This window comes from Rana temporaria, chromosome 9 (genome assembly GCF_905171775.1).
Source record: "Rana temporaria chromosome 9, aRanTem1.1, whole genome shotgun sequence".
In the NCBI taxonomy this organism is placed as follows: domain Eukaryota; kingdom Metazoa; phylum Chordata; class Amphibia; order Anura; family Ranidae; genus Rana; species Rana temporaria.
This window is the reverse complement of record NC_053497.1, coordinates 3,653,720-3,797,898: the sequence shown is the minus strand read 5'-3', so window position 1 is coordinate 3,797,898 and position 144,179 is coordinate 3,653,720. Positions and strand designations below refer to the sequence as shown.

Sequence of the window (144,179 nt, the reverse complement as noted above, 5' to 3'; positions counted from 1 at the left end):
AAGCGGGCTGTATAAGGAAACAGGAAGTGGGCTGTATAAGTAAACAGGAAGCGAGCTGTATAAGGAAACAGGAAGCGGGCTGTATAAGGAAACAGGAAGCGAAACAGGAAGCGGGCTGTATAAGGAAACAGGAAGCAAGCTGTATTAGGAAACAGGAAGTGGGCTGTATAAGTAAACAGGAAGCGAGCTGTATAAGGAAACAGGAAGCGGGCTGTATAAGGAAACAGGAAGCGGGCTGTATAAGGAAACAGGAAGCGGGCTGTGTAAGGGATTTACTGGAAGAAAAAAAATTAATAGATGGAAAGAAAAAAAAAACGAGCGAAAGTCTGCTTTGATGATTGGGGGGTTCTGAGTAATTTTCTAGCAAACAAATGATGATTTTTATTTGTAAGAGGGGAATCGGCCCAGTATGAAAGGGGTTAGATTTGCCCTGTGCTGTCCCTATCGCTAAATTTAGAATGGGGACAGCAGAACTCAGAGAAGGGGAGGGAGAAGCAGCAAAAGGAGCCAATCAGGGGTGCTACAGTGCAAGGCGCATGTTGATAGGAGGAGAGAGCAGAGTGACAGAGATGAAGTTATCAGTGTGCACCCCAAGTTTCCAGTAATAATACACACGGCTCTTGCATGTGGGCTATATTGGATGATCCCGGAGTTCAGCTTTATAGAATAACAGATTTCCTCATTCTGTTGTGGTTCTCAGAGGCTGAAGGAGGAGGAGAAGCGGGAAGACGTGGAGTGGGACAGGCAGAGGATGCTGGCGGCTCGCGCTGCAATGACATTGGAGCAGCAGGAAGAAGAGCTGAACCGGGAGATCAGGAAGAGGACGGATCAGTACAACCAGCAGCTGAGCAGAGAGCAGAGGGCACAGTAAGTGGTCAGCATACAGGGGGCGCCGCACTAAGCAGGACGAACGTAAATGAGGATTTTAGGCTCAAATGTCCACATGATTGCAGCAGGGTAGAGGCGCTCCATCAATGAGGAATCAACGATCCAAATGAAACATGTCAGGGGGGCGTGGCTGAGGCCACATTCATCTACATACTAATGCACTGGGTTGGTGAGCGGCGCCTTTCCTTCTTTTTTCCCATTCTGGCCGGCGGACATTGCAGCCACCAGTCACAGAGAGACACGTATGGGAGGTGGGGTGTCACGGACAGACACGTATGGGAGGTGGGGTGTCACAGAGAGAGACGTATGGGGGGTGGGGTGTCGCAGAGAGACACGTATGGGGGGTGGGGTGTCACAGAGAGACACGTATGGGAGGTGGGGTGTCACAGAGAGACACGTATGGGAGGTGGGGTGTCACAGAGAGACACGTATGGGAGGTGGGGTGTCGCAGAGAGACACGTATGGGAGGTGGGGTGTCGCAGAGAGACACGTATGGGAGGTGGGGTGTCACGGAGAGACACGTATGGGAGGTGGGGTGTCACAGAGAGACACGTATGGGGGGTGGGGTGTCATAGAGACACGTATGGGAGGTGGGGTGTCACGGACAGACACGTATGTGAGGTGTCACAGAGAGACACGTATGGGAGGTGGGGTGTCACAGAGAGACACGTATGGGAGGTGGGGTGTCAGAGAGACACGTATGGGAGGTGGGGTGTCGCAGAGAGACACGTATGGGAGGTGGGGTGTCACAGAGAGACATGTATGGGAGGTGGGGTGTCGCAGAGAGACACGTATGGGAGGTGGGGTGTCAAAGAGAGACACGTATGGGAGGTGGGGTGTCGCAGAGAGACACGTATGGGAGGTGGGGTGTCACGGAGAGACACGTATGGGGGGTGGGGTGTCACGGAGAGACACGTATGGGAGGTGGGGTGTCGCAGAGAGACACGTATGGGAGGTGGGGTGTCACGGAGAGACACGTGTGGGGTGTCACGGAGAGACACGTATGGGAGGTGGGGTGTCACAGAGAAACACGTATGGGGGGTGGGGTGTCATAGAGACACGTATGGGAGGTCGGGTGTCACGGACAGACACTTATGGGGGGTCGGGTGTCACGGACAGACACGTATGGGGGGTGGGGTGTCGCAGAGAGACACGTATGGGAGGTGGGGTGTCACGGAGAGACACGTATGGGAGGTGGGGTGTCGCAGAGAGACACGTATGGGAGGTGGGGTGTCGCGGAGAGACACGTATGGGGGGTGGGGTGTCACAGAGAGACACGTATGGGGGGTGGGGTGTCACAGAGAGACACGTATGGGAGGTGGGGTGTCACAGAGAGACATGTATGGGAGGTGGGGTGTCACGGAGAGACACGTATGGGAGGTGGGGTGTCACAGAGAAACACGTATGGGGGGTGGGGTGTCATAGAGACACGTATGGGAGGTCGGGTGTCACGGACAGACACTTATGGGGGGTCGGGTGTCACGGACAGACACGTATGGGGGGTGGGGTGTCACAGAGAGAGAATAGATCGGGATCTCCTCTAAACGTCATTATTTGTATCTTTTCCAGCCTGGAGTACCTGGAGAAAGTGGTTTACACCAACAACCCCACCGCACATTATCACAGCCAGTTCAACACCACCAGCCGCTGAATAGGACCTCCCCTGACTCCTCCCCCAGCTCCTCCTCCTCCGATGGGACCGCCCACTCTTGTGAAGGAAGGGGCGGAGTCCTCTCAGAGTCTGCGGAGAGAAATAAAAGACCTCCCCTGACTCCTCCCCCAGCTCCTCCTCCTCCGATGGGACCGCCCGCTCTTGTGAAGGAAGGGGCGGAGTCCTCTCAGTGTCTGCGGAGAGAAATAAAAGATATTATTTGATCAGAAACATGGATTCTTGTCTATTCTGTGATTTAATGACTGCAGGGAATCTAAGAACACGTTACAATCGGATTGCCAACAGCACAGGACAAATACAAGGTCCTGATTGGCTAAGAGTGTGAATGGATCCGGGAGGCGGCCGGTGCCGTTCCGTAATCGGTGACGTCATCCCGCCTCCCGGATCCATTCACACTCTTAGCCAATCAGGACTTTATATTTGTCCTGTGCTGTTGGCAGATGTTACTACACACAGTACATATAGGTAAGTCTTATTATAGGCCCCCCCAGCTTGGGGCCCTGTATGATGGAGGGGGGGGGTCACTGATCCCTGTATGATGGAGGGGGAGCACTGATCCCTGTATGATGGAGGGAGGGGGTCACTGATCTCTGTATGATGGAGGGGGTCACTGATCCCTGTATGATGGAGGGGGGTCACTGATCCCTGTATGATGGAGGGGGAGCACTGATCCCTGTATGATGGAGGGGGGGGTCACTGATCTCTGTATGATGGAGGGGGGGGGTCACTGATCCCTGTATGATGGAGGGGGGGTCACTGATCCCTGTATGATGGAGGGGGGGGTCACTGATCCCTGTATGATGGAGGGGGGTCACTGATCCCTATATGATGGAGGGGGGGCACTGATCCCTGTATGATGGAGGGGGGAGGTCACTGATCCCTGTATGATGGAGGGGGGGGGTGACTGACCCCTGTATGATGGAGGGGGGGTGACTGATCCCTGTATGATGGAGGGGGGGGTGATTGATCCCTGTGTGATGGAGGGGGGGTCACTGGTCCCTGTATGATGGAGGAGGGGGGTCACTGATCCCTTTATGATGGAGGGGGGGTACTGATCCCTGTATGATGGAGGAGGGGGTCACCGATACCTGTATGATGGAGGAGGGGGTCACTGACCCCTGTATGATGGAGGAGGGGGTCACCGATACCTGTATGATGGAGGGGGGGGTCAATGATCCCTGTATGATGGAGGGGGGGGGGGTGACTGATCCCTGTATGATGGAGGGGGGGTCACTGATCCCTGTATGATGGAGGGGGGGGTGACTGATCCCTGTATGATGGAGGGGGGGTCACTGATCCCTGTATGATGGAGGGGGGGGTCACTGATCCCTGTATGATGGAGGGGGGTCACTGACCCCTGTATGATGGAGGAGGGGGTCACCGATACCTGTATGATGGAGGAGGGGGTCACTGACCCCTGTATGATGGAGGAGGGGGTCACCGATACCTGTATGATGGAGGGGGGGTCACTGATCCCTGTATGATGGAGGGGGGGGTGACTGATCCCTGTATGATGGAGGGGGGGTCACTGATCCCTGTATGATGGAGGGGGGGGGTCACTGATCCCTGTATGATGGAGGGGGGGTCACTGATCCCTGTATGATGGAGGGGGGGGTCACTGATCCCTGTATGATGGAGGGGGGGTCACTGATCCCTGTATGATGGAGGGGGGTCACTGACCCCTGTATGATGGAGGGGGGGGGTCACTGATCCCTGTATGATGGAGGGGGGGGGGTCACTGATCCCTGTATGATGGAGGAGGGGGGGCACTGATCCCTGTATGATGGAGGGGGGTCACTGATCCCTGTATGATGGAGGGGGGGTCACTGATCCCTGTATGATGGAGGGGGTGACTGATCCCTGTATGATGGAGGGGGGTCACTGATCCCTGTATGATGGAGGGGGGGGGTCACTGATCTCTGTATGATGGAGGGGGGGTCACTGATCCCTGTATGATGGAGGGGGGGGTCACTGATCCCTGTATGATGGAGGGGGGGGGCACTGATCCATGTATGATGGAGGGGGGGCACTGATCCCTGTATGATGGGGGGGGGGGAGGTCACTGACCCCTGTATGATGGAGGGGGGGTGACTGACCCCTGTATGATGGACGGGGGGTGACTGATCCCTGTATGATGGAGGGGGGGTGACTGATCCCTGTATGATGGGGGGGCACTGATCCCTGTATGATGATGGAGGGGGGTCACTGATCCCTGTATGATGGAGGGGGGGGGGGTGATTGATCCCTGTGTGAGGGAGGGGGGGTCACTGGTCCCTGTATGATGGAGGAGGGGGGTCACTGATCCCTGTATGATGGAGGAGGGGGGTCACTGATCCCTGTATGATGGAGGGGGGTCACTGATCCCTGTATGATGGAGGGGGGGTGACTGATCCCTGTATGATGGAGGGGGGCACTGATCCCTGTTTGATGGAAGAGGGGGGGCACTGATCCCTGTATGATGGAGGGGGGGTCACTGATCCCTTTATGATGGAGGGGGGGGCACTGATCCCTTTATGATGGAGGGGGGGGCACTGATACCTGTATGATGGAGGAGGGGGTCACTGATACCTGTATGATGGAGGAGGGGGTCACTGACCCCTGTATGATGGAGGAGGGGGTCACCGATACCTGTATGATGGAGGGGGGGTCACTGATCCCTGTATGATGGAGGGGGGGTCACTGATCCCTGTATGATGGAGGGGGGTCACTGATCCCTGTATGATGGAGGGGGGGTCACTGATCCCTGTATGATGGAGGGGGGTCACTGACCCCTGTATGATGGAGGAGGGGGTCACCGATACCTGTATGATGGAGGGGGGGTCACTGACCCCCTTATGATGGAGGAGGGGGGCACTGATCCCTGTATGATGGAGGGGGATCACTGATCCCTGTATGATGGAGGGGGGGTCACTGATCCCTGTATGATGGAGGGGGGTGACTGATCCCTGTATGATGGAGGGGGGGTCACTGATCCCTGTATGATGGAGGAGGGGGGGCACTGATCCCTGTATGATGGAGGGGGGTGACTGATCCCTGTATGATGGAGAGGGGGGTCACTGATCCCTGTATGAAGGAGGGGGTCACTGATCCCTGTATGATGGAGGGAGGTCACTGATCCCTGTATGATGGAGGGGGAGCACTGACCCCTGTATGATGGAGGGGAGGGGGGTCACTGATTCCTGTAGGAGGGGGGGGTCACTGACCCCTGTATGATGGAGAGGGGGTCACTGATCCCTGTATGATGGAGGGGGGGGTCACTGATCTCTGTATGATGGAGGGGGGGGTCACTGATCCCTGTATGATGGAGGGGGGGTCACTGATCCCTGTATGATGGAGGGGGGGGGTCACTGATCCCTGTATGATGGAGGGGGGTCACTGATCCCTGTATGATGGAGGGGGGGCACTGATCCCTGTATGATGGAGGGGGGAGGTCACTGATCCCTGTATGATGGAGGGGGGGGTGACTGACCCCTGTATGATGGAGGGGGGGGTGACTGATCCCTGTATGATGGAGGGGGGGGTGATTGATCCCTGTGTGATGGAGGGGGGGTCACTGGTCCCTGTATGATGGAGGAGGGGGGTCACTGATCCCTTTATGATGGAGGGGGGTACTGATCCCTGTATGATGGAGGAGGGGGTCACCGATACCTGTATGATGGAGGAGGGGGTCACTGACCCCTGTATGATGGAGGAGGGGGTCACCGATACCTGTATGATGGAGGGGGGGTCAATGATCCCTGTATGATGGAGGGGGGGGGGTGACTGATCCCTGTATGATGGAGGGGGGGTCACTGATCCCTGTATGATGGAGGGGGGGTGACTGATCCCTGTATGATGGAGGGGGGGTCACTGATCCCTGTATGATGGAGGGGGGGGTCACTGATCCCTGTATGATGGAGGGGGGTCACTGACCCCTGTATGATGGAGGAGGGGGTCACCGATACCTGTATGATGGAGGAGGGGGTCACTGACCCCTGTATGATGGAGGAGGGGGTCACCGATACCTGTATGATGGAGGGGGGGGTCACTGATCCCTGTATGATGGAGGGGGGGGTGACTGATCCCTGTATGATGGAGGGGGGGTCACTGATCCCTGTATGATGGAGGGGGGGGTCACTGATCCCTGTATGATGGAGGGGGGGGTCACTGATCCCTGTATGATGGAGGGGGGGTCACTGATCCCTGTATGATGGAGGGGGGGTCACTGATCCCTGTATGATGGAGGGGGGTCACTGACCCCTGTATGATGGAGGGGGGGGGTCACTGATCCCTGTATGATGGAGGGGGGGTCACTGATCCCTGTATGATGGAGGAGGGGGGGGCACTGATCCCTGTATGATGGAGGGGGGTCACTGATCCCTGTATGATGGAGGGGGGGTCACTGATCCCTGTATGATGGAGGGGGGTGACTGATCCCTGTATGATGGAGGGGGGTCACTGATCCCTGTATGATGGAGGGGGGGTCACTGATCTCTGTATGATGGAGGGGGGGTCACTGATCCCTGTATGATGGAGGGGGGGGTCACTGATCCCTGTATGATGGAGGGGGGGGGCACTGATCCATGTATGATGGAGGGGGGGGCACTGATCCCTGTATGATGGAGGGGGGGGAGGTCACTGACCCCTGTATGATGGAGGGGGGGTGACTGACCCCTGTATGATGGAGGGGGGGGTGACTGATCCCTGTATGATGGAGGGGGGGTGACTGATCCCTGTATGATGGGGGGGCACTGATCCCTGTATGATGATGGAGGGGGGTCACTGATCCCTGTATGATGGAGGGGGGGGGGGGTGATTGATCCCTGTGTGATGGAGGGGGGGTCACTGGTCCCTGTATGATGGAGGAGGGGGGTCACTGATCCCTGTATGATGGAGGAGGGGGGTCACTGATCCCTGTATGATGGAGGGGGGTCACTGATCCCTGTATGATGGAGGGGGGGTGACTGATCCCTGTATGATGGAGGGGGGCACTGATCCCTGTTTGATGGAAGAGGGGGGGCACTAATCCCTGTATGATGGAGGGGGGGTCACTGATCCCTTTATGATGGAGGGGGGGGCACTGATCCCTTTATGATGGAGGGGGGGGGCACTGATACCTGTATGATGGAGGAGGGGGTCACTGATCCCTGTATGATGGAGGAGGGGGTCACTGACCCCTGTATGATGGAGGAGGGGGTCACCGATACCTGTATGATGGAGGGGGGGTCACTGATCCCTGTATGATGGAGGGGGGGGGTCACTGATCCCTGTATGATGGAGGGGGGTCACTGATCCCTGTATGATGGAGGGGGGGTCACTGATCCCTGTATGATGGAGGGGGGGTCACTGATCCCTGTATGATGGAGGAGGGGGGGCACTGATCCCTGTATGATGGAGGGGGGTGACTGATCCCTGTATGATGGAGAGGGGGGTCACTGATCCCTGTATGAAGGAGGGGGTCACTGATCCCTGTATGATGGAGGGGGAGCACTGATCCCTGTATGAAGGAGGGGGTCACTGATCCCTGTATGATGGAGCGGAGGGGGGTCACTGATCCCTGTATGATGGAGGGGGGGCACTGACCCCTGTATGATGGAGGGGGGGGGGGGTCACTGATCCCTGTATGATGGAGGGAGGTCACTGATCCCTGTATGATGGAGGGAGAGCACTGACCCCTGTATGATGGAGGGGGGGTCACTGATCCCTATATGATGGAGGGGGGTCGCTGACCCCTGTATGATGGAGGGGAGGGGGTCACTGATCCCTGTATGATGGAGGGGGGGGTCACTGATCCCTGTATGATGGAGGGAGGTCACTGATCCCTGTATGATGGAGGGGGAGCACTGACCTCTGTATGATGGAGGGGAGGGGGGTCACTGATTCCTGTAGGAGGGGGGGTCACTGACCCCTGTATGATGGAGAGGGGGTCACTGACCCCTGTATGATGGAGGGGGGGTCACTGATCCCTGTATGAGGGGGGGGGGGGTCACTGACCCCTGTATGATGGAGGGGGGGTGACTGATCCCTGTGTGATGGAGGGGGGTCACTGATCCCTGTATGATGGAGGGGGGTCACTGATCCCTGTATGATGGAGGGGGGGTGACTGATCCCTGTATGATGGAGGAGGGGTGACTGATCCCTGTATGATGGAGGGGGGTCACTGATCCCTGTATGATGGAGGGGGGGGGGTCACTGATCCCTGTATGATGGAGGGAGGTCACTGACCCCTGTATGATGGGGGGGTCACTGATCTCTGTATGATAAGGGGGGGGTCACTGATCCCTGTATGATGGAGGGGGGTCACTGATCCCTGTATGATGGAGGGGGGGGTCACTGATCTCTGTATGATGGAGGGGGGGGTCACTGATCCCTGTATGATGGAGGGGGGGGGTCACTGATCCCTGTATGATGGAGGGGGGGGGGCACTGATCCATGTATGATGGAGGGGGGGCACTGATCCCTGTATGATGGAGGGGGGGGAGGTCACTGACCCCTGTATGATGGAGGGGGGGTGACTGACCCCTGTATGATGGACGGGGGGTGACTGATCCCTGTATGATGGAGGGGGGGTGACTGATCCCTGTATGATGGGGGGGCACTGATCCCTGTATGATGATGGAGGGGGGTCACTGATCCCTGTATGATGGAGGGGGGGGGGTGATTGATCCCTGTGTGATGGAGGGGGGGTCACTGGTCCCTGTATGATGGAGGAGGGGGGTCACTGATCCCTGTATGATGGAGGAGGGGGGTCACTGATCCCTGTATGATGGAGGGGGGTCACTGATCCCTGTATGATGGAGGGGGGGTGACTGATCCCTGTATGATGGAGGGGGGCACTGATCCCTGTTTGATGGAAGAGGGGGGGCACTGATCCCTGTATGATGGAGGGGGGGTCACTGATCCCTTTATGATGGAGGGGGGGGGGCACTGATCCCTTTATGATGGAGGGGGGGGGCACTGATACCTGTATGATGGAGGAGGGGGTCACTGATACCTGTATGATGGAGGAGGGGGTCACTGACCCCTGTATGATGGAGGAGGGGGTCACCGATACCTGTATGATGGAGGGGGGGGTCACTGATCCCTGTATGATGGAGGGGGGGTCACTGATCCCTGTATGATGGAGGGGGGTCACTGATCCCTGTATGATGGAGGGGGGGTCACTGATCCCTGTATGATGGAGGGGGGTCACTGACCCCTGTATGATGGAGGAGGGGGTCACCGATACCTGTATGATGGAGGGGGGGTCACTGACCCCTGTATGATGGAGGAGGGGGGCACTGATCCCTGTATGATGGAGGGGGATCACTGATCCCTGTATGATGGAGGGGGGGGCACTGATCCCTGTATGATGGAGGGGGGTGACTGATCCCTGTATGATGGAGGGGGGGGTCACTGATCCCTGTATGATGGAGGAGGGGGGGCACTGATCCCTGTATGATGGAGGGGGGTGACTGATCCCTGTATGATGGAGAGGGGGGTCACTGATCCCTGTATGAAGGAGGGGGTCACTGATCCCTGTATGATGGAGGGGGAGCACTGATCCCTGTATGAAGGAGGGGGTCACTGATCCCTGTATGATGGAGCGGAGGGGGGTCACTGATCCCTGTATGATGGAGGGGGGGCACTGACCCCTGTATGATGGAGGGGGGGGGTCACTGATCCCTGTATGATGGAGGGAGGTCACTGATCCCTGTATGATGGAGGGAGAGCACTGACCCCTGTATGATGGAGGGGGGGTCACTGATCCCTATATGATGGAGGGGGGTCGCTGACCCCTGTATGATGGAGGGGAGGGGGTCACTGATCCCTGTATGATGGAGGGGGGGGTCACTGATCCCTGTATGATGGAGGGAGGTCACTGATCCCTGTATGATGGAGGGGGAGCACTGACCCCTGTATGATGGAGGGGAGGGGGGTCACTGATTCCTGTAGGAGGGGGGGTCACTGACCCCTGTATGATGGAGAGGGGGTCACTGATCCCTGTATGATGGAGGGGGGGTCACTGATCTCTGTATGATGGGGGGGGGGGTCACTGATCCCTGTATGATGGAGGGGGGGTCACTGATCCCTGTATGATGGAGGGGGGGGGTCACTGATCCCTGTATGATGGAGGGGGGTCACTGATCCCTGTATGATGGAGGGGGGGCACTGATCCCTGTATGATGGAGGGGGGAGGTCACTGATCCCTGTATGATGGAGGGGGGGTGACTGACCCCTGTATGATGGAGGGGGGGTGACTGATCCCTGTATGATGGAGGGGGGGGTGATTGATCCCTGTGTGATGGAGGGGGGGTCACTGGTCCCTGTATGATGGAGGAGGGGGGTCACTGATCCCTTTATGATGGAGGGGGGTACTGATCCCTGTATGATGGAGGAGGGGGTCACCGATACCTGTATGATGGAGGAGGGGGTCACTGACCCCTGTATGATGGAGGAGGGGGTCACCGATACCTGTATGATGGAGGGGGGGTCAATGATCCCTGTATGATGGAGGGGGGGGGGGGTGACTGATCCCTGTATGATGGAGGGGGGGTCACTGATCCCTGTATGATGGAGGGGGGGTGACTGATCCCTGTATGATGGAGGGGGGGTCACTGATCCCTGTATGATGGAGGGGGGGTCACTGATCCCTGTATGATGGAGGGGGGTCACTGACCCCTGTATGATGGAGGAGGGGGTCACCGATACCTGTATGATGGAGGAGGGGGTCACTGACCCCTGTATGATGGAGGAGGGGGTCACCGATACCTGTATGATGGAGGGGGGGTCACTGATCCCTGTATGATGGAGGGGGGGGTGACTGATCCCTGTATGATGGAGGGGGGGTCACTGATCCCTGTATGATGGAGGGGGGGGGTCACTGATCCCTGTATGATGGAGGGGGGGGTCACTGATCCCTGTATGATGGAGGGGGGGTCACTGATCCCTGTATGATGGAGGGGGGGTCACTGATCCCTGTATGATGGAGGGGGGTCACTGACCCCTGTATGATGGAGGGGGGGGGGGTCACTGATCCCTGTATGATGGAGGGGGGGTCACTGATCCCTGTATGATGGAGGAGGGGGGGCACTGATCCCTGTATGATGGAGGGGGGTCACTGATCCCTGTATGATGGAGGGGGGGTCACTGATCCCTGTATGATGGAGGGGGGTGACTGATCCCTGTATGATGGAGGGGGGTCACTGATCCCTGTATGATGGAGGGGGGGGTCACTGATCTCTGTATGATGGAGGGGGGGTCACTGATCCCTGTATGATGGAGGGGGGGGGGTCACTGATCCCTGTATGATGGAGGGGGGGGGGCACTGATCCATGTATGATGGAGGGGGGGGCACTGATCCCTGTATGATGGAGGGGGGGGAGGTCACTGACCCCTGTATGATGGAGGGGGGGTGACTGACCCCTGTATGATGGAGGGGGGGTGACTGATCCCTGTATGATGGAGGGGGGGTGACTGATCCCTGTATGATGGGGGGGCACTGATCCCTGTATGATGATGGAGGGGGGTCACTGATCCCTGTATGATGGAGGGGGGGGGGTGATTGATCCCTGTGTGATGGAGGGGGGGTCACTGGTCCCTGTATGATGGAGGAGGGGGGTCACTGATCCCTGTATGATGGAGGAGGGGGGTCACTGATCCCTGTATGATGGAGGGGGGTCACTGATCCCTGTATGATGGAGGGGGGGTGACTGATCCCTGTATGATGGAGGGGGGCACTGATCCCTGTTTGATGGAAGAGGGGGGGCACTAATCCCTGTATGATGGAGGGGGGGGTCACTGATCCCTTTATGATGGAGGGGGGGGCACTGATCCCTTTATGATGGAGGGGGGGGGCACTGATACCTGTATGATGGAGGAGGGGGTCACTGATACCTGTATGATGGAGGAGGGGGTCACTGACCCCTGTATGATGGAGGAGGGGGTCACCGATACCTGTATGATGGAGGGGGGGTCACTGATCCCTGTATGATGGAGGGGGGGGGTCACTGATCCCTGTATGATGGAGGGGGGTCACTGATCCCTGTATGATGGAGGGGGGGTCACTGATCCCTGTATGATGGAGGGGGGGTCACTGATCCCTGTATGATGGAGGAGGGGGGGCACTGATCCCTGTATGATGGAGGGGGGTGACTGATCCCTGTATGATGGAGAGGGGGGTCACTGATCCCTGTATGAAGGAGGGGGTCACTGATCCCTGTATGATGGAGGGGGAGCACTGATCCCTGTATGAAGGAGGGGGTCACTGATCCCTGTATGATGGAGCGGAGGGGGGTCACTGATCCCTGTATGATGGAGGGGGGGCACTGACCCCTGTATGATGGAGGGGGGGGGGGTCACTGATCCCTGTATGATGGAGGGAGGTCACTGATCCCTGTATGATGGAGGGAGAGCACTGACCCCTGTATGATGGAGGGGGGTCACTGATCCCTATATGATGGAGGGGGGTCGCTGACCCCTGTATGATGGAGGGGAGGGGGTCACTGATCCCTGTATGATGGAGGGGGGGGTCACTGATCCCTGTATGATGGAGGGAGGTCACTGATCCCTGTATGATGGAGGGGGAGCACTGACCCCTGTATGATGGAGGGGAGGGGGGTCACTGATTCCTGTAGGAGGGGGGGTCACTGACCCCTGTATGATGGAGAGGGGGTCACTGACCCCTGTATGATGGAGGGGGGGTCACTGATCCCTGTATGATGGAGGGGGGGGTCACTGACCCCTGTATGATGGAGGGGGGGTGACTGATCCCTGTGTGATGGAGGGGGGGTCACTGATCCCTGTATGATGGAGGGGGGTCACTGATCCCTGTATGATGGAGGGGGGGTGACTGATCCCTGTATGATGGAGGAGGGGTGACTGATCCCTGTATGATGGAGGGGGGTCACTGATCCCTGTATGATGGAGGGGGGGGGTCACTGATCCCTGTATGATGGAGGGAGGTCACTGACCCCTGTATGATGGGGGGGGTCACTGATCTCTGTATGATAAGGGGGGGGTCACTGATCCCTGTATGATGGAGGGGGGTCACTGATCCCTGTATGATGGAGGGGGGGGTCACTGATCTCTGTATGATGGAGGGGGGGTCACTGATCCCTGTATGATGGAGGGGGGGGGTCACTGATCCCTGTATGATGGAGGGGGGGGGCACTGATCCATGTATGATGGAGGGGGGGCACTGATCCCTGTATGATGGAGGGGGGGGAGGTCACTGACCCCTGTATGATGGAGGGGGGGTGACTGACCCCTGTATGATGGACGGGGGGTGACTGATCCCTGTATGATGGAGGGGGGGTGACTGATCCCTGTATGATGGGGGGGCACTGATCCCTGTATGATGATGGAGGGGGGTCACTGATCCCTGTATGATGGAGGGGGGGGGGGTGATTGATCCCTGTGTGATGGGGGGGGGGTCACTGGTCCCTGTATGATGGAGGGGGGGGGTCACTGATCCCTGTATGATGGAGGAGGGGGGTCACTGACCCCTGTATGATGGAGGGGGGTCACTGATCCCTGTATGATGGAGGGGGGGTGACTGATCCCTGTATGATGGAGGGGGGCACTGATCCCTGTTTGATGGAAGAGGGGGGGCACTGATCCCTGTATGATGGAGGGGGGGTCACTGATCCCTTTATGATGGAGGGGGGGGCACTGATCCCTTTATGATGGAGGGGGGGGGCACTGATACCTGTATGATGGAGGAGGGGGTCACTGATACCTGTATGATGGAGGAGGGGGTCACTGACCCCTGTATGATGGAGGAGGGGGTCACCGATACCTGTATGATGGAGGGGGGGTCACTGATCCCTGTATGATGGAGGGGGGGTCACTGATCCCTGTATGATGGAGGGGGGTCACTGATCCCTGTATGATGGAGGGGGGGTCACTGATCCCTGTATGATGGAGGGGGGTCACTGACCCCTGTATGATGGAGGAGGGGGTCACCGATACCTGTATGATGGAGGGGGGGTCACTGACCCCTGTATGATGGAGGAGGGGGGCACTGATCCCTGTATGATGGAGGGGGATCACTGATCCCTGTATGATGGAGGGGGGGTCACTGATCCCTGTATGATGGAGGGGGGTGACTGATCCCTGTATGATGGAGGGGGGGTCACTGATCCCTGTATGATGGAGGAGGGGGGGCACTGATCCCTGTATGATGGAGGGGGGTGACTGATCCCTGTATGATGGAGAGGGGGGTCACTGATCCCTGTATGAAGGAGGGGGTCACTGATCCCTGTATGATGGAGGGGGAGCACTGATCCCTGTATGAAGGAGGGGGTCACTGATCCCTGTATGATGGAGCGGAGGGGGGTCACTGATCCCTGTATGATGGAGGGGGGGCACTGACCCCTGTATGATGGAGGGGGGGGGGTCACTGATCCCTGTATGATGGAGGGGGGTCACTGATCCCTGTATGATGGAGGGAGAGCACTGACCCCTGTATGATGGAGGGGGGGTCACTGATCCCTATATGATGGAGGGGGGTCGCTGACCCCTGTATGATGGAGGGGAGGGGGTCACTGATCCCTGTATGATGGAGGGGGGGGTCACTGATCCCTGTATGATGGAGGGAGGTCACTGATCCCTGTATGATGGAGGGGGAGCACTGACCCCTGTATGATGGAGGGGAGGGGGGTCACTGATTCCTGTAGGAGGGGGGGTCACTGACCCCTGTATGATGGAGAGGGGGTCACTGATCCCTGTATGATGGAGGGGGGGTCACTGATCTCTGTATGATGGAGGGGGGGGTCACTGATCCCTGTATGATGGAGGGGGGGTCACTGATCCCTGTATGATGGAGGGGGGGGTCACTGATCCCTGTATGATGGAGGGGGGTCACTGATCCCTGTATGATGGAGGGGGGGCACTGATCCCTGTATGATGGAGGGGGGAGGTCACTGATCCCTGTATGATGGAGGGGGGGGTGACTGACCCCTGTATGATGGAGGGGGGGTGACTGATCCCTGTATGATGGAGGGGGGGGGTGATTGATCCCTGTGTGATGGAGGGGGGGTCACTGGTCCCTGTATGATGGAGGAGGGGGGTCACTGATCCCTTTATGATGGAGGGGGGTACTGATCCCTGTATGATGGAGGAGGGGGTCACCGATACCTGTATGATGGAGGAGGGGGTCACTGACCCCTGTATGATGGAGGAGGGGGTCACCGATACCTGTATGATGGAGGGGGGGTCAATGATCCCTGTATGATGGAGGGGGGGGGTGACTGATCCCTGTATGATGGAGGGGGGGTCACTGATCCCTGTATGATGGAGGGGGGGTGACTGATCCCTGTATGATGGAGGGGGGGTCACTGATCCCTGTATGATGGAGGGGGGGTCACTGATCCCTGTATGATGGAGGGGGGTCACTGACCCCTGTATGATGGAGGAGGGGGTCATCGATACCTGTATGATGGAGGAGGGGGTCACTGACCCCTGTATGATGGAGGAGGGGGTCACCGATACCTGTATGATGGAGGGGGGGTCACTGATCCCTGTATGATGGAGGGGGGGGTGACTGATCCCTGTATGATGGAGGGGGGGTCACTGATCCCTGTATGATGGAGGGGGGGGTCACTGATCCCTGTATGATGGAGGGGGGGGTCACTGATCCCTGTATGATGGAGGGGGGGTCACTGATCCCTGTATGATGGAGGGGGGGTCACTGATCCCTGTATGATGGAGGGGGGTCACTGACCCCTGTATGATGGAGGGGGGGGGTCACTGATCCCTGTATGATGGAGGGGGGGGTCACTGATCCCTGTATGATGGAGGAGGGGGGGCACTGATCCCTGTATGATGGAGGGGGGTCACTGATCCCTGTATGATGGAGGGGGGGTCACTGATCCCTGTATGATGGAGGGGGGTGACTGATCCCTGTATGATGGAGGGGGGTCACTGATCCCTGTATGATGGAGGGGGGGTCACTGATCTCTGTATGATGGAGGGGGGGTCACTGATCCCTGTATGATGGAGGGGGGGGGTCACTGATCCCTGTATGATGGAGGGGGGGGGCACTGATCCATGTATGATGGAGGGGGGGGCACTGATCCCTGTATGATGGAGGGGGGGGAGGTCACTGACCCCTGTATGATGGAGGGGGGGTGACTGACCCCTGTATGATGGAGGGGGGGTGACTGATCCCTGTATGATGGAGGGGGGGTGACTGATCCCTGTATGATGGGGGGGCACTGATCCCTGTATGATGATGGAGGGGGGTCACTGATCCCTGTATGATGGAGGGGGGGGGGTGATTGATCCCTGTGTGATGGAGGGGGGGTCACTGGTCCCTGTATGATGGAGGAGGGGGGTCACTGATCCCTGTATGATGGAGGAGGGGGGTCACTGATCCCTGTATGATGGAGGGGGGTCACTGATCCCTGTATGATGGAGGGGGGGTGACTGATCCCTGTATGATGGAGGGGGGCACTGATCCCTGTTTGATGGAAGAGGGGGGGCACTAATCCCTGTATGATGGAGGGGGGGTCACTGATCCCTTTATGATGGAGGGGGGGGCACTGATCCCTTTATGATGGAGGGGGGGGGCACTGATACCTGTATGATGGAGGAGGGGGTCACTGATACCTGTATGATGGAGGAGGGGGTCACTGACCCCTGTATGATGGAGGAGGGGGTCACCAATACCTGTATGATGGAGGGGGGGTCACTGATCCCTGTATGATGGAGGGGGGGGTCACTGATCCCTGTATGATGGAGGGGGGTCACTGATCCCTGTATGATGGAGGGGGGTCACTGATCCCTGTATGATGGAGGGGGGGTCACTGATCCCTGTATGATGGAGGAGGGGGGGCACTGATCCCTGTATGATGGAGGGGGGTGACTGATCCCTGTATGATGGAGAGGGGGGTCACTGATCCCTGTATGAAGGAGGGGGTCACTGATCCCTGTATGATGGAGGGGGAGCACTGATCCCTGTATGAAGGAGGGGGTCACTGATCCCTGTATGATGGAGCGGAGGGGGGTCACTGATCCCTGTATGATGGAGGGGGGGCACTGACCCCTGTATGATGGAGGGGGGGGGGTCACTGATCCCTGTATGATGGAGGGAGGTCACTGATCCCTGTATGATGGAGGGAGAGCACTGACCCCTGTATGATGGAGGGGGGGTCACTGATCCCTATATGATGGAGGGGGGTCGCTGACCCCTGTATGATGGAGGGGAGGGGGTCACTGATCCCTGTATGATGGAGGGGGGGGGCACTGATCCCTGTATGATGGAGGGAGGTCACTGATCCCTGTATGATGGAGGGGGAGCACTGACCCCTGTATGATGGAGGGGAGGGGGGTCACTGATTCCTGTAGGAGGGGGGGTCACTGACCCCTGTATGATGGAGAGGGGGTCACTGACCCCTGTATGATGGAGGGGGGGTCACTGATCCCTGTATGATGGAGGGGGGGGTCACTGACCCCTGTATGATGGAGGGGGGGTGACTGATCCCTGTGTGATGGAGGGGGGGTCACTGATCCCTGTATGATGGAGGGGGGTCACTGATCCCTGTATGATGGAGGGGGGGTGACTGATCCCTGTATGATGGAGGGGGGGTGACTGATCCCTGTATGATGGAGGGGGGTCACTGATCCCTGTATGATGGAGGGGGGGGGTCACTGATCCCTGTATGATGGAGGGAGGTCACTGACCCCTGTATGATGGGGGGGTCACTGATCTCTGTATGATAAGGGGGGGGTCACTGATCCCTGTATGATGGAAGGGGGGTGACTGATCCCTGTGTGATGGAGGGGGGGTCACTGATCCCTGTATGATGGAGGGGTTAATCCGAGTCAGCTGTAGATTGTAGCGTCGGCCGTCGGGGGGGCGGGGCGGGGGGTGGTGATTATCAGGCTACAACTGGGTTAGTGGGCGTCACACCCCGCCCCCTTTAGTGACGTCCATACACACGCGCAGCCTTCCTTCCCCTTCTCTCTGTCTCCCTCCCGGGTACTGCACTCTAGAGGGAGACAGAGAGCACACAGTCAGAGCGATGAGGATCCAGCGTGGGCGGGGCTCCGGTCACCATGGCAACTTCTGCCACTGTTCTCAGCACAACATGCATGCTATGACGTCATTCCGCTCGCTCGTAAATAGCGCCGCGCCGGGGGTTTCGCCTCACTTGGCAGTTGCTCTCCGGAGAGACAAGTCGCTCGGCAGAGAAGCTCCCTTTAGATTTCTGTGCGTTTCATTGTATTGGAACTCCAGTGATTTAGTGTCAGTTGATTCTTATCGATTGGCGATCGGCAGCAGCTGATTTATTGATAGATTTGTTGTAGTAACTGATTTATTTTGAAGTGTCAGTTACAAGAATGAGGCGTCCGATCCTCACCTTGATTCTTATGTCTGTACTCCCATGGGGAGGAAGACGAAACGTCACCAACGACCCCCCAGATCTCCACAACATGCCGGATACGGGGGCGATTATCGGAAAAACGACGGAACGGCCAGTGAAAGACCTGGTCAGGATAATAATGGAAAACGAATGTCCCGAGATTCACATCGCAGAGAAGAAGAACGCGTCCATCGGGACCGTAGAGGAGGAACCTGTGGAAGAACCAATCAGGACGAAGCCTCCAGAGATCCTCATGGCAGTGATGAACACGACCATGGGGTCCATGGAGAAGAAAACGGTCAGAGAAATGGCAAACGAGCCACCGCAGCCCGCTAGCTGGTGCCAATCGCTGACCAGCACTGCATTCTGGGTAAAGATGACGCTCTGGATAAGTGTTATCGTTCTGAGATACGTCCTGCGCAGAGATGTTCTGGCCAAGATATTAGGAAAACTTCTGACGCTCCTGGAGCTGATGGAATTATTTTATGAAGAGCTGGTCCCATCTGGTTCCTGGTGGTCCAGCGAGGGGCTGGTCTTAGACATTTCAGGCCTGCCCCCGCTTACAAATATTATGGCGGACATCTGGTCAGAATACTCTCTGGGGCTTGTCATGATACAGCCGGTGCTGCCTGCGATGCTGCTGGTGCAGCTCGTAATACTGCAGGCGCTGCTGGTAATGTACCTTAAGTCCAAACGATTCTCCACAACATCATGTGATAACGTCACTGTCCCACCATTAAGTGGTGACAACTCACCATCATGTGGTGACACCAACCCACCATCATGTGGTGACATCAACCCACCATCATGTGGTGACACCAACCCACCATCATGTGGGGACACCAACTCACCATCATGTGGTGACATCAACCCACCATCATGTGGGGACACCAAGCCACCATCATGTGGTGACAGCAACTCACCATCATGTGGTGACACCAACCCACCATCATGTGGTGACACCAACCCACCATCATGTGGGGACACCAACCCACCATCATGTGGTGACACCAACCCACCATCATGTGGTGACACCAACCCACCATCATGTGGTGACACCAACCCACCATCATGTGGTGACATCAACCCACCATCATGTGGTGACACCAACCCACCATCATGTGGTGACACCAACCCACCATCATGTGGTGACACCAACCCACCATCATGTGGTGACACCAACCCACCATCATGTGGGGACGCCAACCCACCATCATGTGGTGACATCAACCCACCATCATGTGGTGACACCAACCCACCATCATGTGGGGACACCAACCCACCATCATGTGGTGACACCAACCCACCATCATGTGGGGACACCAACCCACCATCATGTGGGGACACCAACCCACCATCATGTGGTGACACCAACCCACCATCATGTGGTGACACCAACCCACCATCATGTGGTGACACCAACCCACCATCATGTGGTGACATCAACCCACCATCATGTGGTGACACCAACCCACCATCATGTGGTGACACCAACCCACCATCATGTGGTGACACCAACCCACCATCATGTGGTGACACCAACCCACCATCATGTGGGGACACCGACTCACCATCATGTGGGGACACCGACTCACCATCATGTGGTGACATCAACTCACCATCATGTGGTGACACCAACCCACCATCATGTGGGGACACCAACCCACCATCATGTGGTGACAGCAACTCACCATCATGTGGGGACACCAACCCACCATCATGTGGTGACAGCAACTCACCATCATGTGGTGACACCAAGCCACCATCATGTGGTGACAGCAACTCACCATCATGTGGTGACACCAACCCACCATCATGTGGTGACACCAACCCACCATCATGTGGTGACACCAACCCACCATCATGTGGTGACATCAACCCACCATCATGTGGTGACACCAACCCACCATCATGTGGGGACACCGACTCACCATCATGTGGTGACATCAACCCACCATCATGTGGTGACATCAACTCACCATCATGTGGTGACACCAACCCACCATCATGTGGGGACACCAACCCACCATCATGTGGTGACAGCAACTCACCATCATGTGGGGACACCAACCCACCATCATGTGGTGACAGCAACTCACCATCATGTGGTGACACCAAGCCACCATCATGTGGTGACAGCAACTCACCATCATGTGGTGACACCAAGCCACCATCATGTGGTGACACCAACCCACCAGCATGTGGTGACACCAACCCACCATCATGTGGTGACACCAACCCACCATCATGTGGTGACACCAACCCACCATCATGTGGTGACATCAACCCACCATCATGTGGGGACACCAACCCACCATCATGTGGTGACATCAACCCACCATCATGTGGTGACACCAACCCACCATCATGTGGGGACACCGACTCACCATCATGTGGTGACATCAACCCACCATCATGTGGTGACACCAACCCACCATCATGTGGTGACACCAACCCACCATCATGTGGTGACACCAACCCACCATCATGTGGGGACACCGACTCACCATCATGTGGTGACATCAACTCACCATCATGTGGTGACACCAACCCACCATCATGTGGTGACACCAACCCACCATCATGTGGGGACACCAACCCACCATCATGTGGTGACACCAACCCACCATCATGTGGTGACACCAACCCACCATCATGTGGTGACACCAACCCACCATCATGTGGTGACACCAACCCACCATCATGTGGTGACATCAACCCACCATCATGTGGTGACACCAACCCACCATCATGTGGGGACACCGACTCACCATCATGTGGTGACATCAACCCACCATCATGTGGTGACATCAACTCACCATCATGTGGTGACACCAACCCACCATCATGTGGGGACACCAACCCACCATCATGTGGTGACAGCAACTCACCATCATGTGGGGACACCAACCCACCATCATGTGGTGACAGCAACTCACCATCATGTGGTGACACCAAGCCACCATCATGTGGTGACAGCAACTCACCATCATGTGGTGACACCAAGCCACCATCATGTGGTGACACCAACCCACCAGCATGTGGTGACACCAACCCACCATCATGTGGTGACACCAACCCACCATCATGTGGTGACATCAACCCACCATCATGTGGGGACACCAACCCACCATCATGTGGTGACATCAGCTCACCATCATGTGGTGACACCAACCCACCATCATGTGGTGACACCAACCCACCATCATGTGGTGACACCAACCCACCATCATGTGGTGACATCAACCCACCATCATGTGGTGACATCAACCCACCATCATGTGGTAACACCAACCCACCATCATGTGGTGACACCAACCCATCATCATGTGGGGACACCAACCCACCATCATGTGGTGACACCAACCCACCATCATGTGGTGACAGCAACTCACCATCATGTGGGGACACCAACCCACCATCATGTGGGGACACCAACCCACCATCATGTGGTGACATCAAGCCACCATCATGTGGTGACACCAAGCCACCATCATGTGGGGACACCAACCCACCATCATGTGGTGACACCAAGCCACCATCATGTGGTGACACCAAGCCACCATCATGTGGTGACACCAACCCACCATCATGTGGGGACACCAAGCCACCATCATGTGGTGACACCAAGCCACCATCATGTGGGGACACCAACCCACCATCATGTGGTGACACCAAGCCACCATCATGTGGTGACACCAACCCACCATCATGTGGGGACACCAAGCCACCATCATGTGGTGACACCAAGCCACCATCATGTGGGGACACCAAGCCACCATCATGTGGTGACACCAACCCACCATCATGTGGTGACACCAACCCACCATCATGTGGTGACACCAACCCACCATCATGTGGGGACACCAACCCACCATCATGTGGGGACACCAACCCACCATCATGTGGTGACACCAACCCACCATCATGTGGGGACACCAACCCACCATCATGTGGTGACACCAACCCACCATCATGTGGTGACACCAACCCACCATCATGTGGTGACACCAACCCACCATCATGTGGGGACACCAACCCACCATCATGTGGGGACATCAACTCACCATCATGTGGTGACACCAACCCACCATCATGTGGGGACACCAACCCACCATCATGTGGTGACACCAACCCACCATCATGTGGGGACACCAACCCACCATCATGTGGGGACATCAACTCACCATCATGTGGTGACACCAAGCCACCATCAATTGCTTTACCCCAAATGAATGAACTCAAGGAAAGCAGCAGACTTAGGCGACCCAGTGCTATTCCCTGTCCTATCACCCCACGAAGGACGGATGGCATCACCCCACCATGTGGTAACAGCACCCCACCAAGTGCTTTGCCCTGGCTGATTGAGCTGAAGAAAAACAGCAGGCGACCCAGTTATATTTCCCGTCTTATCACCCCACGGAAGACTGAAGACATCACCACACAGATTGGTAGCCTGGTCCCCCCATCCAGTGCTTCACCCCAGATAATTGAGCTCAGGAAAAGCAGCGGGCTCACGCGACCCAGTGCTATTCCCCATCCTATCACCCCACGAAGGACGGATGACATCACCCCAAGAAGGACGGATGGCATCACCCCACCATGTGGTAACAGCACCCCACCAAGTGCTTTGCCCTGGCTGATTGAGCTGAAGAAAAACAGCAGGCAACCCATTTATATTTCCCGTCTTATCACCCCACGAAAGACTGAAGATATCACCACACAGATTGGTAGCGTCGTCCCACCATCCAGTGCTTCACCCCAGATAATTGAGCTCAGGAAAAGCAGCAGGCTCACGCGACCCAGTTCTATTCCCGTCTCAACACCCCACGAAAGACTGAAGACATCACCACACCAATGCTGTATCCTGTCCTAGGCCAACAAGGCCCAGGCCTAGGGCAAATTAGTTTAGCGCCCCCATAAATCGGCCGCACTACATCCAGTATGTGGGCGGTTGGCATTCTGCAACTGTGGGGGGGAGGCATCGCTTTAATTTTTTTACCATCCCTGTCCCATTGCAGAGATTTCCCTTAACTTCCTGTCCCATAGCCAAACAGGAAGTGAGAGGAAATCTATGCAAATTAAGGGAATCCATTGCGCCCCTACCACCAGAACTAGTGCCCCCACTTGAAAATTTCAGGGTGGGTCTTAAACCGCAAGGGGTGTGGCCTTGACAGAAAGGGGTGGGTCGTATTTAAATTAGGGGGTGCACGAGTTAGTCAGGCCTAGGGCGGCACAAAACCTAAATACACCCCTGCGACCACACGGAAGACTGAAGACATCACCACACAGATTGGTAGCGTCGTCCCACCATCCAGTGCTTCACCCCGGATAATTGAGCTCAGGAAAAGCAGCGCGCTCACGTGACCCAGTGCTATTCCCCATCCTATCACCCCACAAAGGACGGATGACATCACCCCAAGAAGGACAGATGGGATCACCCCACCATGTGGTAACAGCACCCCACCAAGTGCTTTGCCCTGGCTGATTGAGCTGAGGAAAAACAGCAAGCGACCCAGTGCTATTCCCGTCTTATCACCCCACGGAAGACTGAAGACATCACCACACAGATTGGTAGCGTCGTCCCACCATCCAGTGCTTCACCCCGGATAAGACCCCTTTAACAAGGGGGACCCCCAGATCCCAGCCCCCCCTATGTGAATTGGTAATGGGGTACATTGTAACTCTACCATTTCACAAAGAAAGTGTAACAATTGTAAAAAAAAACACACAGACACCGTTGAAAGAAGTCCTTTATTAAAAAAAAAAAAAGAATAAAAAAAAAAAGATTCCAGTGGTGGTAATCCACTCTTGGTCTCCGCTCCAACGCTGTCGGTATCCTGCGTTGGGTGATCTCGTCTCCGGGGTCCAGCGATGAGAAGATCTTCTCTTCATCCAGGTCCAGGATCCAGCGATGAGATGTCCAGCCCAGCGCATCCTGTCTCCACCGGAGACACCCCCGGGAATGATGCGGCGGGAGCCAGTGACAGCTCTTATGTAGCTGAGGGCGGGGCCACCCGTCACGTGACCCCTCTGATGCAACGGGAAACCTGTGTTACGTCAGAGGGGGGCGGTTTCCCCTTGCGTCAGAGGGGGAAGGGGTCACATGACGGGTGGCCCCGCCCTCAGCTACATAAGAGCTGTCACTGGCTCCCGCTGCATCATTCCCGGGGTGTCTCCGATGGAGACAGGATGCGCTGCGCTGGACATCTGATCGCTGGATCCTGGACCTGGATGAAGAGGAGATTATCTCATCGCTGGAGACAAGATCACCCATCGCAGGAGACCGAGAGTGGATTACCACCGCTGGAATCTTTTTTTTTATTTTTATAAAGGACTTCTTTCAACGGTGTCTGTGTTTTTTTTTTTTTTTACAATTTGTTACACTTTCTTTGTGAAATGGTAGGGGTACAATGTACCCCATTACCAATTCACATAAGGGGAGGGGCGGATATGGGGGTCCCCTTTGTTAAAGGGGTCTTCCAGATTCAGATAAGCCCTGTATGTGAATTGGTAATGGGGTACATTGTACCCCTACCATTTCACAAAGAAAGTGTAACAAATTGTAAAAAAAAAAAAACACAGACACCGTTTAAAGAAGTCATCAACCCACCATCATGTAGGGACACCAACCCACCATCATGTGGTGACACCAACCCACCATCATACACCAACCCACCATCATACACCAACCCACCATCATGCGGGGACACCAACCCACCATCATGTGGGGACACCAACCCACCATCATGTGGGGACACCAACCCACCATCATGTGGTGACATCAACCCACCATCATGGGGGGACACCAACCCACCATCATGTGGTGACATCAACTCACCATCATGTGGTGACATCAACCCACCATCATGTGGGGACACCAACCCACCATCATGTGGGGACACCAACCCACCATCATGTGGTGACACCAACCCACCATCATGTGGTGACATCAACCCACCATCATGTGGGGACGCCAACCCACCATCATGTGGGGACACCAACCCACCATCATGTGGGGACACCAACCCACCATCATGTGGGGACGCCAACCCACCATCATGTGGTGACATCAACTCACCATCATGTGGTGACATCAACCCACCATCATGTGGTGACATCAACCCACCATCATGTGGGGACACCAACCCACCATCATGTGGGGACACCAACCCACCATCATGTGGTGACACCAACCCACCATCATGTGGTGACATCAACCCACCATCATGTGGGGACGCCAACCCACCATCATGTGGTGACATCAACCCACCATCATGTGGGGACACCAACCCACCATCATGTGGGGACATCAACCCACCATCATGTGGTGACATCAACCCACCATCATGTGGGGACACCAACCCACCATCATGTGGTGACACCAACCAACCATCATGTGGTGACACCAACCCACCATCATGTGGGGACACCAACCCACCATCATGTGGGGACACCAACCCACCATCATGTGGGGACACCAACCCACCATCATGTGGTGACACCAACCCACCATCATGTGGGGACACCAACCCACCATCATGTGGGGACACCAACCCACCATCATGTGGTGACATCAACCCAACCACCATGTGGTGACATCAACCCACCATCATGTGGGGACATCAACCCACCATCATGTGGGGACACCAACCCACCATCAACTGCTTTACCCCAAATGAATGAACTCAAGGAAAGCAGCAGACTTAGCCGACCCAGTGCTATTCCCCGTCCTATCTCCCCATGAAGGACGGATGGCATCACCCCACCATGTGGTAACAGCACCCCACCAAGTGCTTTGCCCTGGCTGATTGAGCTGAAGAAAAACAGCAGGCGACCCAGTTCTATTCCCCGTCTTATCACCCCACGGAAGACTGAAGACATCACCACACAGATTGGTAGCGTCGTCCCACCATCCAGTGCTTCACCCCGGATAATTGAGCTCAGGAAAAGCAGCGGGCTCACGCGACCCAGTTCTTTTCACGTCTTATCCAACAAGGCCCAGGCCTAGGGCAGCACTTTGCAGGGGGGCAGCATGAAAAGAGTCACCTATACCTGGCAGTTAGGTAGTAGGACTCTCCTGCAATCCTTTGCTTGTGCCAGTTGTACATATTAATGTTATTTCTGTTGATTACTGATGAATGTTTATTTACTGACACACACACTGGACTGGCATGCACTGACCTACATTAACAGAGGACGTCCAGATGTACATAAACTGACCACTCCATGCTTTAGAGAGATGCACACACACACACACATCCCAAATTAGGAGAGAGTAGATCGCACACACAGATTATAGGATGAGGCCGTACTACATACATACACCCAACATTAGAAAAAGGATGACTAGCATCCAGTAGGGTAGCTTAGTGTAGGTCCTGCCCTAGAAGAGTCTACCTTGCCGTGGTGGGCAGGCTTGGAATCTCTTGGTCAAAAGTGTTGTCAGCGAATGGGGCGAGAGGATCGCTAGATCTTCACTTCTGGCCAATTGATTTTACCAAAGGACTCTTGGTTTATTCAGAGTATTTATAGATGGAAAATGAAACAAATGTGTACAGGTCCATAATTCTACTTTCATAAAACACACAATACAAATTTGGTATATTTACATTTGAATTTCTTCCTCTTTTATTTAATCCTTTCATGACCGGGGCTCATTACCACTCGGAGGCACTGGTCACATTTGCAAGGCTGGAAGGGGCTCTATGGCTACGTCTTCCTCCTCTGGTGTGTGTAGGGATGTGTAATAGATAGGGGTGCAACGGATCAAAAAACTCACCGTTCGCATCGTTCCTCAGATCAGAGTCATGGATCGGATCATTTTTTGGATCACCACCATATATAGTCCCCACTGTAATGTCCACTTCTCCCCCACTGTAATGTCCACATCTCCCCCACTGTAATGTCCACTTCTCCCCCACTGTAATGTCCACTTCTCCCCCACTGTAATGTCCACATCTCCGCCACTGTAATGTCCACATCTCCCCCACTGTAATGTCCACATCTCCCCCACTGTAATCTCCACATCTCCTCCACTGTAATGTCCACTTCTCCCCCACTGTAATGTCCACATCTCCTCCACTGTAATGTCCACTTCTCCCCCACTGTAATGTCCACATCTCCGCCACTGTAATGTCCACATCTCCGCCACTGTAATGTCCACATATCCCCCCATACTGTAATGTCCACATCTCCCCCACTGTAATGTCCACATCTCCCCCACTGTAATGTCCACATCTCCTCCACTGTAATGTCCACATCTCCCCCACTGTAATGTCCACATCTCCGCCACTGTAATGTCCACATCTCCCCCACTGTAATGTCCACATATCCCCCCATACTGTAATGTCCACATCTCCCCCCACTGTAATGTCCACATCTCCCCACTGTAATGTCCACTTCTCCCCCACTGTAATATCCACATCTCCCCCACTGTAATGTCCACATCTCCCCCACTGTAATGTCCACTTCTCCCCCACTGTAATGTCCACATCTCCGCCACTGTAATGTCCACATCTCCCCCCACTGTAATGTCCACATCTCCCCCACTGTAATGTCCACATCTCCCCCACTGTAATCTCCACATCTCCCCCACTGTAATGTCCACATCTCCTCCCACTGTAATGTCCACATCTCCCCCACTGTAATGTCCACATCTCCCCCACTGTAATGTCCACATCTCCCCCACTGTAATGTCCACATCTCCCCCACTGTAATGTCCACATCTCCCCCACTGTAATGTCCACATCTCCCCCACTGTAATATCCACATCTCCCCCACTGTAATCTCCACATCTCCCCCACTGTAATGTCCACATCTCCCCCCTTAGGGTTGCCACCTGTACGGGTTTCCCCCGGACAGTACGGGTCTGGAATCATGTGCCCGGGTTTTGTACTGCCTGTAACCCGGGCACATGATTCAGCCCAGAACAGGGGCAGACCATCCAGACAGGGGGGGACCATCAGCACACCCTTCAGTATGAAACAGCAGCAGTGGTGGCATTGTAAAGAATACACTGTGTGCCTGCGGTGTGTGTTTGGGATTCAATGATCCTTTCTGTCTCCCCCTCCCCTCCCTCCCTCCAGTCATGTGCTGTGCGGGGTCCTTGTCATCTCTGACTCCCCCCTCCAATCAGGAGCGCGGTGTGCTGTGAGACCTGGGAGGCGGAGCTCACTGTAGCTCCTCCTGTCGGCTGGCCAGAGGAAGGGAGGAGGTGAGTGAGCTGAACTTTTCTGGGAGAAGTTTCCTAGGGTGGATAGTAGTAGTTACAAACTTTCAAGGAAATTCTTTCTTAGGAGAAGAATCGGAGGAGATAGTAGGGTAGATTCAGGAAGCAATTACGCCTGCGTATCCATAGATACGCAGCGTAAATTGCTAAGTAGCGCCGGCGTATCAACTTTCTGTATTCAGAAAGCTCGATGCGCCGACTGTAGCCTAAGATACGACTGGCATAAGTCTCTTATGCCGTCGTATCTTAGGGTGCAATCTGACGCTGGCCGCTAGGTGGCGTTCCCGTAGTGGTCAGCGTAGAGTATGCAAATTGCATACTCACGCCGATTCACAAACGTACGCGCGCCCGGCGTTCGAGTTTTACGTCGTTTTTCGTACGTCGCTTCCGTCGTAAGGCTGCTCCTGCTATTAGGAGGCGCAGCCAATGGTAAGTATAGACGTCGTTCCCGCGTCACGATTTTCGTAATTTTTCGTCGTTTGCGTAAGCGGATCGTGAATGGCGCTGGACGCCATTTACGTTCACGTCGAAGCAAATGACGTCCTTGCGACATCATTTACCGCAATGCACGTCGGGAATGCGCAATACGTTCGGCGCGGGAACGCGCCTAATTTAAATGGGGGGCATACCCCCCATCATACCCTCTGCACTCCTCTCCTGTACATACTGCCCCATCATACCCTCTGCACTCCTCCTCTCCTGTACATACTGCCCCATCATACCCTCTGCACTCCTCCTCTCCTGTACATACTGCCCCCATCATACCCTCTGCACTCCTCCTCTCCTGTACATACTGCCCCCATCATACCCTCTGCACTCCTCCTCTCCTGTACTAACTGCCCCCATCATACCCTCTGCACTCCTCCTCTCCAGTACATACTGCCCCCATCATACCCTCTGCGCTCCTCCTCTCCTGTACATACTGCCCCCATCATACCCTCTGCACTCCTCCTCTCCTGTACATACTGCCCCCATCATACCCTATGCACTCCTCCTCTCCTGTACATACTGCCCCCATCATACCCTCTGCACTCATCCTCTCCTGTACATACTGCCCCCATCATACCCTCTGCACTCCTCCTCTCCTGTACATACTGCCCCCATCATACCCTCTGCACTCCTCCTCTCCTGTATATACTGCCCCCATCATACCCTCTGCACTCCTCCTCTCCTGTACATACTGCCCCCATCATACCCTCTGCACTCCTCCTCTCCTGTACATACTGCCCCCATCATACCCTCTGCACTCCTCCTCTCCTGTACATACTGCCCCCTCATACCCTCTGCACTCCTCCTCTCCTGTACATACTGCCCCCATCATACCCTTCTGCACTCCTCCTCTCCTGTACATACTGCCCCCATCATACCCTCTGCACTCCTCCTCTCCTGTACATACTGCCCCCATCATACCCTTCTGCACTCCTCCTCTCCTGTACATACTGCCCCCATCATACCCTCTGCACTCCTCCTCTCCTGTACATACTGCCCCCTCATACCCTCTGCACTCCTCCTCTCCTGTACATACTGCCCCCATCATACCCTTCTGCACTCCTCCTCTCCTGTACATACTGCCCCCTCATACCCTCTGCACTCCTCCTCTCCTGTACATACTGCCCCCATCATACCCTTCTGCACTCCTCCTCTCCTGTACATACTGCCCCCATCATACCCTCTGCACTCCTCCTCTCCTGTACATACTGCCCCCATCATACCCTCTGCACTCCTCCTCTCCTGTACAAACTGCCCCCATCATACCCTCTGCACTCCTCCTCTCCTGTACATACTGCCCCCATCATACCCTCTGCACTCCTCCTCTCCCGTACTAACTGCGCCCATCATACCCTCTGCACTCCTCCTCTCCTGTACATACTGCCCCCATCATACCCTCTGCACTCCTCCTCTCCTGTACATACTGCCCCCATCATACCCTCTGCACTTCTCCTCTCCTGTACATACTGCCCCCATCATACCCTCTGCACTCCTCCTCTCCTGTACATACTGCCCCCATCATACCCTCTGCACTCCTCCTCTCCTGTACATGCTGCCCCCATCATACCCTCTGCACTCCTCCTCTCCTGTACATACTGCCCCCATCATACCCTCTGCACTCCTCCTCTCCTGTACATACTGCCCCCATCATACCCTCTGCACTCCTCCTCTCCTGTACATACTGCCCCCATCATACCCTCTGCACTTCTCTTCTGCAGAACCCTGTGCATTCAAATGTAATTGGGAACTCTGTGGATTCAGAACTAAAGGAGAACACGGTTGACTCTGATATAAAGTGGGACTTTTATGATTAACTCCTTATGATTAGAAATTTTATTTAATCACAAAAATGTATATACAGTATATACTACATAAAAAAAAAATAGCCGTGCATTGCTTTGTGCAGAGGTAATGAATTTAATGTACTACAAAAATAATTATATATATATTGGCGTGCGCTGCTAATGTGTTTGGGTTTGGCTTGACGAAAAGGTGGCAACCCTACCCACGCCTCTTCTCCTCTGTCCTCCTCTCCCCCAAAGCTCTACCATCCCCCACACGGTCCCCTTTCTGTAGCTGTCTCTGTCACAGCTCGGTTCTCTCTCTCGGTGCACTAAGTCAGTGCACACTCATCTCATCTCCACCTCCCAAACACCCTGAGCAGGGAGTAGATAAGGAGAACGGTCCAGCTCCCCCCTCTCCTCCCCTTGAACACGCTGCACTGGGCCAGACCAGTACTTGTCCCGGGTGTGAGTGCAGAGCTGGGAGGATGCAGTGGGAGAGATGTCACTTTTATGTACAGAAGCCGCGCTGTGAGTGCAGGAAAACCCCGGGCACAGTATGTGAAGGGACAATCGTATCACACCTGGGCATCTTCTCCCCGCCATCAATGTATAAATGCCCGCTCTTTCCCTATACGCTGGTTGACTGACAAAGGGGCAGATCTAGGTAGCAGTCCCACCCATCCCCGACATCACAGGTTGAATTTGACAGCTGCACGCTCTTTCTACAGCTACACAGGCCACACCCAGCGGGTTTGCTCGCCAATCACAAGCTGTACTGGATACGCTGAAAGTAACTATATTATCATCAACAGATGCAGTAATGCGGGACAAAACTCTTCTACCACGGGACAGAGGTAGAAATGCGGGAAAGTCCCACCAAATCCGGGACTGTTGGAAGGAATGGGATAAGTGTGTATATTGTGGGGTGGGGGGGTGTATTATTCATATATAGGAGTGGTATATATAGATTGTAGATTAGGATAAGTTTGGATTTATTCTTGAGTTGTGTTGAATAGACATAACTGATGTACCCCGCTCAGCGGGGGCGGGCCTTATAAAACACAGGCCGCATATGGGCAGCACAGAGGCTTACTGGTGAGCCTTGCAGCACTGGGGTCCTTGGTTCAAATCCTGACCAGGACACTATCTGCTTGGAGTTTACATGTTCTCCCTGTGCTTGCGTGGGTTTCCTCCGGGTACTCCGGTTTCCTCTCACAAAGACCTTGCGTTGGTGGTGCAATGGTAGTCATAGCTGCCTTCCAAGCAGCTGTTCCGGGTTCGATTCCCGGCCAACGCCATCTCCAATACTTGGAGTTCTTAGATAAATGAGCGCTATACAAGTTCAATGCTGAGTATATATTAGCGGTGGAATAAAACCATTGAAGTGAATGTGTGGAATGTTTGAGGAAGAATTAAAAATGTTCCCCCGGAATCTATAGAAGGCGAACGTAACAACTGATAGAAGACGCTTAGTCCTCGCCGTGTCCATCGTATGAGAAGAACTTCCTGCACAGACGTCCCCCCAGCAGGAATATGACACCGGACACCCCACCATCCTGACACCGACGGACATCTCTACTCATCTATTGGACATCAATGAGTTACACTGCTCCGCGGGGGCGGGTCTGAGAGAACAGAGGCCACCCATGCTGAATTTCTATTAGGCATACCTACCATACCGTCATCTATGTAGTGGAAGGCCCGGCCAGCATACATATGGAAAGAGTTTAGGTGTGACCTCATATCAGGGCCGCCATCAGAGGGGTACAGGCAGTACACCTGTAAGGGGCCCGGGTGGCAACCCCCCTTTTTTTGTTATATATATATATATTTTTATATTTTTATTTAATTTTTTTATTAAAGGACCCAGAGGTCCCCAGGGCACTGGATGCAACCCCCCCCCCCTTTGTTTTTTGTTTTTTTTTTAACTTTTTTTAATTTACCTTTTTTATTTATTTTTTGTTTTTTATTAAAGGGTCCAGAGGTCCCCAGGGGCCTGGAGGTCCCCAGGTCCCCGGATGGCACCCTCCCCTTTTTTTTTAAATAAAAACTTAAAAAAAAAATAATATATTTTTTTTCTTTTTACTAAAGGGTCCAGAGGTACCCAGGGGCCCGGATGGCTACCCCCCCTTTTTTTTATATGTGTGTAGCGCTACCCCCCGCAGGAGCCGCTGGTTTGTTTTTGGGATCGGCATATTGCGTTACCTTGATTTGGCCCAGGGGTGCAGTTGTAGAGACAAATAGTGAGCGAAGGTCCAGACAGTGAACAAAGGGGTTTTATTCTCCAGGCCCACATGGCCAACATCAACATCAATTGGGAAGGATAAAGTTGATGAAGAGAGAGAGGGAGAACCTTGCAGTATCAGGCCTGGATATTAAAGGGAGCAGTCAGTACTAGGGTTGCCACCTGTCCGGTTTTGACCCGTACAGTCCGGTTTTTGACACATGTGCCCGGGTTTCAACCCGCCTGAAACCCGGACACATAAAGCAACAATTCAACTGTCCTGCTGTGGCAACATCTAGAGCGGCGGATAATTTCCACAGCCCGCAGCCGCTGCCATCAACGTACACTGACTGTGCGAGAGCTGGGCAGTGGGCAGCAGGCGCCCTGTGTGACTGGCTGAATAAGTCATGTGCGCCCGACGCTCGGGTCTGTGATTGGCCTGATGGACCTGGTAAATGGTCACATGTGGACTGGAGGCAGGGCTGGACTGTGGGTGATCGCGGCTGCCCGGAGTTCCTCCCCCCCCCCCCGCCTGGCACGCCACGCTGTTCTTCCTGACTGAGGTGAGGTCTCTCTGCCATCCGCTCTTCCACCCACCCGGCTGTCAGCCCGCCCCTCTCTATAAACCACCCCCACCTCTGTCAGCAATCCCCCCTATCAGCAACCCCCCCTGTCAGCCTCACTCTCTGTCAGCAACCCCCCTCTATCAGCAGCCCCCCCATCAGCCCCCCTCTCTGTTAGCAACCCCCCCCTGTCAGCCCCACTCTCTGTCAGCAGCCCCCCGTCAGCCCCCCTCTCTGTCAGCAAACCCCCCTGTCAGCCCCACTCTCTGTCAGCCCCCCTCTCTGTTAGCAACCCCCCCTGTCAGCCCCCCTCTCTGTCAGCAACCCCCCTGTCAGCAACCCCTCTCTATCAGCAACCCCCTGTCAGCCCCCTTCTCTGTCAGCAACCCCCCCTGTCAGCCCCCTCTGTCAGCAACCCCCCCTGTTAGACCCACTCTCTGTCAGCAACCACCCCCTGTCAGCCCCCCTCTCTGTCAGCAACCCCCCTGTCAGCCCCACTCTCTGTCAGCAACCCCCCTCTATCAGCAACCCCCCTGTCAGCAACCCCCCTCCCCCTGTTAGCCCCCCTCTCTGTCAGCAACCCCCCTCTATCAGCACCCCCCCCCGCCAGCCACCCTCTCTGTCAGCAACCCCGCTCTGTTAGTCCCCCTCTCTGTCAGCACCCCCCGTCAGCCCCACTCTCTGTCAGCAACCCCCCTGTCAGCCCCCCTCTCTGTCAGCAACCCCCCCTGTCAGCTCCCCCCCCTCTGTCAGCAACCCCCCTGTCAGCCCCCCTCTCTGTCAGCAACCCCCCACTATCATCAACCCTCCCCTCTGTCAGCAACCCCCCTCTGTCAGCAACCCCCCCTGTCAGCAACCCCCCTGTCAGCCCCCTCTCTGTCAGCAACCCCCCCTGTCAGACCCACTCTCTGTCAGCAACCCCCCCTGTCAGTCCCCCTCTCTGTCAGCAACCCCCCTGTCAGCCACCCCCCCTGTTAGCCCCCCTCTCTGTCAGCAACCCCCCTGTCATCCCCCCTCTCTGTCAGCAACCCCCCTCTATCAGCAACCCCCCTGTCAGCCACCCTCTCTGTCAGCAACCCCGCTCTGTTAGTCCCCCTCTCTGTCAGCACCCCCGTCAGCCCCACTCTCTGTCAGCAACCCCCCTGTCAGCCCCCCTCTCTGTCAGCAACCCCCCCTGTCAGCCCCCCTCTCTGTCAGCAACCCCCCTGTCAGCCCCCCTCTCTGTCAGCAACCCCCCTCTATCAGCAACCCCCCCTGTCAGCCCCCCTCTGTCAGCAACCCCCCTGTCAGCCCCCTCTCTGTCAGCAACCCCCCTCTATCAGCAACCCCCCCTGTCAGCCCCCCTCTCTGTCAGCAACCCCCCTGTCAGCAACCCCCCTCTATCAGCAACCCCCCTGTCAGACCCCTCTCTGTCAGCAACCCCCCTGTCAGCCCCCCTCTCTGTCAGCAACCCCCCTGTCAGCCCCCCTCTCTGTCAGCAACCCCCCTCTATCAGCAACCCCCCCTGTCAGCCCCCTCTCTGTCAGCAACCCCCCCTGTCAGCCCCCCTCTCTGTCAGCAACCCCCCTCTATCAGCAACCCCCCCCTGTCAGCCCCCCTCTCTGTCAGCAACCCCCCTGTCAGCCCCACTCTCTGTCAGCAACCCCCCTGTCAGCCCCCCCCTCTGTCAGCCCCCTTTTCTGTCAGCAACCCCCCTCTCTGTCAGCAACCCCCCTGTCAGCAACCCCCCTCTATCAGCAACCCCCCGTCAGCCACCCTCTCTGTCAGCAACCCCGCTCTGTCAGTCCCCCTCGTCAGCCTCACTCTCTGTCAGCAACCCCCCTCTATCAGCAACCCCCCCCTGTCAGCCCCCCTCTGTCAGCAACCCCCCTGTCAGCCCCCCTCTCTGTCAGAAACCCTCCCTGTCAGCCCCCTCTCTGTCAGCAACCCCCCTGTCAGCCCCCCTCTCTGTCAGCAACCCCCCTCTATCAGCAACCCCTCTGTCAGCCTCCCTCTCTGTCAGTAACCCCCCTGTCAGCCCCCCCTCTCTGTCAACAACCCCCCTGGTAGCCCCCTCTCTGTCAGCAGCCCCCCTATCAGCCCCCTCTCTGTCAGCAACCACCCTGTCAGCCCCCCTCTCTGTCAGCAACCCCCCTGTCAGCCCCCCTCTCTGTCAGAAACCCCCCCTGTCAGCCCCCTCTCTGTCAGCAACCCCCCTGTCAGCCCCCCTCTCTGTCAGCAGCCCCCCTTTCTGTCAGGAACCCCCCTGTCAGCCCCCTTCCTGTCAGCAACCCCCTCCTCTGTTAGCCCCCTCTCTGTCAGCCCCCCTGTCAGAAGCCCCCCCTGCCAGCCCCCATCTCTGTCAGCAACCCCCTCCTCTGTCAGCAACCCCCTCCTCTGTCAGCCCCCATCTCTGTCAGCAACCCCCTCCTCTGTTAGCCCCCCTCTCTGTCAACAACTCCCCCTGTCAACAACCCCCTCCTCTGTCAGCCCCCTCTCTGTAAGCCAACCCCTCCTCTGTCAGTTGCCCGCTTCCCTCTGTCAGCTACCCACCTCCTCTATCAGCTACCCCCTCCTCTGTCAACTACCCCCAAACAGCATGCAAACCCCCCATTCTTCTAATGTCCTGCAGCCGGGTTGCACCGTCTGTCTAAGCGATCTCTCTCCCCCACCCAGCCGCTGGCACCGATGCCACCAGAGACAGTGAATGGAGGGCCACTGTCCTAGCAACCAGGGATGCTTTTGCAGGAGGAAGCGTGGTATTACAGACTCTGCCCCCTAACAGGTTCACACACATCTTTGCAGTGGCTCCTGGAAGGTAAGGGGCTTTTGTCTCGCTGTAATGGAGGTCTCTATTGGGGGGCACAGGCACTGCCTGATATTGAATTTTTTGTAGAATGTAGGGTTGTAGAATGTACAGTGCCACTTTGTGAACAGTTTGTCTGGGGTTGGATTTAGTAGAGCTGATTTAGGTTTTTGGATGGAGGTACACTTCTCTACTGACACCGTCCAGTGCCCTGCTGACACCATCCACTGCCCTGCTGACACCGTCCACTGGCCTGCTGACACCGTCCACTGCCCTGCTGACACCGTCCACTGCCCTGCTGACACCATCCACTGCCCTGCTGACACCGTCCACTGCCCTGCTGACACCGTCCACTGCCCTGCTGACACCGTCCACTGCCCTGCTGACACCGTCCACTGCTCCGCTGACACCGTCCACTGCTCCGCTGACACCGTCCACTGCCCTGCTGATACTGTCCACTGCCCTGCTGACACCGTCCACTGCCCTGCTGACACCGTCCACTGCCCTGCTGACACCGTCCACTGCTCCGCTGACACCGTCCACTGCCCTGCTGACACTGTCCACTGCCCTGCTGACACCGTCCACTGCCCCGGCTGACACAGTCCACTGCCCTGCTGACACCGTCCACTGTTCTGCTGACACCGTCCACTGCCCTGCTGACCCCGTCCACTGCTCCGCTGACCCCGTCCACTGCTCCGCTGACACCGTCCACTGCTCTACTGACACCGTCCACTGCTCCGCTGACCCCGTCCACTGCTCCGCTGACACCGTCCACTGCCCCGCTGACACCGTCCACTGCTCCGCTGACACCGTCCATTGCCCCGGCTGACACCGTCCACTGCTCTGCTGACACCATCCACTGCCCTGCTGACACCGTCCACTGCTCTGCTGACACCGTCCACTGCCCTGCTGACCCCGTCCACTGCTCCGCTGACCCCGTCCACTGCTCCGCTGACACCGTCCACTGCCCCGCTGACACCGTCCACTGTCCACTTTTAAGATAGGCTAGTTTCATATTTTAACTGACATTTCTTTTATTAATTAAATCATATTTTATGGGTACTCAAATGCTTTAGTTTTATTTAACCATGGCCCTTTAAGTCCCCCCCTCCACTGTTAATGCAATTTGGCCACAGCCACTGTTCACCGTAGCACCCCTCATTACTACTCTCTTTGGGTAACCCAAAAGGTGTCTCGGGTATTTTACAATCCTATACTACAAAAAATTTGCTGTGCGCCGTGAAAGTGTTCGGGTTTGGCTTGATGAAAAGGTGGCAACCCTACCCCCCATACTGTAATGCCCACATCTCATCTCTCCCACTGTAATGTCCACATCTCATCTCTCCCACTGTAATGTCCACATCTCATCTCTCCCACTGTAATGTCCACATCTCATCTCTCCCACTGTAATGTCCACATCTCATCTCTCCCACTGTAATGTCCACATCTCATCTCTCCCACTGTAATGTCCACATCTCCCCCACTGTAATGTCCACATCTCATCTCTCCCACTGTAATGTCCACATCTCCCCCACTGTAATGTCCACATCTCATCTCTCCCACTGTAATATCCACATCTCATCTTTCCCACTGTAATGTCCACATCTCATCTCTCCCACTGTAATGTCCACATCTCATCTCTCCCACTGTAATGTCCACATCTCATCTCTCTCACTGTAATGTCCAAATCTCATCTCTCCCACTGTAATGTCCACATCTCATCTCTCCCACTGTAATGTCCACATCTCCCCCACTGTAATGTCCACATCTCATCTCTCCCACTGTATTGTCCACATCTCATCTCTCCCACTGTAATGTCCACATCTCCCCCACTGTAATGTCCACATCTCATCTCTCCCACTGTATTGTCCACATCTCATCTCTCCCACTGTAATGTCCACATCTCCCCCACTGTAATGTCCACATCTCCCCCCACTGTAATGTCCACATCTCCCCCACTGTAATGTCCACATCTCCCCCACTGTAATGTCCACATCTCCCCACTGTAATGTCCACTTCTCCCCCACTGTAATGTCCACTTCTCCCCCACTGTAATGTCCACATGTCAATCTCCATAACTTGCAGGGGTTGAATGAAAATGAAGTCTTCTGCTCAACACTTGTAGAAAGTGTGTAATAGCTCTTTTGCTAATGTCAGAAACGTAGAGTTATTTGGGCTGCAGGTTCCTAATAATATTTATGTACTCAGCCAGTGCCGATCCTGACCTCTCTGGGGCCCTAAGCAAAATGACATGGCACATTAAAAATGAGAAGCGGGGGGCGCTGACGACAGTGACATGTCACATTAAAGAAAGTTGAAAAGCCGGGGGGGGGGGGGTGTTCTGCTGTCGGAAATGACATCTTACATTAAATTGACTTCTTACCTCTTTTCCCATGCAGCCAGTGAGTTGAGAAGCGGGGTGAGGGGGCGAAAATGACTTCTCATCAGGCGGGAGCCTCTAGTAATTTGGGGGGCCCTTCGCAGCTTTGCGGGGGCCCTAAGCGGCTTGCATAGTGAGCCTATAGGGCGGATCGGCCCTGTACTCAGCTATGCTAGCAGAGTCCATGATATATTGAAGGCTGGAATAAATGTTTCCTCTAGGAATGACCGTTTTCCAAACAAAATCATTGAAAAATATAATGGTAGGCCATTATATTTTTCAATGATTTTGTTTGGAAATCTAGGGATTTAGGTAGGGCTGCGCACTCTTACGGAGGCGCAGCGTACCGTTTTAACGCTACGCCTCCATAAATTACCTGCGCTACGCTTCATTCACGAAGCAGTAGCTCCGTAATTTGCGTGGGCGCTCTGTAAAAATGGCCGGCGTCAGCGCGCGTAATTTAAATGATCCCGTAGGGGGCGTGGATCATTTAAATTAGGCGCGTTCCCGCGCCGAACGTAGTGCGCATGCTCCGTCGGGAAACTTTCCCGACGTGCATTGCGGCAAATGACGTCGCAAGGACGTCATTTGCTTTAACGTGAACGGAAATGGCGTCCAGCGCCATTCACGATTCACTTATGCAAACAACGTAATTTTCAAACATCGCGACGTGGGAACGACGGGTATACTTAGCATTGGCTGCCCCTGCTAATAGCAGGAGCAGCCTTACGCGGAACCCGACGAACGCAAACGACGTAAAATGCGTACGCCGGGCGCACGTAGGGTTGTGAATCGGCGTGAGTATGCAATTTGCATACTCTACGCTGACCACTACGGAAACGCCACCTAGCGGCCATCATAAGAATGCACTCTAAAATCCCAACCTGTGCAGGGATATTCCTGCTCTGGGGAAAGAATTTAAGCACCAGTGAGTGAGAGTCATTGGTAAAGGGTAACCACACCATTAACCCCTTTACATCCACGCTAAAGCCACCACCACTTGATTTAATAGAAACACACGCTTTTAGCAGCACCGGATTTGGAAGTTCTCACCAAAAAAAAGATTTGTAGTACTTGCAGCCACACCCAGAGAGGTATGCCACAGATTTTACAAAGGGTACTGTAACGGTCAGGGGTTAACGCCGTTTACGACATTCCATTCCACCAACCCACAACAGCTTATCGACACTCCACAATCCAGCAGACGAACACGGCCCATAAGAATTCCCCAGAAACGAGACACACAGCTCTGTTCTCTGGTTCAAAACGGATAGACTTTATTGACAAACTCAGGCTCTTTTTATACAGTCAGTAATAAAATAACAATGGCTTAACTCCACCCACAACATGACACAAGGAGCCCAATACGCATCTGTAACGGTCACCACCGTTTACGATTTCCATTCCACCAACCCAAGACAGCTTATCCGACACTCCACAATCCGGCAGACACGACCCATTCCATTTCCCAGAATGAACGAGACACGCACAGCTCTGTTCTCTGGTTCCAAAACGAATGAATACTTTTAATGGTAAAACTCTTTTATACACCAAAAAGCATGCTACAGGGCCATATTCTCATAGAAGTTACGATGGAGTATCTCAGGACACTCCATCGTATCTCCCTTTTTTGGCCCATGTATCTATGCGACTGATTCTTAGAATCATTTTTGCATAGATACACTTAAGATCCGCCATCTGTAAGTCACTTACACTGGCGGATCTTAAATGTAATGACGCCGGCCGCCGCTAGATGGCATTTACGTGAAGGACTCATTTGCGTATGCAAATGATCCTTCTACGCCGATTCCCGAACGAGTTTGCGTCGCGTAACCGTCGCTAACGTCGTTTGCGTAAGCGGAAACTTACTCCTGCTATATGAGGAGTACGTTTCCGCAAGTCCCACGTAGGCCATGTTACGGATGGCGTCGGGTCTGCGTCGTGTTTTTTCGTCGGGTACGTTGTTTCCGGAAGTCGTTCTTGAATACGACTTTACGTCAATGACGCACACGTCGGCGTCATTGACGTTTTCCGCCGAGAACTGGAGCATGCGCACTGGGCTTTTTGAAGCCCGGCGCATGCGCAGTTCATTAGAATCGGGGGCACGCTTAATTTGAATACAAGCCGCCCCCTTGGAGATCCGCCAGGCTACGCCGGGGCATTTACACTCCGCCGTCCCAACTTACGGAGCAAGTGTTTGGGGAATACAACACTTGCTCCTGTAAGTTGGGACAGCGGAGTGTAAGTGCCTTAAGCGCAGCCCGCGGATTTTTAGAGAGAATATGGGCCACAGTAGTTACAGGGACAATGAAACTCTCCACCCCCAACATCACACAATGGGGCTTCAATACACATTCAGATGGGCTAATTACTAATCATTATCCAGACAGCCTGGCCCCTGGCATTCCACATACAAAACAGTTTTATTAGCATACACAATGAAATATCTTAGAAGCAGACCTAATTAGCACAATGGACACAGAATGCAATCACAGCAAGACACTTTAACATCCCATAATAGGCAGCCAGGCTGGCTACCAAGCTCCAATTCACATCACCCCAGTAGCAGACTTAATTAGCATCTCAACAGTCTATGTTAAGCATTGAAGGAGACACTCTATTGACCTGTTGTGGACAGAATTAACCAAACTGTAATATTCCAAGATATCCTGCAAAACATGAATTATCATTACTGTCCCATCTCATGTAATCCGAGATATCAGTTCTCAGTCATCCTATGCCCAAAAGGGACATAGGATGACCCTAGACCCAAGAGTCATTAGTGAAGCTGGCACAGGAGTACCCCACATTCTTCAAAAGTCTCTGGGTGTCACGGGCCTTTCCATTACATCTCTCCCCGTTCGGTGGGAGACTAACACAGGAGGGAACCCCAAACGTGTTGACTCTGAAGTTAGTCCATAGTTCCAATCCTCCAATGCTGGTATCCATACCGTACCCCAAATAAATTGCTCCAAGCAGAGCATTACTCACCCCGCTAACCTCTGACTCTCTCAGAGAACATGCCTGCCGTTGGGGAGAGGCCTGGACTGGCCCTTCCCCCTGGAGTCCTTTCAGCCGCTGGAGAGAAGACAGGGTGACTGGGCTCAGTCCATCATGCTGTTGGGGATCTGGGCCAACTGTCCCCCATCCCTGGGGTATACCAGTGGAGACTAAAGTCCCATCCACTGGTGGTAGGTGAAAATCCCCCGGTGCTTGCAAAGCAAAGCTGACATCCTCCTGTCTCAGTGCCGCACCATTTTCTGGGGTTGTGTCAGTGAAGACTGAAGTCCAATCCACTACCCCAGGAACTCCCTCTTCCATTAGTTGAGAGCAGAGAGCCGTGGCCCTCTGCTCTGTTGCCAGCTCTTCTGCTGGGTTGCTGTGAGGGGAGACCACAGTCGAGATACTTCCTGTGATCCTAAAACCAACCCTTCCTGTGACCCCAACACTGACCCTCCCTGTGACCCCAACACCAACCCTTCCTGTGACCCCAACACTGACCCTCCCTGTGACCCTAACACCAACCCTTCCTGTGACGCCAACACCGACCCTTCCTGTGACCCCAACACTGACCCTCCCTGTGACCCTAACACCAACCCTTCCTGTGACCCCAACACCGACCCTTCCTGTGACCCCAACACTGACCCTTCCTGTGACCCCAACACTGACCCTTCCTGTGACCCCAACACAGACCCTTCCTGTGACCCCAACACCGACCCTTCCTGTGACCCCAACACTGACCCTTTTTGTGACCCCAACACTAAACCTTCCTGTGACCCCAACACCGACCCTTCCTGTGACCCCAACACCGACCCTTCCTGTGACCCCAACACTGACCCTTCCTGTGACCCCAACACAGACCCTTCCTGTGACCCCAACACCAACCCTTCCTGTGACCCCAACACCGACCCTTCCTGTGACCCCAACACTGACCCTTCCTGTGACCCCAACACTGACCCTTCCTGTGACCACAACACCGACCCTTCCTGTGACCCCAACACCAACCCTTCCTGTGACCCCAACACTGACCCTCCCTGTGACCCTAACACCAACCCTTCCTGTGACCCTAACACCAACCCTTCCTGTGACCCCAACACCGACCCTTCCTGTGACCCTAACACCAACCCTTCCTGTGACCCCAACACCAACCCTTCCTGTGACCCCAACACAGACCCTTCCTGTGACCCTAACACCGACCCTTCCTGTGACCCCAACACCAACCCTTCCTGTGACCCCAACACTGACCCTCCCTGTGACCCTAACACCAACCCTTCCTGTGACCCTAACACCAACCCTTCCTGTGACCCCAACACCGACCCTTCCTGTGACCCTAACACCAACCCTTCCTGTGACCCCAACACCAACCCTCCCTGTGACCCCAACACCGACCCTTCCTGTGACCCCAACACCAACCCTTCCTGTGACCCCAACACCAACCCTTCCTGTGACCCCAACACAGACCCTTCCTGTGACCCCAAAACCGACCCTTCCTGTGACCCCAACACTGACCCTTTTTGTGACCCCAACACTAAACCTTCCTGTGACCCCAACACCCACCCTTCCTGTGACCCCAACACTGACCCTTCCTGTGACCCCAACACCGACCCTTCCTGTGACCCCAACACTGACCCTTCCTGTGACCCCAACATCGACCCTTTCTGTGACCCCATCACTGACCCTCCCTGTAACCCCCAACACCGACCCTTCCTGTAACCCCCAACACCAACCCACCCTGTAACACTAACCCACCCTGTGACTCCAACACCAACCCTTCATGTGACCCCATCACCAACCCTCCCTGTGACACCGATACTAACCCTTCCTGTAACCCCCAACACTAACCCTTCCTCTGACCCCAACACCGACCCTTCCTGTGACCCAACACAAACCCTTCCTGTGTAGTAAAGTCCTCCAGGGGCCCCATAGGACCCTCACACACCTGACAGCAGCCAGACAACTAGCATTTTGATAATGACATAGTTAACCGGTTAACGCCCGCCGCATGTATATGTACGTCCACAGAATGGCACATACAGGCATATGGGCGTACATGTACGTCCCCGCCTTTCCGCGGGTCGGGGGTCCGATCGGGACCCCCCCCCCTGGTACATGCGGCGGTCGGAAACCCGTGGGGAGCGTTCCGGGACGAGGGCGCGGCTATTCGTTTCTAGCCGCCCCCTCGCGATCGCTCCCTGTAGCTGAAGAACGGGGAGAGCCGTATGTAAACACAGCTTCCCCGTGCTTCACTGTGGCGGCGTCATCGATCGTGTGATCCCTTTTATAGGGAGACTCGATCGATGACGTCAGACCTACAGCCACACCCCCCTACAGTTGTAAACACACACTAGGTGAACCCTAACTCCTACAGCGCCCCCTGTGGTTAACTCCCAAACTGCAACTGTCATTTTCACAATAAACAATGCAATTTAAATGCATTTTTTGCTGTGAAAATTACAATGGTCCCAAAAATGTGTCAAAATTGTCCGAAGTGTCCGCCATAATGTCGCAGTCACAAAAAAAATCGCTGATCGCCGCCATTAGTAGTAAAAAAAAATAAAAAAAAAATAAAACTATCCCCTATTTTGTAAACGCTATAAATTTTGCGCAAACCAATCGATTAACGCTTATTGCGATTTTTTTTACCAAAAATAGGTAGAAGAATACGTATCGGCCTAAACTGAGGAAAAAAAAATGTTTATATATGTTTTTGGGGGATATTTATTATAGCAAAAAGTAAAAAATATAATTTTTTTTTCAAAATTGTCGCTTTATTTTTGTTTATAGCGCAAAAAGTAAAAACCGCAGAGGTGATCAAATACCACCAAAAGAAATCTCTATTTGTGGGGAAAAAAGGGCGCCGATTTTGTTTGGGAGCCACGTCGCACGACCGCGCAATTGTCTGTTAAAGCGATGCAGTGCCGAATCACAAAACCTGGCTTGGGCATTTAGCAACAAAATGGTCCGGGGCTTAAGTGGTTAACAACTGATGAGTCTTCCGCTGTCAATGGGCTTCCCCCTCTGACAGCTGAATAAAAAAAAAAAAAAGCTGCCAATAAAAAAAATAAAAAAAATAGTGGTGTGGAGCCCCCTCCTCTAGTCCATTTCAGACCCTTTGGGTCCTTTGGGGGCTTCCAGATTCTGATAACCCCCCCTGCCTTGCAACCACCAGCCAGGGTAAGATGGGGACGTGGTGCTTTGGGATGGGGGGGGGGTAGAGCCCGTGGGTGCTGGTATGGACTAGGGGAAGGGGGCACTAGTTTTTATTTTTTTTGCTTTTTCTTTCAAAAGCCGGGTGCCAGCAATTGCAACCGCGAGTCAATTTAAAGCGGTTGTAAACCCGCGATTAATTTTTATTTATTTTTTTTCACCTGAAAGGCAAAAGCCATAATGAGCTAGTATGCACCGCATACTAGCTCATTATGAAATACTTACCTCGGAACGAGGTGAGAGGAACTTACCTGGTCCACGCCGAGCGAGATGTCATCTTGACTTGGCGTGTCTTCCGGGTATCGCCGTTCCAGCGCTGTGATTGGCTGGAGCGGCGATGATGTCACTCCCGCACATGCGTGCGGTTGACTTCAATTCGGCAAGGTCCGGCGACTGCCGGTCCTTTAGCCGAGGATCCCCGCTGCGCATGCGCCGCTGCAATCAGCGGCAAATTGCGGGGGGAATATCTCCTAAACCGTACAGGTTTAGGAGATATTCTTTATACCTACAGGTAAGCCTTATTATAGGCTTACCTGTAGGTAAAAGTAAAAAATGTGATTTGACTCTTTCTTTTTCTCTTTAGATTTTTGCTGCAGCAGGTTCTATACATGGTACAGATGCGCCACTTTACAGGCAGACTAAGGGGACCCCCCAGGCATTATATTTAGAGGAATTGTATATTTTTATTGTTGTACTTTAAGCATAACTATAATCACTGGTCCTGAAAAAAACGATAATTTTAAAAAAACTTTTTTTTTTGCATTGATACATGTCCCCCAAGGCAGTACCCTGACCCCCCATACCCCTATTATGGCCAATAAAAAAATGGCAAATTTATGTGAAGGAGGGGTGTGTCCCTGAATGGCAGTTTGAAAATGTGGTCACCCTTAGCCCCCATTCACACCTAGGCGTTTTTACGCCTGTAGTGCTACGCCGCTGCTGCCAGAGGGATGAGAACACATGTCCCTCTATGGAGATGGTTCACATCTCCACGCCGGACGCCTGCCGCCTGAAAAAAGGTCCCGGACCTTTTTTTCAGGCGGCCTTCCGCGTTCGGCTAGGAGATGGGAAGCATCTCCATAGAGGGGGTCAATCTGGGGCACATCTAGGCGGACAATACCTGCGTTTTGTCGCCTCAAATCGCGGTACAAAATGCCGCTATTTGTACCGCGATTTATCGCCGCAAATTTGTCTGCCTAGGTGTGAATGGAGCCTTAGGGTTGCCACCTTTTCTTCAAGCCAATCCCGAACACTTTAGCGGCATGCAGCAATTTTTTTTTTTTTTAAAGGGGAAACACTGTTAGTGCAAAGGGGAGCTCTGATGTAAGGGAGTTTCTGCTCACCAAACCTCCCACTTACATCAGAGTTCCCAGCATTCCCCCTTAAATTAGGGTTTACAAAGGGCCTCTCACATCAGAGTCCACAGGGTACCCTTCACATCTGAGTCCCCCTTACCTTAGTGTACTCACTCACTTGGAGGCAGGAGGGAGAGTGGAGGCTCAGGCATCAACACTTTTCATCCACAATGTATCTGCCGGTTGCTGAGCTTCAAGCTGAAGAACGGGATTGGTGTGTGAGTGGGCAGACAGAGGGGAAGGCACACGAGAAGGAGGAGCAGATCAAGCCCTCTCTACTGTCTGTGTATGGGGCCCGTGTGCACACCTATGCACTTGGTGGTTGTAGTACCTGGTTACTTGGGGAGCTACAGTTCATTCTGAATATTGTGTCCGGGTTTCAGGTGGTCTGAAACCCGGACACAATTCAAAACCCGGGTGAATCCCGGACAGGTGGCAACCCTAGTCACCCTACCTGGGTACATCCCCCATTCTCTGTTCTGCGGCCTCAGTTTGTTTTCTGCCTAGCAAGGAGATGACATAGCAGTCCCCTTGCTTTGGCAGGCTGGTGCATTCCTGGTGAGGTCGATCGGGGGTCCGCCCTGCTTTCCTCTCCCTCCTTCCCCGCGTTCTGGGTGGTCGGCCTGTGAGGTGGGGGGGTCAGCCTGGGGGGGCTCCATCCTGTGGCTGGGGGCTGTGTCTGCTATCGGGGTGCTGTGTTGTTTTTATTACTGCCGTGTGTGTGTGTGCGGGGGGGGGGGGGGGGCTGCCCGGGGGTCCCTGGTGTTTGCTGGCGTGTTTACTTTGTTTTTTTCTGCACTATTGCGGCTGCCATTTTGCCTGCGCCTTTATTATTGAGTAAGCAGAGGGGCGGGGGCCCCTCCCTGGCGGATGTGTCAGTAGGAGTTATTGTGTGTGTACAGAGCTCCGAGGTGACAGCGGGCACAGAGCGGGCAGCAGAGGGTAGCGGATACTGAAAAGAGCCAAACAGGGGGGCAAAGATTTGCCAGAGCGCAGCACAGGGCACACACTGTGGATGCTTGCTACCCCAGGAGGGGGTCTAGATCTGGTGAGTGCGGGCTACACCAGAGCACGGAGGAAGGCGGCACAGAGTGGAACACCAAAGGGTATGAAATGGACTAGAGGAGGGGGACTCCACACCACTATTTTTTTTTATTTTTTATTGGCAGCTTTTTTTATTCAGCTGTCAGCGGGGAAGCCCATTGACAGCGGAAGACTCATCAGATGTCGGATGTCGGCTTCCCAGCCCCGGTCCTTTATGACCAGCTATTACTGCGCCCTGGTTGGCGCAGTGGGCAGTGCATTGCAGGGCATTTGACGGGGTAAACACCCTGGGCTGGGAAACAGACAGTTTCCACCGTCGGCTCATCGGGTGGCTGTGTCGGTTTCATTCCGGGACACTGTATTGTCCTGGAATGAAGGTGCCCGGGACCTGGGACGGAACTGCAAAATGCGGGACAGTCCCGGGCAATCCTACACGTGGTCACCCTAACCTGGGGGAACCGCCCCCTGGGAGGTACTGTGTGGAGTGTTTAACACTTAACATGCTGTTTTTCTGTTTAGTCAATCTCCTAAAAGGGAAGATAATAACCCCTAAGGTCAATTGCTGCTGTGTCCGTCCATGAACGGAAGAGAAAATTAACTTTTGCCTATAGTTCTACTTTCTGGTGACAACCGCTTTTGGAGGGATCTCCTCCCACTCCCTGTTGTGTCTGTGGGACAGGAAGTGACGGGAAATCTCCCCATTGGGGACACAGAGCCGTCTCTAACCCTCCCTTAGTCTATCCAGAAAGAAGAGGACTGCACTTTTATATTGCAGCACAAAGTATTCAACAAGCAATAACTCAGCACCTTAACTTCACATGGACTAAATTAACCACTTATTTATATTTATTTATTAATCCTCATATTTTTTTTATTCTTTTTATTCATATGTATACTTTAATGTGTACTTACTAATGCACTTTATATTTCATATGCACTTGTGCACTTTTACAAGCACTGTACTCGCACATACAGGAGTGAGGTCATATCACTCAACATTATTTATGGTTTAATCAATTATCCATATCACTTCATTGCATTTATTTATTTATTATTTTTGATTCACACCAGTAGGCGCCAACACCTACTAATCCCTTCTTTTTAATTAGTGATCGGCGGCCATTTTCTTGAAGCCCGCATGCTGTTTTTTTTTTTTTTTTGCATGTCGGCGGCCATTTTGGATGGGTTTTTTTTGCCTCTAGTGGCTAGATAAACGGCTCCAGACCTGCAGCACACTTTCTGAGGGGACGGCACAGCACTCTGAGGGGACGGCACAGCACTCTGAGGGACGGCACAGCACTCTGAGGGGACGGCACAGCACTCTGAGGGGACGGCACAGCACTCTGAGGGGACGGCACAGCACTCTGAGGCACGGCACAGCACTCTGAGGGGACGGCACAGCACTCTGAGGGGACGGCACAGAACTCTGAGGCACGGCACAGCACTCTGAGGGGACGGCACAGCACTCTGAGGGACGGCACAGCACTCTGAGGGACGGCACAGCACTCTGAGGCACAGCACTCTGAGGCACGGCACAGCACTCTGAGGCAGACAGCAGCAGTACAGGCCTGGTCGGGTGGTGAGACCTCTGAGGCGGTCCCCTGTTCTCTGCTGCGGCCGGGAGGGTGACCTGTGGGTCTTGCCTTGCAGTCCAAGGGCGGCAATTGGGTGGGTCAGCATGGCGTCCGAACCGGAGGCTTCTCCCCCAGACACGACAGAGTTAACCCTTCGTGCCCCTGTTCCTGCGGCCTCGGTGGATGCTATGACGGCAGTCCTTGAGGCGTTTGTCGCCAGGTTTGAAGCGGCTGCTGGCCAGAGGGGGGGTAAAAAGCGCCCCCTCCCCCCACCTTCTTCTGGGGATGCCTCTGACACGGAATCGGGCCCTGGTTCCGAGGTGTCAGAGGATGAAGGCCTAGCCCACACGGACAGTGAGGATGACTCTGCTTCAGGGTCAGCGCATGATCGGGCGCTAGTGGGAGCTCTTATCACTGCGGTGCGTGAAACTCTAAAACTTGAGGATTCGGCGGAGTCATCAGAGACGCCGGTCCCTTTTGGGTTCCGCAAGCCGCCGCGAAACTGTTTCCTTGTGTTCCTTATCTGGAAAATATGTTGTACAAGGAATGGGATACGCCGCAGAAAGTTTTTTCTGTCCCGAAATGCTTTGCGGCCCGTTATCCCTTTGAGGAGGACTTCCTGAAAAAGTGGACCTCTCCTCCGCCAGTGGACCCCTTTGTGTCCTGGCTGAACAAGGTGACCACGTTACCTGTGGAAGGGGCTCCCGCTTTCAAGGACCCCGCAGATAGGAGGGCTGAGGCTGTGACCCGCTCCTTATTCACAGTGGTGGGGTCGGCGGTGAGACCGGTTTTGGCCGGGGCTCTGGTGTCACAGACACTTACCGAACAGGCAAAGTTGTTGCATAAGGAGCTGGCGGAGCATCAAGCCCCTGCGGACTGTGTGGCGCTGGCCGACCAGTTGGTGCAGGGCCTAAAATTTGTCTGCGAGTCGGCCCTGGATACGCTTCCCTTGCTCTCCAGGGCCTCGGCTTACGCGGTAGTGTTGCGCCGCCTTGTCTGGCTGAAGTGTTGTGAAGTGTCTTCTGAAACGGCCTTGGTGGACTTGCCCTTTAAGGGTGAACGGCTTTTTGGGGCGTCCCTGGATGACATCATAAAAGAGGCCACGGGAGGTAAGAGCACTCTGCTCCCACAATCTGGTAAGGGTAAGGAGCCTCGCCGTAGGCAAGGACCCTCCTTTACCGCCCCCAAGCGTTTTTTTTCGTCCGCCCGGGGGGGCAGGTAAACGTTTCCACAGCGCTAAGGCGCCTGCTGCGGGGCAGAAGCGCCCCCTGTTCCGCAAGCCCAACAAGTCTGCGGACAAGCCTGCTTCAGCATGAAGGTCTGCCCCCGCCTGGGTCTCGGGTGGGGGGACCGGCTTCACGAATTAGCGGCTCGGTGGAGGTCTCTTCTTTCCGACCGTTGGGTTTGCGAAGTTGTTTCCTTGGGGGGGGGGGGGGGTACAAGATATCCAATAATTCCAGCCACTCAGAGTCCCATTCCAAACACTGAGTCCAATGTAACTCCTTGACTGACAATTCTGGTGGAATTCACAGGGCGCAACACCGAATCCTGCCAGGAAATACAAACTTCACTCTTATGGTGTTGTACTCACCAGATTGTTACCAGCATTGAATAAATCCAATCAATACGATCCGTCCCAGCAGCTCTCTTCCAGGTGTATGTTGGCGATATTCATTGGGTGTAGGCGTGCAGCACAGCGGACATGCAAGGGAAGCAAAGGAGACATATAAAAAATTTGTATACGAAATTTGGGATAGGTGGCTACAGGCCGCGGAAACCCTTAGCATGACGAATCCTCCTTCCTTTCACCCTAAAACTACCGTCCACTAGTACCGTATTTATCTGCCTATAGCGCGCACCGGCGTATAGCGCGCACCCCTAATCTAGAAGGGGAAAAAAAAATGAATTACTTACAGTTTTGGTGTCTTGCCCGGCGTTCATCGGCGGCCTTGTTGGGTCCGGCGTCCGTTTGCCGCCGTGCGCGGGGTCCATCTGCGGCGTCCGTCCAGGTGTCCGTCTGCGGCTTCCTCGCGGCGTCCGTCCAGGTGTCCGTCTGCGGCTTCCTCTCGGCGTCCGTCCAGGTGTCCGTCTGCGGCTTCCTCGTGGTGTCCGTCTGCGGCTTCCTCGCGGCGTCCGTCCAGGTGTCCGTCTGCGGCTTCCTCGCGGGGTTCGTCCAGGTGTCCGTCTGCGGCTTCCTCGCGGGGTTCGTCCAGGTGTCCGTCTGCGGCTTCCTCGCGGGGTTCGTCCAGGTGTCCGTCTGCGGCTTCCTCGCGGGGTTCGTCCAGGTATCCGTCTGCGGCTTCCTCGCGGCGTCCGTCCAGGTGTCCGTCTGCGGCTTCCTCGCGGGGTCCGTCTGCGGCTTCCTCGCGGCGTCCGTCCAGGTGTCCGTCTGCGGCTTCCCCCCGCGGCGTCCGTCCAGGTGTCCGTCTGCGGCTTTCTCGCGGCGTCCGTCCAGGTGTCCGTCTGCGGCTTCCTCGTGGCGTCCGTCCAGGTGTCCGTCTGCGGCTTCCTCGCGGCGTCCGTTCAGGTGTCCGTCTGCGGCTTCCCCCCGCGGCGTCCGTCCAGGTGTCCGTCTGCGGCTTCCCCCCGCGGCGTCCGTCCAGGTGTCCGTCTGCGGCTTCCTCGCGGCGTCCGTCCAGGTGTCCGTCTGCGGCGTCCGTCCAGGTGTCCGTCTGCGGCTTCCTCGCGGGGTTCGTCTAGGCGTCCGTCTGCGGGGTTCGTCCAGTCCTCCATCTGCAAGTTGCCCGGGGTTGCGGCGGTGTTTGTTTTTTAATTAGGCGCTGAGCCGAGAGGAGCCGGATTTCCTGTTTGTTCGGCTCCTCTCGCGTGGCTGCGAGCGTAGCCGAGTGCGCAGTACACTCGGCTTGGCTCGGCTCTAGGCTGCGGCGCTCGGCGCCTAATTAAAAAAACAGACACCGCTGCAACAGTATCGGCGTATATCGCGCACCCACGATTTTCCCCAGATTTTAAAGCGGGGGTTCACCCAAAAACATTTTTTTTTAAATTGCATCTAGCAGATCCAGCATACTAAGGACAATACATTGCGGCAGTTTTTTTTTTTTTACCTTTACCTTTTTTTACCTTTTTATATCCTGATGTTGTCCAGGGCTTCCGTGTTCCGATGACTGCGTGACTGGGCGTTCCTATCCTTCCGTTCGATGATTGACGTCTTGTGCGCCAGGTCACCTGTTTCACAACGCGTGTCACCTGACGCCGGGAAAGAGCCGAGCTGCGAGTCGGCACTATACGGCGCCTGCGCAGTCAGCTCTACACGGCGGGCGCAGGCGCCGTATAGTGCCGACTCTTAGCTCGGGTACCTCCGGAAATCTGGTGACGCGCGTTGTGCGACAGGTCACCTGTTTCACAAGACGTCAATCATCGAACGGGAGGATAGGAACGCCCAGTCCCGCAGTCATCGGAACCCTGAGGCTGGGATAGGAACGCCCAGTCCCGGAGTCGTCAGAACGCGGAAGCCCTGGGCTAAATCAGGATATAAAGGTAAGTACAGAGAAAAAAAATATAAAAAACCTGCCAAAATGAAATGTCCAAACTATTGTACTTTTAATGTAAAAAAAATCATTTTTAGGGTGAACCTCCACTTTAAGGGGAAAAAAGTGCGCGGTATACGCCGATAAATACGGTAATTTTGACCCTTTTTGGAGGTGAAATTCGCTGTATCCGGATAAACCTGCTTAGTGGATGAGTAGAACCCCCTCACTACCTTGCTGTACACGGACTCCCATGCGGATTTGCGAAAGAACGAAAATATTGCCAAAATAGTGTAATATTGTTTTAATCTAAAAATGGGTATCCTAAAACAGCCAAGTGGCTCCTTACTTTATAAAGTGCCCCGAACCCGGCGCTGAGGCTAGCTCGCGTGTCAAGGAGGACAAGTGTCCCGGAATACTGCTAAACTGGTGTGCGTTCCACCTCGCTAACGCCGCGAACCAGCGGGACCGGAAGTATCGATAGGCGCGTGCCTGACCAGGTATCGCCTCGACGGAAATCCCTTTGTTGACTCTGTCCCAGAAGGTGGTTTTCCTGGTGGCAATTCCTTCGGTCAGACGGGTGTCTGAACTGGCGGCCTTGCCTTGCGAGGCTCCTTACTTGGCCATCCACGGGGATAAGGTGCGCAGCCGGCGTTCCTTCCTAAGGTTGTTTCGGCCTTTCACATTAATGAGGACATTGGCCCAGATTCAGGTACATTTGCGCTCTATTTGCGGAGGCGCAGGGCAACGATTTTGCCCTGCGCCCCCGCAAATATTTTGCGCTGCCCTCGATTCACGGGGGAATGGAGCTCCGTAAATTGCGAGGGCGCGCCGGCAAAATTGCCCGGCGTAAGCGCGCGCAATGTAAATGATCCCGCCGGGGGAGGGAATCATTTAAATTAGGCGCGCTCCCGCGCCGAGCGTAGAGCGCATGCTCCGTCGGGAAACTTTCCCGACGTGCATTGCGGCAAATGACGTCGCAAGGACGTCATTTGCTTCAAAGTGAACGTGAATGGCGTCCAGCGCCATTCACGAATCACTTACGCAAACGACGTAGATTTCAAATTTCGCGATGCGGGAACGACGGGTATCCTTAGCATTGGCTGCGCCTGCTATTAGCAGGAGCAGCCTTACGCTAAGCACGCCGTACGGAAACGACGTAATTTGCGTACGCAGGGCCCGCGCAACAATTGTGAATCAGTGTTAGTATGCAATTTGCATACTATACGCTGATCACAATGGGAGCGCCCCCTAGCGGTCAACGCAAGAATGCAGCCATAAGAGCCTTATGCCACACAGATTTTAGGCTGCAGTCGGCGTTACGATGTTCCTGAATCAGGAGCATTCGTAACGCCGGAGCAAGTAAGCAATTGCGCTGCGTAACCTATGGTTACACAGGCGCAATTGCTTCTTGAATCTGGGCCAGTGTTCTTCCATCCTTGGTGTCCTCGGCCGGCGAATCCAAAAGAGGCCGCGTTGCATTGCTTGGACGTGGTTCGGGCCCTACGGGTGTACTTGTCTGCTACGGCTCCGTTTCGGAGGTCGGACTCACTGTTCGTGTCGGTGAAGGGTCTGGCGGTCTCGTCGGCCACCATTTCTAGGTGGATCAGACAGGTCGTGCTCCAGGCCTATGCCCTAAAGGGGCGGGCGCCTCCCTTTCAGGTTACGGCGCATTCGACCAGGGCGATCGGTGCCTCTTGGGCTTTCCGCCATCAAGCGTCTGTGTTACAGATATGTAAGTCGGCGACCTGGTCGTCAGGCCACACCTTCTCAAAGTTTTATATGGTGGAGGTGAGTGCGTCTTCGGATGCCTCCTTCGGCCGCAGGGTGTTACAGGCGGCAGTTTAAGGTTGAAGTTCCTCCGTTGAGGAGCTCTGGTTTGTTTGGGGTGAAGTTTGTTTTGCTGTGTTATTTCCCACCCCTCAAAATTTTTGACACTGCTTGGGGACGTCCCTAAGGTCAAAGGATGCTGTGTCCGTCCATGAACGGAAGAGAAAATAGGATTTTTGTACTCACCGTAAAATCCATTTCTCTGAGTTCATAGACGGACACAGCACCCACCCCTCCTTTGTTTGTACTGATTGTTTACGAACTGAGGCTGCAGAGCGGAGAATGGGGGATGTACCCGGGGGACCCGCCCCCTGGGAGGTGCTGTGCTGAGAGAAGTGTTGCTGTTTTCTGCCCGGTCTCTCCTGAAAGGAAGGATAATAACCCTAAGGTCCATGCTGCTGTGTCCGTCCATGAACTCGGAGAAATGGATTTTACGGTGAGTACAAAAATCCTATTTATTTTTTTGTCATCTGTGTCCCCATTGGGGAGATTTCCCTTAATTTCCAGTCCCACAGTCACGACAGGAAGTGAGGGGGAAATTCCACCAGAGCGGTTGTCATCAGAAAGTAGAACTATTGGGAAATGTTTATTTTTTGCCATCTGTGTCCCCATTGGGGGAGATTTCCCATCACTTCGTGTCCCATAGACACAACAGGAAGTGAGAGGAAAATTCTGCAAAGGGAAGAAATCCCAGAACCAGTGTCCCCATTGGAAGATTTCCCTTCACTTCCTGTCACAACAGGAAGGAAATTTCTCTAAAGCGGTTGTCACCAGAAAGTAAAATTATAGGCAAAAGTTTTTTTTTTGCCATCTGTGTCTCCATTGGGTGAGATTTCCCATCACTTCCTGTCCCATAGCCAATACAGGAAGTGAGAGGAGATCCCTCCAAAATCGGTTGTTACTAGAAAGTAGAACTATAGGCAATTTTTTTTTTTTTTTTTGCCATCTGTGTCCCCATTGGGAAAATTTCCAGTTCTACAGTCACGACAGGAAGTGCGGGGGAAATTCCTCCAAAGCGGTTGTCACCAGAAAGTAGAACTATAGGGAAATGTTTCTTTTTTGACATCTGTCTCCCCATTGGAGGGTTTTCCTTCACTTCCTGTCCCATTGTCACAACAGGAAGTGAGAGAATATCCCTCCAAAGCGAGGGAACCTCTGAGCCAGTGTCCCCATTGGTAGATTTCCCTTTACTTCCTGTCCCATAGCCAAAAACAGGAAGTGAGGAAAATGAGACAATCCAGAGCTAATTTCCCCATTGGAAGACTTCTCTTGTATTCCTGTTCCGGTGACAACCCAAAAAAAATGGAATTTTCCTTCTTTCAAAAACCTGAAAAGGATTCAAATCCCTCTCCAACAAGAGATGAAGGTAAATCTTCCAATGGGGACACCTGTTTCAGGGACAACTGTCAACTAGTTCATTTTGGATAGTGTAAGGGAGTGTTAGAACCCCTGTCTGCCCCCCCTGCCCCCAATCTATCTGTATCACATTGGAGAGATTTCCCTTCCTGTCCCTTGACTAAAACAGGAAGTGAGAGGAAATCCCTCCAAAGTGAGGCTATCCCAGAATCAATGTCCCATTTGAATATTTCCCTTCACTTCCCGTTCCATGACTAAAACAGGAAGTGATAGGAAATCCCTCCAAAGTGAGGATATGCAAGAATTGGGGTCCCCATTTGAAGATTTCCCTTCACTTCCTGTCCCATCAATAAAACAGGAAGTGATAGGAAATCCCTCCAAAGTGAGAGAATCCCAGAACCAGTTTCCCCATTGAAATATTTTCCTTCACTTCCTGCTCTAAAGCCATAACAGGAAGTGATAGGAAATCCCTCCAAAGCCAGAATTAGGGTCCCCATTTGAATAATTCCCTTCACTTCCTGTTCCATAGCCAAAACAGGAAGTGATGGGAAATCCCTCCAAAGCCAGAATCGGTGTCCCCATTTGAAGATTTCCCCTCACTTCCTGCTCTCTAGCATAAAAGAGGAAGTGGGAGGGAATCCCTGGTTGTCCCCAGTGATAAGTCATGGGGGGGGGGGGGGGGGCACAGGCAGCAATAAAATCAATGGAAGAGGTTGAGGACAGTTTTGCGGGGGTCACCTGTCTAAGAGGCGAACCCCCTCCCCCCTACTTTGGTAGATTCCATCTCACATCCTGTTTCTCAGGAAACAGGAAGTGAAGAGATTATCTACGTCATTTGATTTGTTGATTGGACGTTTCTAGAAATATCCTGCTCAGGGCTCCGCCTCTCTTCCTGCAGCCATGTATAAGCTGGACCTGCCCGCAGATCCTAAAGAAACAGCAGCCATAGAAAGGAGAAGAAATATGGAACAGCAAAGGCAAAGCCGGATCTTCAACGCAAAAGTCCGGACGATTGGGGTAGGCTGGCTCCTCCTCCTCCTGAATTATGGCCCCTCCCCCTTCTATCTGATCCTTTTTATACCCGCTGTGCCCTGTGTAGGTGGATGTTCCCACGCTGGAGAGACAGACGGAAGAACGGAAGGCGATGGAGGGACTGGAGAGAGCCCGGGACCGGGCATTCGGTGAGCCTTCCACGTTCATACGCTCAGCGGGCCAATCAGCAGCTCTACAAGTATATTCCTCTAACACTGAGGGGGGTCTATTTATAAACATTCGTTGGACGAACGTCAGAAACATTCGTGAAAGTTGCTTTAAATGTTCCCGTAATTTCTCCAATAGATGAATTCCTAGATAGTCAGCGCCATCTAGTGGCCAAATGCCGTATATTCAGTATTTCCTAAACACTATACCGACTTTTGCCCACTAGATGGCGCTGACAATGTAGGAATTACCCCATTAGAAAAATTACGGGGAAACGTCATCCGGCTTGCAGGAAATGTTTCTGACGCTCGACCAACAAATGTTTTATAAACCGGCCTCTGATAGGAGACGCTCTGCTGCTCTTCTGTCCCCACCCCACGTTCTCATCCATGAATGTAGCATTGTGCGGCTTTCAAGGCGGCGGCCATATTGGAGGAGGTGCAAGTTATCACAGGATGGCTCTTACCTGTTCCCCATCTGAAAAGCAATCCGCTGTGAATCACTTTTCAGAGAATGTTGGTCAGGTTGACGTCACCTCCATTCTCCCCCCTTACATTAGGGTCCCCTTCAGAGTCCACCCTTGCATCAGGGTCCCCATCAATGCCCCCCTTACATCAGGGTCCCCATCAGAGCCCCCCTTACATCAGTGTCCCCATCAGAGCCCCCCTGACATCAGTGTCCCCATCAGAGCCCCCCTTACATCAGTGTCCCCATCAGAGCCCCCCTGACATCAGGGTCCCCATCAGAGCCCCCCTTACATCAGGGTCCCCATCAGAGCCCCCCTTACATCAGTGTCCCCATCAGAGCCCCCCTGACATCAGGGTCCCCATCAGAGCCCCCCTTACATCAGGGTCCCCATCAGAGCCCCCCTTACATCAGTGTCCCCATCAGAGCCCCCCTTACATCAGGGTCCCCATCAGAGCCCCCCTTACATCAGGGTCCCCATCAGAGCCCCCCTTACATCAGGGTCCCCATCAGAGCCCCCCTTACATCAGTGTCCCCATCAGAGTTCCCCCCCTTACATCAGTGTCCCCATCAGCGTTCCCCCCCTTACATCAGTGTCCCCATCAGAGTCCCCCCCCCTTACATCAGAGTTCCCCCCTTACATCAGTGTCCCTATCAGAGTTCTCCCTTACATCAGTGTCCCTATCAGAGTTCTCCCTTACATCAGTGTCCCTATCAGAGTTCTCCCTTACATTAGTGTCCCCATCAGAGTTCCCCCTTACATCAGTGTCCCCTTCAGAGCCCCCCTTACATCAGTGTCCCCTTCAGAGTTCCCCCCCCTTACATCAGTGTCCCCATCAGAGTTCTCCCCTTACATCAGTGTCCCCATCAGAGTTCCCCCTTACATCGGTGTCCCCATCAGAGTTCCCCCTTACATCGGTGTCCCCATCAGAGCCCCCCTTACATCGGTGCCCCCCCTTACATCAGTGTCCCCATCAGAGCCCCCCCCTTACATCAGTGTCCCCTACAGTGCATTAGAATCCCAACTAGATTACCCCATTTATCAGGGTACCCCCTTCTATCAGAGTCCCCTCTTGCATCAATGTCCCAATCACACATCATAGTCCCTCCCTTGCATCAGTGTCCCCATCAGAGTCCCCCCCCTTACATCAGTGTCCCCATCAGAGTCCCCCCCCTTACATCAGTGTCCCCATCAGAGTCCCCCCTTACATCAGTGTCCCCATCAGAGTCCCCCCCCTTACATCAGAGTCCCCCCCTTACATCAGTGTCCCCATCAGAGTCCCCCCTTACATCAGTGTCCCCATCAGAGTCCCCCCTTACATCAGTGTCCCCATCAGAGTCCCCCCTTACATCAGGGTCTCCATCAGAGTCCCACCTTACATCAGGGCCTCTACAGTGCATTAGAATCCCCACTAGATTACCCCATTTATCAGGGTACCCCCTTCCATCAGAATCCCCTCTTGCATCAATGTCCCAATCAGAGCCCCCCTTACATCAGAGACCCCTCCCCTTAACATAGAGTCTTCATCAGAATCCCCCTTACACCAGGTTCCAAATCAATCTCCCCTTACATCAGAGTCCCCTCTTAGGTTCCATTCACATCTATGCAGTTTGCTTTTGAGTGTTTCTGCCCTCTGTGCTTTTTGCAGGTTTTTTACTGCGATTTTGTCACGATTTGCGTTTGGCATTTTTTTTAATGGCAAATTTGTTGGCAGATTAAAAACCACAAATCACGGCAAAACCACGGTAAAAAATCACAATACATGCTTTTCTGCAGCTTCTCCATTGATGTATATTAAAATATATAAAAAACAGAAGCAGCGTTTTGCATTTGAAAAAAAAACTTTCCAAAAACGCATTGAAGGGAACGAGTTCCATAGGAATCCATGTTAAAAATAAATGTCCTGCAGTTCTACAAAAAAAAAGCACGAAAAACGCATTGGTGTGAATGACATCACAGTCCTCATCAGTCTCCCCCCTTACATCACAGTCCTCATCAGTCTCCCCCTTTACATCACAGTCCTCATCAGAGTCGTCCCCCCTCCTCACTTAAAGTGGAGCTCCACCCAAAAGGAAAATTCTGCTTTATGGCCTCCTCTCCCACTCCGGGGGGGCAGCAAAGATTTGTGCTGGGGGGGGATTTCAGCAGGGGGCAGATTTATACTGGGAGGATGGGGAATTTTATGCAGGGGGCAGATTTATACTGGGAGGAGGGGGGATTTCAGCAGGGGGCAGATTTATACTGGGAGGAGGGGGGATTTTATGCAGGGGGCAGATTTATACTGGGAGGAGGGGGGATTTCAGCAGGGGGCAGATTTATACTGGGAGGAGGGGGGATTTTATGCAGGGGGCAGATTTATACTGGGAGGATGGGGATTTCAGCAGGGGCAGATTTATACTGGGAGAAGGGGGGATTTTATGCAGAGGGCAGATTTTTACTGGGAGGATGGGGATTTCAGCAGGGGCAGATTTATACTGGAAGGAGGGGGAATTTTATGCAGAGGGCAGATTTATACTGGGAGGATGGGGATTTCAGCAGGGGCATATTTATACTGGGAGAAGGGGGGATTTTATGCAGAGGGCAGATTTATACTGGGAGGAGGGGGGATTTTATGCAGAGGGCAGATTTATACTGGGAGGAGGGGGGATTTTATGCAGGGGGCAGATTTATACTGGGAGGAGGGGGATTTCAGCAGGGGCAGATTTATACTGGGAGGAGGGGGGATTTTATGCAGAGGGCAGATTTATACTGGGAGGAGGGGGGATTTTATGCAGGGGCAGATTTATACTTGGAGGAGGGGGGATTTTCTGCAGGGGGCAGATTTATACTGGGAGGAGGGGGGATTTTATGCAGGGGGCAGATTTATACTGGGAGGAGGGGGAATTTTATGCAGGGGGCAGATTTATACTTGGAGGAGGAGGATTTTATGCAGGGGGCAGATTTATACTAAGAGGAGGGGAATTTTATGCAGGGGGCAGATTTATAGTGGGAGGAGGGGGAATTTTATGCAGGGGGCAGATTTATACTGGGAGGAGAGGGAATTTTATGCAGGGGGCAGATTTATACTGGGAGGAGAGGGAATTTTATGCAGTGGGCAGATTTATACTGGGAGGAGAGGGAATTTTATGCAGGGGGCAGATTTATACTGGGAGGAGAGGGAATTTTATGCAGGGGGCAGATTTATAGTGGGAGGAGGGGGGATTTTATGCAGGGGGCAGATTTATACTGGGAGGAGGGGGGATTTTATGCAGGGGGCAGATTTATACTGCGAGGAGGAGGATTTTATGCAGGGGGCAGATTTATACTGGGAGGAGGGGGATTTTATGCAGGGGGCAGATTTATACTTGGAGGAGGAGGATTTTATGCAGGGGGCAGATTTATACTTGGAGGAGGGGGACATTGGCTCTGACCTTTGTATAAACGGATATATATACACCTTGTATTGCAGACGCGGACAGACAGCGGTGCGATAAGATCGCCATGATGCTGGAAGAAAGGGAGGGTCAGGTCGCCCGGGATCTGGATAAAGCCGTGCTGCAATTCAGAGAGCAGCACCAGCAGCCCGGGACCAGGAGGGAATATGACCTGTACGACCCGGACGCACTGAAGAAGGAGCGGCCCGCCCGCGTCGGCGACCACGATCCCCGCTGTGGGCCTGCCAGCTTACAGAAGCTTGCCGGAGAAGACCTGAGCGAGAAGGAGAGAAAGAAGCTGCAGGCGGAGCTTTCTAGGAAGTGGCTGTCAGACCAGAAAGAAGAGAGGAAGAGGAGCGAGGCGCAGAAAAAATACGCCGGTCAGTTGGAACGATCGAATGGAAACATTTAGCCCCCACGGTTCACATTGATGTGAAATCGGACGGGAATCGGATTGCATGGCTGAATTTGCATCGCATGTGATGCGCATAGGGATGCGGTGCGATTCCTGTGCGAATCACATGCAGCGTCCCGCACTGCACAAGTGTAAACCCGGGCTTAAAACCTAACTACACCTACAATGTCCCTTTAATAGTAATACCCAAACCCAGGGCTGGGGGCGCTGTATTCCCCTCTCAGACATTCACCGTAAGCTTTGTACTCTATGAATGAATACAAAGTCTCCCGATTGGCTGAGGTGAAGAACGGGATAGCATTTGCTCACCTTTCCACCTCAGCCATATACAGTATACAGCTCTGTGTTCCCCAACAGTAGGAGGAGAACTTTCTTTCCCCCTCCCGGGGGAAAATAGAATTGGGCTGAGTGCGGCTCAGCCATTCACAGACAGCTTTGTATTTTATGAATGAATACAAAGCCTCCTCTGATTGGCTGAGGTGGAGAATGTGATATCATTTGCTCACCTTTCCACCTCCACCAATCAAAGGAAGTTTTGTATTCATTCATAGATTACAAAACTTACTGTGAATGGCTAAGCAGCATTTAGCCTGACTCTATTTTGTTTTTCCAGGAGGGAGGGGGAAGTTCTCATCCCAACGCCAAAACAGCGCTGTACGGCTAAGACTACATACAGGTAAAACAGAGCGCCCAACAAGCTCACCTATTAGTGCAGCAAATAGCTTATTTGGGCCTCCTTGGCCTTTATCTTGGGCCTCCTTGGTCGGGTTGCCACCTCATCCCTTTAAATCCGAACACATATTAATTACACAGGTTCTGTGGCTGATTAAGGTGGTAACTGAACTCGCTTGGCACCTTATCTGCAATAAATTAGCCTCAGAACCCGTGTAATTCATATGTGTTCAGGTTTAAAGGGATGTGGTGGCAACTCTACATCTTACCCTTAGTTTGGGCCTTTAGCTTGGGCCTCCTTGGTCAGGTTGCCACCTCATCCCTTTAAATCCGACTCCTTGGCCCTTAGCTTGAGACTCCTTGGCCCTTAGCTTGAGACTCCTTGGCCCTTAGCTTGAGACTCCTTGGCCCTTAGCTTGAGACTCCTTGGCCCTTAGCTTGAGACTCCTTGGCCCTCAGCTTGAGTCTCCTTGGCCCTTAGCTTGAGTCTCCTTGGCCCTTAGCTTGGGACTCCTTGGCCCTTAGCTTGAGTCTCCTTGGCCCTTAGCTTGAGTCTCCTTGGCCCTTAGCTTGAGTCTCCTTGGCCCTTAGCTTGAGTCTCCTTGGCCCTTAGCTTGAGTCTCCTTGGCCCTTAGCTTGAGTCTCCTTGGCCCTTAGCTTGAGTCTCCTTGGCCCTTAGCTTGAGTCTCCTTGGCCCTTAGCTTGAGTCTCCTTGGCCCTTAGCTTGAGTCTCCTTGGCCCTTAGCTTGAGTCTCCTTGGCCCTTAGCTTGAGTCTCCTTGGCCCTTAGCTTGAGTCTCCTTGGCCCTTAGCTTGAGTCTCCTTGGCCCTTAGCTTGAGTCTCCTTGGCCCTTAGCTTGGGACTCTTTGGGCCTTAGCTTGGGACTCTTTGGGCCTTAGCTTGGGACTCTTTGGGCCTTAGCTTGGGACTCTTTGGGCCTTAGCTTGGGACTCTTTGGGCCTTAGCTTGGGACTCCTTGGCCCTTAGCTTGGGACTCCTTGGCCCTAAGCTTGGGACTCCTTGGCCCTTAGCTTGGGACTCCTTGGCCCTTAGCTTGAGACTCCTTGGCCCTTAGCTTGAGACTCCTTGGCCCTTAGCTTGAGACTCCTTGGCCCTTAGCTTGAGACTCCTTGGCCCTTAGCTTGGGACTCCTTGGCCCTTAGCTTGGGACTCCTTGGCCCTTAGCTTGGGACTCCTTGGCCCTTAGCTTGGGACTCTTTGGGCCTTAGCTTGAGACTCTTTGGGCCTTAGCTTGAGACTCTTTGGCCCTTAGCTTGGGACTCTTTGGCCCTTAGCTTGGGACTCTTTGGGCCTTAGCTTGGGACTCTTTGGGCCTTAGCTTGGGACTCTTTGGGCCTTAGCTTGGGACTCTTTGGGCCTTAGCTTGGGACTCTTTGGCCCTAAGCTTGGGACTCCTTGGCCCTTAGCTTGGGACTCCTTGGCCCTAAAAAACTATTAAATAGGACGACATTCAATGTGGAGTTCAGTTTTAAAGAGACCCTGTCACCTTGATATAAAAATCAAAGAGCTTGATTCGTGATATTTCCCTGTCCCACTGTCTGTGCGTCTGTCTCCTTTGTATGCCTGCCCCCCCCCCCCCCCCCCGCTCCCTATGGTTCCTGATGTAGGGACTGGTGAAAGGAACCACAGCGCTAATTGGGGGGACCAGGCAAGTCAACCTGTGGCCCTCCAGCTGTTGCGGAACTACAAGTCCCATCATGCCTCTGCCTGTGGGAGTCATGCTTGTAACTGTCAGCTTTGCAATGCCTCATGGGACTTGTAGTTCGGTAACAGATGGAGGGCCGCAGGTTAGGCGCCCACGTCAGGCAGCGGTATTTCAGGAATACAGAGGAGAACAGCAGCGTGGACAGTGGGATGGGGAAAAAATATGAGGACCCCTCTACCTGCCGAAGTAGAGACGGAGTACTTACCTTTCCTGATGTCTGTGCCACCAAAAGGAGAAATTCTCTATAGGACAAACAAGTGGCGACCACCCCCACCTATAACTGGCATTTGCAGCAAGGTGCCCACAGAAAGGCAACGCATGTCCCAAACAAAAGATTTCCCAGCACACTTACCAGCCAGCCTGCAAAACACCCCAATTGGTTCCTGTCTAACAGTCGTTAACACGGATGGTTTGCTTATGAATGATCTTGGACTCTGTGCTCTTCCCAGATGAATTGTATGATAAGAAGAGGGTGGAGCTGGATGAGAGAGCGCAGCATCTGACCAAGATGGAAGAAGAATGCCGAAAGGCTGTGAATATGGCCGTCACTAACCTCAACCAAGCGCTGGTAAGTCGCACAGACCGCAGCATGTTATACCTGAATACATTTGCGAAGGGTGGCCCTGAACCTCCTCTTCTGTGGTCCCTCGCTGGCACTCTAGGCTCCTCCTTCTCAGTGCCCCGCCATATGAAGCTGCTTCCTATGGGGTGCACCTGCAGGCTTGCTCCCATGCCAGGCTGTGCGTGTCTATAGACACACAGAGTGCGGCTCGGCCCCATCCCTCGCTGAATTTGTTGGACAGAAGCAAAAGTAGACGGCTTCCGCTGCTGCCTCTGTCCTGAGGGGAGAAAAAGAGACCAGCGCCGCTGGAAACGGGCACAACATGACGGGCACATCGCTGGAGACGGGCACAACATGACTGGCACATCGCTGGAGACGGGCACAACATGACGGGCACAACATGACTGGCACATCGCTGAAGACGGGCACAACATGACTGGCACATCGCTGGAGACGGGCACAACATGACGGGCACAACATGACTGGCACATCGCTGGAGACGGGCACAACATGACTGGCACATCGCTGGAGACGGGCACAACATGATGGGCACAACATGACTGGCACATCGCTGGAGACGGGCACAACATGACGGGCACAACATGGCTGGCACATCGCTGGAGACGGGCACAACATGACTGGCACATCGCTGGAGACGGGCACAACATGACTGGCACATCGCTGGAGACGGGCACAACATGATGGGCACATCGCTGGAGACGGGCACAACATGATGGGCACATCGCTGGAGACGGGCACAACATGATGGGCACATCGCTGGAGACGGGCACAACATGACGGGCACATCGCTGGAGACGGGCACAACATGACGGGCACATCGCTGGAGACGGGCACATCGCTGGAGACGGGCACAGCATGACTGGCACATCGCTGGAGACGGGCACAACATGACTGGCACATCGCTGGAGACGGGCACAACATGACGGCACATTGCTGGAGACGGGCACAACATGACGGCACATTGCTGGAGACGGGCACAACATGATGGGCACATCGCTGGAGACGGGCACATCGCTGGAGACGGGCACAGCATGACTGGCACATCGCTGGAGACGGGCACAACATGACGGCACATTGCTGGAGACGGGCACAACATGACGGCACATTGCTGGAGACGGGCACAACATGATGGGCACATCGCTGGAGACGGGCACAACATGACGGGCACATTGCTGGAGACGGGTACAACACAGGATTGAGTGAGGACTCGGGTAAGTATAAAGGGGTGGGGTGGGGGGGGGGGTGATACTTCCACTAGAACATGTTTTTACTTTATTAATGCAGGGATTGCATTAAAGTGATATTAAAGGCCTTTCTATTTTTGTCTTTTTTAAATAATAAACACTTACCTGCTCTGTAATGGTTTTGCACAGAGCAGCCCCCAATCCTCCCCTTCTCGGGGTGCCTCCCTGGCGCTCTTGGCCTCTCCCTCCTGCCGAGTGCCCCCAGAGCAAGCAGCTTGCAATAAGGGCACCCAAGCAGGCTCATTCAGGAGCCACAGGCTCTGCGTGAACATTCACACAAAGAGCCGTGGCTTGGCCCCATCCCCTCTCTCTCCTCATTGGCTCAGTGTCTGTGATTGACAGCAGTGGGAGCCAGTGACTCCTGCTGCTGTCTCAGCCAATGAGGAGGGAGAATCCTCAGGGAGCTGATAAGGCTGTATTTATGTGCCCTGATAGCCACGGATGAGGCGGCACTGGTGGGTACTGACGGGCAGCACTGGTGGGTACTGACGGGCAGCACTGGTGGGTACTGACGGGCAGCACTGGTGGGTACTGACGGGCAGCACTGGTGGGTACTGACGGGCAGCACTGGTGGGTACTGACGGGCAGCACTGGTGGGTACTGACGGGCAGCTCTGGTGGGTACATGACAGGCAGCTCTGGTGGGTACATGACAGACAGCTCTGGTGGGTACATGACAGGCAGCACTCGTGGGTACATGACAGGCAGCACTGGTGGGTACATGACAGGCAGCTCTGGTGGGTACTGACGGGCAGCTCTGGTGGGTACTGACGGGCAGCTCTGGTGGGTACTGACGGGCAGCTCTGGTGGGCACTGACGGGCAGCTCTGGTGGGCACTGACGGGCAGCTCTGGTGGGCACTGACGGGCAGCTCTGGTGGGCACTGACGGGCAGCTCTGGTATTGGGCACTAACGGGCAGCTCTGGTATTGGGCACTAACGGGCAGCTCTGGTATTGGGCACTAAAAGGCTGCACTGGTATTGGGCACTAAAAGGCTGCACTGATAAGGTGGCACTGATGGGTAATGAGGGGTGGCAATGACAAGAGGCACTGATAGGCACTAAAAGGTGGCACTGATAATCAGTGTAGATGTCTCCTATGTGGATTGCCGCTTACCAGCTCTCCTCAATCACTGTCAGCGTGAGGAGAGGACTGCTGATAACCAGCAAATCCTGTTCTCTAGCACTCAGCGATCACAGCGCACTCCCGATGCGTCCGAGGAGGCGGCTCTAGGCTTTGTGAGGCCTAAAGCAAAACATAGACACGGGGGGGCCCCACCATGCCCATAATGGGTAAAATTAATTCAAGCAAATAAAAATGGCTGCAGAAAGTTGCACGGATCTAGCACACAGTGATTGAGCAGGGGCAAATTAGGCGGATGCGAGGCACCTGTGAGTGCGAGGCCTTAGGCGACCGCCTATTAAAGAGCCGCCTCTGAGGCAGGGTTCTGGGAGGATGTGTCAATAGACGCCCTCCTGGAAATGTGTGACCGCGCTGTAGTCGTCATTTCTCTATAGTGCGGTCGGCAAGAGGCTAAAGGTAAAAATTGCTCTGCCTTTAGTACAGAAGCACCTAAAGAATCGCTCTCTTAGATCTGAAAATTAAAGTGGTTTAATCTGCTTGTATTTTGCCTTTTCCAGACTTCTCTATGCACTGCGGGCAGATCAGGGCTGGTGGGAGGGGCCAGCAGGGGGCACCCTGCCCCAGTACTTTCAGCCTCGAAGCAAGTAGTGGGAGGAGTTATGTAAATATCAAACCACCTTGATGGGTGGATATCAGTCTGGAGAAGTGGGTGTTCCTAGGCAGATTGAATTTGCATAAAGAGCGCCCTAAGATAATGCTGAGCCTCCATGAACAAAACTGAAATCCAATGAATGGAAGGGGTTAGCTAAGGAATGGTCAGGCTGGGGAGGAAAGGGCTGGATGAAGTCATATGGGGCAGATTCCTAAACAGGGGCCCAGATTCAGTAAGCAATTGCGCCTGCGTAACCATAGTTACGCAGCGCAATTGCTGACTTGCGCCGGCGTAACAAGTTCTCCTGATTCAGAGAACTCGTTACGCCGACTGCAGCCTAAAATCTGCGTGGCATAAGGCTCTTATGCCACGCAGATTTTAGGCTGCATTCTTGCGATGACCGCTAGGGGGCGTTCCCATTGTGGTCAGCGTATAGTATGCAAATTGCATACTTACGCCGATTCACAATGTTGCGCGCCCCCTGCGTGCGCAAGTTACGTCGTTTCTGTACGGCGTGTTTAGCGTAAGGCTGCCCCTTCTAATAGCAGGGGCAGCCAATGCTAAACTATATCCGGCCTTCCCGCGTTGCGACGTTCGAATTTTACGTCGTTTGCGTAAGAGAATCGTGAATGGCGCTGGACTCCATTCACGTTCACTTTGAAGCAAATGACGTCCTTGCGACGTCATTTGCCGCAATGCACGTCGGGAAAGTTTCCCGACGGAGCATGCGCTCTACGCTCAGCGCTGGAGCGCGCCTAATTTAAATGATTCCCGCCCCCGGCGGGATCATTTACATTGCGCGCGCTTACGCCGGGCAATTTTGCCGGCGCGCCCTAGCAATTTACGGAGCTACTGCTCCGTGAATCGAGGGCAGCGCAAAATATTTGCGGGGGCGCAGGGCAAAATCGTTGCCCTGCGCCTCCGCAAATAGAGCGCAATTCTTTCTGAATCCGGGCCAGGGTGTACCTAGGGCACCAGACCGGTCTCTCTACATTATAATGCAGAATTCCATACAACAGTCATCGAATGCATGGATTGGATAATACGGTTTTGGTGATTTAGCATGGCGGGTTCCTTTATCACGACCTCTGTCTGTATCGCCTACCTAGGCCATGGAGTCTTCAGAGCGCAGGAAGCTGGAGAAACAGCAGGAAGAAGAGAGTAATTTTGCAGAGATCTACAACCACCTGACCGGCGACATACTGACGGAGAACCCCGCCGCGGCCGCTAGCTGCTACGGGCCGCACCGCGTTGTGCCGGATCGCTGGAAAGGCATGAGCCCCGAGCAGCTCCAATCCATCCTGGAAATTCAGGAGCAGCAACAGCAGGAGAGACAGGTGGAGTGACCAATCGCTGTCATGTTTACTGGGAACAAAAACCAATCACATCGGGGCTTCTGCTGAAACTGTTTAGCTGATTTAGGCTCGGCTCACACTGCCGCCATTTGTTATGCGACTTGGAAGTTCAAAGTCACATGACAAGTCGCACCCCATTAACAGAGTTACATAAAGTGCATCCGGAAAGTATTCACAGTGCTTCACTTTTCAGGCTCCTCCCACCTGCATAAGTATCACAGGCTCCTCCCACGTGCATAAGTATCACAGGCTCCCCCCATGTACAGAAGTATCACAGGCTCCTCCCATGTACATAAGTATCACAGGCTCCTCCCATGTACAGAAGTATCACAGACTCCTCCCACGTACATAAGTATCGCAGGCTCCTCCCACGTACATAAGTATCACAGGCTCCTCCAATGTACATAAGTATCACAGGCTCCTCCCATGTGCATAAGTTTTACGGGGCTCCTCCCATGTACATATGTATCACAGGCTCCTCCTATGTGAATAAGTATCACAGACTCCCCCCCCCCATGTACATAAGTATCACAGGCTCCTCCCATGTACATAGGTATCACAGGCTCCTCCCATGTACATAGGTATCACAGGCTCCTCCCATGTACGTGGGAGGAGCCCAGTAAAACTTATGTACATGGGAGGAGCCTGTGATACTAATGTACGTGGGAAGAGCCCAGTAAAACTTATGCACATTAGTATCACAGGCTCCTCCCATGTACATAGGTATCATAGGCTCCTCCCATGTGCCTAAGTTTTACGGGGCTCCTCCCACGTACATTAGTATCACAGGCTCCTCCCACGTACATTAGTATCGCAGGCTCCTCCCACGTACATTAGTATCGCAGGCTCCTCCCACGTACATTAGTATCGCAGGCTCCTCCCACGTACATTAGTATCGCAGGCTCCTCCCACGTACATTAGTATACAAATATCCATCTATCTTTCTGTTTAAATCTCTCCCTGAGAGAGAGAGAGATTTAAAGAGGAATTGCAGTCTGCTCACATAATTTGTGATAAAAAACATCTTTTACATTCTGAAGCTTCCCTCCAACCACTTTGCATAATAATTTTCATATACTGAGATTCTTTACTTGCCAAACATGTTGCCGAAATCTCCCTCCACCGAGTCTGGCTGCAGCCATTTTAACTGTGGGCAGCTGAAGCAGCTGTCTGTTTACTTCCTAGATTTACACAAAGGCACACCTTTAGCTCTGCAGCTCGTCCCCCCCCCCCCAGCTCGTCCCCCCCCCCCCCCCCGGCAAACTCTCAGGAGAGTGAGAGAGAGAGAGAGAGAGAGCTGTGCGTGATGTCATAAGCCTAGACCAATGACCAGACAGGAAACAGGAAGTGGGCTGTATAAGGAATTTACTGGCAGGAAAAAAATGTTTTACTATTCAAAGATAAAACAACAACAAGGGCAGAAGATTTAATAAATGGAAAAATGACTGAAGGTCTGCTTTTAGCTCTGCAGCTCTCATTGGCCATTTATAACTCCCCTCCCCCCCCTTCCTGGCAAACTCTCAGGAGAGTGAGAGAGAGAGCTGTGCATGATGTCATCAGCATAGACCAGTGATGGGGAACCTCGGCACCCCAGATGTGTTGGAACTACATTTCCCATGATGCTCATCCACTCTGCAGTGCAGTTGAGCATCATGGGAAATGTTGTTCCAAAACATCTAAAAAAACAGGAAGCGGGTTGTATAAAAAACAGGAAGCGGGCTGTATAAGGAAACGGGTAGCGGGCTGTATAAGGAAACAGGAAGTGGGCTGTATAAGGAAACAGGAAGCGAGCTGTATAAGGAAACAGGAAGCGGGCTGTATAAGGAAGCGGGCTGTATAAGGAAACGGGAAGCGGGCTGTATAAGGAAACGGGTACCGGGCTGTATAAGGAAACAAGAAGCGAGCTGTATAAGGAAACAGGAAGCGAGCTGTATAAGGAAACAGGAAGCGGGCTGTATAAGGAAGCGGGCTGTATAAGGAAACGGGAAGCGGGCTGTATAAGGAAACAGGAAGCGAGCTGTAGAAGGATGCGGGCTGTATAAGGAAACGGGTAGCGGGCTGTATAAGGAAACAGGAAGCGAGCTGTATAAGGAAACAGGAAGTGAGCTGTATAAGGAAACAGGTAATGGGCTGTATAAGGAAACAGGAAGCGGGCTGTATAAGGAAACAGGTAATGGGCTGTATAAGGAAACAGGAAGCGGGCTGTAGAAGGATGCGGGCTGTATAAGGAAACGGGTAGCGGGCTGTATAAGGAAACAGGAAGCGAGCTGTATAAGGAAACAGGAAGTGAGCTGTATAAGGAAACAGGAAGCGGGCTGTATAAGGAAACAGGAAGCGGGCTGTATAAGGAAACAGGAAGCGGGCTGTATAAGGAAACAGGTAATGGGCTGTATAAGGAAACAGGAAGCGGGCTGTATAAGGAAACAGGAAGCGGGCTGTAGAAGGATGCGGGCTGTAGAAGGAAACGGGTAGCGGGCTGTATAAGGAAACAGGAAGCGAGCTGTATAAGGAAACAGGAAGTGAGCTGTATAAGGAAACAGGAAGCGGGCTGTATAAGGAAACAGGAAGCGGGCTGTATAAGGAAGCAGGAAGCGAGCTGTATAAGGAAACAGGAAGCGGGCTGTATAAGGAAACTGGAAGCTGGCTGTATAAGGAAACAGGTAATGGGCTGTATAAGGTAACAGGAAGCGGGCTGTATAAGGAAACAGGTAATGGGCTGTATAAGGAAACAGGAAGCGGGCTGTATAAGGAAACAGGAAGCGGGCTGTATAAGGAAACAGGAAGCGGGCTGTATAAGGAAACAGAAAGCGAGCTGTATAAGGAAACAGGAAGCGGGCTGTATAAGGAAGCAGGAAGCGAGCTGTATAAGGAAACAGGTAATGGGCTGTATAAGGAAACAGGAAGCGGGCTGTATAAGGAAACAGGAGGCGGGCTGTATAAGGAAACAGGAGGCGGGCTGTATAAGGAAACAGGAAGCGGGCTGTATAAGGAAACAGGAAGCGGGCTGTATAAGGAAACAGGAAGCTGGCTGTATAAGGAAACAGGAAGTGGGCTGTATAAGGAAACAAGAAGCAAGCTGTATAAGGAAACAGGAAACGGGCTGTATAAGGAAACAGGAAGCGGGCTGTATAAGGAAACAGGAAGCGAGCTGTATAAGGAAGCGGGCTGTATAAGGAAACAGGAAGCGGGCTGTATAAGGAAACAGGAAGCGAGCTGTATAAGGGAACCGGAAGTGGGCTGTATAAGGAAACAGGAAGCGGGCTGTATAAGGAAACAGGAAGCGGGCTGTATAAGGAAACAGGAAGCGGGCTGTATAAGGAAACAGGAAGCGGGCTGTATAAGGAAACAGGAAGCGGGCTGTATAAGGAAACAGGAAGCGGGCTGTATAAGGAAACAGGAAGCGGGCTGTGTAAGGGATTTACTGGAAGAAAAACATTTAATAGATGGAAAGAAAAAAAAAAACACCGAAAGTCTGCTTTGATGATTGGGGGGTTCTGAGTAATTTTCTAGAAAACAAATGATGATTTTTATTTGTAAGAGGGGAATCGGCCCAGTATGAAAGTGGTTAGATTTGCCCTGTGCTGTCCCTATCACTAAATTTAGAATGGGGACAGCAGAGCTCAGAGAAGGGGAGGGAGAAGCAGCAAAAGGAGGCAATCAAGGGTGCTACAGTGCAAAGAGCATGTTGATAGGAGGAGAGAGCAGAGTGACAGAGATGAAGTTATCAGTGTGCTGCTTCTCCTTTCACAAAGCACCCCAAGTTTCCAGTAATAATACACACGGCTCTTGCATGTGGACTATATTGGATGATCCCGGAGTTCAGCTTTATAGAATAACAGATTTCCTCATTCTGTTGTGGTTCTCAGAGGCTGAAGGAGGAGGAGAAGCAGGAAGACGTGGAGTGGGACAGGCAGAGGATGCTGGCGGCTCGCGCTGCAATGACATTGGAGCAGCAGGAAGAAGAGCTGAACCGGGAGATCAGGAAGAGGACGGATCAGTACAACCAGCAGCTGAGCAGAGAGCAGAGGGCACAGTAAGTGGTCAGCATACAGGGGGCGCCGCACTAAGCAGGACGAACGTAAATGAGGATTTTCGGCTCAAATGTCCACATGATTGCAGCAGGGTAGAGGCGCTCCATCAATGAGGAATCAACGATCCAAATGAAACATGTCAGGGGGGGCGTGGCTGAGGCCACATTCATCTACATACTAATGCACTGGGTTGGTGAGCGGCGCCTTTCCTTCTTTTTTCCCATTCTGGCCGGCGGACATTGCAGCCACCAGTCACAGAGAGACACGTATGGGAGGTGAGGTGTCAGAGAGACACGTATGGGAGGTCGGGTGTCGCAGAGAGACACGTATGGGAGGTGGGGTGTCACGGAGAGACACGTATGGGAGGTGGGGTGTCACGGACAGACATGTATGGGGGGTGGGGTGTCACGGACAGACACGTATGGGGGGTGGGGTGTCACAGAGAGACACGTATGGGAGGTGGGGTGTCACGGACAGACACGTATGGGAGGTGGGGTGTCACGGACAGACACGTATGGGAGGTGGGGTGTCACGGACAGACACGTATGGGAGGTGGGGTGTCGCAGAGAGACACGTATGGGAGGTGAGGTGTCACGGACAGACACGTATGGGAGGTGGGGTGTCACGGACAGACACGTATGGGAGGTGGGGTGTCACAGAGAGAGACGTATGGGGGGTGGGGTGTCGCAGAGAGACACGTATGGGGGGTGGGGTGTCACAGAGAGAGACGTATGGGAGGTGGGGTGTCACAGAGAGACACGTATGGGAGGTGGGGTGTCACGGAGAGACACGTATGGGAGGTGGGGTGTCACAGAGAGACACGTATGGGGGGTGGGGTGTCATAGAGACACGTATGGGAGGTGGGGTGTCACGGACAGACACGTATGTGAGGTGTCACAGAGAGACACGTATGGGAGGTGGGGTGTCACAGAGAGACACGTATGGGAGGTGGGGTGTCAGAGAGACACGTATGGGAGGTGGGGTGTCAAAGAGAGACACGTATGGGAGGTGGGGTGTCGCAGAGAGACACGTATGGGAGGTGGGGTGTCACGGAGAGACACGTATGGGAGGTGGGGTGTCACGGAGAGACACGTATAGGAGGTGGGGTGTCACAGACAGACACGTATGGGAGGTGGGGTGTCATAGAGAGAGACACGTATGGGAGGTGGGGTGTCACGGACAGACACGTATGGGAGGTGGGGTGTCGCAGAGAGACACGTATGGGAGGTGGGGTGTCACGGAGAGACACGTATGGGAGGTGGGGTGTCGCAGAGAGACACGTATGGGAGGTGGGGTGTCACGGAGAGACACGTATGGGAGGTGGGGTGTCGCAGAGAGACACGTATGGGAGGTGGGGTGTCACAGAGAGACACGTATGGGAGGTGGGGTGTCACGGAGAGACACGTATGGGAGGTGGGGTGTCACGGAGAGACACGTATGGGAGGTCGGGTGTCACGGAGAGACACGTATGGGAGGTGGGGTGTCACGGACAGACACGTATGGGAGGTGGGGTGTCACAGAGAAACACGTATGGGGGGTGGGGTGTCATAGAGACACGTATGGGAGGTCGGGTGTCACGGACAGACACTTATGGGGGGTCGGGTGTCACGGACAGACACGTATGGGGGGTGGGGTGTCACAGAGAGAGAATAGATCGGGATCTCCTCTAAACGTCATTATTTGTATCTTTTCCAGCCTGGAGTACCTGGAGAAAGTGGTTTACACCAACAACCCCACCGCACATTATCACAGCCAGTTCAACACCACCAGCCGCTGAATAGGACCTCCCCTGACTCCTCCCCCAGCTCCTCCTCCTCCGATGGGACCGCCCACTCTTGTGAAGGAAGGGGCGGAGTCCTCTCGGTGTCTGCGGAGAGAAATAAAAGATATTATTTGATCAGAAACATGGATTCTTGTCTATTCTGTGATTTAATGACTGCAGGGAATCTAAGAACACGTTACAATCGGATTGCCAACAGCACAGGACAAATACAAGGTCCTGATTGGCTAAGAGTGTGAATGGATCCGGGAGGCGGCCGGTGCCGTTCCGTAATCGGTGACGTCATCCCGCCTCCCGGATCCATTCACACTCTTAGCCAATCAGGACTTTATATTTGTCCTGTGCTGTTGGCAGATGTTACTACACACAGTACATATAGGTAAGTCTTATTATAGGCCCCCCCAGCTTGGGGCCCTGTATGATGGAGGGGGGGGTCACTGATCCCTGTATGATGGAGGGGGAGCACTGATCCCTGTATGATGGAGGGGGGGGTCACTGATCTCTGTATGATGGAGGGGGGGGTCACTGATCCCTGTATGATGGAGGGGGGGGGTCACTGATCCCTGTATGATGGAGGGGGGGTCACTGATCCCTGTATGATGGAGGGGGGTCACTGATCCCTGTATGATGGAGGGGGGGGCACTGATCCCTGTATGATGGAGGGGGGGAGGTCACTGATCCCTGTATGATGGAGGGGGGGGTGACTGACCCCTGTATGATGGAGGGGGGGTGACTGATCCCTGTATGATGGAGGGGGGGGTGATTGATCCCTGTGTGATGGAGGGGGGGTCACTGGTCCCTGTATGATGGAGGAGGGGGGTCACTGATCCCTTTATGATGGAGGGGGGGCACTGATCCCTGTATGATGGAGGAGGGGGTCACCGATACCTGTATGATGGAGGAGGGGGTCACTGACCCCTGTATGATGGAGGAGGGGGTCACCGATACCTGTATGATGGAGGGGGGGTCACTGATCCCTGTATGATGGAGGGGGGGGGTGACTGATCCCTGTATGATGGAGGGGGGGTCACTGATCCCTGTATGATGGAGGGGGGGGGTGACTGATCCCTGTATGATGGAGGGGGGGTCACTGATCCCTGTATGATGGAGGGGGGGTCACTGATCCCTGTATGATGGAGGGGGGTCACTGACCCCTGTATGATGGAGGAGGGGGTCACCGATACCTGTATGATGGAGGAGGGGGTCACTGACCCCTGTATGATGGAGGAGGGGGTCACCGATACCTGTATGATGGAGGGGGGGGTCACTGATCCCTGTATGATGGAGGGGGGGGGTGACTGATCCCTGTATGATGGAGGGGGGGTCACTGATCCCTGTATGATGGAGGGGGGGGTGACTGATCCCTGTATGATGGAGGGGGGGGTCACTGATCCCTGTATGATGGAGGGGGGGTCACTGATCCCTGTATGATGGAGGGGGGGGGTCACTGATCCCTGTATGATGGAGGGGGGTCACTGACCCCTGTATGATGGAGGGGGGGGTCACTGATCCCTGTATGATGGAGGGGGGGTCACTGATCCCTGTATGATGGAGGAGGGGGGGGCACTGATCCCTGTATGATGGAGGGGGGTCACTGATCCCTGTATGATGGAGGGGGGGTCACTGATCCCTGTATGATGGAGGGGGGTGACTGATCCCTGTATGATGGAGGGGGGTCACTGATCCCTGTATGATGGAGGGGGGGTCACTGATCTCTGTATGATGGAGGGGGGGTCACTGATCCCTGTATGATGGAGGGGGGGTCACTGATCCCTGTATGATGGAGGGGGGGGGGCACTGATCCATGTATGATGGAGGGGGGGGCACTGATCCCTGTATGATGGAGGGGGGGAGGTCACTGACCCCTGTATGATGGAGGGGGGGTGACTGACCCCTGTATGATGGAGGGGGGGTGACTGATCCCTGTATGATGGAGGGGGGGTGACTGATCCCTGTATGATGGGGGGGGAATGATCCCTGTATGATGGAGGAGGGGGGTCACTGATCCCTGTATGATGGAGGGGGGTCACTGATCCCTGTATGATGGAGGGGGGGGGGGTGATTGATCCCTGTGTGATGGAGGGGGGGTCACTGGTCCCTGTATGATGGAGGAGGGGGGTCACTGATCCCTGTATGATGGAGGAGGGGGGTCACTGATCCCTGTATGATGGAGGGGGGTCACTGATCCCTGTATGATGGAGGGGGGGTGACTGATCCCTGTATGATGGAGGGGGGCACTGATCCCTGTTTGATGGAGGAGGGGGGGCACTGATCCCTGTATGATGGAGGGGGGGTCACTGATCCCTTTATGATGGAGGGGGGGGCACTGATCCCTGTATGATGGAGGAGGGGGTCACCGATACCTGTATGATGGAGGAGGGGGTCACTGACCCCTGTATGATGGAGGAGGGGGTCACCGATACCTGTATGATGGAGGGGGGGTCACTGATCCCTGTATGATGGAGGGGGGGGGGTCACTGATCCCTGTATGATGGAGGGGGGTCACTGATCCCTGTATGATGGAGGGGGGGGTCACTGATCCCTGTATGATGGAGGGGGGTCACTGATCCCTGTATGATGGAGGGGGGTCACTGACCCCTGTATGATGGAGGAGGGGGTCACCGATACCTGTATGATGGAGGGGGGGTCACTGACCCCTGTATGATGGAGGAGGGGGGCACTGATCCCTGTATGATGGAGGGGGATCACTGATCCCTGTATGATGGAGGGGGGGGTCACTGATCCCTGTATGATGGAGGGGGGTGACTGATCCCTGTATGATGGAGGGGGGGTCACTGATCCCTGTATGATGGAGGAGGGGGGGCACTGATCCCTGTATGATGGAGGGGGGTGACTGATCCCTGTATGATGGAGAGGGGGGTCACTGATCCCTGTATGAAGGAGGGGGTCACTGATCCCTGTATGATGGAGGGGGAGCACTGATCCCTGTATGAAGGAGGGGGTCACTGATCCCTGTATGATGGAGCGGAGGGGGGTCACTGATCCCTGTATGATGGAGGGGGGGCACTGACCCCTGTATGATGGAGGGGGGGGGGGTCACTGATCCCTGTATGATGGAGGGAGGTCACTGATCCCTGTATGATGGAGGGAGAGCACTGACCCCTGTATGATGGAGGGGGGGTCACTGATCCCTATATGATGGAGGGGGGTCGCTGACCCCTGTATGATGGAGGGGAGGGGGTCACTGATCCCTGTATGATGGAGGGGGGGGTCACTGATCCCTGTATGATGGAGGGAGGTCACTGATCCCTGTATGATGGAGGGGGAGCACTGACCCCTGTATGATGGAGGGGAGGGGGGTCACTGATTCCTGTAGGAGGGGGGGTCACTGACCCCTGTATGATGGAGAGGGGGTCACTGACCCCTGTATGATGGAGGGGGGGTCACTGATCCCTGTATGATGGAGGGGGGGGTCACTGACCCCTGTATGATGGAGGGGGGGTGACTGATCCCTGTGTGATGGAGGGGGGTCACTGATCCCTGTATGATGGAGGGGGGGTCACTGATCCCTGTATGATGGAGGGGGGGTGACTGATCCCTGTATGATGGAGGAGGGGTGACTGATCCCTGTATGATGGAGGGGGGTCAGTGATCCCTGTATGATGGAGGGGGGGGGTCACTGATCCCTGTATGATGGAGGGAGGTCACTGACCCCTGTATGATGGAGGGGGGGTGACTGATCCCTGTATGATGGAGGAGGGGGGTGACTGATCCCTGTGTGATGGAGGGGGGGCACTGATCCCTGTATGATGGAGGGGGGTCACTGATCCCTGTATGATGGAGGGGGGGGTGACTGATCCCTGTATGATGGAGGAGGGGTGACTGATCCCTGTATGATGGAGGGGGGTCACTGATCCCTGTATGATGGAGGGGGGGGTCACTGATCCCTGTATGATGGAGGGAGGTCACTGACCCCTGTATGATGGAGGGGGGGGTGACTGATCCCTGTATGATGGAGGAGGGGGGTGACTGATCCCTGTGTGATGGAGGGGGGGTCACTGATCCCTGTATGATGGAGGGAGGTCACTGACCCCTGTATGATGGAGGGGGGGGTGACTGATCCCTGTATGATGGAGGAGGGGGGTGACTGATCCCTGTATGATGGAGGGGGGGGGTCACTGATCCCTGTATGATGGAGGGGGGGGTGACTGATCCCTGTGTGATGGAGGGGGGGTCACTGATCCCTGTGTGATGGAGGGGGGGTCACTGATCCCTGTATGATGGAGGGGGGGTCACTGATCCCTGTGTGATGGAGGGGGGGTCACTGAGTCAGCTGTAGATTGTAGCGTCGGCGGTCGGGGGGGCGGGGCGGGGGGTGGTGATTATCAGACTACAACTGGGTTAGTGGGCGTCACACCCCGCCCCCTTTAGTGACGTCCATACACACGCGCAGCCCTCCTTCCCCTTCTCTCTGTCTCCCTCCCGGGTACTGCACTCTAGAGGGAGACAGAGAGCACACAGTCAGAGCGATGAGGATCCAGCGTGGGCGGGGCTCCGGTCACCATGGCAACTTCTGCCACTGTTCTCAGCACAACATGCATGCTATGACGTCAATCCGCTCGCTCGTAAATAGCGCCGCGCCGGGGGTTTCGCCTCACTTGGCAGTTGCTCTCCGGAGAGACAAGTCGCTCGGCAGAGAAGCTCCCTTTAGATTTCTGTGCGTTTCATTGTATTGGAACTCCAGTGATTTAGTGTCAGTTGATTCTTATCGATTGGCGATCGGCAGCAGCTGATTTATTGATAGATTTGTTGTAGTAACTGATTTCTTTTTTTGAAGTGTCAGTTACAAGAATGAGGCGTCCGATCCTCACCTTGATTCTTATGTCTGTACTCCCATGGGGAGGAAGACGAAACGTCACCAATGACCCCCCAGATATCCACAACATGCCGGATACGGGGGCGATTATCGGAAAAACGACGGAGCGGCCAGTGAAAGACCTGGTCAGGATAATAATGGAAAACGAATGTCCCGAGATTCACATCGCAGAGAAGAAGAACGCGTCCATCGGGACCGTAGAGGAGGAACCTGTGGGAGAACCAATCAGGACGAAGCCTCCAGAGATCCTCATGGCAGTGATGAACACGACCATGGGGTCCATGGAGAAGAAAACGGTCAGAGAAATGGCAAACGAGCCACCGCAACCCGCTAGCTGGTGCCAATCGCTGACCAGCACTGCATTCTGGGTAAAGATGACGCTCTGGATAAGTGTTATCGTTCTGCGATACGTCCTGCGCAGAGATGTTCTGGCCAAGATATTAGGAAAACTTCTGACGCTCCTGGAGCTGATGGAATTATTTTATGAAGAGCTGGTCCCATCTGGTTCCTGGTGGTCCAGCGAGGGGCTGGTCTTAGACATTTCAGGCCTGCCCCCGCTTACAAATATTGTGGCGGAAATCTGGTCAGAATACTCTCTGGGGCTTGTCATGATACAGCCGGTGCTGCCTGCGATGCTGCTGGTGCAGCTCGTAATACTGCAGGCGCTGCTGGTAATGTACCTTAAGTCCAAACGGTTCTCCACAGCATCATGTGATAACGTCACTGTCCCACCATTAAGTGGTGACAACTCACCATCATGTGGTGACACCAACCCACCATCATGTGGTGACATCAACCCACCATCATGTGGTGACACCAACCCACCATCATGTGGTGACATCAACCCACCATCATGTGGTGACAGCAACTCACCATCATGTGGTGACACCAAGCCACCATCATGTGGTGACACCAAGCCACCATCATGTGGTGACATCAACCCACCATCATGTGGTGACACCAACCCACCATCATGTGGGGACACCGACTCACCATCATGTGGTGACATCAACCCACCATCATGTGGTGACATCAACTCACCATCATGTGGTGACACCAACCCACCATCATGTGGTGACACCAACCCACCATCATGTGGTGACACCAACCCACCATCATGTGGTGACACCAACCCACCATCATGTGGTGACACCAACCCACCATCATGTGGTGACACCAACCCACCATCATGTGGTGACATCAACCCACCATCATGTGGTGACGGCAACTCACCATCATGTGGTGACACCAAGCCACCATCATGTGGTGACAGCAACTCACCATCATGTGGTGACACCAAGCCACCATCATGTGGTGACACCAACCCACCAGCATGTGGTGACACCAACCCACCATCATGTGGTGACACCAACCCACCATCATGTGGTGACACCAACCCACCATCATGTGGTGACGGCAACTCACCATCATGTGGTGACACCAACCCACCATCATGTGGTGACACCAACCCACCAGCATGTGGTGACAGCAACTCACCATCATGTGGTGACACCAACCCACCATCATGTGGTGACATCAACCCACCATCATGTGGTGACATCAGCTCACCATCATGTGGTGACATCAGCTCACCATCATGTGGTGACATCAGCTCACCATCATGTGGTGACATCAACCCACCATCATGTGGTGACACCAACCCACCATCATGTGGGGACACCAACCCACCATCATGTGGTGACACCAACCCACCATCATGTGGTGACACCAACCCACCATCATGTGGTGACACCAACCCACCATCATGTGGTGACACCAACCCACCATCATGTGGTGACATCAACCCACCATCATGTGGGGACACCAACCCACCATCATGTGGTGACATCAGCTCACCATCATGTGGTGACACCAACCCACCATCATGTGGTGACACCAACCCACCATCATGTGGTGACATCAACCCACCATCATGTGGTGACATCAACCCACCATCATGTGGTAACACCAACCCACCATCATGTGGTGACACCAACCCATCATCATGTGGGGACACCAACCCACCATCATGTGGGGACACCAACCCACCATCATGTGGTGACACCAACCCACCATCATGTGGTGACAGCAACTCACCATCATGTGGTGACACCAACCCACCATCATGTGGGGACACCAACCCACCATCATGTGGTGACACCAACCCACCATCATGTGATGACACCAAGCCACCATCATGTGGGGACACCAACCCACCATCATGTGGTGACACCAAGCCACCATCATGTGGTGACACCAAGCCACCATCATGTGGTGACACCAACCCACCATCATGTGGGGACACCAAGCCACCATCATGTGGTGACACCAAGCCACCATCATGTGGTGACACCAAGCCACCATCATGTGGTGACACCAAGCCACCATCATGTGGTGGCACCAACCCACCATCATGTGGGGACACCAACCCACCATCATGTGGTGACACCAAGCCACCATCATGTGGGGACACCAAGCCACCATCATGTGGTGACACCAACCCACCATCATGTGGTGACACCAACCCACCATCATGTGGTGACAGCAACTCACCATCATGTGGTGACACCAACTCACCATCATGTGGTGACACCAACCCACCATCATGTGGTGACACCAACCCACCATCATGTGGGGACACCAACCCACCATCATGTGGGGACACCAACCCACCATCATGTGGTGACACCAACCCACCATCATGTGGTGACACCAACCCACCATCATGTGGGGACACCAACCCACCATCATGTGGTGACACCAACCCACCATCATGTGGTGACACCAACCCACCATCATGTGGTGACACCAACCCACCATCATGTGGGGACACCAACCCACCATCATGTGGGGACATCAACTCACCATCATGTGGTGACACCAACCCACCATCATGTGGTGACATCAACCCACCATCATGTGGGGACACCAACCCACCATCATGTGGGGACATCAACTCACCATCATGTGGTGACACCAAGCCACCATCAATTGCTTTACCCCAAATGAATGAACTCAAGGAAAGCAGCAGACTTAGGCGACCCAGTGCTATTCCCTGTCCTATCACCCCACGAAGGACGGATGGCATCACCCCACCATGTGGTAACAGCACCCCACCAAGTGCTTTGCCCTGGCTGATTGAGCTGAAGAAAAACAGCAGGCGACCCAGTTATATTTCCCGTCTTATCACCCCACGGAAGACTGAAGACATCACCACACAGATTGGTAGCCTGGTCCCCCCATCCAGTGCTTCACCCCAGATAATTGAGCTCAGGAAAAGCAGCGGGCTCACGCGACCCAGTGCTATTCCCCATCCTATCACCCCACGAAGGACGGATGACATCACCCCACGAAGGACGGATGGCATCACCCCACCATGTGGTAACAGCACCCCACCAAGTGCTTTGCCCTGGCTGATTGAGCTGAAGAAAAACAGCAGGCAACCCATTTATATTTCCCGTCTTATCACCCCACGAAAGACTGAAGATATCACCACACAGATTGGTAGCGTCGTCCCACCATCCAGTGCTTCACCCCAGATAATTGAGCTCAGGAAAAGCAGCAGGCTCACGCGACCCAGTTCTATTCCCGTCTCAACACCCCACGAAAGACTGAAGACATCACCACACCAATGCTGTATCCTGTCCTAGGCCAACAAGGCCCAGGCCTAGGGCAAATTAGTTTAGCGCCCCCATAAATCGGCCGCACTGCATCCAGTATGTGGGCGGTTGGCATTCTGCAACTGTGGGGGGGAGGCATCGCTTTAATTTTTTTACCATCCCTGTCCCATTGCAGAGATTTCCCTTAACTTCCTGTCCCATAGCCAAACAGGAAGTGAGAGGAAATCTATGCAAATTAAGGGAATCCATTGCGCCCCTACCACCAGAACTAGTGCCCCCACTTGAAAATTTCAGGGTGGGTCTTAAACCGCAAGGGGTGTGGCCTTGACAGAAAGGGGTGGGTCGTATTTAAATTAGGGGGTGCACGAGTTAGTCAGGCCTAGGGCGGCACAAAACCTAAATACGCCCCTGCGACCACACGGAAGACTGAAGACATCACCACACAGATTGGTAGCGTCGTCCCACCATCCAGTGCTTCACCCCGGATAATTGAGCTCAGGAAAAGCAGCGCGCTCACGTGACCCAGTGCTATTCCCCATCCTATCACCCCACAAAGGACGGATGACATCACCCCAAGAAGGACGGATGGGATCACCCCACCATGTGGTAACAGCACCCCACCAAGTGCTTTGCCCTGGCTGATTGAGCTGAGGAAAAACAGCAAGCGACCCAGTGCTATTCCCGTCTTATCACCCCACGGAAGACTGAAGACATCACCACACAGATTGGTAGCGTCGTCCCCCCATCCAGTGCTTCACCCCGGATAAGACCCCTTTAACAAGGGGGACCCCCAGATCCCAGCCCCCCCTATGTGAATTGGTAATGGGGTACATTGTAACTCTACCATTTCACAAAGAAAGTGTAACAATTGTAAAAAAAAACACACAGACACCGTTGAAAGAAGTCCTTTATTAAAAAAAAAAAAAAGAATAAAAAAAAAAAAGATTCCAGTGGTGGTAATCCACTCTTGGTCTCCGCTCCAACGCTGTCGGTATCCTGCGTTGGGTGATCTCGTCTCCGGGGTCCAGCGATGAGAAGATCTTCTCTTCATCCAGGTCCAGGATCCAGCGATGAGATGTCCAGCCCAGCGCATCCTGTCTCCACCGGAGACACCCCCGGGAATGATGCGGCGGGAGCCAGTGACAGCTCTTATGTAGCTGAGGGCGGGGCCACCCGTCACGTGACCCCTCTGATGCAACGGGAAACCTGTGTTACGTCAGAGGGGGGCGGTTTCCCCTTGCGTCAGAGGGGGAAGGGGTCACATGACGGGTGGCCCCGCCCTCAGCTACATAAGAGCTGTCACTGGCTCCCGCTGCATCATTCCCGGGGTGTCTCCGGTGGAGACAGGATGCGCTGCGCTGGACATCTGATCGCTGGATCCTGGACCTGGATGAAGAGGAGATTATCTCATCGCTGGAGACAAGATCACCCATCGCAGGAGACCGAGAGTGGATTACCACCGCTGGAATCTTTATTTTTTATTTTTTTATAAAGGACTTCTTTCAACGGTGTCTGTGTTTTTTTTTTTACAATTTGTTACACTTTCTTTGTGAAATGGTAGGGGTACAATGTACCCCATTACCAATTCACATAGGGGGAGGGGCGGATATGGGGGTCCCCTTTGTTAAAGGGGTCTTCAGGATTCCAATAAGCCCTGTATGTGAATTGGTAATGGGGTACATTGTACCCGTACCCCTACCATTTCACAAAGAAAGTGTAACAAATCGTAAAAAAAAAAAAACACAGACACCGTAGAAAGAAGTCATCAACCCACCATCATGTGGTGACACCAACCCACCATCATGTGGTGACATCAACTCACCATCATGTGGTGACAGCAACCCACCATCATGTGGTGACATCAACTCACCATCATGTGGGGACACCAACCCACCACCATGTGGGGACACCAACCCACCATCATGGGGGGACACCAACCCACCATCATGTGGTGACATCAACTCACCATCATGTGGGGACACCAACCCACCACCATGTGGGGACACCAACCCACCATCATGGGGGGACATCAACCCACCATCATGTGGTGACATCAACTCACCATCATGTGGGGACACCAACCCACCACCATGTGGGGACACCAACCCACCATCATGGGGGGACACCAACCCACCATCATGTGGTGACATCAACTCACCATCATGTGTGGACACCAACCCACCATCATGGGGGGACATCAACCCACCATCATGTGGGGACATCAACCCACCATCAATTGCTTTACCCCAAATGAATGAACTCAAGGAAAGCAGCAGACTTAGGCGACCCAGTGCTACTCCCCGTCCTATCACCCCACGAAGGACGGATGGCATCACCCCACCATGTGGTAACAGCACCCCACCAAGTGCTTTGCCCTGGCTGATTGAGCTGAAGAAAAACAGCAGGCGACCCAGTTCTATTCCCCGTCTTATCACCCCACGGAAGACTGAAGACATCACCACACAGATTGGTAGCGTCGTCCCCCCATCCAGTGCTTCACCCCGGATAATTGAGCTCAGGAAAAGCAGTAGGCTCACGCGACCCAGTTCTATTCCCGTCTTATCCAACGCTGTATCTTGGCCTAGGCCAACAAGGCCCAGGGCAGCACTTTGCAGGGGGGCAGCATGAAAAGAGTCCCCGTCGGCTTGTGCTACACTTTTAGTGTAGTGCCAGTCTTATGAGGTGGACTGGGCCGCAAGACAAATCAGTCTGGTGCCCCCCATAAAGCAGCCGCACTGCTGCCGGTATGATGGTGCAGACACAAGGGACATTGAAATAGTCACCTATACCTGGCAGTTAGGTAGTAGGACTCTCCTGCAATCCTTTGCTTGTGCCAGTTGTACATATTAATGTTATTTCTGTTGATTACTGATGAATGTTTATTTACTGACACACACACTGGACTGGCATGCACTGACCTACACTAACAGAGGACGTCCAGATGTACATAAACTGACCGCTCCATGCTTTAGAGAGATGCACACACACACACACATCCCAAATTAGGAGAGAGTAGATCGCACACACAGATTATAGGTTGAGGCCGTACTACAAACATACACCCAACATTAGAAAAAGGATGACTAGCATCCAGTAGGGTAGCTTAGTGTAGGTCCTGCCCTAGAAGAGTCTACCTTGCCGTGGTGGGCAGGCTTGGAATCTCTTGGTCAAAAGTGCTGTCAGCGAATGGGGCGAGAGGATCGCTAGATCTTCACTTCTGGCCAATTGATTTTACCAAAGGACTCTTGGTTTATTCAGAGTATATATATAGATGGAAAATTAAACAAATGTGTATAGGTCCATAATTCTACTTTCATAAAACACACAATAAAAATTTGGTATATTTACATTTGAATTTCTTCCTCTTTTATTTAATCCTTTCATGACCGGGGCTCATTACCACTTGGAGGCACTGGTCACATTTGCAAGGCTGGAAGGGGCTCTATGGCCACGTCTTCCTCCTCTGGTGTGTGTAGGGATGTGTAATAGATAGGGGGGCAACGGATCAAAAAAATCACGGTTCGGATCGTTCCTCAGATCAGAGTCATGGATCGGATCATTTTTTGGATCACCACCACATCTCCCCCCATACTGTAATGTCCACATCTCCCCCCACTGTAATGTCCACATCTCCCCCCCCCCATACTGTAATGTCCACATCTCCCCCACTGTAATGTCCTCATCTCCCCCACTGTAATGTCCACATCTCCCCCACTGTAATATCCACATATCCCCCCATACTGTAATGTCCACATCTCCCCCCACTGTAATGTCCACATCTCCCCCACTGTAATGTCCTCATCTCCCCCCACTGTAATATCCACATCTCCCCCCCACTGTAATGTCCACATCTCCCCCACTGTAATGTCCTCATCTCCCCCACTGTAATGTCCACATCTCCCCCCACTGTAATGTCCACATCTCCCCCCCCCACTGTAATGTCCACACCCCCCCACTGTAATGTCCACATCTCCCCCCACTGTAATGTCCACATCTCCCCCCACTGTAATGTCCACATCCTCCCCCACTGTAATGTCCACATCTCCCCCACTGTAATATCCACATATCCCCCCACTGTAATGTCCACATCTCCCCCACTGTAATGTCCACATCTCCCCCCATACTGTAATGTCCACATCTCCCCCACTGTAATGTCCACTTCTCCCCCCATACTGTAATGTCCACTTCTCCCCCCATACTGTAATGTCCACATCTCCCCCCACTGTAATGTCCACATCTCCCCCCATACTGTAATGTCCACATCTCCCCCATTGTAATGTCCACATCTTCCCCACTGTAATGTCCACTTCTCCCCCACTGTAATGTCCACGTGTCCATCTACCCCACTGTAATGCCCACATCTTATCTCTCCCACTGTAATGTCCACATCTCCCCCCCCATACTGTAATGTCCACATCTCCCCCCCCCCCCAATACTGTAATGTCCACATGTTCCCCACTGTAATGTCCACATCTCCCCCACTGTAATGTCCACATCTCCCCCACTGTAATGTCCACTTCTCCCCCACTGTAATGTCCACATCTCCCCCCCCCCATACTGTAATGTCCACATCTCCCCCCATACTGTAATGTCCACATCTCCCCACTGTAATGTCCACATCTTCCCCACTGTAATGTCCACTTCTCCCCCACTGTAATGTCCACATCTCCCCCCCCATACTGTAATGTCCACATCTCCCCCCCCACTGTAATGTCCACATCTCCCCCCATACTGTAATGTCCACATCTCCCCCCATACTGTAATGTCCACATCTCCCCCACTGTAATGTCCACATCTCCCCACTGTAATGTCCACATCTCCCCCACTGTAATGTCCACATCTCCCCCCATACTGTAATGTCCACATCTCCCCCACTGTAATGTCCACATCTCCCCCCACTGTAATGTCCACATCTCCCCCCACTGTAATGTCCACATCTCCCCCACTGTAATGTCCACATCTCCCCCACTGTAATGTCCACATCTCCCCCATACTGTAATGTCCACATCTCCCCCCTTAGGGTTGCCACCTGTACGGGTTTCCCCCGGACAGTACGGGTCTGGAATCATGTGCCCGGGTTTTGTACTGCCTGTAACCTGGGCTGAATCATGTGCCCGGAACAGGGGCAGACCATCCAGACAGGGGGGACCATCAGCACACCTTTCAGTATGAAACAGCAGCAGTGGTGGCATTGTAAAGAATACACTGTGTGCCTGCGGTGTGTGTTCGGGATTCAATGCTCCTTTCTGTCCCCCTCCCTCCAGTCTCGTGCTGTGCGGGAGCCTTGTTATCTCTGACTCCCCCCTCCAATCAGCAGCGCGGTGTGCTGTGAGACCTGGGAGGCGAAGCTCACTGTAGCTCCTGTCGGCTGGCCAGAGGAAGGGAGGAGGTGAATTTTTCTGGGAGAAGTTTCCTCGGGTGGATAGTAGTAGGCCTCCGCACTCCTCTCCCGTACTAACTGCGCCCATCATACCTTCCGCACTCCTCTCCTGTACTAACTGTGCCCATCATACCCTCTGCACTGCTCCTCTCCTGTACATACTGCCCCCATCATACCCTCTGCACTCATCCTCTCCTGTACATACTGCCCCATCATACCCTCTTTACTCCTCCTCTCGTGTACATACTGCCCCATCATACCCTCTGCACTGCTCCTCTCCTGTACATACTGCCCCCATCATACCCTCTGCACTCATCCTCTCCTGTACATACTGCCCCATCATACCCTCTTTACTCCTCCTCTCCTGTACATACTGCCCCCATCATACCCTCTACACTCCTCCTCTCCTGTACATACTGCCCCCATCATACCCTCTGCACTCCTCCTCTCCTGTACATACTTCCCCCATCATACCCTCTGCACTCCTCCTCTCCTGTACATACTGCCCCATCATACCCTCTGCACTCCTCCTCTCCTGTACATACTGCCCCCAACATACCCTCTGCACTCCTCCTCTCCTGTACATACTGCCCCCATCATAACCTCTGCACTCCTCCTCTCCTGTACATACTGCCCCATCATACCCTCTGCACTCCTCCTCTCCTGTACATACTGCCCCCATCATACCCTCTGCACTCCTCCTCTCCTGTACATACTGTCCCCATCATACCCTCTGCACTCCTCCTCTCCTGTACATACTGCCCCCATCATACCCTCTGCACTCCTCCTCTCCTGTACATACTGCCCCCATCATACCCTCTGCACTCATCCTCTCCTGTACATACTGCCCCCATCATACCCTCTGCACTCCTCCTCTCCTGTACATACTGCCCCCATCATACCCTCTGCACTCCCCCTCTCCTGTACATACTGCCCCCATCATACCCTCTGCACTCCTCCTCTCCTGTACATGCTGCCCCCATCATACCCTCTGCACTCCTCCTCTCCTGTACATGCTGCCCCCATCATACCCTCTGCACTCCTCCTCTCCTGTACATGCTGCCCCCATCATACCCTCTGCACTCCTCCTCTCCTGTACATACTGCCCCCATCATACCCTCTGCACTCCTCCTCTCCTGTACATACTGCCCCCATCATACCCTCTGCACTCCTCCTCTCCTGTACATACTGCCCCCATCATACCCTCTGCACTCCTCCTCTCCTGTACATACTGCCCCCATCATACCCTCTGCACTCCTCCTCTCCTGTACATACTGCCCCCATCATACCCTCTGCACTCCTCCTCTCCTGTACATACTGCCCCCATCATACCCTCTGCACTCCTCCTCTCCTGTACATACTGCCCCCATCATACCCTCTGCACCCCTCCTCTCCTGTACATACTGCCCCCATCATACCCTCTGCACTCCTCTTCTGCAGAACCCTGTGCATTCAAATGTAATTGGGAACTCTGTGTATTCAGATCTAAAGGAGAACACGGTTGACTCTGATATAAAGGGGGACTTTTATGATTAACTCCTTATGATTAGAAATGTTATTTAATCACAAAAATGTATATACAGTATATATTACATAAAAAAAAAAATTAGCTGTGCATTGCTTTGTGCAGAGGTAATGAATTTAATGTACTACAAACATAATTATATATATATATATATTGGCGTGCGCTGCTAATGTGTTTGGGTTTGGCTTGACGAAAAGGTGGCAACCCTACCCACGCCTCTTCTCCTCTGTCCTCCTCTCCCCCAAAGCTCTACCATCCCCCACACGGTCCCCTTTCTGTAGCTGTCTCTGTCACAGCTCGGTTCTCTCTCTCTGTGCACTAAGTCAGTGCACACTCATCTCATCTCCACCTCCCAAACACCCTGAGCAGGGAGTAGATAAGGAGAACGGTGCAGCTCCCCCCTCTCCTCCCCTTGAACACGCTGCACTGGGCCAGACCAGTACTTGTCCCGGGTGTGAGTGCAGAGCAGGGAGGCTGCAGTGGGAGAGATGTCACTTTTATGTACAGAAGCCGCGCTGTGAGTGCAGGAAAACCCCGGGCACAGTATGTGAAGGGACAATTCATATCACACCTGGGCATCTTCTCCCCGCCATCAATGTATAAATGCCCGCTCTTTCCCTATACGCTGGTTGCCTGACAAGGGGGCGGAACTAGGTAGCAGTCCCTCCCATCCCCGACATCACAGGTTGAATTTGACAGCTGCACGCTCTCTCTACAGCTACACAGGCCACACCCAGTGGGTTTGCTCGTCAATCACAAGCTGTACTGGATACGCTGAAAGTAACTATATTATCATCAACAGATGCAGTAATGCGGGACAAAACTCTTCTACCACGGGACAGAGGTAGAAATGCGGGAAAGTCCCACCAAATCCGAGACTGTTGGAAGGAATGGGATAAGTGTGTATATTGTGGGGTGGGGGGGGTGTATTATTCATATATAGGAGTGTTATATATAGATTGTAGATTAGGATACGTTTGGATTTATTCTTGAGTTGTGTTGAATAGACATAACTGATGTACCCCGCTCAGCGGGGGCGGGCCTTATAGAACACAGGCCGCATATGGGCAGCACAGAGGCTTACTGGTGAGCCTTGCAGCACTGGGGTCCTTGGTTCAAATCCTGACCAGGACACTATCTGCTTGGAGTTTACATGTTCTCCCTGTGCTTGCGTGGGTTTCCTCCGGGTACTCCGGTTTCCTCCCACAAAGACCTTGCGTTGGTGGTGCAATGGTAGTCATAGCTGCCTTCCAAGCAGCTGTTCCGGGTTCGATTCCCGGCCAACGCCATCTCCAATACTTGGAGTTCTTAGATAAATAAGCGCTATACAAGTTCAATGCTGAGTATATATTAGCGGTGGAATAAAACCATTGAAGTGAATGTGTGGAATGTTTGAGGAAGAATTAAAAATGTTCCCCCGGAATCTATAGAAGGCGAACGTAACAACTGATAGAAAATGTTTAGTCCCACCAGCAGGAATATGACACCAACACCCCACCATCCTGACACCGACGGACGTCTCTACTCATCTATTGGACATCAATGAGTTACACTGCTCTGCGGGGGCGGGTCTGAGAGAACAGAGGCCACCCATGCTGAATTTCTATTAGGCATACCTACCATACCGTCATCTATGTAGTGGAAGGCCCGGCCAGCATACATATGGAAAGAGTTTAGGTGTGACCTCATATCAGGGCCGCCATCAGAGGGGTACAGGCAGTACACCTGTAAGGGGCCCAGGTGGCAACCCCCCTTTTTTTTTTATATATATTTTTTTTATATTTTTATTTTATTTTTTTATTAAAGGACCCAGAGGTCCCCAGGGCACTGGATGCAACCCCCCCCCCCCTTTTTTTTTATAAAAAAACTTTTTTTAATTTACATTTCTTATTTATTTTTTGTTTTTTATTAAAGGGTCCAGAGGTCCCCAGGGGCCCGGATGGCACCCTCCCCTTTTTTTTTAAATAAAAACGTGAAAAAAAAATATATATTTTTTTTCTTTTTACTAAAGGGTCCAGAGGTCCCCAGGGGCCCGGATGGCTACCCCCCCTTTTTTTTATATATGTGTGTAGCGCTACCCCCCGCAGGAGCCGCTGGTTTGTTTTTGGGATCGGCATATTGCGTTACCTTGATATGACCCAGGGGTGCAGTTGTAGAGACAAATAGTGAGTGAAGGTCCAGACAGTGAACAAAGGGGTTTTTCAATGTCTTATTCTCCAGGCCCACATGGCCAACATCAACATAAATTGGGAAGGATACAGTTGATGAAGAGAGAGAGGGAGAACCTTGCAGTATCAGGCCTGGATATTAAAGGGAGCAGTCAGTACTAGGGTTGCCACCTGTCCGGTTTTGACCCGTACAGTCCGGTTTTTGACACATGTGCCCGGGTTTCAACCCGCCTGAAACCCGGACACATAAAGCAACAATTCAACTGTCCTGCTGTGGCAACATCTAGAGCGGCGGATAATTTCCACAGCCCGCAGCCGCTGCCATCAACGTACACTGACTGTGCGAGAGCTGGGCAGTGGGCAGCGGGCGCCCTGTGTGACTGGCTGAATAAGTCATGTGCGCCCGACGCTCGGGTCTGTGATTGGCCTGATGGACCTGGTAAATGGTCACATGTGGACTGGAGGCAGGGCTGGACTGTGGGTGATCGCGGCTGCCCGGAGTTCCCCCCCCCCCCCCCCGCCTGGCACGCCACGCTGTTCTTCCTGACTGAGGTGAGGTCTCTCTGCCATCCGCTCTTCCACCCACCCGGCTGTCAGCCCGCCCCTCTCTATAAACCACCCCCCCTCTGTCAGCAATCCCCCCTATCAGCAACCCCCCCCTGTCAGCCTCACTCTCTGTCAGCAACCCCCCTCTATCAGCAGCCCCCCCATCAGCCCCCCTCTCTGTTAGCAACCCCCCCCTGTCAGCCCCACTCTCTGTCAGCAGCCCCCCCGTCAGCCCCCCTCTCTGTCAGCAAACCCCCCTGTCAGCCCCACTCTCTGTCAGCCCCCCTCTCTGTTAGCAACCCCCCCTGTCAGCCCCCCTCTCTGTCAGCAACCCCCCTGTCAGCAACCCCTCTCTATCAGCAACCCCCTGTCAGCCCCCTTCTCTGTCAGCAACCCCCCCTGTCAGCCCCCTCTGTCAGCAACCCCCCCTGTTAGACCCACTCTCTGTCAGCAACCACCCCCTGTCAGCCCCCCTCTCTGTCAGCAACCCCCCTGTCAGCCCCACTCTCTGTCAGCAACCCCCCTCTATCAGCAACCCCCCTGTCAGCAACCCCCCCTCCCCCTGTTAGCCCCCCTCTCTGTCAGCAACCCCCCTCTATCAGCAACCCCCCCCGCCAGCCACCCTCTCTGTCAGCAACCCCGCTCTGTTAGTCCCCCTCTCTGTCAGCACCCCCCGTCAGCCCCACTCTCTGTCAGCAACCCCCCTGTCAGCCCCCCTCTCTGTCAGCAACCCCCCCTGTCAGCTCCCCCCCCCTCTGTCAGCAACCCCCCTGTCAGCCCCCCTCTCTGTCAGCAACCCCCCACTATCATCAACCCTCCCCTCTGTCAGCAACCCCCCTCTGTCAGCAACCCCCCCTGTCAGCAACCCCCCTGTCAGCCCCCTCTCTGTCAGCAACCCCCCCTGTCAGACCCACTCTCTGTCAGCAACCCCCCCTGTCAGCCCCCCTCTCTGTCAGCAACCCCCCTGTCAGCCACCCCCCCTGTTAGCCCCCCTCTCTGTCAGCAACCCCCCTGTCATCCCCCCTCTCTGTCAGCAACCCCCCTCTATCAGCAACCCCCCTGTCAGCCACCCTCTCTGTCAGCAACCCCGCTCTGTTAGTCCCCCTCTCTGTCAGCACCCCCGTCAGCCCCACTCTCTGTCAGCAACCCCCCTGTCAGCCCCCCTCTCTGTCAGCAACCCCCCCTGTCAGCCCCCCTCTCTGTCAGCAACCCCCCTGTCAGCCCCCCTCTCTGTCAGCAACCCCCCTCTATCAGCAACCCCCCCTGTCAGCCCCCCTCTGTCAGCAACCCCCCTGTCAGCCCCCTCTCTGTCAGCAACCCCCCTCTATCAGCAACCCCCCCTGTCAGCCCCCCTCTCTGTCAGCAACCCCCTGTCAGCAACCCCCCTCTATCAGCAACCCCCCTGTCAGACCCCTCTCTGTCAGCAACCCCCCTGTCAGCCCCCCTCTCTGTCAGCAACCCCCCTGTCAGCCCCCCTCTCTGTCAGCAACCCCCCTCTATCAGCAACCCCCCCTGTCAGCCCCCTCTCTGTCAGCAACCCCCCCTGTCAGCCCCCCTCTCTGTCAGCAACCCCCCTCTATCAGCACCCCCCCCCTGTCAGCCCCCCTCTCTGTCAGCAACCCCCCTGTCAGCCCCACTCTCTGTCAGCAACCCCCCTGTCAGCCCCCCTCTCTGTCAGCCCCCTTTTCTGTCAGCAACCCCCCTGTCAGCCCCCCTCTCTGTCAGCAACCCCCCTGTCAGCAACCCCCCTCTATCAGCAACCCCCCGTCAGCCACCCTCTCTGTCAGCAACCCCGCTCTGTCAGTCCCCCTCGTCAGCCTCACTCTCTGTCAGCAACCCCCCTCTATCAGCCCCCCCCCCCTGTCAGCCCCCCTCTGTCAGCAACCCCCCTGTCAGCCCCCCTCTCTGTCAGAAACCCTCCCTGTCAGCCCCCTCTCTGTCAGCAACCCCCCTGTCAGCCCCCCTCTCTGTCAGCAACCCCCCTCTATCAGCAACCCCTCTGTCAGCCTCCCTCTCTGTCAGTAACCCCCCTGTCAGCCCCCCCTCTCTGTCAACAACCCCCCTGGTAGCCCCCTCTCTGTCAGCAGCCCCCCTATCAGCCCCCTCTCTGTCAGCAACCACCCTGTCAGCCCCCCTCTCTGTCAGCAACCCCCCTGTCAGCCCCCCTCTCTGTCAGCAACCCCCCCCTGTCAGCCCCCTCTCTGTCAGCAACCCCCCTGTCAGCCCCCCTCTCTGTCAGCAGCCCCCCTTTCTGTCAGCAACCCCCCTGTCAGCCCCCTTCCTGTCAGCAACCCCCTCCTCTGTTAGCCCCCTCTCTGTCAGCCCCCCTGTCAGAAGCCCCCCCTGCCAGCCCCCATCTCTGTCAGCAACCCCCTCCTCTGTCAGCAACCCCCTCCTCTGTCAGCCCCCATCTCTGTCAGCAACCCCCTTCTCTGTTAGCCCCCCTCTCTGTCAACAACTCCCCCTGTCAACAACCCCCTCCTCTGTCAGCCCCCTCTCTGTAAGCCAACCCCTCCTCTGTCAGTTGCCCGCTTCCCTCTGTCAGCTACCCACCTCCTCTATCAGCTACCCCCTCCTCTGTCAACTACCCCCAAACAGCATGCAAACCCCCCATTCTTCTAATGTCCTGCAGCCGGGTTGCACCGTCTGTCTAAGCGATCTCTCTCCCCCACCCAGCCGCTGGCACCGATGCCACCAGAGACAGTGAATGGAGGGCCACTGTCCTAGCAACCAGGGATGCTTTTGCAGGAGGAAGCGTGGTATTACAGACTCTGCCCCCTAACAGGTTCACACACATCTTTGCAGTGGCTCCTGGAAGGTAAGGGGCTTTTGTCTCGCTGTAATGGAGGTCTCTATTGGGGGGCACAGGCACTGCCTGATATTGAATTTTTTGTAGAATGTAGGGTTGTAGAATGTACAGTGCCACTTTGTGAACAGTTTGTCTGGGGTTGGATTTAGTAGAGCTGATTTAGGTTTTTGGATGGAGGTACACTTCTCTACTGACACCGTCCAGTGCCCTGCTGACACCATCCACTGCCCTGCTGACACCGTCCACTGGCCTGCTGACACCGTCCACTGCCCTGCTGACACCGTCCACTGCCCTGCTGACACCGTCCACTGCCCTGCTGACACCATCCACTGCCCTGCTGACACCGTCCACTGCCCTGCTGACACCGTCCACTGCCCTGCTGACACCGTCCACTGCCCTGCTGACACCGTCCACTGCTCCGCTGACACCGTCCACTGCTCCGCTGACACCGTCCACTGCCCTGCTGATACCGTCCACTGCCCTGCTGACACCGTCCACTGCCCTGCTGACACCGTCCACTGCTCCGCTGACACCGTCCACTGCCCTGCTGACACTGTCCACTGCCCTGCTGACACCGTCCACTGCCCCGGCTGACACAGTCCACTGCCCTGCTGACACCGTCCACTGTTCTGCTGACACCGTCCACTGCCCTGCTGACCCCGTCCACTGCTCCACTGATCCCGTCCACTGCTCCGCTGACACCGTCCACTGCTCTACTGACACCGTCCACTGCTCCGCTGACCCCGTCCACTGCTCCGCTGACACCGTCCACTGCCCCGCTGACACCGTCCACTGCTCCGCTGACACCGTCCATTGCCCCGGCTGACACCATCCACTGCTCTGCTGACACCATCCACTGCCCTGCTGACACCGTCCACTGCTCTGCTGACACCGTCCACTGCCCTGCTGACCCCGTCCACTGCTCCGCTGACCCCGTCCACTGCTCCGCTGACACCGTCCACTGCCCCGCTGACACCGTCCACTGTCCACTTTTAAGATAGGCTAGTTTCATATTTTAACTGACATTTCTTTTATTAATTAAATCATATTTTATGGGTACTCAAATGCTTTAGTTTTATTTAACCATGGCCCTTTAAGTCCCCCCCTCCACTGTTAATGCAATTTGGCCACAGCCACTGTTCACCGTAGCACCCCTCATTACTACTCTCTTTGGGTAACCCAAAAGGTGTCTCGGGTATTTTACAATCCTATACTACAAAAAATTTGCTGTGCGCCGTGAAAGTGTTCGGGTTTGGCTTGATGAAAAGGTGGCAACCCTACCCCCCATACTGTAATGCCCACATCTCATCTCTCCCACTGTAATGTCCACATCTCATCTCTCCCACTGTAATGTCCACATCTCATCTCTCCCACTGTAATGTCCACATCTCCCCCACTGTAATGTCCACATCTCCCCCACTGTAATGTCCACATCTCATCTCTCCCACTGTAATGTCCACATCTCATCTCTCCCACTGTAATGTCCACATCTCATCTCTCCCACTGTAATGTCCACATCTCCCCCCACTGTAATGTCCACATCTCATCTCTCCCACTGTAATGTCCACATCTCCCCCACTGTAATGTCCACATCTCATCTCTCCCACTGTAATATCCACATCTCATCTTTCCCACTGTAATGTCCACATCTCATCTCTCCCACTGTAATGTCCACATCTCATCTCTCCCACTGTAATGTCCACATCTCATCTCTCTCACTGTAATGTCCAAATCTCATCTCTCCCACTGTAATGTCCACATCTCATCTCTCCCACTGTAATGTCCACATCTCCCCCACTGTAATGTCCACATCTCATCTCTCCCACTGTATTGTCCACATCTCATCTCTCCCACTGTAATGTCCACATCTCCCCCACTGTAATGTCCACATCTCATCTCTCCCACTGTATTGTCCACATCTCATCTCTCCCACTGTAATGTCCACATCTCCCCCCACTGTAATGTCCACATCTCCCCCACTGTAATGTCCACATCTCCCCCACTGTAATGTCCACATCTCCCCACTGTAATGTCCACTTCTCCCCCACTGTAATGTCCACATCTACCCCACTGTAATGTCCACATGTCAATCTCCATAACTTGCAGGGGTTGAATGAAAATGAAGTCTTCTGCTCAACACTTGTAGAAAGTGTGTAATAGCTCTTTTGCTAATGTCAGAAACGTAGAGTTATTTGGGCTGCAGGTTCCTAATAATATTTATGTACTCAGCCAGTGCCGATCCTGACCTCTCTGGGGCCCTAAGCAAAATGACATGGCACATTAAAAATGAGAAGCGGGGGGCGCTGACGACAGTGACATGTCACATTAAAGAAAGTTGAAAAGCCGGGGGGGGGGGGGGTGTTCTGCTGTCGGAAATGACATCTTACATTAAATTGACTTCTTACCTCTTTTCCCATGCAGCCAGTGAGTTGAGAAGCGGGGTGAGGGGGCGAAAATGACTTCTCATCAGGCGGGAGCCTCTAGTAATTTGGGGGGCCCTTCGCAGCTTTGCGGGGGCCCTAAGCGGCTTGCATAGTGAGCCTATAGGGCGGATCGGCCCTGTACTCAGCTATGCTAGCAGAGTCCATGATATATTGAAGGCTGGAATAAATGTTTCCTCTAGGAATGACCGTTTTCCAAACAAAATCATTGAAAAATATAATGGTAGGCCATTATATTTTTCAATGATTTTGTTTGGAAATCTAGGGATTTAGGTAGGGCTGCGCACTCTTACGGAGGCGCAGCGTACCGTTTTAACGCTACGCCTCCATAAATTACCTGCGCTACGCTTCATTCACGAAGCAGTAGCTCCGTAATTTGCGTGGGCGCTCTGTAAAAATGGCCGGCGTCAGCGCGCGTAATTTAAATGATCCCGTAGGGGGCGTGGATCATTTAAATTAGGCGCGTTCCCGCGCCGAACGTAGTGCGCATGCTCCGTCGGGAAACTTTCCCGACGTGCATTGCGGCAAATGACGTCGCAAGGACGTCATTTGCTTTAACGTGAACGTAAATGGCGTCCAGCGCCATTCACGATTCACTTATGCAAACAACGTAATTTTCAAACATCGCGACGTGGGAACGACGGGTATACTTAGCATTGGCTGCCCCTGCTAATAGCAGGAGCAGCCTTACGCGGAACCCGACGAACGCAAACGACGTAAAATGCGTACGCCGGGCGCACGTAGGGTTGTGAATCGGCGTGAGTATGCAATTTGCATACTCTACGCTGACCACTACGGAAACGCCACCTAGCGGCCATCATAAGAATGCACTCTAAAATCCCAACCTGTGCAGGGATATTCCTGCTCTGGGGAAAGAATTTAAGCACCAGTGAGTGAGAGTCATTGGTAAAGGGTAACCACACCATTAACCCCTTTACATCCACGCTAAAGCCACCACCACTTGATTTAATAGAAACACACGCTTTTAGCAGCACCGGATTTGGAAGTTCTCACCAAAAAAAAGATTTGTAGTACTTGCAGCCACACCCAGAGAGGTATGCCACAGATTTTACAAAGGGTACTGTAACGGTCAGGGGTTAACGCCGTTTACGACATTCCATTCCACCAACCCACAACAGCTTATCGACACTCCACAATCCAGCAGACGAACACGGCCCATAAGAATTCCCCAGAAACGAGACACACAGCTCTGTTCTCTGGTTCAAAACGGATAGACTTTATTGACAAACTCAGGCTCTTTTTATACAGTCAGTAATAAAATAACAATGGCTTAACTCCACCCACAACATGACACAAGGAGCCCAATACGCATCTGTAACGGTCACCACCGTTTACGATTTCCATTCCACCAACCCAAGACAGCTTATCCGACACTCCACAATCCGGCAGACACGACCCATTCCATTTCCCAGAATGAACGAGACACGCACAGCTCTGTTCTCTGGTTCCAAAACGAATGAATACTTTTAATGGTAAAACTCTTTTATACACCAAAAAGCATGCTACAGGGCCATATTCTCATAGAAGTTACGATGGAGTATCTCAGGACACTCCATCGTATCTCCCTTTTTTGGCCCATGTATCTATGCGACTGATTCTTAGAATCATTTTTGCATAGATACACTTAAGATCCGCCATCTGTAAGTCACTTACACTGGCGGATCTTAAATGTAATGACGCCGGCCGCCGCTAGATGGCATTTACGTGAAGGACTCATTTGCGTATGCAAATGATCCTTCTACGCCGATTCCCGAACGAGTTTGCGTCGCGTAACCGTCGCTAACGTCGTTTGCGTAAGCGGAAACTTACTCCTGCTATATGAGGAGTACGTTTCCGCAAGTCCCACGTAGGCCATGTTACGGATGGCGTCGGGTCTGCGTCGTGTTTTTTCGTCGGGTACGTTGTTTCCGGAAGTCGTTCTTGAATACGACTTTACGTCAATGACGCACACGTCGGCGTCATTGACGTTTTCCGCCGAGAACTGGAGCATGCGCACTGGGCTTTTTGAAGCCCGGCGCATGCGCAGTTCATTAGAATCGGGGGCACGCTTAATTTGAATACAAGCCGCCCCCTTGGAGATCCGCCAGGCTACGCCGGGGCATTTACACTCCGCCGTCCCAACTTACGGAGCAAGTGTTTGGGGAATACAACACTTGCTCCTGTAAGTTGGGACAGCGGAGTGTAAGTGCCTTAAGCGCAGCCCGCGGATTTTTAGAGAGAATATGGGCCACAGTAGTTACAGGGACAATGAAACTCTCCACCCCCAACATCACACAATGGGGCTTCAATACACATTCAGATGGGCTAATTACTAATCATTATCCAGACAGCCTGGCCCCGCATTTAGAGGAGTCAATTACTACAGTTGACAAGTACATTCCACATACAAAACAGTTTTATTAGCATACACAATGAAATATCTTAGAAGCAGACCTAATTAGCACAATGGACACAGAATGCAATCACAGCAAGACACTTTAACATCCCATAATAGGCAGCCAGGCTGGCTACCAAGCTCCAATTCACATCACCCCAGTAGCAGACTTAATTAGCATCTCAACAGTCTATGTTAAGCATTGAAGGAGACACTCTATTGACCTGTTGTGGACAGAATTAACCAAACTGTAATATTCCAAGATATCCTGCAAAACATGAATTATCATTACTGTCCCATCTCATGTAATCCGAGATATCAGTTCTCAGTCATCCTATGCCCAAAAGGGACATAGGATGACCCTAGACCCAAGAGTCATTAGTGACGCTGGCACAGGAGTACCCCGCATCCTTCAAAAGTCTCTGGATGTCACGGGCAATTCCGTTACATCTCTCCCCTTTCGGTGGGAGACTAACACAGGAGGGAACCCCAAACGGGTTGACTCCGAAGTAAGTCCATAGTTCCATTCCTCCAATGCTGGTATCCATACCGTACCCCCAAATAAATTGCTCCAAGCAGAGCATTACTCACCCCGCTAACCTCTGACTCTCTCAGAGAACATGCCTGCCGCTGGGGAGAGGCCTGGACTGGACCTTGTCCCCGGAGTCCTTTCAGCCGCTGGAGAGAAGACACGGTGACTGGGCTCAGTCCATCATGCTGTTGGGGATCTGGGCCAACTGCCCCCCATCCCTGGGGTATACCAGTGGAGACTGAAGTCCCATCCACTGGTGGTAGGTGAAAATCCCCCGGTGCTTGCAAAGCAAAGCTGACATCCTCCAGTCTCAGTGCCGCACCATTTTCTGGGGTTGTGTCAGTGAAGACTGAAGTCCCATCCACTACCCCAGGAACTCCCTCTACCGTTAGTTGAGAGCAGAGAGCCGTGGCCCTCTGCTCTGTTGCCAGCTCTTCTGCTGGGTTGCTGTGAGTGGAGACCACAGTCGAGATACTTCCTGTGATCCTAAAACCAACCCTTCCTGTGACCCCAACACTGACCCTCCCTGTGACCCTAACACCAACCCTTCCTGTGACCCCAACACTGACCCTCCCTGTGACCCTAACACCAACCCTTCCTGTGACCCCAACACTGACCCTTCCTGTGACCCCAACACAGACCCTTCCTGTGACCCCAACACGACCCTTCCTGTGACCCCAACAATGACTCTTTTTGTGACCCCAACACTAAACCTTCCTGTGACCCCAACACCGACCCTTCCTGTGACCCCAACACTGACCATTCCTGTGACCCCAACAGCGACCATTCCTGTGACCCCAACACTGACCCTTCTTGTGACCCCCAACACCAACCCTTCCTGTGACCCCAACACTAACCCTTCCTGTGATCCTAAAACCAACCCTTCCTGTGACCCCAACACTGACCCTCCCTGTGACCCTAACACTATCCCTTCCTGTGACCCCAACACCAACCCTTCCTGTGACCCCAACACCGACCCTTCCTGTGACCCCAACACTAACCCTCCCTGTGACCCCAACACTGACCCTTCCTGTGACCCCAACACTGACCCTCCCTGTGACTCCAACACCGACCCTTCCTGTGACCCCAACACTGACCCTTCCTGTGACCCCAACACTGACCCTTCCTGTGACCCCAACATCGACCCTTTCTGTGACCCCAACACTGACCCTTCCTGTGACCCCAACATTGACCCTTCCTGTGACCCCAACACTGACCCTTCCTATGACCCCAACACTAACCCTCCCTGTGACCCCCAACACCGACCCTTCCTGTAACCCCCAACACCAACCCACCCTGTAACACTAACCCACCCTGTGACTCCAACACCAACCCTTCATGTGACCCCATCACCAACCATCCCTGTGACACCGATACTAACCCTTCCTGTAACCCCCAACACTAACCCTTCCTCTGACCCCAACACCGACCCTTCCTGTGACCCAACACAAACCCTTCCTGTGTAGTAAAGTCCTCCAGGGGCCCCATAGGACCCTCACACACCTGACAGCAGCCAGACAACTAGCATTTTGATAATGACATAGTTAACCGGTTAACGCCCGCCGCATGTATATGTACGTCCACAGAATGGCACATACAGGCATATGGGCGTACATGTACGTCCCCGCCTTTCCGCGGGTCGGGGGTCCGATCGGGACCCCCCCCCCTGGTACATGCGGCGGTCGGAAACCCGCGGGGAGCGTTCCGGGACGAGGGCGCGGCTATTCGTTTCTAGCCGCCCCCTCGCGATCGCTCCCTGTAGCTGAAGAACGGGGAGAGCCGTATGTAAACACAGCTTCCCCGTGCTTCACTGTGGCGGCGTCATCGATCGTGTGATCCCTTTTATAGGGAGACTCGATCGATGACGTCAGACCTACAGCCACACCCCCCTACAGTTGTAAACACACACTAGGTGAACCCTAACTCCTACAGCGCCCCCTGTGGTTAACTCCCAAACTGCAACTGTCATTTTCACAATAAACAATGCAATTTAAATGCATTTTTGCTGTGAAAATGACAATGGTCCCAAAAATGTGTCAAAATTGTCCGAAGTGTCCGCCATAATGTCGCAGTCACGAAAAAAATCGCTGATCGCCGCCATTAGTAGTAAAAAATAAAAATAAAAAAATAAAACTATCCCCTATTTTGTAAACGCTATAAATTTTGCGCAAACCAATCGATTAACGCTTATTGCGATTTTTTTACCAAAAATAGGTAGAAGAATACGTATCGGCCTAAACTGAGGAAAAAAAAATGTTTATATATGTTTTTGGGGGATATTTATTATAGCAAAAAGTAAAAAATATAATTTTTTTTTCAAAATTGTAGCTCTATTTTTGTTTATAGCGCAAAAAATAAAAACCGCAGAGGTGATCAAATACCACCAAAAGAAATCTCTATTTGTGGGGAAAAAAGGGCGCCGATTTTGTTTGGGAGCCACGTCGCACGACCGCGAAATTGTCTGTTAAAGCGATGCAGTGCCGAATCACAAAACCTGGCTTGGGCATTTAGCAACAAAATGGTCCGGGGCTTAAGTGGTTAACAACTGATGAGTCTTCCGCTGTCAATGGGCTTCCCCCTCTGACAGCTGAATAAAAAAAAAAAAAAAGCTGCCAATAAAAAATAAAAAAAAATAGTGGTGTGGAGCCCCCTCCTCTAGTCCATTTCAGACCCTTTGGGTCCTTTGGGGGCTTCCAGATTCTGATAACCCCCCCTGCCTTGCAACCACCAGCCAGGGTAAGATGGGGACGTGGTGCTTTGGGATGGGGGGGGGGTAGAGCCCGTGGGTGCTGGTATGGACTAGGGGAAGGGGGCACTAGTTTTTATTTTTTTTGCTTTTTCTTTCAAAAGCCGGGTGCCAGCAATTGCAACCGCGAGTCAATTTAAAGCGGTTGTAAACCCGCGATTAATTTTTATTTATTTTTTTTCACCTGAAAGGCAAAAGCCATAATGAGCTAGTATGCACCGCATACTAGCTCATTATGAAATACTTACCTCGGAACGAGGTGAGAGGAACTTACCTGGTCCACGCCGAGCGAGATGTGATCTTGACTTGGCGTGTCTTCCGGGTATCGCCGTTCCAGCGCTGTGATTGGCTGGAGCGGCGATGATGTCACTCCCGCACATGCGTGCGGTTGACTTCAATTCGGCAAGGTCCGGCGACTGCCCGTCCTTTAGCCGAGGATCCCCGCTGCGCATGCGCCGCTGCAATCAGCGGCAAATTGCGGGGGGAATATCTCCTAAACCGTACAGGTTTAGGAGATATTCTTTATACCTACAGGTAAGCCTTATTATAGGCTTACCTGTAGGTAAAAGTAAAAAATGTGATTTGACTCTTTCTTTTTCTCTTTAGATTTTTGCTGCAGCAGGTTCTATACATGGTACAGATGTGCCACTTTACAGGCAGACTAAGGGGACCCCCCAGGCATTATATTTAGAGGAATTGTATATTTTTATTGTTGTACTTTAAGCATAACTATAATCACTGGTCCTGGAAAAAACAATATTTTTAAAAAAACATTTTTTTTTGCATTGATACATGTCCCCCAAGGCAGTACCCTGACCCCCCATACCCCTATTATGGCCAATAAAAAATGGCAAATTTATGTGAAGGAGGGGTGTGTCCCTGAATGGCAGTTTGAAAATGTGGTCACCCTTAGCCCCCATTCACACCTAGGCGTTTTTACGCCTGTAGTGCTACGCCGCTGCTGCCAGAGGGATGAGAACACATGTCCCTCTATGGAGATGGTTCACATCTCCACGCCGGACGCCTGCCGCCTGAAAAAAGGTCCCGGACCTTTTTTTCAGGCGGCCTTCCGCGTTCGGCTAGGAGATGGGAAGCATCTCCATAGAGGGGGTCAATCTGGGGCACATCTAGGCGGACAATACTGGCGTTTTGTCGCCGCAAATCGCGGTACAAAATGCCGCTATTTGTACCGCGATTTATCGCCGCAAATTTGTCTGCCTAGGTGTGAATGGAGCCTTAGGGTTGCCACCTTTTCTTCAAGCCAATCCCGAACACTTTAGCGGCATGCAGCAATTTTTTTTTTTTTAAAGGGGAAACACTGTTAGTGCAAAGGGGAGCTCTGATGTAAGGGAGTTTCTGCTCACCAAACCTCCCACTTACATCAGAGTTCCCAGCATTCCCCCTTAAATTAGGGTTTACAAAGGGCCTCTCACATCAGAGTCCACAGGGTACCCTTCACATCTGAGTCCCCCTTACCTTAGTGTACTCACTCACTTGGAGGCAGGAGGGAGATGGGAGGGAGAGTGGAGGCTCAGGCATCAACACTTTTCATCCACAATGTATCTGCCGGTTGCTGAGCTTCAAGATGAAGAACGGGATTGGTGTGTGAGTGGGCAGACAGAGGGGAAGGCACACGAGAAGGAGGAGCAGATCAAGCCCTCTCTACTGTCTGTGTATGGGGCCCGTGTGCACACCTATGCACTTGGTGGTTGTAGTACCTGGTTACTTGGGGAGCTACAGTTCCTTCTGAATATTGTGTCCGGGTTTCAGGTGGTCTGAAACCCGGACACAATTCAAAACCCGGACTGTCCGGATGAATCCCGGACAGGTGGCAACCCTAGTCACCCTACCCGGGTACATCCCCCATTCTCTGTTCTGCGGCCTCAGTTTTTTTTCTGCCTAGCAAGGAGATGACATAGCAGTCCCTTTGCTTTGGCAGGCTGGTGCATTCCTGGTGAGGTCGATCACACCACTATTTTTTTTTTTTTATTGGCAGCTTTTTTTTATTTTATTCAGCTGTCAGCGGGGAAGCCCATTGACAGCGGAAGACTCATCAGATGTCGGATGTCGGCTTCCCAGCCCCGGTCCTTTATGACCAGCTATTACTGCGCCCTGGTTGGCGCAGTGGGCAGTGCATTGCAGGGCATTTGACGGGGTAAACACCCTGGGCTGGGAAACAGACAGTTTCCACCGTCGGCTCATCGGGTGGCTGTGTCGGTTTCATTCCGGGACACTGTATTGTCCTGGAATGAAGGTGCCCGGGACCTGGGACGGAACTGCAAAATGCGGGACAGTCCCGGGCAATCCTACACGTGGTCACCCTAACCTGGGGGAACCGCCCCCTGGGAGGTACTGTGTGGAGTGTTTAACACTTAACATGCTGTTTTTCTGCCTAGTCAATCTCCAAAAAGGGAAGATAATAACCCCTAAGGTCAATTGCTGCTGTGTCCGTCCATGAACGGAAGAGAAAATTTACTTTTGCCTATAGTTCTACTTTCTGGTGACAACCGCTTTTGGAGGGATCTCCTCCCACTCCCTGTTGTGTCTGTGGGACAGGAAGTGACGGGAAATCTCCCCATTGGGGACACAGAGCCGGCTCTAACCCTCCCTTAGTCTATCCAGAAAGAAGAGGACTGCACTTTTATATTGCAGCACAAAGTATTCAACAAGCAATAACTCAGCACCTTAACGTCACATGGACTAAATTAACCACTTATTTTTTTCTTTTTATTCATATGTATACTTTAATGTGTACTTACTAATGCACTTTATATTTTATATGCACTTGTGCACTGTTACAAGCACTGTACTCGCACATACAGGAGTGAGGTCACTCAATATTATTTATGGTTTAATCAATTATCCATATCACTTCATTGCATTTATTTATTTATTATTTTTGATTCACACCAGTAGGCGCCAACACCTACTAATCCCTTCTTTTTCATTAGTGATCGGCGGCCATTTTCTTGAAGCCCGCATGTTGTTTTTTTTTGCATGTCGGCGGCCATTTTGGATGGGGGGTTTTGCCTCTAGTGCCTAGATAAACGGCTCCAGACCAGCAGCACAGTTCCTGAGGGGACGGCACAGCACTCTGAGGCACGGCACAGCACTCTGAGGGGACGGCACAGCACTCTGAGGGGACGGCACAGCACTCTGAGGGGACGGCACAGCACTCTGTGGCACGGCACAGCACTCTGAGGGGACGGCACAGCACTCTGAGGGGACGGCACAGCACTCTGAGGGGACGGCACAGCACTCTGAGGGGACGGCACAGCACTCTGAGGGGACGGCACAGCACTCTGAGGGACGGCACAGCACTCTGTGGCACGACACAGCACTCTGAGGGGACGGCACAGCACTCTGAGGGGACGGCACAGCACTCTGAGGCAGACAGCAGCAGTACAGGCCTGGTCGGGTGGTGAGTCCTCTGAGGCGGTCCCCTGTTCTCTGCTGCGGCCAGGAGGGTGGCCTGTGGGTCTTGCCTTGCAGTCCAAGGGCGGCTATTGGGCGGGTCAGCATGGCGTCCGAACCGGAGGCTTCTCCCCCAGACACGACAGAGTTAACCCTTCGTGCCCCTGTTCCTGCGGCCTCGGTGGATGCTATGACGGCAGTCCTTGAGGCGTTTGTCGCCAGGTTTGAAGCGGCTGCTGGCCAGAGGGGGGGTAAAAAGCGCCCCCTCCCCCCGCCTTCTTCTGGAGATGCCTCTGACACGGAATCGGGCCCTGGTTCCGAGGTGTCAGAGGATGAAGGCCTAGCCCACACGGACAGTGAGGATGACTCTGATTCAGGGTCAGCGCATGATCGGGCGCTAGTGGGAGCTCTTATCACTGCGGTGCGTGAGACTCTAAAACTTGAGGATTCGGCGGAGGCATCAGAGACGCCGGTCCCTTTTGGGTTCCGCAAGCCGCCCCGCGCCGCGAAAGTGTTTCCTTGTGTTCCTTATCTGGAAAATATGTTGTACAAGGAATGGGATACGCCGCAGAAAGTTTTTTCTGTCCCGAAATGCTTTGCGGCCCGTTATCCCTTTGAGGAGGACTTCCTGAAAAAGTGGACCTCTCCTCCGCCAGTGGACCCCTTTGTGTCCTGGCTGAACAAGGTGACCACGTTACCTGTGGAAGGGGCTCCCGCTTTCAAGGACCCCGCAGATAGGAGGGCTGAGGCTGTGACCCGCTCCTTGTTCACAGTGGTGGGGTCGGCGGTGAGACCGGTTTTGGCCGGGGCTCTGGTGTCACAGACACTTACCGAACAGGCAAAGTTGTTGCATAAAGAGCTGGAGGAGCATCAAGCCCCTGCGGACTGTGTGGCGCTGGCCGACCAGTTGGTGCAGGGCCTAAAATTTGTCTGTGAGTCGGCCCTAGATACGCTTCCCTTGCTCTCCAGGGCCTCGGCCTACGCGGTAGTGTTGCGCCGCCTTATCTGGCTGAAGTGTTGTGAAGTGTCTTCTGAAACGGCCTTGGTGGACTTGCCCTTTAAGGGTGAACGGCTTTTTGGGGCGTCTCTGGATGACATCATAAAAGAGGCCACGGGAGGTAAGAGCACTCTGCTCCCACAATCTGGTAAGGGTAAGGAGCCTCGCCGTAGGCAGGGACCCTCCTTTACCGCCCCCAAGCGTTTTTTTCGTCCGCCCGGGGGGGCAGGTAAACGTTTTCACAGCGCTAAGGCGCCCGCTGCGGGGCAGAAGCGCCCCCTGTTCCGCAAGCCCAACAAGCCTGCGGACAAGCCTGCTTCAGCATGAAGGTCTTCCCCTCGCCCGGGTCTCGGGTGGGGGGACCGGCTTCGCGAATTAGCGGCTCGGTGGAGGTCTCTTCTTTCCGACCGTTGGGTTTGCGAAGTTGTTTCCGTGGGGGGGGGGGGGGGTACAAGATATCCAATAATTCCAGCCACTCAGAGTCCCATTCCAAAGACTGAGTCCAATGTAACTCCTTGACTGACAATTCTGGTGGAATTCAGAGGGCGCAACACCGAATCCTGCCAGGAAATACAAATTTCACTCTTATGGTGTTGTACTCACCAGATTGTTACCAGCATTGAATAAATCCAATCAATACGATCCGTCCCAGCAGCTCTCTTCCAGGTGTATGTTGGCGATATTCATTGGGTGTAGGCGTGCAGCACAGCGGACACGCAAGGGAAGCAAAGGAGACATATAAAAAATTTGTATACGAAATTTGGGATAGGTGGCTACAGGCCGCGGAAACCCGTTAGCATGACGAATCCTCCTTCCTTTCACCCTAAAACTACCGTCCACTAGTACCATATTTATCTGCCTATAGTGCTCACCGGCGTATAGCACGCACCCCTAATCTAAAAGGCAAATTCCTGGGAAAAAAATATATGAATTAGTTAGAGTTTTGGTGTCTTGCCCAGCGTTCATCGGCGGCCTTGTTCGGTCTGGCGTCCGTTTGCGGCCGTGCGCGGGGTCCATCTGCGGCATCCGTCCAGGTGTCCATCTGCGGCTTCCTCGCGGCGTCCGTCTGCGGCTTCCCCCCGCGGCGTCCGTCCAGGTGTCCGTCTGCGGCTTCCCCCCGCGGCGTCCGTCCAGGTGTCCGTCTGCGGCTTCCTCGCGGCGTCCGTTCAGGTGTCCGTCTGCGGCTTCCCCCCGCGGCGTCCGTCCAGGTGTCCGTCTGCGGCTTCCCCCCGCGGCGTCCGTCCAGGTGTCCGTCTGCGGCTTCCTCGCGGCGTCCATCCAGGTGTCCGTCTGCGGCTTCCTCGCGGCGTCCGTCCAGGTGTCCGTCTGCGGCTTCCTCGCGGCGTCCGTCCAGGTGTCCGTCTGCGGCTTCCTCGCGGCGTCCGTCCAGGTGTCCGTCTGCGGCTTCCTCGCGGGGTTCGTCTAGGCGTCCGTCTGCGGGGTTCGTCCAGTCCTCCATCTGCAAGTTGCCCGGGGTTGCGGCGGTGTTTGTTTTTTAATTAGGCGCTGAGCCGAGAGGAGCCGGATTTCCTGTTTGTTCGGCTCCTCTCGCGTGGCTGCGAGCGTAGCCGAGTGCGCAGTACACTCGGCTTGGCTCGGCTCTAGGCTGCGGCGCTCGGCGCCTAATTAAAAAAACAGACACCGCTGCAACAGTATCGCCGTATATCGCGCACCCACGATTTTCCCCAGATTTTAAGGGGAAAAAAGTGCGCGGTATACGCCGATAAATACGGTAATTTTGACCCTTTTTGGAGGTGAAATGCGCTGTATCAGGATAAACCGGCTTGGTGGATGAGTAGAACCCTCTCACTACCTTGCTGTACACAAACTCCCATGCGGATATGCGAAAGAACGAAAATATTGCCAAAATAGTGTAATATTGTTTTTAATATAAAAATGGGTATCCTAAAACAGCCAAGTGGCTCCTTACTTTATAAAGTGCCCCGAACCCGGCGCTGAGGCTAGCTCGCGTGTCAAGGAGGACGAGTGTCCCGGAATACTGCTAAACTGGCGTGCGTTCCACCTCGCTAACGCCGCGAACCAGCGGGACCGGAAGTATCGATAGGCGCGTGCGTGACCAGGTACCGCCTCGACGGAAATCCCTTTGTTGACTCTGTCCCAGAAGGTGGTTTTTCTGGTGGCAATTCCTTCGGTCAGACGGGTGTCTGAACTGGCGGCCTTGCCTTGCGAAGCTCCTTACTTGGTCATCCACGGGGATAAGGTGCGCAGCCGGCATTCCTTCCTAAGGTTGTTTCGGCTTTTCACATTAATGAGGACATTGGCCCAGATTCAGGTACATTTGCGCTCTATTTGCGGAGGCGCAGGGCAACGATTTTGCCCTGCGCCCCCGCAAATATTTTGCGTTGCCCTCGATTCACGGAGCAGTAGCTCCGTAAATTGCAAGGGCCCGCCGGCAAAATTGTCCGGCGTAAGCGCGCGCAATGTAAATGATCCTGCCGGGGGCATGAATCATTTAAATTGGGCGCGCCCCCGCGCCGAGCGTAGAGCGCATGCTCCGTCGGGAAACTTTCCCGACGTGCATTGCGGCAAATGATGTCGCAAGGACGTCATTTGCTTTAAAGTGAACGTGAATGGCGTCCAGCGCCATTCACGAATCACGCAAACGACGTAGATTTCAAATTTCGTGGGAACGACGGGTGTCCTTAGCATTGGCTGTGCCTGCTATTAGCAGGAGCAGCCTTACGCTAAGCACGCCGTACGGAAATGACGTAACTTGCGTACGCAGGGCCCGCGCAACAATTGTGAATCGGTGTTAGTATGCAATTTGCATACTATACGCTTGATCACAATGGGAGCGCCCCCTAGCGGTCATCGCAAGAATGCAGCCATAAGAGCCTTATGCCGCGCAGATTTTAGGCTGCAGTCGGCGTTGCGATGTTCCTGAATCAGGAGCATTCGTAACGCCGGAGCGAGTAAGCAATTGCGCTGCGTAACCTATGGTTACACAGGCGCAATTGCTTCTTGAATCTGGGCCACTGTTCTTCCATCCTTGGTGTCCTCGGCCGGCGAATCCAAAAGAGGCCGCGTTACATTCCTTGGACGTGGTTCGGGCCCTGCGGGTGTACCTGTCTGCTACGGCTCAGTTTCGGAGGTCGGACTCACTGTTCGTGTCGGTGAAGGGTCTGGCGGTCTCGTCGGCCACCATTTCCAGGTGGATCAGACAGGTCGTGCTTCAGGCCTATGCCCTAAAGGGGCGGGCGCCTCCCTTTCAGGTTACGGCGCATTCGACCAGGGCGATCGGTGCCTCTTGGGCTTTCCGCCATCAAGCGTCTGTGTTACAGGTGTGTAAGTCGGCGACCTGGTCGTCAGGCCACACCTTCTCAAAGTTTTACAAGGTGGAGGTGAGTGCGTCTTCGGGTGCCTCCTTCAGCCGCAGGGTGTTACAGGCGGCAGTTTAAGGTTGAAGTTCCTCCGTTGAGGACCTCTGGTTTGTTTGGGGTGACGTTTGGTTTGCTGTGATTTTTTCCCACCCCTCGAAATTTTGACACTGCTTGGGGACGTCCCTAAGGTCAAAGGATGCTGTGTCCGTCCATGAACGAAAGAGAAAAAAGGATTTTTGTACTCACCGTAAAATCCATTTCTCTGAGTTCATGGACGGACACAGCACCCACCCCTCCTTTTGTTTGTACTGCTTGTTTACGAACTGAGGCTGCAGAGCAGAGAATGGGGGATGTACCCGGGGGATCCGCCCCCTGGGAGGTGCTGTGCTGAGAGAAGTGTTGCTGTTTTCTGCCTAGTCTCTCCTGAGAGGAAGGATAACAACCCTAAGGTCCATGCTGCTGTGTCCGTCCATGAACTCGGAGAAATGGATTTTACGGTGAGTACAAAAATCCTATTTATTTTTTTGTCATCTGTGTCCCCATTGGGGAGATTTCTCTTTATTTCCAGTCCCACAGTCACGACAGGAAGTGAGGGGGAAATTCCACCAGAGCGGTTGTCATCAGAAAGTAGAACTATTGGGAAATGTTTATTTTTTGCCATCTGTGTCCCCATTGGGGGAGATTTCCCATCACTTCGTGTCCCATAGACACAACAGGAAGTGAAAGGAAAATTCTGCAAAGGGAAGGAATCCCAGAACCAGTGTCCCCATTGGAAGATTTCCCTTCACTTCCTGTCCCACAGTCACAACAGGAAGTGACAGGAAATTCTTCTAAAGCGGTTGTCACCAGAAAGTAAAATTATAGGCAAAAGTTGTTTTTTTGCCATCTGTGTCCCCATTGGGTGAGATTTCCCATCACTTCCTGTCCCATAGCCAAAACAGGAAGTGAGAGGAGATCCCTCCAAAATCGGTTGTTCTTAAAAAGTAGAACTATAGGCATTTTTTATTATTTTTTTGCCATCTGTGTCCCCATTGGGAAAATTTCCAGTCCCACAGTCGCGACAGGAAGTGAGGGGGAAATTCCTCCAAAGCTGTTGTCACCAGAAAGTAGAACTATAGGGAAATGTTTATTTTTTGACATCTGTGTCCCCAATGGGGGAGATTTCCCATCACTTCCTGTCCCATAGACACATCAGGAAGTGAGAGGAAAATTCTGCAAAGGGAAGGAAACCCAGAACCAGTGTCCCCATTGGAAGATTTCCCTTCACTTCCTGTCCCATAATCACAACAGGAAGTGATGGGAAATTCCTCCATAGTAAAACCATAGGCAAAAGTCTATTTTTTGCCATCTGTGTCCCCATTGGAAGATTTCCCATCATTTCCAGTCACGGCAGGAAGTGGCCATCTATTCCTGTTCTGGTGACAACCCAACATTTCGAATTTTCTTTTACTTTCGGTGATAAGGGTCACTGGGGCACAGATCAAAAAAAAAAAAACCTGACAGGGATCCTTGTCCCTCATCAAGAGGTCTTCCAGTGGGGACAACATTTCTAGGGACACCTAAGAGGGGAATCCCCTCCCCCTGCAATATTTCATCTCATTTCCTGTTTTGGGAGAGGAAGTGAAGGGAAATATCCCAAATGGGACACGGATACATATTTTAAAAACAAATAATAACCTGGCAGAGGTTCTAACTCTTCCCTAGCCGAAACAGGAAGTGAAAGGAAATCCCAGAACTAGTGTCCCCCCCCTCATTGGAAAATTTTCTGTCTATTCCTGTTCTGGTGACAACCCACAATGTGAGATTTACTTTCCCTTTCGGTGACAACGGTCACAAGGACAATAGAGGAGATGAATCTCCCTAATGGGGACACAGACAGCAATAACAACTGGACAGGGAGATTAATTCCTCCCCAAGAAGAGGCGAGAGGAAAGAGTAAGGGAGGGTTAGAACCCTTGTCAGGTTCCCATCACTTCCTGTCCCAAAGCCAAAACAGGAAGTGAGGGGAAATCCCTCCAATGTGGTTGTCACCAGAAAGAAGAACTATAGGCAAACGGCAAAAAATAAAATAAACGTTTGCCTATAGTTCTACTTTCTGCTGACAACCACATTGGAGGGATTTCCTCTCACTTCCTGTTTTGGCTATGGGACAGGAAGTGAAGGGAAATCTTTAAGGACACTGATTCTGGGATTCCCTCACTTTGGAGGTATTTCCTATTACTTCCTGTTTTAGTCAAGGGACAGAAGTGAAGGGAAATCTCTCCAATGGGGACTGGTGACAACCAGGGATTCCCTCCCACTTCCTTATTTTATGCTAGAGAGCAGGAAGTGAGGGGAAACCTTCAAATGGGGACACCGATTCTGGGATAGCCTCACTTTGGAGGGATTTCCTCTCACTTCCTGTTTTGGCTATGGCACAGGAAGTGAAGGGAAATCTTCAAATGGGGACCCTAATTCTGGCTTTGGAGGGATTTCCTATCACTTCCTGTTTTGGCTTTAAAGCAGGAAGTGAAGGAAAATCTTTCAATGGTTCTGGGATTCTCTCACTTTGGAGAGATTTCCTATCACTTCCTGTTTTAGTCATGGAACGGGAAGTGAAGGGAAATATTGAAATGGAGACATTGATTCTGGGATAGCCTCACTTTGCGGGAATTTTCTCACTTCCTGTTTTGGCTATAGAACAGGAATTTAAGGAAAATCTTTAAATGGGGACACTGATTCTGGGATGGCCTCACTTTGGAGGGATTTCCTATTACTTCCTGTTTTAGTCAAGGGACAGAAGTGAAGGGAAATCTCTCCAATGGGATACAGATAGATTGGAGGGCAGGGGGGGGGGGGCAGACAGGGGTTCTAACACTCCCTTACACTATCCAAAATGAACTAGTTGACAGTTGTCCCTGAAACAGGTGTCCCCATTGGAAGATTTACCTTCATCTCTTGAGGGATTTGAACCCTTTTCCGGTTTTTGAAAGAAAGAAAATCACAGTTTTTTGGGTTGTCACCGGAACATTAATACACTGAAGTCTTCCAATGGGGACATTAGCTCTGGATTTCTCATTTTCCTCTCACTTCCTGTTTTGGCTATGGGACAGGAAGTAAAGGGAAATCCTTCAATGGGGACACTGTTCCCTCGTTTTGGAGGGATATTCTCTCACTTCCTGTTGTGACAATGGGACAGGAAGTGAAGGGAAACCCTCCAATAGGGAGACACATGGCAAAAAAATAAAAAAAAACATCTGTCTCCCCATTGGAGGGTTTCCCTTCACTTCCTGTCCCATTGTCACAACAGGAAGTGAGAGAATATCCCTCCAAAGCGAGGGAACCTCGGAGCCAGTGTCCCCATTGGAGGATTTCCCTCTACTTCCTGTCCCATAGCCAAAACAGGAAGTGAGAGGAAAATGAGAAATCCAGAGCTAATGTCCCCATTGGAAGACTTCAGTGTATTAATGTTCCGGTGACAACCCAAAAAAATGGAATTTTCTTTCAAAAACCTGAAAAGGGTTCAAATCCCTCAAGAGATGAAGGTAAATCTTCCAATGGGGACACCTGTTTCAGGGACAACTGTCAACTAGTTCATTTTGGATAGTGTAAGGGAGTGTTAGAACCCCTGTCTCCCCCCCCCCTGCCCTCCAATCTATCTGTATCCCATTGGAGAGATTTCCCTTCACTTCCTGTCCCTTGACTAAAACAGGAAGTAATAGGAAATCCCTCCAAAGTGAGGCCATCCCAGAATCAGTGTCCCCATTTAAAGATTTTCCTTCACTTCCTGTTCTATAGCCAAAACAGGAAGTGAGAAAATTCCCGCAAAGTGAGGCTATCCCAGAATCAATGTCCCCGTTTGAATATTTCCCTTCACTTCCCGTTCCATGACTAAAACAGGAAGTGATAGGAAATCTCTCCAAAGTGAGAGAATCCCAGAACCATTGAAAGATTTTCCTTCACTTCCTGCTCTAAAGCCAAAACAGGAAGTGAGAGGAAATCCCTCCAAAGTGAGGCTATCCCAGAATCGGTGACCCATTTGAAGATTTCCCCTCACTTCCTGCTCTCTAGCATAAAAGAGGAAGTGGGAGGGAATCCCTGGTTGTCCCCATTGGAAGATTTCCTCTCTCTTCCTGTTCCAGTGACAACCCATCATTTCTTTCACTCTCGGTGATAAGTCATGGGGGGTGGGCGGGGGCACGGGAAGCAATAAAAACATGAAAGAGGTCGAGGACAGTTTTGCGGGGGTCAGCTGTCTAAGAGGAGAACCCCCTCCTTCATGCTGGTAGATTTTATCTCACTTCCTGTTGTGTCTTAGGAAACAGGAAGTGAAGAGATTATCTACGTCATTTGATTTGTTGATTGGACGTTTCTAGAAATATCCTGCTCAGGGCTCCTCCTCTCTTCCTGCAGCCATGTATAAGCTGGACCTGCCCGCAGATCCCAAAGAAACAGCAGCCATAGAAAGGAGAAGAAATATGGAACAGCAAAGGCAAAGCCGGATCTTCAACGCAAAAGTCCGGACGATTGGGGTAGGCTGGCTCCTCCTCCTGAATTATGGCCCCTCCCCCTTCTATCTGATCCTTTTTATACCCGCTGTGCCCTGTGTAGGTGGATGTTCCCACGCTGGAGAGACAGACGGAAGAACGGAAGGCGATGGAGGGACTGGAGAGAGCCCGGGACCGGGCATTCGGTGAGCCTTCCACGTTCATACGCTCAGCGGGCCAATCAGCAGCTCTACAAGTATATTCCTCTAACACTGAGGGGGGGTCTATTTATAAACATTCGTTGGACGAACGTCAGAAACATTCGTGAAAGTTGCTTTAAATGTTCCCGTAATTTTTCTAATGGAGTAATTCCTAGATAGTCAGCGCCATCTAGTGGCCAAATGCCGTATATTCAGTATTTCCGAAACACTATACCAACTTTTGGCCACTAGATGGCGCTGACAACGTAGGAATTACTCCATTAGGAAAATTACGGGGAAACGTCATCCGGCTTGCAGGAAATGTTTCTGACGCTCGGCCAACAAATGTTTTATAAACCGGCCTCTGATAGGAGACGCTCTGCTGCTCTTCTGTCCCCACCCCACTTCTCATCCATCAATGTAGCATTGTGCGGCTTTCAAGGCGGCGGCGGCCATATTGGAGGAGGTGCAAGTTATCACAGGACGGCTCTTACCTGTTCCTCGTCTGAAAAGCAATCCGCTGTGAATCACTTTTCAGAGAATGTTGGTCAGGTTGACGTCACCTCCATTCTCCCCCCTTACATCATGGTCCCCATTCAGAGTTCCCCCTTTACATCAGGGTCCCCATCAGAGTTCCCCCCTTACATCAGTGTCCCCATCAGAGTTCCCCCCTTACATCAGTGTCCCCATCAGAGTTCCCCCCTTACATCAGTGTCCCCATCAGAGTTCCCCCCTTACATCAGTGTCCCCATCAGAGTTCCCCCCTTACATCAGTGTCCCCATCAGAGTTCCCCCCTTACATCAGTGTCCCCATCAGAGTTCCCCCCTTACATCAGTGTCCCCATCAGAGTTCCCCCCTTACATCAGTGTCCCCATCAGAGTTCCCCCCTTACATCAGTGTCCCCATCAGAGTTCCCCCCTTACATCAGGGTCCCCATCAATGCCCCCCTTACATCAGGGTCCCCATCAATGCCCCCCTTACATCAGTGTCCCCATCAATGCCCCCCTTACATCAGGGTCCCCATCAATGCCCCCCTTACATTAGGGTCCCCATCAATGCCCCCCTTACATCAGTGTCCCCCCCCCCTTACATCAGTGCCCCCCCCCCCTTACATCAGTGTCCCCCCCCCCTTACATCAGTGTCCCCCCCCCCTTACATCAGTGTCCCCATCAGAGTCCCCCCCCCTTACATTAGTGTCCCCATCAGAGTCCCCCCCCCCCTTACATCAGTGTCCCCCCCCCCTTACATTAGTGTCCCCATCAGAGTCCGCCACCCCCCTTACATTAGTGTCCCCATCATAGTCCGCCCCCCCCCCCTTACATTAGTGTCCCCATCAGAGTCCGCCCCCCCCCCTTACATCAGTGTCCCCATCAGAGTCCCCCCCCTTACATCAGAGTCCCCATCAGAGTCCCCCCCTTCCATCAGAGTCCCCCCCTTCCATCAGAGTCCCCCCTCAGTTTCCATTCACATCTATGCAGTTTGCTTCTGAGCGTTTCTGCTGTGGTTTTTGCGGGTTTTTTACTGCGATTTCGTCAGGATTTGCGTTTGGCATTTTTTTTTTATGGCAAATTTGATGGCAGATTAAAAAAACGCAAAATCACGGTAAAAAAACACAATACATGCTTTTCTGCAGCTTCTCCATTGATTGTCTATTGAAACAAAAAAAAAACAGAAACAGCGTTTTGCATTTCAAAAAATCCCCGCCCCTTTCCAAAAACGCATTGAAGTGAACGAGTTCCATAGGAATCCATGTTAAAAATAAATGTCCTGCAGTTCTAAAAAAAAAAAAGCATGAAAAACGCATTGGTGTGAATGACATCACAGTCCTCATCAGTCTCCCCCTTTTATATTAGAGTCCTCATCGGAGTCCATCCCCCTCCTCACTTAAAGTGGAGCTCCTCCCAAAAGGGAAAAGTCTGCTTTAAGTCCTCCTCCCCCACTCCGGGGGGCGGCAAAGATTTATACTGGGAGGAGGGGGGCATTTCAGCAGGGGGCAGATTTATACTGGGAGGAGGGGGATTTTCAGCAGGGGGCAGATTTATACTGGCAGGAGGGGGAATTGTATGCAGTGGGCAGATTTATACTGGGAGGAGAGGGAATTGTATGCAGTGGGCAGATTTATACTGGGAGGAGAGGGAATTGTATGCAGTGGGCAGATTTATACTGGGAGGAGAGGGAATTGTATGCAGTGGGCAGATTTATACTGGGAGGAGAGGGAATTGTATGCAGTGGGCAGATTTATACTGGGAGGAGGAGGAATTTTATGCAGTGGGCAGATTTATACTGGGAGGAGGGGGGATTTCAGCAGGGGCAGATTTATACTGGGAGGAGGGGGATTTTCAGCAGGGGGCAGATTTATACTGGGAGGAGAGGGAATTGTATGCAGTGGGCAGATTTATACTGGGAGGAGGAGGAATTTTATGCAGTGGGCAGATTTATACTGGGAGGAGGGGGGATTTCAGCAGGGGCAGATTTATACTGGGAGGAGGGGGAATTTTATGCAGTGGGCAGATTTATACTGGGAGGAGGAGGAATTTTATACTGGGAGGAGGGGGGATTTTCTGCAGGGGGCAGATTTATACTGGGAGGAGAGGGAATTTTATGCAGGGGGCAGATTTATACTGGGAGGAGGGGGATTTTATGCAGGGGGCAGATTTATACTGCGAGGAGGAGGATTTTATGCAGGGGGCAGATTTATACTGGGAGGAGGGGGATTTTATGCAGGGGGCAGATTTATACTGCGAGGAGGAGGATTTTATGCAGGGGGCAGATTTATACTGGGAGGAGGGGGATTTTATGCAGGGGGCAGATTTATACTTGGAGGAGGGGGACATTGGCTCTGACCTTTGTATAAACGGATATATATACACCTTGTATTGCAGACGCGGACAGACAGCGGTGCGATAAGATCGCCATGATGCTGGAAGAAAGGGAGGGTCAGGTCGCCCGGGATCTGGATAAAGCCGTGCTGCAATTCAGAGAGCAGCACCAGCAGCCCGGGACCAGGAGGGAATATGACCTGTACGACCCGGACGCACTGAAGAAGGAGCGGCCCGCCCGCGTCGGCGACCACGATCCCCGCTGTGGGCCCGCCAGCTTACAGAAGCTTGCCGGAGAAGACCTGAGCGAGAAGGAGAGAAAGAAGCTGCAGGCGGAGCTTTCTAGGAAGTGGCTGTCAGACCAGAAAGAAGAGAGGAAGAGGAGCGAGGCGCAGAAAAAATACGCCGGTCAGTTGGAACGATCGAATGGAAACATTTAGCCCCCCGGTTCACATTGATGTGAAATCGGACGGGAATCGGATTGCATGGCTGAATTTGCATCGCATGTGATGCGCATAGGGATGCGGTGCGATTCCTGTGCGAATCACATGCAGCGTCCCGCACTGCACAAGTGTAAACCCGGGCTTAAAACCTAACTACACCTACAATGTCCCTTTAATAGTAATACCCAAACCCAGGGCTGGGGGCGCTGTATTCCCATCTCAGCCATTCACAGTAAGCTTTGTACTCTATAAATGAATACAAAGTCTCCTGATTGGCTGAGGTGAAGAACGGGATAGCATTTGCTCATTGTTCCACCTCAGCCATATACAGTATACAGCTCTGTGCTCCCCAACAGTAGGAGGAGAACTTTTTTTCCCCCTCCCGGGGCAAAATAGAATTGGGCTGAGTGCGGCTCAGCCATTCACAGACCGCTTTGTATTTTATCAATGAATACAAAGCCTCCTCTGACTTGCTGAGGTGGAGAATGTGATATCATTTGCTCACCTTTCCACCTCCACCAATCAAAGGAAGTTTTGTATTCATTCATAGATTACAAAACTTACCGTGAATGGCTAAGCAGCATTTAGCCCGGCTCTATTTCGTTTTTCCAGGAGGGAGGGGGAAGTTCTCATCCCAACGCCGAAACAGCGCTGTACAGCGAAGACTACATACAGGTAAAACAGAGCGCCCAACAAGCTCACCTATTGGTGCAGCAAATAGCTTATTTGGGCCTCCATGACCTTTATCTTGGGCCTCCTTGGTCGGGTTGCCACCTCATTCCTTTAAATCCGAACACATAATAATTACACAGGTTCTGTGGCTGATTAAGGTGGTAACTGAACTCGCTTGGTGCCTTATCTGCAATAAATTAGCCTCAGAACCTGTGTAATTCATATGTGTTCAGGTTTAAAGGGATGAGGTGGCAACTCTACATCTTACCCTTAGTTTGGGACTCCTTGGCCTTTAGCTTGGGTCTCCTTGGTCGGGTTGCCACCTCATGCCTTTAAATCCGACTCCTTGGCCCTAAGTTTGGGACGCCTTGGCCCTTAGCTTGAGCCTCCTTGGCCCTTAGCTTGAGCCTCCTTGGCCCTTAGCTTGAGCCTCCTTGGCCCTAAGTTTGGGACTCCTTGGCCCCAAAAAACTATTACCGTATTTATCGGTGTATACCGCGCACTTTTTTGCCCTGAAAATCAGGGCAAAATCGTGGGTGCGCGGTATACGCTGATACCCGCTTTCCTGCGCCGAGTTTGAACACTGCGCCGGCATATACCGAGCGCAGTACACTCGTGTATAGTCGGGCAGGCTCGGCCCCTCTCGCGCTCACGTCCAGGACGTGAGAGCGAGAGTAGCCGAGCCTGCCCGAGTGTACTGCGCTCGGTATATGCCGGCGCAGTGTTCAAACTCGGCGCGGGGATCGAGCGGCAGCGGGGAGGACAGCCTAAGGACGCCGGACCCGACGAAGAGGACGCCGGACCAGACGAGGCCGCCGATGGATGCCGCGCAAGACACCAAAACTGTAAGTAGTAAAATGTAATAAAATGTTTTTTTTTACAGGAATGTCGGGTCCACTTTAGGGGTGCGCGCTATACGCCGGAGCGCGCAATACCCCGATAAATACGGTAAATAGGACGACATCCAATGTGGAGTTCAGTTTTAAAGAGACCCTGTCACCTTGATATAAAAATCAAAGAGCTTGATTCATGATATTTCCCTGTCCCACTGTCTGTGCGTCTGTCTCCTTTGTATGCCCCCCCCCCCCCCGCTCCCTATGGTTCCTGATGTAGGGACTGGTGAAAGGAACCACAGCGCTAATTGGGGGGGGGGGGGGGGACCAGGCAAGTCAACCTGCGGCCCTCCAGCTGTTGCGGAACTACAAGTCCCATCATGCCTCTGCCTGTGGGAGTCATGCTTGTAACGGTCAGCTTTGCAAAGCCTCATGGGACTTGTAGTTCTGTAACAGATGGAGGGCCGCAGGTTGAGCGCCCACGTCAGGCAGCGGTATTTCAGGAATACAGAGGAGAACAGCAGCATGGACAGTGGGATGGGGAAAAAATATGAGGACCCCTCTACCTGCCAAAAGTAGAGACGGAGTACTTGCCTTTCCTGATGTCTGTGCCACCCCATAACCTATAACTGGCATTTGCAGCAAGGTGCCCATAAAAAGGCAACGCATGTCCCAAACAAAAGATTTCCCAGCACACTTACCAGCCAGCCTGCAAAACACCCCAATTGGCTCCTGTCTAACAGTCGATAAAACAGATGGTTTGCTTATGAATGATCTTGGACTATGTGCACTTCCCAGATGAATTGTATGATAAGAAGAGGGTGGAGCTGGATGAGAGAGCGCAGCATCTGACCAAGATGGAAGAAGAATGCCGAAAGGCTGTGAATATGGCCGTCACTAACATCAACCAAGCGCTGGTAAGTCGCACAGACCGCAGCATGTTATACCTGAATAAATATGCGAAGAGTGGCCCTGAACCTCCTCTTCTGTGGTCCCTCGCTGGCACTCTAGGCTCCTCTTCTCAGTGCCCCCGCCATATGAAGCTGCTTCCTATGGGGTGCACCTGCAGGCTTGCTCCAATGCCAGGCTGTGCGTGTCTATAGACACACAAAGTGCCGCTCAGCCCCATCCCTCGCTGAATTTGTTGGACAGAAGAAAAAGTAGACGGCTTCCGTTGCTGCCTCTGTCCTGTGGGGAGAAAAAGAGACCAGCGCCGCTGGAGACGGGCACAACATGACGGGCACATCGCTGGAGACGGGCACATCGCTGGAGACGGGCACAACATGACGGGCACATCGCTGGAGACGGGCACAACATGACGGGCACATCGCTGGAGACGGGCACATCGCTGGAGACTGGCACATCGTGACGGGCACATCGCTGGAGACGGGCACATCGCTAGAGACGGGCACATCGCTAGAGACGGGCACATCGCTGGTGACGGGCACATCGCTGGAGACGGGCACATCGTGACAGGCACATCGCTGGAGACGGGCACAACATGACGAGCACATCGCTGGAGACGGGCACAACATGACGGGCACATCGCTGGAGACGGGCACAACATGACAGGCACATCGCTGGAGACGGGCACAACATGACGGGCACATCGCTGGAGACGGGCACAACATGCCGGACACATCGCTGGAGACGGGCACAACATGACAGGCACATCGCTGGAGACGGGCACATCGCTGGAGACGGGCACAACATGACAGGCACATCGCTGGAGACGGGCACAACATGACGGGCACATCGCTGGAGACGGGCACAACACAGGATTGAGTGAGGACTCGGGTAAGTATAAAGGGGTGAGGGGGGGTAATACTTCCACTAGAACATGTTTTTACTTTATTAATGCAGGGATTGCATTAAAGTGATATTAAAGGCTTTTCTATTTTTGTCTTTTTTAAATAGTAAACACTTACCTGCTCTGTAATGGTTTTGCACAGAGAAGCCCCCAATCCTCCCCTTCTCGGGGTGCCTCCCTGGCGCTCTTGGCCTCTCCCTCCGGCCGAGTGCCCCCAGAGCAAGCAGCTTGCAATAAGGGCACCCAAGCAGGCTCATTCACGTGCCACAGGCTCTGCGTGAACATTCACACAAAGAGCCGTGGCTTGGCCCCATCCCCTCTTTCTCCTCATTGGCTCAGTGTCTGTGATTGACAGCAGTGGGAGCCAATGACTCCTGCTGCTGTCTCAGCCAATGGGGAGGGAGAATCCTCGGAGAGCTGATAAGGCTGTATTTATGTGCCCTGATAGCCACTGATGAGGCGGCAATGACAGGCAGCTCTGGTGGGTACTGACAGGCAGCTCTGGTGGGTACTGACGGGCAGCTCTGGTATGCGGCACTGTTGGGCACTAAAAGGCGGCACTGGTGGGCACTGACAGGCAGCACTGGTGGGCACTGACAGGCAGCACTGGTGGGCACTGACAGGCAGATCAGGGCTGGTGGGAGGGGCCAGCAGGGGGCACCCTGCCCCAGTACTTTCAGCCCTGAAGCAAGTAGTGGGAGGAGTTATGTAAATATCAAACCACCTTGATGGGTGGATAGCAGTCTGGAGAAGTGGGTGTTCCTAGGCAGATTGAAGAGCCCCCTAAGGTAATGCTGAGCCGCCATGAACAAAACTGAAATCCAATGAATGAAGGGGGTTAGCTAAGGGATGGTCAGGCTGGGGAGGAAAGGGCTGGATGAAGTTGAGAGTAGAAGTCATATGGTGCAGATTCCTAAACATTGGGGTGTACCTAGGGCACCAGACCGGTCTCTCTACATTATAATGCAGAATTCCATACAACAGTCATCGAATGCACGGATTGGATAATACGGTTTTGGTGATTTAGCATGGCGGGTTCCTTTATCACGACCTCTGTCTGTATCGCCCACCTAGGCCATGGAGTCTTCAGAGCGCAGGAAGCTGGAGAAACAACAGGAAGAAGATAATAATTTTGCAGAGATCTACAACCACCTGACCGGCGACATACTGACGGAGAACCCCGCCGCGGCCGCTAGCTGCTACGGGCCGCACCGCGTTGTGCCGGATCGCTGGAAAGGCATGAGCCCCGAGCAGCTCCAATCCATCCTGGAAATTCAGGAGCAGCAACAGCAGGAGAGACAGGTGGAGTGACCAATCACTGTCATGTTTACTGGGAACAAAAACCAATCGCATCGGGGCTTCTGCTGAAACTGTTTAGCTGATTTAGGCTCGGCTCACACTGCCGCCATTTGTTATGCGACTTGGAAGTTCAAAGTCACATGACAAGTCGCACCCCATTAACAGAGTTACATAAACAGCATCCGGAAAGTATTCACAGTGCTTCACTTTTCAGGCTCCTCCCACATGCACAAGTATCACAGGCTCCTCCCACGTACACAAGTATCACAGGCTCCTCCCATGTAAATAAGTATCACAGGCTCCTCCTATGTACACAAGTATCACAGGCTCCTCCCATGTACATCAGTATCACGGGGCTCCGCCCATGTGCGTTAGTATCAGGGGGCTCCTCCCACGTGCATAAGTATCACAGGCTCCTCCCACGTGCATAAGTATCACAGACTCCTCCCATGTACATAAGTATCACAGGCTTCTCCCACGTACACAAGTATCACAGGCTCCTCCTATGTACACAAGTATCACAGGCTCCTCCCATGTACATAGGTATCACAGGCTCCTCCTATGTACACAAGTATCACAGGCTCCTCCTATGTACACAAGTATCACAGTCTCCTCCTATGTACACAAGTATCACAGGCTCCTCCTATGTACACAAGTATCACAGGCTCCTCCTATGTACACAAGTATCACAGGATCCTCCTATGTACACAAGTATCACAGGCTCCTCCCATGTACATCAGTATCACGGGGCTCCTCCCATGTGCGTCAGTATCAGGGGGCTCCTCCCATGTGCGTCAGTATCAGGGGGCTCCTCCCATGTGCGTCAGTATCACAGGCTTCTCCCATGTACACAAGTATCACAGGCTTCTCCCACGTACACAAGTATCACAGGCTCCTCCCATGTACATAGGTATCACAGGCTCCTCCCATGTACATAGGTATCACAGGCTCCTCCCATGTGCCTAAGTTTTACGGGGCTCCTCCCATGTACATTAGTATCACAGGCTCCTCCCACGTACATTAGTATCACAGGCTCCTCCCACGTACATTAGTATCACAGGCTCCTCCCACGTACATTAGTATCACAGGCTCCTCCCACGTACATTAGTATCACAGGCTCCTCCCACGTACATTAGTATCGCAGGCTCCTCCCACGTACATTAGTATCACAGGCTCCTCCCACGTACATTAGTATCACAGGCTCCTCCCACGTACATATGTATCGCAGGCTCCTCCCACGTACATATGTATCGCAGGCTCCTCCCACGTAATAAGTATCGCAGGCTCCTCCCACGTACATATGTATCGCAGGCTCCTCCCACATACATAAGTATTGCAGGCTCCTCCCCATGTACATTAGTATACAAATATCTGCCTATGTATGACATTTGGTGTTTACAAGTTAAAATCCATATTTTTGGCTAGAAAATTACTTAGAACCCCCAAACATTATATATATATTTTTAGCAGAGAATCTAGAGAATAAAATGGCGATTGTTGCAATATTTTATGTCATACGGTATTTGTGCGGCGGTGTTTTAAACACAACTTTTTGGGAAAAATTTACTTTCATGAATTTTAAAAAAATGAAAAAGTAAAATTAGCCCAATTTTTTTGCATAATGTGAAAGATGATGTTATGCCGAGTAAATAGATACCAAGCATGACACGCTTTATAATTGCACGCACTCGTGGAATGGCGACAAACTACGGTAACTAAAAATCTCCATAGGCGACGCTTTAAACTTTTTTTACGGTTACCAGGTTAGAGTTACAGAGTAGGCCTAGTGCTATAATTATTGCTCTCGTTCTTACGATCGCGGCGATACCTCACATGTGTTATTTGAACACCGTTTTCATATGCGGGCGCGACTTCCGTATGCGCTTTCTTTGCTGCGCAAGCTCGCGGGGAGGGGGGCGCTTTAAAAATTTTTTTTTTTTGTTTTCTTATTTATTTATTTATTTTTTCTAATATTACATTTTTTTTTTTTTTTTTTTACATTTTGATCACTTTTATTGCTGTCACAAGGAATGTAAACATCCCTTGTGACAGCAATAGGTGGTGACAGGTACTCTTTATGGAGGGATCGGGGTCTAAAAGACCTCCGAGCCCTCCTTTGCACTTCAAAGTATTCAGATCGCCGAAAACGGCGATTCTGAATACTGTGTACTTTTTTAAATCCGGCGCCATTGGCAGCCGAGAAACCCGGAAGTGACGTCATGACGCCGCTTCCGTGGTTTCAATGCGCACACTGAATCAAAGCCGTTTACGGCTTTGTTTCAGAGCGCGCCGAGACGCTGGAGGCGCCGGATCGTGGATCGGGTCTCCCGGTGGGACGGGAGGCCAGGTCAGAGCGGCGAGAGGCGGCGGGAGGGGGGGGATGTCCCCTCCCGCTCCTCCGGCATAACAACCGAGCGGCTTTTAGCCGCATCGGTTGTTATGTTTGGAAAGCCGATCGCCCGCTCTAAACAACGGTACCGGGATGATGCCTGCGGCTGCAGGCATCATCCCGGTACAGCCCCTGAAAGCCGAGGACGCATATATGCGTACGCTCGGCGTGAAAGGGTTAAATCTCTCCCTGAGAGAGAGATTTAACCACTTCCATACCAGGCACTTACGCAGCTTCCCGCCCAAGCCAATTTTCAGCTTTCAGCACTGTCGCACTTTGAATGGCAATTGCGCGGTCATGCTACACTGTACCCAAACAAAATTGGCGTCCTTTTTTCCCCACAAATAGAGCTTTCTTTTGGTGGTATTTGATCACCTCTGCGATTTTTTTTTTTTTGCGCAACAACTAAAAAAAGGCTGAAAATTTGGAAAAAAAATTACGTTTTTATTTTTTTCTGTTAATTTTTTTGTAAATACGTTTTCTCTTTCAATTACGGGCACTGATATGGCGGCACTAATGGGCACCGATGAGATGGCACTGATGGACATCGATGAGGTAGTACTGACGGGCACAGATGAGGTGGCACTGATTGGCGGCGCTGGTATGCGACACTGATGGGCACACATAGGCGGCACTGATGGGCACACATAGGCGGCACTGATGGGCACACATAGGCGGCACTGATGGGCACTCATGGGTGGCACTGGGCACTCATAGGCGGCACAGATGGGCACTCATGGGCGGCACTGATGGATACTTATGGGTGGCACAGATGGGCACTGCTAGGTGGGCACTGGGCATGGATGGGCACTGTGGGGTGGCGCTGATGGACACTGGGGTGGCGCTGATGGACACTGGGGTGGCGCTGATGGACACTGGGGTGGCGCTGATGGACACTGGGGTGGCAGCACTGATTGTTGCCAGTCAGTGCCCATTTGTGGGCACTGACTGGCATCTTTTTTCTTTATGCTTTTTTTTTTTATTTATTTTTTAGACTTGGGCATCCCTGGTGGTCCAGTGTGGCGATCCGAGGGGGGGCTGCGCTGATAAACAATCAGCGCGAACCCCCCCTGTCAGGAGAGCCGCCGATCGGCTATCCTCTACTCGCGTCTTTCAGACGCGAGTGAGGAAGAGCCATCAACGGCTCTTCCTGTTTACATCGTGATCAGCCGTGGTTGGACACGGCTGATCACGTGGTAAAGAGTCTCCGCCGGAGGCTCTTTACCGAGATCGGAGATGCAGGGTGTCAGACTGAACGTCCTGTCAGGATTTCATAACCACTTCCCGGACGTAAATAGGCCGGGCGGGAAGTGGTTAAAGAGGAATTGCAGTCCGCTCACATAATTTGTGATAAAAAAACATCTTTGCCATTCTGAAGCTTCCCTCCAACCACTTTGCATAATATTTTTCATATACTGTGATTCTTTACTTGCCAAACATGTTGCCAAAATCTCCCTCCACCGAGTCTGGCTGCAGCCATTTTAACTGTGGGCAGCTGAAGCAGCTGTCTGTTTACTTCCTGGATTTACACAAAGGCACACCTTTAGCTCTGCAGCTCTCATTGGCCTTCTAATGACTCATCCCCCCCCCTCCCTTCCCGGCAAACTCTCAGGAGAGTGAGAGAGAGAGCTGTGCATGATGTCATCAGCATAGACCAGTGATGGGGAACCTCAGCACCCCAGATGTGTTGGAACTACATTTCCCATGATGCTCATCCACTCTGCAGTGCAGTTGAGCATCATGGAAAATGTTGTTCCAAAACATCTGGGGGGCCGAGATTCCCTATCGCTGATCTAAAACAATGACCAGACAAGAAACAGGAAGTGAGCTGTATAAGGAAACAGGAAGTAGGATGTATAAAAAAACAGGAAGCGGGTTGTATAAAGAAACAGGAAGCGGGCTGTATAAGGAAACAGGAAGTGAGCTGTATAAGGAAACAGGAAGTGAGCTGTATAAGGAAACAGGAAGCGGGCTGTATAAGGAAACAGGAAGCAAGCTGTATAAGGAAACAGGAAGCGGGCTGTATAAGGAAACAGGAAGCGGGCTGTATAAGGAAACAGGAAGCGAGCTGTATAAGGAAACAGGAAGCGGGCTGTAGAAGGAAACAGGAAGCGGGCTGTAGAAGGAAACAGGAAGCGGGCTGTAGAAGGAAACAGGAAGCGGGCTGTAGAAGGAAACAGGAAGCGGGCTGTAGAAGGAAACAGGAAGCAAACTGTAGAAGGATGCGGGCTGTATAAGGAAACGGGCTGTATAAGGAAACAGGAAGCAGGCTGTATAAGGAAACAGGAAGCTGGCTGTATAAGGAAACAGGTAACGGGCTGTATAAGGAAACAGGAAGCGGGCTGTATAAGGAAACAAGAAGCAAGCAGTATAAGGAAGCGGGCTGTATAAGGAAACGGGCTGTATAAGGAAACAGGAAGCGGGCTGTATAAGGAAACAGGAAGCGAGCTGTATAAGGAAACAGGAAGCGGGCTGTATAAGGAAACAAGAAGCAAGCTGTATAAGGAAGCGGGCTGTATAAGGAAACGGGCTGTATAAGGAAACAGGAAGCGGGCTGTATAAGGAAACAGGAAGCGGGCTGTATAAGGAAACAGGAAGCGGGCTGTATAAGGAAACAGGAAGCGGGCTGTATAAGGAAACAGGAAGCGGGCTGTATAAGGAAACAGGAAGCAAGCTGTAGAAGGATGCGGGCTGTATAAGGAAACGGGCTGTATAAGGAAACAGGAAGCGGGCTGTATAAGGAAACAGGAAGCGGGCTGTATAAGGAAACAGGAAGCGGGCTGTATAAGGAAACAGGAAGCGGGCTGTATAAGGAAACAGGAAGCAAGCTGTAGAAGGATGCGGGCTGTATAAGGAAACGGGCTGTATAAGGAAACAGGAAGCGGGCTGTATAAGGAAACAGGAAGCGGGCTGTATAAGAAAACAGGAAGTGGGCTGTGAAAGGAAACAGGAAGCGGGCTGTATAAGGAAACGGGAAGTGGGCTGTATAAGGAAACGGGAAGCGGGCTGTATAAGGAAACAGGAAGCGGGCTGTATAAGGAAACAGGAAGCGGGCTGTAGAAGGAAACAGGAAGCGGGCTGTAGAAGGAAACAGGAAGCGGGCTGTAGAAGGAAACAGGAAGCGGGCTGTAGAAGGAAACAGGAAGCAAACTGTAGAAGGATGCGGGCTGTATAAGGAAACGGGCTGTATAAGGAAACAGGAAGCAGGCTGTATAAGGAAACAGGAAGCTGGCTGTATAAGGAAACAGGAAGCGAGCTGTATAAGGGATTTACTGGAAGAAAAAAAATGTTTTGCTATCCAAAGTTAAAACGACAACAAGGGCAGAAGATTTAATAGATGGAAAGATGGAAAGGACAAAGTCTGCTTTGATGATTGGGGGGTTCTGAGTAATTTTCTAGAAAACAAATGATGATTTTTATTTGTAAGAGGGGAATCGGCCCAGTATGAAAGTGGTTAGATTTGCCCTGTGCTGTCCCTATCGCTAAATTTAGAATGGGGACAGCAGAGCTCAGAGAAGGGGAGGGAGAAGCAGCAAAAGGAGCCAATCAGGGGTGCTACAGTGCAAGGAGCATGTTGATAGGAGGAGAGAGCAGAGTGACAGAGATGAAGTTATCAGTGTGCACCCCAAGTTTCCAGTAATAATACACACGGCTCTTGCATGTGGGCTATATTGGATGATCCCGGAGTTCAGCTTTATAGAATAACAGATTTCCTCATTCTGTTGTGGTTCTCAGAGGCTGAAGGAGGAGGAGAAGCGGGAAGACGTGGAGTGGGACAGGCAGAGGATGCTGGCGGCTCGCGCTGCAATGACATTGGAGCAGCAGGAAGAAGAACTGAACCGGGAGATCAGGAAGAGGACGGATCAGTACAACCAGCAGCTGAGCAGAGAGCAGAGGGCACAGTAAGTGGTCAGCATACAGGGGGCGCCGCACTAAGCAGGACGAACGTAAATGAGGATTTTAGGCTCAAATGTCCACATGATTGCAGCAGGATAGAGGCGCTCCACCAATGAGGAATCAACGATCCAAATGAAACATGTCAGGGGGGGCGTGGCTGAGGCCACATTCATCTACATACTAATGCACTGGGTTGGTGAGCGGCGCCTTTCCTTCTTTTTTCCCATTCTGGCTCTCGTTCCCGCGATCGCGGGTGGCCGGCGGACATCGCAGTCACATGCATCGGGTCCCCCCGCTTTGCAGCTACTCCTTAAAAGGGGCCGACGTACACCTACGGCGATTTGCGGGAACGTGCCGACCTACCGCCGTATAACGATGGCGGCTGGGCGGCAAGTGGTTCTAAAGGCTCAAGGTTTTATACCTTTCTTCATTCTATGCATGAAGGTAAAAATCTTCTCTGAGCAGCACCCCTGTCGTGATCCGGATCCACCTTGGCTCTTCCTCCCTCATTGGCTCCCCCTGCTGTCAGTCATAGCCAGTGAGCCAATGAGGAGGGAGAGGAGGCGGGACAGAGCCACGGCTCTGTGTGTGTGAATAAACACGCAGAGCAGTGGCTCGGGGAGCGAGCCAGCTCGAGTGCCCCCAAAAGCAAACTGCTTTCTGTGGGGGCACCCGACAGGAGGGAAGGGCCAGGAACACCAGCGAGGGACCAGAGAAGAGGAGGATCGGGGCTGCTCTGTGCAAACCCATTATACAGATCAGGCAAGTATGACATGTTAATTATCTTAAAAAAAAAAAAAAATTGCCTTTTAATATCACGTTAATCTTCCTGCTCTCAGGTAACTGCCTGTATAGGAAGTACAGGAAGAGAGATATCCCGAGAGTCTGCAGGAGTCGGACATTGCACCCGCCATCATTGCTCCCGGGTGCAATGCTCTGCAGGATTCTTAGAAAGACACGGACAGACACGTATGGGAGGTGGGGTGTCACAGAGAGACACGTATGGGAGGCAGGGTGTCACAGAGAGACACGTATGGGAGGTGGGGTGTCACGGAGAGACACGTATGGAAGGTGGGGGGTCGCAGAGAGACACGTATGGGAGGTGGGGTGTCACGGACAGACACGTATGGGGGGTGGGGTGTCACAGAGAGACACGTATGGGAGGTGGGGTGTCACGGACAGACACGTATGGGAGGCGGGGTGTCACAGAGAGACACGTATGGGAGGTCGGGTGTCGCGGAGAGACGTGTATGGGAGGTGGGGTGTCGCGGAGAGACACGTATGGGAGGGGGGGTGTCACAGAGAGACACGTATGGGAGGTGGGGTGTCACGGACAGACACGTATGGGGGGTGGGGTGTCACAGAGAGACACGTATGGGAGGTGGGGTGTCACGGACAGACACGTATGGGAGGCGGGGTGTCACGGACAGACACGTATGGGAGGCGGGGTGTCACAGAGAGACACGTATGGGAGGTGGGGTGTCACGGACAGACACGTATGGGAGATCGGGTGTCACGGAGAGACACGTATGGGGGGTGGGGTGTCACGGAGAGACACGTATGGGGGGTGGGGTGTCACGGACAGACACGTATGGGGGGTGGGGTGTCACGGGCAGAGAATAGATCGGGATCTCCTCTAAACGTCATTATTTGTATCTTTTCCAGCCTGGAGTACCTGGAGAAAGTGGTTTACACCAACAACCCCACCGCACATTATCACAGCCAGTTCAACACCACCAGCCGCTGAATAGGACCTCCCCCGACTCCTCCCCCAGCTCCTCCTCCTCCGATGGGACCGCCCGCTCTTGTGAAGGAAGGGCGGAGTCCTCTCAGTGTCTGCGGAGAGAAATAAAAGATGATATTTGATCAGAAACATGGATTCTTGTCTATTCTGTGATTTAATGACTGCAGGGAATCTAAGAACACGTTACATTTAACAGTGGCGGTTCGTCCATAGAGGGCGCTGGAGCGCCGCCCCCTCTGGCTCTCACCGCCACTGAGTGAAATAACATAGATTCATGCATTGCACGAATCTATGTTATTTTCGCCGCTGCCGCTGTTATTCAGATGGTCGGCGCTCAATGTCAGGCCATCTGAATAACGCCAGCTGGTTGGCTGTAGGGAAATGTCTATCAAAGCCAGCGGCTCTGATAGGCTTTCCCAATACAGCCCGGAAGCTTATTCTCGGAGCGCACAGACTGTACGCCCCTTGAATAAGATGACAGGCGTCTCAGCCAATCAGGTTGGCCGGTTCTGGCTACCAGTAACCTGATTGGCTGAGACGCCTGTCAGTCATCGAGGGCGGGAGAAGACATCGTGGGACGTGGATGCCTAAAACCAGTAAGGTAAGTGCCGGGCGGAGGGGGGAGAAAGCAATTTACAGGGCACAGTGGGGACAATTGGCACAGCGGCGACCATTAAAGGGCACAGTGGGGACAATTGGCACAGTGGTGACCATTAAAGGGCACAGTGGTGACAATGTATGGCACAGTGGCTGCGTTTAATGGCATGGCACAGTGGTGACAATGGATGGCACAGTAGCTGCGTTTAATGGCATGGCACAGTGGTGACAATGCATGGCACAGTGGTGACAATGCATGGCACAGTGGTGACAATGCATGGCACAGTAGCTGCGTTTAATGGCATGGCACAGTGGTGCGAATTGATGGCACAGTGGCTGCGTTTGATGGCATGTAACAGTGGCTGCGTTTGGGCACAGTGAGACTGCAATTTTTTTTTCTTTGCGCCCCCCCAAAAATTTTGAGCACCAGCCGCCACTGCGTTACAATCGGATTGCCAACAGCACAGGACAAATACAAGGTCCTGATTGGCTAAGAGTGTGAATGGAGGCGGGATGACATCATCCCGATGCGGCAGCCGGTGCCGTTCCGTAATCGGTGACGTCATCCCGCCTCCCGGATCCATTCACACTCTTAGCCAATCAGGATTTTATATTTGTCCTGTGCTGTTGGCAGATGTTACTACACACAGTACATATAGGTAACTCTTATTATAGGCCCCCCCCCAGCTTGGGGCCTTGTATGATGGAGGGGGGGGGGGCACTGATCCCTGTATGATGGAGGAGGGGGGGTGACTGATCCCTGTATGATGGAGGTAGGGGTCACTGATCCCTGTATGATGGAGGGGGGTCACTGATCCCTGTATGATGGAGGGGGGATGACTGATCCCTGTATGATGGAGGGGGGATGACTGATCCCTGTATGATGGAGGGGGGATGACTGATCCCTGTATGATGGAGGGGGGATGACTGATCCCTGTATGATGGAGGGGGGGGTCACCGATCCGTGTATGATGGAGGGGGGGGTCACCGATCCGTGTATGATGGAGGGGGGGTCACCGATCCGTGTATGATGGAGGGGGGTCACTGATCCCTGTATGATGGAGGGGGGCGGGGCACTGATCCCTGTATGATGGAGGGGGGGTGACTGATCCCTGTATGATGGAGGAAGGGGTCACTGATCCCTGTATGATGGAGGGGGGTCACTGATCCCTGTATGATGGAGGGGGGGGGGTCACTGATCCCTGTATGATGGAGGAGGGGGGTCACTGATCCCTGTATGATGAAGGGGGGGGCACTGATCCCTGTATGATGGAGAGGGGGCACTGATCCTTGTATGATGGAGGAGGGGGGTCACTGATCCTTGTATGATGGAGGAGGGGGGTCACTGATCCCTGTATGATGGAGGGGGGTCACTGATCCCTGTATGATGGAGGAGGGGGGGTGACTGATCCCTGTATGATGGAGAGGGGGGTCACTGATCCCTGTATGATGGAGGGGGGTCACTGATCCCTGTATGATGGAGGGGGGATGACTGATCCCTGTATGATGGAGGGGGGATGACTGATCCCTGTATGATGGAGGGGGCACTGATCCCTGTATGATGGAGGGGGGGTCACTGATCCCTGTATGATGGAGGAGGGGTCACTGATCCCTGTATGATGGAGGAGGGGGGTGACTGATCCCTGTATGATGGAGGGGGGGGTCACTGATCCCTGTATGATGGAGGGGGGGGGGGGTGACTGATCCCTGTATGATGGGGGGGGGGGTGACTGATCCCTGTATGATGGAGGGGGGGCACTGATCACTGTATGATGGAGGGGGGGTGACTAATCCCTCTATGATGGAGGGGGGAGCACTGACCCCTGTATGATGGAGGGGGGAGCACTGACCCCTGTATGATGGAGGGGGGGCACTGATCTCTGTATGATGGAGGGGGGGTGACTGATCCCTGTATGATGGAGGGGGGAGACTAATCCCTCTATGATGGAGGGGGTGACTGGTCCTTGTATGATGGAGGGGGGAGCACTGACCCCTGTATGATGGAGGGGGGGCACTGATCCCTGTATGATGGAGGGGGGGGGGCACTGATCCCTGTATGATGGAGGTGGGGGTCACTGATCCCTGTATGATGGAGGGGGGTCACTGATCCCTGTATGATGGAGGGGGGATGACTGATCCCTGTATGATGGAGGGGGGATGACTGATCCCTGTATGATGGAGGGGGGATGACTGATCCCTGTATGATGGAGGGGGGGTCACCGATCCGTGTATGATGGAGGGGGGGTCACCGATCCGTGTATGATGGAGGGGGGTCACTGATCCCTGTATGATGGAGGGGGGCGGGGCACTGATCCCTGTATGATGGAGGGGGGGTGACTGATCCCTGTATGATGGAGGAAGGGGTCACTGATCCCTGTATGATGGAGGGGGGTCACTGATCCCTGTATGATGGAGGGGGGGGGGGGGTCACTGATCCCTGTATGATGGAGGAGGGGGGTCACTGATCCCTGTATGATGAAGGGGGGGGCACTGATCCCTGTATGATGGAGAGGGGGCACTGATCCTTGTATGATGGAGGAGGGGGGTCACTGATCCTTGTATGATGGAGGAGGGGGGTCACTGATCCCTGTATGATGGAGGGGGGTCACTGATCCCTGTATGATGGAGGAGGGGGGGTGACTGATCCCTGTATGATGGAGAGGGGGGTCACTGATCCCTGTATGATGGAGGGGGGTCACTGATCCCTGTATGATGGAGGGGGGATGACTGATCCCTGTATGATGGAGGGGGGATGACTGATCCCTGTATGATGGAGGGGGCACTGATCCCTGTATGATGGAGGGGGGGTCACTGATCCCTGTATGATGGAGGAGGGGTCACTGATCCCTGTATGATGGAGGAGGGGGGTGACTGATCCCTGTATGATGGAGGGGGGGGTCACTGATCCCTGTATGATGGAGGGGGGGGGGGTGACTGATCCCTGTATGATGGGGGGGGGGTGACTGATCCCTGTATGATGGAGGGGGGGCACTGATCACTGTATGATGGAGGGGGGGTGACTAATCCCTCTATGATGGAGGGGGGAGCACTGACCCCTGTATGATGGAGGGGGGAGCACTGACCCCTGTATGATGGAGGGGGGGCACTGATCTCTGTATGATGGAGGGGGGGTGACTGATCCCTGTATGATGGAGGGGGGAGACTAATCCCTCTATGATGGAGGGGGGTGACTGGTCCTTGTATGATGGAGGGGGGAGCACTGACCCCTGTATGATGGAGGGGGGGCACTGATCCCTGTATGATGGAGGGGGGGTGACTGATCCTTGTATGATGGAGGAGGGGGGTCACTGATCCCTGTATGATGGGGGGGGGGGGCACTGATCCCTGTATGATGGAGGAGGGGGGTCACTGATCCCTGTATGATGGAGGGGGAGCACTGACCCCTGTATGATGGAGGGGGAGCACTGACCCCTGTATGATGGAGGGGGGGTGACTGATCCCTGTATGATGGAGGGGGGTCACTGATCCCTGTGTGATGGAGGGGGGGGGTGACTGATCCCTGTATGATGGAGGGGGGTCACTGATCCCTGTAAGATGGAGGGGGGGGGGTCACTGATCCCTGTATGATGGAGGAGGGGGTCACTGATCCCTGCATGATGGAGGAGGGGGTCACTGATCCCTGTATGATGGAGGGGGGGGTCACTGATCCCTGTATGATGGAGGGGGGGCACTGATCCCTGTATGATGGAGGGGGGGTGACTGATCCATGTATGATGGAGGGAGGGGGGGTGACTGATCCCTGTATGATGGAGGGGGGGTGACTGATCCCTGTATGATGGAGGAGGGGGGTCACTGATCCTTGTATGATGGAGGGGGGTCACTGATCCCTGTATGATGGAGAAGGGGGGGTCACTGATCCCTGTATGATGGAGGGGGGTCACTGATCCCTGTATGATGGAGGGGGGTCACTGACCCCTGTAAGATGGAGGGGGGTCACTGACCCCTGTAAGATGGAGGGGGGGGCACTGATCCCTGTATGATGGAGGGGGGGGCACTGATCCCTGTATGATGGAGGAGGGGGGCACTGACCCCTGTAAGATGGAGGGGGGGGGCACTGATCCCTGTATGATGGAGGGGGGGGTCACTGATCCCTGTATGATGGAGGAGGGGGGGTCACTGATCCCTGTATGATGGAGGAGGGGGGCACTGATCCCTGTATGATGGAGGAGGGGGGCACTGATCCCTGTATGATGGAGGAGGGGGGCACTGATCCCTGTATGATGGAGGAGGGGGGCACTGATCCCTGTATGATGGAGGGGGGTGACTGATCCCTGTATGATGGAGGGGGGGGCACTGATCCCTGTATGATGGAGGAGGGGGGTCACTGATCCCTGTATGATGGAGGGGGGTCACTGATCCCTGTATGATGGATGGGGGGGGCACTGATCCCTGTATGATGGGGGGGGTCACTGATCCCTGTATGATGGAGGGGGGGTCACTGATCCCTGTATGATGGATGGGGGGGGGGGCACTGATCCCTGTATGATGGAGGAGGGGGGTCACTGATCCCTGTATGATGGAGGGGGGTCACTGATCCCTGTATGATGGAGGAGGGGGTCACTGATCCCTGTATGATGGGGGGGTCACTGATCCCTGTATGATGGAGGGAGGTAACTGATCCCTGTATGATGGAGGAGGGGGTCACTGACCCCTGTATGATGGGGGGGTCACTGATCCCTGTATGATGGAGGGAGGTAACTGATCCCTGTATGATGGAGGAGGGGGTCACTGACCCCTGTATGATGGAGGAGGGGGTCACTGACCCCTGTATGATGGAGGAGGGGGTGACTGATCCCTGTATGATGGAGGGGGGTCACTGACCCCTGTATGATGGAGGAGGGGGTGACTGACCCCTGTATGATGGAGGAGGGGGGGGTCACTGATCCCTGTATGATGGGGGGGGGGCACTGATCCCTGTATGATGGAGGGGGGGTCACTGATCCCTGTATGATGGAGGAGGGGTCACTGATCCCTGTATGATGGAGGAGGGGTCACTGATCCCTGTATGATGGAGGGGGGGTCACTGATCCCTGTATGGGGGAGCACTGATCCCTGTATGATGGGGGGGGGGTGACTGATCCCTGTATGATGGAGGAGGGGGGTGACTGATCCCTGTATGATGGAGGGGGGGTCACTGATCCCTGTATGATGGAGGGGGGGTCACTGATCCCTGTATGATGGAGGGGGGGTCACTGATCCCTGTATGGGGGAGCACTGATCCCTGTATGATGGGGGGGGGGTGACTGATCCCTGTATGATGGAGGGGGGGCACTGATCCCTGTATGATGGAGGGGGGGTGATTAATCCCTCTATGATGGAGTGGGGTGACTGATCCTTGTATGATGGAGGGGGGAGCACTGACCCCTGTATGATGGAGGGGGGGCACTGATCTCTGTATGATGGAGGGGGGGTGACTGATCCCTGTATGATGGAGGGGGGAGACTAATCCCTCTATGATGGAGGGGGGGTCACTGATCCCTGTATGATGGAGGGGGGGGGTCACTGATCCCTGTATGATGGGGGGGTGACTGATCCCTGTATGATGGAGGGGGGGCACTGATCCCTGTATGATGGAGGGGGGGTGACTAATCCCTCTATGATGGAGGGGGGTGACTGATCCTTGTATGATGGAGGGGGGAGCACTGACCCCTGTATGATGGAGGGGGGGGCACTGATCCCTGTATGATGGAGGGGGGAGACTAATCCCTCTATGATGGAGGGGGGTGACTGATCCTTGTATGATGGAGGGGGGAGCACTGATCCCTGTATGATGGAGGGGGGGCACTGATCCCTGTATGATGGAGGGGGCACTGATCCCTGTATGATGGAGGAGGGGGGTCACTGATCCCTGTATGATGGAGGGGGGTCACTGATCCCTGTATGATGGAGGAGGGGGGTCACTGATCCCTGTATGATGGAGGGGGAGCACTGACCCCTGTATGATGGAGGGGGAGCACTGACCCCTGTATGATGGAGGGGGGGGGGCACTGACCCCTGTATGATGGAGGGGGGGTGACTGATCCCTGTATGATGGAGGGGGGTCACTGATCCCTGTGTGATGGAGGGGGGGGTGACTGATCCCTGTATGATGGAGGGGGGGGCACTGATCCCTGTAAGATGGAGGGGGGGTCACTGATCCCTGTATGATGGAGGAGGGGGTCACTGACCCCTGTATGATGGAGGAGGGGGGCACTGACCCCTGTATGATGGAGGGGGTCACTGATCCCTGTATGATGGAGGGGGGGCACTGATCCCTGTATGATGGAGGAGGGGGGTCACTGATCCCTGTATGATGGAGGAGGGGGTCACTGATCCCTGTATGATGGAGGGGGGTCACTGATCCCTGTATGATGGAGGGGGGCACTGATCCCTGTATGATGGAGGGGGAGCACTGATCCCTGTATGATGGAGGAGGGGGGGCACTGATACCTGTATGATGGAGGAGGGGGTCACTGATCCCTGCATGATGGAGGAGGGGGTCACTGATCCCTGTATGATGGAGGGGGGTCACTGATCCCTGTATGATGGAGGAGGGGCACTGATCCCTGTATGATGGAGGGGGGGTGACTGATCCCTGTATGATGGAGGGAGGGGGGGTGACTGATCCCTGTATGATGGAGGGGGGGTGACTGATCCCTGTATGATGGAGGAGGGGGGGTCACTGATCCCTGTATGATGGAGGGGGGGTCACTGATCCCTGTATGATGGAGAAGGGGGGGGTCACTGATCCCTGTATGATGGAGGGGGTCACTGATCCCTGTATGATGGAGGGGGGGTCACTGATCCCTGTATGATGGAGGGGGGGGTCACTGATCCCTGTATGATGGAGGCGGAGCACTGACCCCTGTATGATGGAGGGGGGGTCAGTCACTGATCCCTGTATGATGGAGGGGGGGGTGACTGATCCCTGTGTGATGGAGGGGGGGCACTGATCCCTGTGTGATGGAGGAGGGGACACTGATCCCTGTATGATGGAGGAGGGGGTCACTGATCCCTGTATGATGGAGGGGGGGGTGACTGATCCCTGTGTGATGGAGGGGGGGTCACTGATCCCTGTGTGATGGAGGGGTTAATCCGAGTCAGTTGTAGATTGTAGCGTCGGCGGTCGGAGGGGCGGGGCGGGGGGAGTGATTATCAGGCTACAGCTGGGTTAGTGGGTGTCACACCCCGCCCCCTTTAGTGACGTCCATACACACGCGCAGCCTTCCTTCCCCTTCTCTCTGTCTCCCTCCCGGGTACTGCACTCTAGAGGGAGACAGAGAGCACACAGTCAGAGCGATGAGGATCCAGCGTGGGCGGGGCTCCGGTCACCATGGCAACTTCTGCCACTGTTCTCACCACAACATGCATGCTATGACGTCAATCCGCTCGCTCGTAAATAGCGCCGCGCCGGGGGTTTCGCCTCACTTGGCAGTTGCTCTCCGGAGAGACAAGTCGCTCGGCAGAGAAGCTCCCTTTAGATTTCTGTGCGTTTCATTGTATTGGAACTCCAGTGATTTAGTGTCAGTTGATTCTTATCGATTGGCGATCGGCAGCAGCTGATTTATTGATAGATTTGTTGTAGTAACTGATTTCTTTTTTAAGTGTCAGTTACAAAAATGAGGCGTCCGATCCTCACCTTGATTCTTATGTCTGTACTCCCATGGGGAGGAAGACGAAACGTCACCAACGACCCCCCAGATCTCCACAACATGCCGGATACGGGGGCGATTATCGGAAAAACGACGGAACGGCCAGTGAAAGACCTGGTCAGGATAATAATGGAAAACGAATGTCCCGAGATTCACATCGCAGAGAAGAAGAACGCGTCCATCGGGACCGTAGAGGAGGAACCTGTGGGAGAACCAATCAGGACGAAGCCTCCAGAGATCCTCTTGGCAGTGATGAACACGACCATGGGGTCCATGGAGAAGAAAACGGTCAGAGAAATGGCAAACGAGCCACCGCAACCCGCTAGCTGGTGCCAATCGCTGACCAGCACTGCATTCTGGGTAAAGATGACGCTCTGGATAAGTGTTATCGTTCTGAGATACGTCCTGCGCAGAGATGTTCTGGCCAAGATATTAGGAAAACTTCTGACGCTCCTGGAGCTGATGGAATTATTTTATGAAGAGCTGGTCCCATCTGGTTCCTGGTGGTCCAGCGAGGGGCTGGTCTTAGACATTTCAGGCCTGCCCCCGCTTACAAATATTGTGGCGGAGATCTGGTCAGAATACTCTCTGGGGCTTGTCATGATACAGCCGGTGCTGCCTGCGATGCTGCTGGTGCAGCTCGTAATACTGCAGGCGCTGCTGGTAATGTACCTTAAGTCCAAACGGTTCTCCACAACATCATGTGATAACGTCACTGTCCCACCATTAAGTGGTGACAACTCACCATCATGTGGTGACATCAACCCACCATCATGTGGGGACACCAACCCACCATCATGTGGTGACATCAACCCACCATCATGTGGTGACACCAACCCACCATCATGTGGGGACACCGATTCACCATCATGTGGTGACATCAACCCACCATCATGTGGTGACATCAACTCACCATCATGTGGTGACACCAACCCACCATCATGTGGTGACACCAACCCACCATCATGTGGTGACACCAACCCACCATCATGTGGTGACACCAACCCACCATCATGTGGTGACACCAACCCACCATCATGTGGTGACATCAACCCACCATCATGTGGTGACACCAACCCACCATCATGTGGTGACATCAACCCACCATCATGTGGTGACAGCAACTCACCATCATGTGGTGACACCAACCCACCATCATGTGGTGACACCAACCCACCAGCATGTGGTGACAGCAACTCACCATCATGTGGTGACATCAACCCACCATCATGTGGTGACACCAACCCACCATCATGTGGTGACATCAGCTCACCATCATGTGGTGACATCAGCTCACCATCATGTGGTGACACCAACCCACCATCATGTGGTGACACCAACCCACCATCATGTGGGGACACCAACCCACCATCATGTGGTGGCACCAACCCACCATCATGTGGTGACACCAACCCACCATCATGTGGTGACACCAAGCCACCATCATGTGGTGACACCAAGCCACCATCATGTGGTGACACCAAGCCACCATCATGTGGTGGCACCAACCCACCATCATGTGGTGACACCAACCCACCATCATGTGGGGACACCAACCCACCATCATGTGGTGACACCAACCCACCATCATGTGGTGACATCAACCCACCATCATGTGGGGACACCAACCCACCATCATGTGGTGACATCAGCTCACCATCATGTGGTGACACCAACCCACCATCATGTGGTGACACCAACCCACCATCATGTGGTGACACCAACCCACCATCATGTGGTGACATCAACTCACCATCATGTGGTGACATCAACCCACCATCATGTGGTAACACCAACCCACCATCATGTGGTGACACCAACCCATCATCATGTGGGGACACCAACCCACCATCATGTGGGGACACCAACCCACCATCATGTGGTGACACCAACCCACCATCATGTGGTGACAGCAACTCACCATCATGTGGTGACACCATCCCACCATCATGTGGGGACACCAACCCACCATCATGTGGTGACATCAAGCCACCATCATGTGGTGACACCAAGCCACCATCATGTGGGGACACCAACCCACCATCATGTGATGACACCAAGCCACCATCATGTGGTGACACCAAGCCACCATCATGTGGTGACACCAACCTACCATCATGTGGGGACACCAAGCCACCATCATGTGGTGACACCAAGCCACCATCATGTGAGGACACCAACCCACCATCATGTGGTGACACCAAGCCACCATCATGTGGTGACACCAACCCACCATCATGTGGGGACACCAACCTACCATCATGTGGGGACACCAACCCACCATCATGTGGTGACACCAACCCACCATCATGTGGGGACACCAACCCACCATCATGTGGTGACACCAACCCACCATCATGTGGTGACACCAACCCACCATCATGTGGTGACACCAACCCACCATCATGTGGTGACACCAACCCACCATCATGTGGGGACACCAACCCACCATCATGTGGTGACATCAGCTCACCATCATGTGGTGACACCAACCCACCATCATGTGGTGACACCAACCCACCATCATGTGGTGACACCAACCCACCATCATGTGGTGACATCAACTCACCATCATGTGGTGACATCAACCCACCATCATGTGGTAACACCAACCCACCATCATGTGGGGACACCAACCCATCATCATGTGGGGACACCAACCCACCATCATGTGGGGACACCAACCCACCATCATGTGGTGACACCAACCCACCATCATGTGGTGACAGCAACTCACCATCATGTGGTGACACCATCCCACCATCATGTGGGGACACCAACCCACCATCATGTGGTGACATCAAGCCACCATCATGTGGTGACACCAAGCCACCATCATGTGGTGACACCAAGCCACCATCATGTGGGGACACCAACCCACCATCATGTGGTGACACCAAGCCACCATCATGTGGTGACACCAAGCCACCATCATGTGGTGACACCAACCCACCATCATGTGGGGACACCAAGCCACCATCATGTGGTGACACCAAGCCACCATCATGTGAGGACACCAACCCACCATCATGTGGTGACACCAAGCCACCATCATGTGGTGACACCAACCCACCATCATGTGGGGACACCAAGCCACCATCATGTGGTGACACCAAGCCACCATCATGTGGTGACACCAAGCCACCATCATGTGGGGACACCAAGCCACCATCATGTGGTGACACCAACCCACCATCATGTGGTGGCACCAACCCACCATCATGTGGTGGCACCAACCCACCATCATGTGGTGACACCAACCCACCATCATGTGGTGACACCAACTCACCATCATGTGGTGACACCAACCCACCATCATGTGGTGACATCAAGCCACCATCATGTGGTGACACCAAGCCACCATCATGTGGTGACACCAAGCCACCATCATGTGGTGACACCAAGCCACCATCATGTGGTGACACCAAGCCACCATCATGTGGTGGCACCAACCCACCATCATGTGGTGACACCAACCCACCATCATGTGGGGACACCAACCCACCATCATGTGGTGACACCAACCCACCATCATGTGGTGACACCAACCCACCATCATGTGGTGACACCAACCCACCATCATGTGGGGACACCAACCCACCATCATGTGGTGACACCAACCCACCATCATGTGGTGACACCAACCCACCATCATGTGGGGACACCAACCCACCATCATGTGGGGACACCAACCCACCATCATGTGGTGACACCAACCCACCATCATGTGGTGACACCAACCCACCATCATGTGGTGACACCAACCCACCATCATGTGGGGACACCAACC

At 53.5% G+C, this 144,179-nt stretch overlaps 3 protein-coding genes and 2 non-coding genes across 8 annotated transcripts in view; all 5 read left to right on the top strand.

The window, feature by feature from the left end:
- Positions 1-2,770, top strand: part of LOC120913025 (RIB43A-like with coiled-coils protein 2) — a 35,778-nt gene extending 33,008 nt beyond the window's left edge. For both annotated transcript variants that reach the window (XM_040322685.1, XM_040322684.1), the window contains 2 exons: positions 701-867; positions 2,458-2,770. In XM_040322685.1, coding sequence (XP_040178619.1) covers positions 701-867; positions 2,458-2,539 — 249 coding nt within the window. In that variant the 3' untranslated portion in view covers positions 2,540-2,770. The remainder of the gene's footprint in view (positions 1-700; positions 868-2,457) is intronic.
- A 29,847-nt stretch (positions 2,771-32,617) lies between these two features.
- Positions 32,618-32,689, top strand: TRNAG-UCC. Its single transcript has one exon. It is a non-coding gene; the product is annotated as a tRNA-Gly (tRNA).
- Positions 32,690-55,099: 22,410 nt separating this feature from the next.
- LOC120913024 (RIB43A-like with coiled-coils protein 2) lies at positions 55,100-74,921 on the top strand. Of its 3 annotated transcripts, XM_040322682.1 has the most exons (8): positions 55,100-55,278; positions 57,097-57,215; positions 57,298-57,379; positions 61,313-61,657; positions 64,540-64,658; positions 68,760-68,987; positions 72,872-73,038; positions 74,732-74,921. In XM_040322682.1, the coding sequence occupies exons 2-8, from the start codon at positions 57,099-57,101 to the stop codon at positions 74,811-74,813; spliced, it is 1,140 nt and encodes a 379-aa protein (XP_040178616.1). In that variant the 5' UTR covers positions 55,100-55,278; positions 57,097-57,098; the 3' UTR covers positions 74,814-74,921. The 3 variants fall into 3 exon arrangements, with proteins under 3 accessions (XP_040178616.1, XP_040178614.1, XP_040178617.1); XM_040322680.1 differs by lacking the exon at positions 55,100-55,278 and having other exon boundaries at positions 56,990-57,215; XM_040322683.1 differs by lacking the exons at positions 55,100-55,278; positions 68,760-68,987 and having other exon boundaries at positions 56,992-57,215.
- Positions 74,922-91,394: 16,473 nt separating this feature from the next.
- TRNAG-UCC lies at positions 91,395-91,466 on the top strand. Its single transcript has one exon. It is a non-coding gene; the product is annotated as a tRNA-Gly (tRNA).
- Positions 91,467-112,012: 20,546 nt separating this feature from the next.
- Positions 112,013-132,269, top strand: LOC120913023 (RIB43A-like with coiled-coils protein 2). The gene is made up of 8 exons (XM_040322679.1): positions 112,013-112,064; positions 115,960-116,078; positions 116,158-116,239; positions 119,117-119,461; positions 121,800-121,918; positions 123,886-124,113; positions 130,235-130,401; positions 132,062-132,269. The coding sequence occupies exons 2-8, from the start codon at positions 115,962-115,964 to the stop codon at positions 132,141-132,143; spliced, it is 1,140 nt and encodes a 379-aa protein (XP_040178613.1). The 5' UTR covers positions 112,013-112,064; positions 115,960-115,961; the 3' UTR covers positions 132,144-132,269.
- The last annotated feature ends 11,910 nt before the right edge of the window (positions 132,270-144,179 follow it).

Coding starts and splice junctions, on each gene's coding strand:
- LOC120913024 (XM_040322682.1), top strand. CDS start 57,099: ATGTATAAGCTGGACCTGCCCGCAGATCCTAAAGAAACAGCAGCCATA. Junction 64,659..68,759: donor CTAACCTCAACCAAGCGCTG/GTAAGTCGCACA, acceptor TCGCCTACCTAG/GCCATGGAGTCTTCAGAGCG. Junction 68,988..72,871: donor AGCAACAGCAGGAGAGACAG/GTGGAGTGACCA, acceptor TGTGGTTCTCAG/AGGCTGAAGGAGGAGGAGAA.
- LOC120913023 (XM_040322679.1), top strand. CDS start 115,962: ATGTATAAGCTGGACCTGCCCGCAGATCCCAAAGAAACAGCAGCCATA. Junction 116,240..119,116: donor AGCCCGGGACCGGGCATTCG/GTGAGCCTTCCA, acceptor CTTGTATTGCAG/ACGCGGACAGACAGCGGTGC. Junction 119,462..121,799: donor GGCGCAGAAAAAATACGCCG/GTCAGTTGGAAC, acceptor TGCACTTCCCAG/ATGAATTGTATGATAAGAAG.